Raw genomic sequence first — 144179 nt, 5'->3', positions numbered from 1 at the left:
GTGCCACGTGGACAGCTCTTTTGAAAGAACGGCCCCTGGAGTGTTATTTTCCAAAAGAATCTTTCAGAAAAAAAGCCCTTTTCTTCCTCTGGGAGAGTAAGTGGGTCACCATAAAGAGTGCTGCGTTCTTTTGATTTCAAATCAAAAGAGTACATGCTCCCTGGGTTCTTTCAGAAAAGGCCCATTTTTTTTCAAAAGAACTTGCTAGTGTAGATGCAGCCACAGGGCCTTGACATACTAGGATGTTTCTGAAAGCTGAATGATCATTTTAATCCATGCTTAGTGAATCAAGAAAAACTGATAGAAAGTAAACTCGATTTTTCTACCATTGTTTTATTTTTAAGAGTTAGCAATCAGGTAAGACTATACATTAAATTTTTAAACCTAAAGCCCCTGAAGTGAATTGATACAAGATGTCAGAATATGTTAGTATCAATTTTGTTTATTTATATGGGAATTAGATACAATGTTCCTGCCCGATAATTTCTAAATTATTATCCAAAAAAATGAGATTTTTTTCAGGGGATCAAGTTGCTCTTGGAATCAGGGTTAGTTACTCTCTCTTCCAAAATCTGACAAGGGGCTCCTGTATGTATCAAGGTCAGCTGGAGGTTAGACTAAAATAAATGCATATACAGACAATTTGAAGGAGTTAGTGAAAAGAAAATCCTCTCCTCTCTCTCTCTCGCGCGCGTGTGTGTATAAAAGAGGCTTTAAGCTCTACTAATGAAAAGTGTTACATTAAAGTTAGGCATTTGCTACACACGATGTGTTCATATTGCATACACCCTCTAAGAGGAACTAGGGTAAATTTCCCATTTTGTTCTTTGAACTGAAGCAAGTCTGTGCTGCCCTACAGCGATGGACGTGTGTGTACGGGCGCACCGAACAAAGACAGCAGTCTTGTGTACAGTGTCTTGCCAATGGAAAGTCTGACAGCACCCACACAGATGGAGCTCCGTCTCCACTCTCGATCTCCTCCCCCTCCGCCACCCGTATGCCTAAAATAAACGAACTGGCGTCCTGCACAGACGGGACGCGGGCAGAGCAATGCTCTAGCCCCTGCCGTAGCAATCGTATTCGCCAGAAGTCTGCACGGGGATCCGGCGGGTCCAGCCCGCAGCGTTGAAACCCTGGGGCGAACGGCTGCTGGGGCAGGGTTCGGATTCACTCCGCCGCTCCCCGAGTCCCGTTCACTCTGCAGCGGGCCCCCCTCCAGAGGCGGCTCTCGGGCGCGCGACGGGCTCCGCCGCCAGGGCGTGGCGCTGTTGTCAGCGCCTGGCGGGAGCAGGAGAAGGGGCGGGGGCCGCTCTGCAGTTCCCGCTCCCGCCTTCGCCCTCCCAGCCGCGGCCGAAGCCAGGCGCTGGGGCGGGCCCTGCGCGGCGCTGCCCCGGGCGAGAGGAGCCGGGAGGCGGCTGTTCCCACCGCTCGCTCCCGCGCGCTGTTCGCCTTGCGCGGCCGGGGCGAGGTTTAGGCACACAGGGAGAGCAAGCAGGAGCGCTCACCGGGATCCTCTTGCGACAGCGCCCCCGGCCCCTCGGAGGCGTCTGCCAGGCGGGGCGGGGGTTGGCAGGATGCGCCCGCCCCTGACGCTTAGGAGAAGGGGCTTTGCCGGAGGGCCCCGGGGTGGGGACTCTCCGCCCCGGGCTGGGGTGAAGGGGGCGCTTGCGGGGGTCCGGGCGGGCACACCCGAGGGACCCAGCGGCTCCCGCCTTGGCGCGGGGCAGCCGCCACAGCACCGCGGGCTTCCCGGCCAAGAAGCAGCGTCCCCCCCCACAGACAGACAGACAGCGGGACGGACGGCTCCCCCGGGGCGCGGCTGGCGATGCCCGGCTCCAGGGGCTCCTCACGTCGCTGCGGGGCTGGAGGGCGGGGGCCGCCGGTGGCAGCGCCGCTCCGGGGTTCCCAAGCGGACTTTCGCGCTCGCCTCCCACTCGCGGGTCGCTCCCAGCGGCCGGAGCCGCCGCCTCGGCTGGGCCCACAGCTATAAAAGCCGCCGCGCCTGGGCTGCCCATGGAGTAGCGCGCGCGGCTGCAGCCTGCGCGCCGGGACTGGCAGGAGGCAGCGGGGCAGGACCCGGCCGGCGCGGGGCGAGCACAGCCAGGTACAGCGCTGGCGAGGCGAGCTGCGGCTGCCCAGCCGCCCTCTAGAGCGGGCGACGGGGGGAGGCGCGGGGCTGTGCGCCCGGAGCGCGCCGGGGCTGGCGCGGGAAGCAGGCTGGGTCCCGCGCCGGGCGCTCGGAGCCGGGAGGATCTAGGCGCCGCTGGGCTCGCACGTGCATTGGTTCCCCGGGCGGTGCACAGCCCAGCACTTCCCGGCGTGGCCGGGCGGGTCCGAGCGCTCGGAGCGCGCTGGGAGGCGCAAGTTGGGAAAAGTTTCTGCAGCTGCCGCGGCCAAACGCCGCTTCCCGCGCCAGCGCCCAGGCTCGCGCTCTGCCGCCACGCTGCATGGGGCGGGGTGGGAAGGCCGAGGAGCCCCCGGCGTGCCTCGCCCTCGCCGTTGGAGCGCACTGCAGGGGAACCAGAGCCCCCGGGCGGCGCACTTCACTGGCAGCCCCGCGGAGACTCAGTCGTGCTCCTGGCCGGGCAGGCAGAAGGCAGCTTGGCCCATCTCCTGCCCACCGGTGCAAAGCCTTGGACTTGGCTGGAGTCCCGCCAGGTCACCCCAGCCGGGGCTCGGGGCAGTCTGAGACCCGGAGGCGGTGGGAGGGAGTATTACATAATGTGTAGAGGAGCCGCTTTGCCCTCCCCCGTAGTCCGTCTGCTTCCCCCCCGTGACGCCCGGCCCCCACCCCCATTTGCCTTTCAGTGAAATAGGAGCCCCCCAAAGTGGATCGGTTCTTTCCCTCGGCTCATTCGCGCTCCCGTTCAGACTTGCCATGAGCGGACTGAGGTCTCCTGTGCTTCTGGGGCTGGTGCTGGTAATGCTGTCAGCAAGTTATTGCAAAGAGAGAACGGAATCCAGAGACCTCAAGGGCCGGCAAAGCCTCTTGCATCTCATCATGGACATCATCCAGGAGCTGAAGCGGTACCACGTGAAGGACAACGGGGTTCTATCCTTCTCCAACCACGACTATAGCTTGGACCGGAGAGAAGTCGCTGATTATGGAGAGTACCAGGACCAACAGAGAGCTGGTAAGTCACGGACTGTGTGTAACCCAGGCTGCTCCTTTCCTTTTTCATACCTTTGCTCTCCTTGAAGGGGAAGTCAGGCAGCGCTGTACTAGTTCTTATAGGAGGTGCTAATCCCCCACCCCAAATCTGCAAACTTGCTTCAGAAATAGAGGGTTCTACCAGAAGCCAGCTTTGAAAATCCACAGCACAACTCCACTGTTACTTCTGTCTAATGTACTTCACAAATGCATTTAGCTCAAAGCCAGACCTCCCTGATCTTTGGCTTTATATCTGCTGCATTTATAAGAAAGAACAGTGTGATGGACTGGAGTAAAAAAGTGTGGGGAGGTGGACAATAGGAAAAACTACTTCACCATGAGGGTGGTGAAGCATTGGAATGCGTGGCTTAGAGAAGTGGTGGGTTCTCCATCCCTAGAGGTTTCAAGTCCTGGCTTGTCAAGTCCTGGCTGGGATGACTTAGTTGGGGTTGATCCTGCTTGAAGCAGGGGGCTGGACTTGATGACCTCCTGAGGTCCCTTCCAGCCCTATGATTGTAAGATGAAAATCCCTGCTCACCCTTGGTCATGTAGTCCCAGGGCCTGGAGTCTTGTGTATTATACAGTTTTCCATCTTCCTGGATTTGACTTTCTTGCCATCTCCCTGGGGAAAGTACTCCAAATCCTAATAGACTTTCATACCTGGAGGTTTGTTTCCTGTTAGGCAGCCTTCTCCCTTTTGCACCTTTTCAAGTATTTGTCTGCTTCATCATTTGTCCCTCCACACCTTAGTCTACCCACATTGATTTTAATTCTTTCCGCTGAAATCAGTCCCTCCATCATTCTAATAATTTGAGTTTGTATTTCTCCAACCTCTCTCATTAATATTGTTGCTGGTAACAGTGTTCTAGAATCGTATGTAGTAGCCCAGATGCAGACATATCAGACTAATGTAGGGAAGGGTGGTTATAGCTCCCTGTTTCATGAGGTCCTGCTTCTGGGTATGCAGCCCAAAACTGAAACAGCCTTTCTTGCTTCCCTGTTGCATTGCAAATTCATGTTTAAGTTGCTATTCACCATTTCTCCTAAGCAGATTTTCTGTTGCCCAGTTTTCCCTCTCCCTTGAGTATCTGGGTTTGAGGATTATTTTCACTAGATATGTCAGTTTACACTTTACCAAAGTGGATCGCATGTTATTTTTTTCTGCTCGTCTCTTTAGTTCTTTCCATGCCTCTTCGTATCTTTCCTTTTTACTCATGAGCTACATACATGAAAGGTTTTTTTCTGGCAAAACCATCCTTTTGTTGGAAAAACCTACAGAACATCTACCTGCACTGGCAGTGTTGTGTCTCTCTGGCTGCGTCGGCCTTCTGGTGACATAACTCAGGGAGACAGAATCTCAGTAGAACTCTGCATTTGTCTCAACAGAGTTCTGTTGACAGAAGTGCAGTGTAGATATTTCTGTTGACAGAGGGGGCTTCCAATTCACCGGGCACCCTGGTTTGCAGAGCTTCCAGTCAGCTGTTCTGTCAACAGAGGGCAGGGCAGATGCACTCTGTCAACAGACAAGAAGTCCTGTGACACCTTATAGACTAACAGATATTTTGGAGCATAATCTTTCATGGGCAAAAACCCGCTTCATCGGATGCATGAGTCTGTCAACAGATGTTACTGTCAACAGATGCTTCTAGTATAGACATAGCTTCCGTGTTCAGGTATAATGCCTTTGTCGACAGTTTTCTGTTGACAAAAAAGCTGTGTAGATGCTGTGGGGACCCTTTTGTCAACGGACAGGGCTTCCTGTTGCCTGGGCAGCCCTGTTTGCTAAGCTTCTGTCAAGAGAGCAGTCAGGCAGTCTGGTCACTCTCTGTTGACAGGGCAGCTTGCTCTTTTGATCCACTTTGAGGGTGTGGATATGATCAGCTGACAGAAGTTTTGCTGGAAGATATCTTCCGACAAGAAAATCTGTTGACAGATCGCTGTAGTGTAGAGGTAGCCATAGTGTTCACAATTGCTCCTAATTTGGTATTGTCACTGTCACTAAAATGTGTTTCTTAGTCACGTCTCTGGATCATTAATGAAGATATTAAATAAAACAACCCAACAGGTCCCCATAAACTCAGTAAAATAAGAACTTGTTTCTTTTGCTTAATATCTGGTACACAGTTAATGGGCTAGAGTAGCCAGTGCACTCAGACTACTGTGTGCAATCCTAGCAAAGTAAAGCAGCTGTAAACTCAATTTAGCAAAAAGGTTAAGCAGAGTTTATGGCTGTCCTGCATAAGCAAATCAGTGCAAAGCATCTGGTGTGTACTGGTGAATGTGGCTCAATGAGAAAACCACTTCAGAAACAGACTAGTTGGTACCAGTGTCATTGACTGTCTCTTAAGAGGGATGTTTTATTATTATTATTGTTAAGATGGAATTTATTCCCAGAAAAGCTGCTGCTGCTGAAAATAAACTGTTGCTCAGAACCCTCCTTTCCTTCAGTCTTAGCATCTCTTTCCCAGCCTGTGTGTCCCCTGGGAAATTTCTGAGAGAAGCATGTAAGCTTTTAATGCTCTTCCTGACACAATTAGGTCAAATATGATATGGTCAATATTAATCAGGCAAACTAAAGTTAGAAGTAAATGAAGACTGACTTTAGAGAAATGTCTAAGCTCACCAGTGAATCAGATCTGGATGGAAATTTTCTTTGCTTTAAACATGATAAGAGGTGCCAGGGAATGCAAAGGCATTTATGGTCAATAGGTGAAGTACAGCATCATATGCAATCTGCACTAAGCTATCAGTGTAGAGGTAGTAATGGAAAGTAATTAAAGATAACTGTAAATCAACAGGATACAAACACAGTTTGATGCTAACCTGTATTTCAGTAAACTTTTATTTTGGCATCGGCAGAATGCAAACCACAAGAGTGGGGAAAAGCCATTTGTTTTTCACATTCCTTTCCTGTGAATTTTATTTAATGCTAGAGGTACAAGGATTATTTCTAGATTTCCTGTAAATATATTGATTCAAGCTCATGTTCACAATAGCTATTTCAGACAGTGCTTGTCAACGCTTGCCTGTGACAGAAAAGTGTAGGTGCCTGTAGGAGAATGTTGCATAGACAGCCCTGGAGCAGCCCAGAGACCATTCCCTTGTGTATCTCTGAACCTTTATCACTGGTTTAGTCTGCAGTTTCTAAGCACAGTGAGCGGTACACCTAGATAAGGGGTAGCCAAAATATGGCCCACAGAGCCCCACAATGTGACTCATAAGTGTTCTCATTTTTAATGTGATGGTCTCCATCAACCCCTCTCTGTCCCAGAACTGCAATGCTCCATTCTTTTTATGTCTCTATATGAAAACTAGCACACTTATCTGGTATTGGTCAAGACTTTAATTCAATTAAAGTGTGAGGTTTTTTTGTTTCTTTTTTGTTTTGTTTTTAATAAAAGGAAAATGTCTATGCTTTATTTAAATTGTATCTTTCAGCAGTGTTATTTTGATGAAGTTAATTTTTACACTGGATTTCTTAAATAAAGGAATTATTAAAATTTTTCCATTTACTTGTTTTTAGTAATTTTTTTAAAATGGGTATTTCACCAAGTATATTTTTTTCTTCATCCCTATACTCTTTATCACCTGTTATGGCTTAACAAAAAAGGGCTGTAGTCATTGTGGTTTGCAATCACATTTTCAAACCTCAAGCATTGATTTAGCTGTGCCAAAACAGAGCAATACTCCAAATTTCTGTTACCTCTTTTGTAACATTTATTGAAAAGCAGTCCCAATGCAGGTTCATCTTACTTTTCTGGGTCATCATGGTTCAGTTCAGGAATGAAACTAACTTGGGCCATGTCTACATCACCCAGAAGATCAACCTGCTCAGGGTTGATCTTGCAGGGTTCAATTTTGTACACCTGTATCAACCTATCAGGGGGTGGCAGTGAACCCAATAGCGTGGAGTAAGGGAGGTCGATGGGAGAGTTTCTCCCGTCGACCTTCCTCAGTGAGGACAGACATTTAAGTTGATTGCAGATAAGTTGACTCCAGCAACACAATTGTGATAGCTAGAATTGTGTATCTGAAACTGACATACCTGCCTAGTTTAGACCTCACCTTACATTTCTTACAGGTATTGTAGTATTGCAACACTCCATCCCCCCAGGGGAGGACTTCTCTGGTCAGGAGGTGGGGGTGGGGGATAATGTGATACAACCATACCTGTAAGAAATTTAGGAGTGGGGTGGAGCATGGGAAGCTTTGGGCAGGGCAGACTGAGGACTGTTAGGGTTGGGGGGGTCAGGACAGGGAGTTGGGAGTGAGTAGGTCTTAGGGCAGGGTGTAGGAGAGCTTCTGGGGAGGCAGGCCCAGATAGGGGTGGAGAAGCAGCCCCTTTCACCTGCTCCCAGCTGGCCCCTCTCACCTGCCTGGTGATTCTCTCTCTTCTATTTGGTCACGAAAAGCAATACCATTCCAGGAACATCCCATGTTCCTGGCACTACTAACCCTTACGTTGCTTTAAGTTATAAGAGGAAGCTGTATACTGAATTTGATGGTGCTAACAACCAAATTCGGTATACAGCTGTTCTTGAATAGACAAATTCTCTAAAATATATAGTGAATAGAGACAGCTGCAATTTGTTCCTCTTTGTGGCTCACCATCTCCTTGTAAATAGCTATTTAAAGTCTCAGCTGAGCAAAATTTTGGCACCGCCTGTGGGAGTCCTATCATCCTTAACAAACATTTTTGCAGTGGAGTATAATGAATACTTTTTTTTCCCCAACAGAAATAGTTCCTAGAGATCTGAGATTGAAAGACAAGTTTTTAAAGCATTTAACAGGTAAATTTAGATTTTGCATTGTAATCCATCATTTCACACACATCACCTAAGCCCCTCTCCTCTTCGGCTAGGCCTTTTATGCAGTGTTGACTCACGATTTGTTCTTGTTCTGTATTTCAGGTCCTCTCTATTTTAGTCCAAAATGCAGTAAGCACTTTCATCGACTTTATCATAATACAAGAGACTGCACCATCCCAGCTTGTAAGTGCTATAAACCCAAACTAACCTTTCAAAAACAGAAGGCTATTGAATGGGGGGTGGATATAGCAGATAATAGAGGCAATACTGTGCAACTGCACAGTGCCTTTCAATTAAAGGTTCACAGTGCTTTATATATATTGATCTTCACCTCATGCAAGTCAGATTAAGTATTACCATTCTCATTTTACAGTTGAGGAAATCAAGGCACAGAGTTTCCACTTGATATACTGTGTAAAACAATTGTTAAAACTGCTTTCTGGGATTCCAGCTTTATTGTTTCTTGATGTCTCCAAATCAAGTGCACTTGAATTACAAAACAAAAATTTAATTGCAAACTTAACCTGTGATCTGAAAGACAAGTGCTGCTACTTCCTTTTCATGAATCATCACTTAAAATATACTCCACAGGTGAATTAGGGCATGTTGCATTTTGGCAACCTTGTGGTCTTCCAATTATGCCCTCAATGGCACCTTGAAATCCTCTTGCCTTGAATGGGTTTACAAAGGTGTAATCTATTGCAATTCAATAAACAAATCAACTGCTGGATATGTGTGAATAAAAACCCCAACTCACAGGCTACGTCTACACTTGCTACCTTATTAGAAGGGGGCATAGTAATCAGCCTGATCAAAGAATATTAATGAAGTGCTGCAATGAATATGCAGCACTTTATTAGGCTAATTTTCCCCACAGCAACTTCAAAGTGTCAAACTTTGAAGTGCTGGCATGCTGTGTAGCCACAGGTACTTCAAAGTGCCTCCACTCCCCAAAATTTAATGCTAACTGGAACATTCAGCAGTAAAGCCAAAGATCAAATAGGAAAAAGCTAGGTCAGTGTTCAAGCCTCACAGATGAAATGGCCCTGTTGCATCATGTTGGTGGGAAACAGAAGAGAGTTGGCACTGGTGGTCCCTGTACTCAACCTGTCTTATGAGTAGAGGGCTCTACGGCTCATAGTCTAGCACCTTTCACAAGCAAAAAACTTCAATTTTAATGAAATGATAACCAACAATATAATGGATGGCAGTTTATCAATATGTCTCTTAGGGAACTTCTCAAAGAATCTTTAAATATGTACACTGCTTTTATTATTAGTGTATAAAAGCTTTAGCTTGGTTTAGGTGGTGGTGTGAGTACTGTAATACTTGTATAATTCTGATTACTGGTTAAAGTTATCTATTTATTCTATGCAACTATTATAAAGATAAATGAAATAATAAGGCACCTGCAGTCTGCTGTCTCAGGCTATATCTAGACTAGAGGGTTTTGTCGACAAAATGATACATGTTCTAGTACTTTATGTAGTTTGGTGGTATTGTAGATCTTAGAGATGAGGTTTTCTATACAATAACGACTGATACTTGAACCCAGACTGCTAATTGTAGGGCTGCAGGAGGGGAGGTCTTTAAATAAGCATGAGAGTAATCTTTTAATAATTCCTTTTCAATTTGCACTGCACACAAAACAGGTCATTTGAACTTTATAAGTATGAAACATTTTCAGCCCTGACTGCTTCAGTTCTACTCATTATAACATCACCACTCACTCACTATCTGCGTTAACAAGACTATACAAAGATCTAAAGAATATAGTGCAAAGAATCATCTTGTCCTTAGCTGGAGCACCCAGCTGGGCAGATGATATGGAAGCCCTGAGCTGCCCATGCATCAGGACCCCCCTTTAAAGTGTCATTGGTAAAATCCAGAGGAGAGGAAGAACCAGTACATCTGGTACCTGATCCTCTGCAGGAGTGGCTGGGAAGATACAAAATGTTAGTATCTTTGGTACTAATATATTAGCCTTTGGAACTCCATTCCAGAGTCTCTCTCTCTCTCTCTCTCTCTCTCTCATAGAAACAGTGGGGATTTTCTGTCATTCCCTTAACCTTATGCCCTCTCATGCTACCCACAAGACAGTAGGTTTGATGAGCTGCAGGTAATACCATCTACACTCATTTACAGTAGCAGGCATCACATGACCTGACTATAGGCCATACCATCCTGTACTGCCAAAGGAAATGTATTTAGGCAACTAGTCTTTTCATCTAATTCTATGAATCAAAGATATTTAGACACCTGCCTTCTACTCATTTCAGTCAGATACATCTGAAGAGCTCAACCTCCAAGACTCTGTTGCTCTGCTCAGTTGTTCTAGAAGGAGACTTTGATGTCTGACACATTAATATTTATCTTTGTACTATTAGTTCATTCAGAGCTGCATTTCAGTCATGGGCCAGTGCAACTCCAAACACCTAATTTGCATAATCAAACACCATCATTGCAGTTCAGATCTAGCACTTGTGCACACCAGAGCTAGTTAGATGTGTAACTGCTCATGTATTCATACTCACAAGCTGTCTGCTTGCACAATTATGCTGTTTTTTCTCTCCACAAAGAAAATGCAAAGAAATTAGGTACCTAATATTTAAACAGTAATTCTTAAGCATATGGAGCCAATGCCTACCCTGTTATAGCCCAAGCCTTTAAATCTAGGTCCCGATTATAGTTAATTTTGAGTTTGCATAGCACCTGTATCAACTTTTATTTTTTGAAACCAAAATAAGTGACTAACTGTGTCATTAAGCTATTGTATTTATGATCTTTTTCATGGCAGATTATAAACGATGTGCCAGGCTTCTTACTCGGTTGGCAGTAAGTCCAATGTGCATGGAAGGATAAGGTAAGCTTTTTGATAGAGGTAATATTCTACTGCATAGCAAAGCTGTGGACTTTGCATTGTGGACATGAAAAATTCATGACTGTAAAAACAATCATCTTTTGGCTAAGGTATTCCCTTTTCAGAGCATTTGACATTGTACCTATCTTAATCTGGCAAAATATGGGCCATAAATAAAGGGTACCCCCTACTGGAAGACATTATAAAGACCTATAGACATCAGCTGTGAATTACTCATAGCTGTATGCAGTTAGCAGATAGTGAATTTGCTTTTATAGAACAAAACACAGCAGCCATAGCTGATTTTTCCATGTTGACTCAGTGTATAATCATGTATATTGGCGTTGGCTGCCCATTCACATTCACAGCTTTAAATTTACTGCATACATTTTAATATGGATTAATACATAACTATACATATGCAAGCTTTTAAAACATAGGTATCATTGGTAGTTCTAGAATAACTCAGTTGTAATGTACTTATAGCATTAAAAACAATATGTATGTTACTCATGTTCAAATTCTACTCCAGTGGGCTATATTTCCTTCATGCACCTGCTTAACTCTTTTTTTAGTGATAATGGGAATTTTAGTGCAAACAAAAGGAAGAATGTCCTCCCAAAAGATCTACACCTTAAGGAGTAAACCACAAAGACTAGCTGATGTCTTGTCCCCCATGAGCTGAGACAAAGATACAGTTGTATGCAATTTTGAGACTTGTTAAACAAGGTTATATAGAGAGATTTCACTGGATATTTAAGTAATATAATTATTAAATAAAGTTTGCAATTTAGAATTAGTACTTCAGATTAAGCCCATGTTTTTCCTCATGTTTCTTGCTTCTTTCTTTGCTTTTTTTCTGTTCATATAACATAGCTGCTTTGGCTTACTTATAAAGCTACCATTCAGCTCTGTATGTTCTGAAGTCCTATGTCTGAAGAAGTGCTCCCTGTTTTGAATGCTTCATTTACTGTTAGTAATGCAGGCATGGGGGCAACTCCATGATCAAGATCTTGCCTGTTTAAGGGCAAAATCACAGAACCTACAGCATATGGCACTTTACTAATGCAACTGATGTTGGGTATGTGAGGTAAATTCATTGTTCTTAGTAACTCTGCAGTTCCAGGTAGTGAATTGTATAATTCAGGAAGCTAGTTGGCAACTATCATCCATACATTCTACTGTAAGACATAAATTGAATTGTACTGTTACAAATAGCTGTTAGAAATGGTCAGTCAGCATAGATGGGGAACACATCCTAAAATATATTTTTCCTAAAAGTCACTCTGCATCAGCACCTCCCATTGGGATTTTATTAGTTTTCAGGGTAAGAAGGGTCAAGAGGCAGTTTCTTTGAAGCACCGATCCACTCTGAAACTTGGACAGTTTCTATTAGAAAATCCACAATGCCAGAAACTCTGTCCCCGGAGAATGGGACATAAGGCAAAGCTCTGCTACATTATCATTGATTGCAGCATAATTCTTCAGGGATCTGCTGTGATGGAAAGAAGGACTAGTTGTCATCAGAGGTGCCTCAAGACTGATAGATTTAATTACAAAACTTGGAAGATCTTCCTGCCACTCCACAAACTTTCCACTGTACAGAGAATGCATGGAAACTGCTGCATATGTCAACATTTCTATGTGAGATCTTTTCCCATGGGAAAGCGTAGTGGGGCTGTCATCATGTCCCATTTCCTCCATAGGAGGAGTGCTGAGAAATGTAGTTCTTTTGCTCTTTTAAACAAAACAGAATGAAACCATCTCTGTGCAGGATGTGGATTGCTGGACCTACCCTTTTGGGTACTTTTAAGAGAGATTCAAAAATTTGCAGCACAATGACAAAGTCTTTTAAGGTATGTCTACACTATAGAGTTATTCTGGAGTTGTTGTTCCAAAATAAACTATTCCGGAATAACACATCTACATTACAGGGAAGCCTCAAAATAACAAAACCTATTCTGAAATAGTATGTCCAAACACTAGACAGCCTATTTTGGCTTCCAGGGGCTCTAATATGAAACACTCTTTTTAGACAGAAGCTTTATTTTGAAATAAGCTATTCTGGAATTATTTATTTCAAAATAGCCCCTATTTCCTGTCTACACAGTCCCCATTCCAAAATAGGCACTATTCCACATGGAATGAGGTTCATCAATTTCAAAATAAGATGACAGCTGTTTCAAAATTATTTTGAAATAATGGATGCATTGTGTAGATGCTCACAAACATTATTTTGAAATAGTGACCATTATTTCTAAGTAATTTTGCTGTGTAGAGATACCCATACAGAATGAAAATACTTATGGTCCAAACTAGTTAAATGATTTCCATATCTGGAGTATTTTGTTTATTCCAGTCAAAAGAGTAAGACTTAGGGATTATTATATTATCTAGTGTGTTTTATCAGTACAGCTCAAAGTATTTTACAAAGGAAATTCAGGTTTTATTATCCATATTTTTGGTATTTTCTGTCTTGCTCAGTAATTTCGTGTTATTTCACTCAGTTCTTCCTAGCATCAGGCTATGGATGAATTAATACTTGTTACTGTTTGGCAAGCTGGCAGTTAGCCTTTGCTTATTTGCTTTGGAGATGCATGGACATGTCCATATTTTGAGATTTGTTTTGGATTTCTACTTATAACATATCTGGGATTATCACAACTTCAAGGTAGGCAAGAGGCTTCAGATTCCAGGAGTGAAATAAAATGAACAGACACAAAGACAGCCTTTAAATAATTGTCTCTGTGACAATACATAATATTATGTATAATTTCTGCAATATAGAGTCTGGAACAAAGGTAGATATTCATTTGCAAACTCAGCACAAGTCAGGCTGTGTGCACTCAGATTTCCAAAGATTCTTAACATCTGATATCAGATATGCAGATCTACAAACATCAACCTTGAGCATAAGAGCTCATTTACAGTTGCCAAAAAGGTTTAACCACATCCTCAGAGAGAACATATTCTTCTTTGTTCTTAGCTCAGCCATTTGTCCTAGACTCTTGCACATCTGGCTGTCTAGTCTTCCTTATGAATCTTGGAGCCCATTGCCAAGAATTTCAGAGGAGGCTAGTGATTTTGGGTGCCCAAACTGCATCACCCTAAAAGGGTCCAATTATCAGAAAATGTGCGAGTCTTTGAAAATTGGGCCTCTTTAAGGTGTCAGGTGAAGAATCTTAAAATTGTGGCCTCCCAAAAACTTGAAAATCTTGCCTAATGTGATTGCCATTCATTATGAATCAGAATAGTCAGACATTGAGTTATCTACAGGATTATTTTGGCTGGATTTCTAGATCCCCGGTATGTAAACCTCCTTTGTATCTGTGATTTTTTCCCATCCCGCCACATGGATTGCATGTTATGCAGCTGTGTGCACATGTAATCAGGGATTTCCACACACACAGATATGATCCTGGTTTGGGGTAACAGATGATTCCCTGGACAGAGTCATACAGCGGTGTATTAACTATTTTGCCTATGGCTTGTCTTTACTGTAATTTTGATAGTAAAACCATAACATGCATATTGTATTAGCCATCTCCTTTTTTTTTTTTACCCTATTGAACTTCAAACTCTAGCAAGCCCAGATTATTACATACTTCTGTAATTTTTAAAATTTTTAATTGCTTATTTGTTAACTATCTTAAACAGATAAGTATTTATTACAAAAATGGAATATAAGGTTAATCATTCCTTATCTACTTTCATTTTTTTCCATTCGGCCACTTGATAGGATTAAAGATTTTTCAAATGGCAGTTGTAAAGTAAAATTCTTTAAATGTACAACAGAGAAAGGACAGCAATGAAATCTGTAAAATAGGGGAAAAAAGGGGAAAGTCCCACCTCAGTGAATCTAGGAATATTAGACTAAGATGAAAAATAATTTCTTGTTGTTGAAGTCATCATAATAAGGCAACAAAATAGTGACTTCATTAGAAAAACTATCAGACTTGAAAGAAAGATAAGATCATTTTATAGTAGAAGAAACACTACTTCCTACTAAAGATGCTGATTCTGTGTAATATAAGGTAAAAATAAATCTTAAATCATAAAAATATTGCAGGATAGCATATACTGGTTTAACCTCTCTAATCCAGCATGCTCTGGTCTGGCAACATCAGTGGTTTGAATTTTAGTTAGCCAGATGTCCCCTTATCATGGGTATGGCCAAGTTTCCCATGGTCTCGTGAAGTTAATTTACAGCCACCAGCACTGGCTTCATTGTTCTGTGCTCTTACTTAAATGTAATTTATCCCTAAAAATGCCTTTTAGGAGCCCAGTAAGTAGTGGAAGTGTTGGTAATGCTGCTATACAATTCACTGGTCAGGTCCTGAGAGGGTCCGTCTAGAAAAGCTGAATCTGTATGTAGTATTCTTAGCAGCATCTTAAAACTGGGTAATGATAGAAGTATACCTCTGATGCACAGCTCAATGAATGCCAGATAACCAAATGTTAGCACATTATATAAAAATTGTTATTAAAAGTTATCTTAATAGAAGCTGCTAGAACTGCAACATATTACTTGAGCTTTTTAAATGCCCAGATTGGAAAATGGAAATGCCATAGCAACTGACTCTCTTCTGTGTTCTGGTAGAGAGATTTTGGGTTACGCTGAACATGGGGGTGCCTCCTTGTATGGAAGATGTTCCAAGCCACTGATCATCTTTTTTTACTATTCTCTGTATCTTTTCAAAATGTAGAGTATAATTTTATTTTTAAAATCAGGATGCCACAAAATGTATTCAAGGTGTGAGCATATAATATATAGTGGTGTTAGAATTTTCCTTTCCTAATTTAACACGGTGTTGAACATTTTATCTGCTGCCGAGCACTGAAAAGATGATTTCTGAGAACTCTCCACTATAACTCCAAAATTGCTTTTGTCTTGAAATAGCTAAGTTAGAACCTGTATGTACAACTGGGATTATTTTTTCCACTGTGTCCTATGTTGAATTTAACACTGAATTTCGTCTGCCCCTTTGCTGCCCATTCACCCAGTTTTATGAGATCCTCTAACTTCTCGCAGTCTGCTTTGGATTTAGCTATCTTGAATAATTTTGTATAGTCTGCAAACTTTGCTGCTTCATTGTTCATCCCCTTTCGTGATCCTTAATGGATAGGATGAACACCACAGGTCACACTACACAACTTTGGTTGACCCTATTGTTTGCCTCCCTCTCCTATGAAAATTGACCATTTATGTCCACTCTTTCATATCTTTCATCCCTCTTATCCCAGGGCTACTTTAGTTTCTTTAAAAGCCTGAAAGATCTTGTCAACGGTTTTCTGAAAATCCAAGCACCTGATGTCAAGATCATGCTTATCCACATACTTGTTGATTTCCTCAAACAAACCTAGTAGATTGGTGAGCCCTGATTCCCTTTAAAAAAGCTGCGATGACTCATCTGCAACAAATCATGTTCACCTACATGTCTGATAGTAAAGAACATAATTATAGTTTGACAGTTTGCATGACATTGATATTAGGCACATTGCACTGTGATTTCCAGAATTTTCTCTGGCACCTGGCGCTACAATGGCCACCATGCAGTCATTTGGCACAGAGGCTGAGTTCAGTAACTGGCTACATACTTGTTACTAGCTCTGACTTTTGTATTTGAATTCCTGCAGTACTCTAAAGTGAAGACCATCTGGTCTTAGTGACTTATTGGTTAGTTTATCAGTTTGTTCTAAAACCTTTCCTACTGACAGAATTTGAAATGTTACTTCATATTTGTTGCACCAAAAGAATAGCTCTGGTGTGGGTCACTCCTTCTAAACTTGCTGCAGGGAAGACTTCTTCAAGTTGTTAGCTTCTCTGCAATGGCTTTGCCACACTTGAATGCTCCTTTTAGGAGCCTGCTTGGAAGTCTTCCTGGTTTTGCTATACAGTACTTAAACAATTTTACTGTTAGTTATGGGCCTCAATGGGAGTATGCCTGGGCTTCAGGTGGGCAGCCAAAACTTTATTGGTATTGAGATATTAAGACTTCAAAAGTGACAATAACAATCAATAGCACAGATGTAGACTCAGATTTTGACTTCACTACTGCATTTAGAGAAACTTACTCTAAAAAACTAAGCTCAACATTCAAAATGTTTAAAATTAGTGGAACTTTGTCGTATTCAAAATTAGGTTTCCAGGCAAAGAGATAGGAATAGCACAAAGAAGGTGCATGCCAATCTGTAAAGTTTTTCTAGTGGGCTTGTCTACACTACCACCTTCCTTCAAAGGAAGGATGATAATTAGGGTGTTGGGAGTTTACTAATGAAGTGCTACCGTGCGTAGGCAGCACTTCATTAAGCTAATTGCTCCCCCCCGCGTGGCAACTTTGAAGTTTTAAACTGCAAAATACCAGCACGCGTCTAGCCATGGCTCACCTGCTGGTACTTTGAAGTGCTGCGGCAACTTCAAAGTCCCCTTACTCCTCAAAAGTTTAAAACTTTGAAGTTGCTGCCGGGGGGGGGGGGGGGGGTAGAATTTGCTTAATGAAGTGCTGCCTATGCATGGCAGCACTTCATTAGTAAACTCCCAACACCCTAATTACCATCCTTCCCTCGAAGGAAGGTGGTAGTGTAGACAGGCCGTAGTGAGTAGTGTGATATGAACAGAACATGAGATCAGAAACATGCTACTAGATTTGCCAGAGACAGTTGTTTCAAACTCTAATCAATCTGCCAAATGCCTTTCATCATTTTCATATTTTATTCATCTCTTTAAAATTCTACTAATTTTAATGTGTTTCCCCCCACACAGATACTTCCATACAGAAAAGCAACATCAAGAACCAGGAGAAGTGCCTTGGAAATCAACAGGGAAACAGACCTTAAATACCTTTATACATATTTCATTGTGAACAAGAGGATTTATTTTTGCAGATTGACAGACTATTTCCCATAATTCTTTTAAGATGTGTTTTGTATGTTTTCAACACTTTGCAGATCACCATTCCTTACAATAGTGTAACTGCCAATAGTACTTACTGTTCCATACTTAAACATACACTCCACATCTGATGTGTAGTGCTGCCAAAAATTACATGAACATGTACCCTCCACCAAGAAATTAACATACTGTTGCTGAATTCTGAGACTTGGAAGGATGTTTGTTTATATATCCAGAACTCTTAATGAATCTACTCCACTGCAGTGGCCTTCTCACAATATTCTTCATGCTTATGCAATTAAGAATTGGGTTAAAACAAACATATTTAAAAATTTAAATGTTGGAAGAGTTACATTTTACCCCGGAGTACAAGTTAAAAATCGCATGACAAATATAAAAGACAATTCCAAGTAAACATGTTTTCTTGAGACAGGAGTGTGGATTTTGTATACACAAACAATCTGCCTTTGGTTTTCTGTTCAATAAATGTGTAAGCATTCCAGCCAACGTGCAATATGTAAATACTGTAAATAACAAACATGAGTAATAAAGTGTTTGATATAGTACATGATCTTCAATGTGCATTCTTTAAATGTCCCATTAGAATAATGGCTTTCACAAGCTGAAATTGACTTGACTGGATATTACTGGATGTTTCAAAGCAAAATGATCTGTAAATCACATTAAAATCCAACGCAAAGTTGTATCAGGAGTATAACTTTTGAAAAGGCTTAAAAAGACTGCATGAGGAGTAATGCTTCCCATAAGTCATGATCTTGTGTGGATGTTCAGGAGAGATTTCCATGAAAAGCATAGCACTAACTAGTAGGTTTGTTTCTACTGGCGGTGCACATTCACACATGCCTGGGTAAACACAAACATTTTTTTCCACATATGAACGAAAAAGATTAGAGGGAATATTGATCAGACGTCTAACTATGTATTTCACTTTTCTTCACCTACCCTACCCAACTAGTGCATGAGTCCAAAAAACTGAAATCAAAACCCATGCACTACAGAGCATTGCTAATAAATGCACACAAGACACAAAAGGTTTGACATGTAAACTTTCTTTCAAAGAACCATCTATATTTCACAAGTCCTTAAAATTATATTAGATGGTATGGAATAGAAATTTGAATATGATGCAAGAAACAGGGGCTAGGATTTTCATAGTTTCAGAGCTTAAGGCCAGAAATGGCCTTCAGCGCATCTTGTCTGACCTCCTGCATACTTCATGCTACTAAATTCCATCCAAATACCCTATGGTGAATCCAATAAATTTAGTTAAACCAGTGAAGTTTAGTGCTCAGGAGCCTAAAATTAATGTGTGACAGAGGCAATGAACAGGAGAGACCAAGGGGCTACCAATGCCATAACAGAACTCATTACGTAAGATATGCTCCAAGAGCACTAGAAGGCAAACCACTGCCCCCGGCTGCAAAGGTCAATAAAAAGACCTTAGAGTTCCTGCCAATCTGATTTGGGAGAAAATTCTTATGATTCAAGTTTAGCGATCAGTTACGTCCTAGGCACCTTATGATAGCCAGTCATCTAAGACATGGGATTTTGTGTACCCACTCCCATTGATACTTGAGAGGATGATGATCCCTTTGCCCATGATATTTTGAGGCATGAGATTAGATTATAATCATTATCAAATATAGAGCAACAGTGTTATTAGCAAGTTGAAGACAATGTAGGAAGCTTGTTCTCCTCTAGGGCTATGAAGGAGGCAGATGAACAGGGAGATTCATAAAGTCACAGATGCCAAGGCCAGATGGTATAACCATGACTACCTAGACCAGAGGTTTTCAACAAGTGTTCTGCGAGGACTGTCAAAGTGCGCTGCAGAAATTTCATCAATTCCCCCTTCCTTCAGCTCTTTGCAGAGCCAAGTGTGTGTGTGTGTGTGTGTGTGTGCATGCGCGCGTGTGTGTGTTGGGAAATCGATGACATTTCACAGCGCACTTAGATGACCCCACACCAGCTGGGGGGCTCAATCAACAAGGCTGCCTATGTCCCAGCTGGCACGGGGTCATCAATTTCTCTCCCACAGCTTTGCAAAGCTTCCCCAATGGGAAACTGACCAACCCTGAGCCACCTGGGAATCAGGCAGCCCTGCTGCTTGAGCTGCCAGCTGGCTTGGTGTCATCAATTGGTGGCTCTGCAAAGAGCTGAGGGGAGGGGAAATTGACCAACTTTGCAGGGGGCTCAAGCAGCAAGGCTTCTTGAGTCCCAGATAACTTGGGGTTGGTCAGCTTTGCAAAGCTGCTGCTGGGGAGAAACTGATCAATCCTGACCTCGTGACAAGGTGTCTCCATCTTCTGTAACCATCGTAAATATAAGTCAATGTGACATTTATGAGCATTTGATTCAGCTGGAGAAGGTGGGTGTGCCCTGGAATTTTGTCTCACTGAAGTGTGCCATATTATTGAAAAGGTTGGGAACCACTGACCTAGACTGACACCCCAAAACTGCAGAATTTCTCTCAGAAACTGAATTCAAAAACAGACCTTTCAGAAAAATACCTAATCTTCCTTCAAGGCTCCAAACAGCGAACCCACCATTTCCACTCACACTTCCCACTTAAATTTGTTCCCAGATCAGTTAAACTTTGGAAAAGTAACCATCTGAAGCACCAAATATAAACATTATTATGGTGCCCCCACAAAACACATGTAATCAGATCACGATCATTGATACAGGTTGAACTTCTGAAATCTGGAACACTCTGGTCCAGTTAAACCATGGATATTGCTAGCCAGAGAGCTCCAGTGGCTGAGAGAAGGGCCAGCTGGGAGTCTGATGTCTGTGAGCCTGGGCAGGGGCTGGGCTGGTGCAGCTGGGTCAGTGACAGGGGCTGATGGGGACTAGGAAACCAGTCATGGCCAGGGAGTCCCAATCAGGGCTGGCCTGACGTCAAAGAAGTCAGTGGTGGCTGGGGATCAGCAGCAGGAGGGCCAGCAGGGACCAGGAAAGCCAGTGATGTCTGGGGAACCCCAGCCAGTGAGAGGTTGGGGGAACTGCAGCTGGGCCAGCAGCAAGGGGGCCAGTGGCTCTGTTGGACCAGGAGCAGAGCTCAGTGGCCAAGGCTGCTAGCAGGTGGAAAACTCAGAAGGCAGGCTGGGAGCAGGGGCCAGTGGCCAGAAGTGGAGTATTGAATTCTTTTGGTCCAGCCAACTCCCTTGCTCAGGACCACACAGATCCCCAGAGTGTTGGGCCAAGGAGGTTCAACCTGTATCATGAAAGTGGTTGGCGGCAGAGTCTGGCCCTGGCTTTGAACAGCTGGCCCCAGCCCCAAGCTGCCAGGCCCATGGGGATGGGATTCACATTAGGAAGGCCTTCTGGGAAACCTTCGCACACTGGCCACAATGACCCCCCCCACCCACAGCACCCCTCGCAGGGCCCCCCACAGCTCTACCCTCCACAACCATCCCAACAGCAGCACAGGACACGGGGCTGCTGAAAAAATAAAATTTTAACGTTCACTATCAACTTCATGTGATCTAATAATACGGTAAGAAAACTAGCTACAGCAGACAGCGGGGCCAAACTATGTACAACGTGGGGGCTGGGCAAGGGGGAGGCAGCATAAGTGGGAGGAAGTGGGGGGACCTCAAACTAGGGAGGAAGGAGGAGATGTCAACTTGGGGGGTTGCTACTCCAGGGCAGGGGTGGATGGTCTGCCATCATGCCCTCCTGCTCCAGGCCCCTTGTGGTGCGCCTGTGGATGGTGAGCAGTCTCCCTCCTCCACAGGGCTGTCTAGGACCACAGATGGGTCAGGGATCTCCTGTGCCATGGCTGTAGCAATGGAGAGGACAACATGTTCAGTCCTGTGTTATGGCACAAGGGCCACGCCCCCATCCAGCAGCAGGCAGCCGTGGGGTATTGCGCTTGCAGGAGGGATCCCCACCCTGTGGGGTGGTCCCTGGCTGCAGTCCATCCCTGTCCTGCCCTCCCCGCACATGTGGTTTGCAGTGCTGTCCAGAGGGGCAGGTGCTGGATGTTGCTGGCGGCTGTTGTGGCATGCTGGGAGCCATGGCCACCTGTGCTGTGTCCAGCCCAGGTCTGTGGGGCATGTGAGTGGTCCGCTGGCAGCTGTGGTACCTCCACTCATGGGCCAGGGTGTGTTCCCTGTCAGATACTTATCAGAGGGAGGGTCCCTTGCCAAGGTCTGGTGATGTCCGGCTGCCCATCACCTGGCTCAACAACTGGGATGGGAGCTCAATCAAAGTCCCCCTCATCGTTCAAGACCTCGGTGATGGCCTCTGGCTCTGGGTGCATGGGACGTTCTGTGGGTCCTTCTCATCCCCGGGGTGCAGCTCATCCACCACCATGTCCAAGACGAAGGGTTAGGAGGAGCTGTCCCTGGGTCTCAGGAGGCAGTGGAGCTCCCTGTAGCAGGCGCAGGTCCTGCAACCTGCCCTGAGAGGCTGGGGGAGACCTGGGCCCAGGCGTATCTTTGCTTCAGCTCCTCGCCCTTGCTGCATACTTGGTCTGGGGTGTGGGCAGAGTTGCCTTGGGCAGACTGCCCTTTGACCAGGTGGGTGAATGCAGCCACGTTCTGTTGCCTCACCCCGATATCCTTTAGGACCTCCTCCTCTTTCCAGAGCCCTAGCAGGTCTCTCAACTCAGGCTTGGTTCACGAAGGTGCCCTTTTCTTTTTTTTTTTTTTTTTTTTGGAGTGGTGCTGCCCAGAGTCCTGCGAGCCCTCTGAGGGCTCTGGGAGGGGCAGAGGCCCTGGGGTGGCTGGGAGCTGGCCAGCAGCTAGTCATCCATGCTGGCTGCTGCTCTGGGGCTGCACAGAGGGCATACTGTGGGAGCATGTGGGTTTGCTGCTCCTACCACTCTCAGCTTCCTGTCACATGGTTTTTGGGTCCATGCAGCTTTAAACATGGTTGGACGCAGCTACCAGAGCCCCGCTGCTGCTGACCACGTCATCTCTGTGTTCCAGCTCGCTGGTGCCATGGAGGTCTGTTCTTTCAAAAGCATCTACACATTTCCTTTCGACAGACTCTTTCGAAAGCGGGAGCTCTTCCTATTATGGGATTGGAGGAATGCTTTCGAAAACAGTGCCCAGTTCTTTCAATTTTGGATCGAAAGAGCGCATTTTGCGTATAGATGCTGCATGCAGTCTTTTGAAAGAGGGCCAGATTTTCTGAATGTACTTGCAAGTGTAGACACAGCCTAAGGCAATTGAGACAAAAAGATGGGAAGGATTTTGGACATGTGTAAAGAGTTGTGTGAACTGTGAAATTATATAAATAATAGCATCTGAAATGTATAACTTTGGGAGCACATCTTATGCAAAAGCTGAATGTAGCATCTCTGCACAAGAGGACTCTACCCAGAGGCTGGCATTATATTATTGATCTGTAGCAATAAAACCTTATCAGCATTGCTTATTTGGTGACTTGAGTATATTCTATAACAAACCAAAGTGTGGTCACGCAACTGAGTATGCAATTTACGATCAATCAATAATCAACTCTTTGTCTATCAGAATGAGGTCCAATAGTCATCCTTTGTTGAAAGAAGGACTTAGCATTAACAAATCTTCATCTACTGTTTTTAGGAACTCCAAGGTGAAGTTTTGTTGTTGGGTACATTAAGATACCAAGCAAATATTCCACAGTCTCCTGTAGTAAAAGAACTAAGGTTTCTAGTAAGTAAAAATTAGTATCTCCTTGAACTCCAACCAGATTTGAGCACCTAATTTCCCCAGGCCTTTTTTTTTCCTTCTCCTTTTTTTAAGAAAAATTCATATTATGTGATTTATGTAAGTGGCTCTCAACTTTTCCAGACTACTGCACCTCTTTCAGGTGTCTGATCTGTCTTGCATACCCCCAAGTTTCACTTCACTTAAAAACGACTTGCTTACAAAACCAGATATAAAATCATAAAAGTATCACAGCACACTATTACCAAAAAATTGCTCACTTTCTCATCCTTGTGTGACATTTTAGTTTGTACTACCTCCACTAGTGATTTTTATATAGTCTGTTGCAAAATGACGCAAATATCTAGGTGAGCTGATGTATCCCTGGAAAACATCCATGTACGTCCGGGGTACACATACCTCTTGTTGAGAACCGCAGATATGTGACCTCACGAAACATGTCAGCTGACATCAACATTTTCTAATACAATTGTAACAAGAAGTTCAGCTGGAAGAATGGACTTCTACACAATTCATTTAGGGCCAGATTCACAAAGATTTAGGTCTCAGTTTTAGAAGCTGTTGAGAGCCACAAAAATTCTACGTGGCTGCTGCCTAACCATGTAGATGTGAAAACTTGCTCAACCCCTAAAGATTTTCTGTAGAAGTTTTCTAGGTGTCTAAGCTTTTGCTTCTCAGCATGTTGTTTTACACTAGGCCTCCAGGCAGCTGTCTCACAATGAAGTCATAGAATCATCCACAAACCTGAGGAGCAGCCATTTTACTTGCAGGTCCTGAGTCAGTACGTGTACTTAAAAGCTGCTTAATACCATACAAAATGGCGGGAGAAAAGGGAATGTCCCTTACAACCTTTTGCCCAGTGGTTAAGTACTCAGAATGCAATCCTTTAATTACTTTCCCTGCTGAGAAGAGACATAAACAGGAGTCTCAAGCTCTCATGAAGATGTTCCAATTTAATGAAATTATTAAATAATTAAACTATTAATAGGGTCAAAGAATTACTCCACAGTACAGTGGCTGGAGCAATCAGTGGATGTTGGCTAAATCTAAATATATCTTTCCATCTATTTAAGATGAACAGCTGCGGCTAAAAAATGTGGAGAAAATTCTGTATTTGTCCATCTGGTGTAACATTTTTCCTATATGCTGACAAAATTTAGACCTGGAATCAGATTACTTTATGGATCCTTATTAGTATATCTTCTGGGGTCACTTGCTCATCTTGCACATGCGCCTTTGTATAATGCTACTGTACAACTATCCCCGGAATGCTAGGAGTTTTCTATTGTTTCGTGTTCTGCAAAAAACATTTTCCTGATAAATACAATGTTATTCTCTTGTGGTCCAGTTGAGGAAAGCTTTTTAAATATATTGAACGCTTCCTGAAAATGGTTGCACTCTTAAATTAGGGTGAGGATATTTTGTCCTGCCACTTCCAATTTTTTACAGTGCCAATTCCAAAAATAAAAAACAGACCTGACCTGAAAGGAAAATGAGTGGAAATGTCATATAAAATGAAAACTTCATAGAGGCTGTGACGGGGGTGGACTAAGCCAGAGGCCTATGCTAGAGGCTGAAAGGTCTTGCATTGCTCCCCTCAGGCGAAGGGCAGTGGAAAGAATTGTCTAAGCTGCCTAGAGAAGCTGGTTGTGTCACACACAGCTAGGACTGTATGGAGCAGCCAATCAAAGCCCAGAAGGCTAGAAAAAAAAAGTGGCAGAACAACAGTGAGTTCAGCTTCTCACACGGAGAGCGTAAGGGTATGTCTTCACTACCCAGCAGATCGACCCTGTCTGGGTCAATCTTCCAGGGTTTGATTTTGTGTGCCTAGTAGGGACACATGAAATTGAACTATCAGGGGTTGACAGTCAAGCCCCGTACGCCTCAATATTGCAAGGAGTAAGGGAAGTCAGTGGGACAGTTTCTCCAGTCGACCTCCCTCTGTGAAGATGGCCAGGTAAGCTGATTGTAGATAAGTCCATTCCAGCCACTGCTGGTATTGTGTATCTATGGGTCTAGTGTACACCCGGCTAAAGAGATGCTCCTGCCTGACTGCAGAAGCAGAAAGGCTGGACAGAGTGGCTACTGGCAGGGACTGGGGACCAAAGAAGATGCTCTTGGGCTGAGGGTGGCACTCAGAGAAGACAAGGACTGGAGGGAAGTGACCAAGAGAAATACAGTTAGATGGACATGATTGTTACTTAGCAGGCCCCTAGTTTGGGACCCAGAGTAGTGGCTGGGCCCAGGTCCACTAGAACAGCCACTAGAGAAGTGGTTATGCCCTGAAAATGTTTAGAGTGGCCCAGGGAAAGCATGCTATGTGAACTACTACCTCCTACCCCAAAGGGGGACTGAACTGAAACTGACCCAGATGGACAACTGGAACCAGAGGACTAACAGGTTGAGTCTCCAGGGAGGAAGTCTAGGGGGCATAGATCCATCCTACAGCAAGAACCTTCACATGCAACCTGACCAGCTGTGGTGTTGACATATACACTGCTGGTCAGACTGAAGACTGAATCCAGGCTACAAGAAGCTATACCAACTGAGAGGGTACTGCGGTAGGCCCCGTTGGAGTAAATAAGGGCTTGTGCCCAGGAATGGCTGCAGGTTGACATCAGTGCACCTTGTTGGACTGTTAAGGCTATGTCTAGACTAGAGGGATTTGTCAGCAAAATGGCCGTTTTGTAAACAAAATCCGCAGAGCATCAAGATTCCCAAGGGCGTTCTGGCACCAGTAAGTTGACAGAACACAGCACTTTTGTCAACAGCTGTAACCCCCTGGCCACGAGGAAGAACGCAGCTGTTGACAGAAATCTGTCGACAAAACATGGGTCTGGATGTTCCAAGGGACCTTCTGTCAACGGAAAAGGCTTCCAGGATACTGCACAACCTTTCAATCCGCTCTTGTGGTCTGGACTTGAGCTATCGACAAAAGGTTTTGTCACGAGATATCTTTTGACAAAAATTTCTGTTGAGAAATCCCTTTACTCTAGGCATAGCCTCAGAATACTAAACCCGGGGAGGGCTGCAAGACATTCTGCAGTGCCTACCTCAGAAGGAAGGGGTTTGTTTTGCATATTGCATGACTCAGTTGGAGGGATGAGCCATGGAAGACCTGCCTGACAAATGCAGCAGCTGACAGAAGGCATCATCAGCGGCAAAGCTGAGAAATACTGAAGACACACATATAGTCAGTTACGGAGACGTTTATTTTAGCTGCTCTGCTACACAGCTACCTTTTTGGGGTGGGGAATCTTCTCTCATTCAGGAGTGAAAATAAACAAACAACCCTCACTGACCTGGCTCCCAGCACACTCAGGGCTTCCTCCCAGCAATGGGGCAAGCCAGTGCCTGGTTTCCAGCCCAGGGGTTGGGGTTTGAGGTTCATGTTCCAGTTCCACTGTCAGGGGAAGTTTGAGTCTCACCCCTACCCCCTACTTTCACTGCAGGCTGGAGCATGAGCACCAACTCACCCTGCTGGTGGGGCTGAAGCTCCAAGACTCATTGTGGGCTGGATCCAAGTATGCCAAGGGCCAGATCCAACCTGTTATCTATCAAGTCACCTTACATTGGTCTGGTATACAACTACTGTACACATATATGTTCCTTAAAAAGAACCTGAATTTTATAGAAGACCACATTTTTGAATTCATGCTCATAACACAGTTATTGTGTGTTATAGAACACTTCCCTTTTAATACCTTCCCATGAGTCTGGAGCTGAAGTTTGTGTTGAACACTGGCTAGGGCCATGGTACAACATGTCCACATTGGATAAATTTTACAAATGTACAGGTTCTACCTCCCTGGTCCTCCACGGTCAGGGCCAGTGTGGCCCAAACAAGAGAATCTGCCAGACCTGGGGAGACATCCCCTGACACTGGCCCCCAAAACTGCAGCAGACACCCTGCTTCTCTCATCCTTGCCACCTAGCACTGCTGTGTGGCTTCAACCCCACGCTGCCATGGAGCTGTAACAGGGCTCCGGCTCAAGCCTTGGCTTCTACATGTTCCCCAGTGCTGCTGTGGGGCTCTGGCCTCGGTCTCGCACTGGCCCCAGATGGACAGCCCAGGCTGTTGCCCCTGGTTCCAGCTGGCCTTCCTGCCCTTAGACTCCTGGGTTATGTGATTCAGAGGGACCACAGATGTTGCTGGGCCAGAGTGCCAACTACCCTCCCATGAACAGTGTTCAGCAGCATTGGCTGCTAACAGACAGGGGTTATGTAAGATTTTCAGCTATAGTTTTGTCTTTAATAGGGTAATATTGCTAGGTCAGGGATTGGCAGCCTTTGGCACATAGTCCATGAGGGTAATCAGCTGCTGGGCCATGAGACATTTTGTTTACATTAACCGGCTGCAGTCATGACCTCTGCCACTTCCAATGGTCCACAGTTTGCCATTCCCAGCCAATGGGAACTGTAGGAAATGGTAGCCATCAGGTCCCTGTAGCCTGTGCTGTCTCCCACTGCTCCCATTGTCCAGGAATGGTGAACTATGGCCAATGGGACCTGCAGGAGCCATACTTATGGCTGGTGAATACAATGAGTGTCTCATGGCCCACCAGTGGATTACATGCTGAAGGTTGCTGATCCCTAATCTAGCACTACTAACCTACTAAAAACACAACAGCAGCTACAGATTGATATCTAGATCTAGCATAGAGGTCAGCAATCTCAGTTATGTTTTTATATTATACTGGTTTATCTTGAAAAGCTCTGCCTAGCTGAATTTCAAAGCAATGTCTGAAAGTTTACACTTTAAATTAAAGATTACATGTGGGGTGGGTAGGAAGAAGAGTGGAGTCTGACAGCTTGCCTTCTGTTAGGGGAGACACCCATTTTCTGAGGATGCTAAAGCATGCTGTTTCTCAAATTAAGATGTGGGTCTGTCCCAAAGAACACACAGCCCAATCTTAACAAATGAGACATCATAAAAGGAGGAAGATGGAACGCGCAGAGGAAGAAGGGTAAAAATCAAAAATGTGTGGTAACTCAGAAAGGGATGTATCATTTGTGAATAATCATAACAATTTAGTATTTAACACTTATCCTTCCTCTCAAGTTTCCAGAGACCAACTAGGAGGAGAGAGTTTTTAGGAGAATTTGGACAAATTGAGTGAATATATCTGTGTGGAAGTGTACCAGGTCATTCCAAGCATTAAAGAAGATCCAGAGCCTTTTGAAAGTGGAATATGAAAGGCAGAGAAAGCCTTGTGTTTTGGGTATCCGAAAGGAAGAGATCACAGCAGTTGAAGCAGGAGGTTAAAACCTGGATTGGTGATCGGTTTTTGATTATGCACAGAGGGGAGATAGTTGAAAAGTTGCAGGGAAAAAAAAATCCACTCGATTCTTACTAGACAGCAGGCAAATATTCATCTAAGGGAAAAGGGAGATTCAGATGTCCAGGAAGTGCAATGAATGGGTCAATGCTCCCATTAGTTCATGTACTGGGAAGTTATCTCCAGCTTTAGGACTGTGGAAATTCCCACAGGCCATCCAGGTTTTGTACACGCCCAACTCTAGGGACTTGGGCTGAACAGGAAGACAGCTGGAGAATCTGATGATGATGGGTTAAATATCCACAGACTTGTCTGCAACAAAGTCAGCATCATAGCCTGGTCTGAAATAAACAGTCCGGAAGGATGCAGCTATTTTTGTTGAAAAACACAGCATTCATCAGTTAACGCTCAATATATGCACATCTGTGTCAAGCCATTAAAAGCTCATGTTTTTCAAATCCCTTTTTATGAATACTCAAATGGGACATATGTACATGAATCTAAGTCTGAATTACATGCAAAAAAGCAAAACACGTTAGTTTTATGGAACTTAAGAGTTCACAGATATATTTATTCAATTTGTCCCTGAATGAAAAACTGTTACACTTGTGCCTTACTAAACAGCTGATCCTCAAATACTTTTTCCCTCTCTTGTTCTTCTAAGCCAGGCCACAGAATCGCTATAACACAAAACTGAAATTTAGCAGCTGCAATTAGGATTTATTGAAGGTTTACAATATTACATTTAAATACATCTATCAAATGAAATGCATACAACCTTTAAAAGAAGGAGCAAAATATTTATTTTCAGAAATAAAATGGTGCGGCACTAATGAAACTTCTCCAGAAATGCCTTACAGCATCTAAGACACTGCTCGTAAACAGTCTCAAAGTCTTTTTCACCTCCCTGCAAAGAGATAAGACAAAGAAAGAGTAAACATAGCTAGCTACCCAAATTTAAAGTCTTCAACTACTACTTTTAATATTGTTTTTGTTTTACAATCACAGATACATACTAATGTTTAAAAGTTCTCAAGCCAATCTGATACTCACATAGTATGGATCCTCAATAATAAGCTGTTTCTGTGGATCATAGCTCCCAAGGAGTTCAATTTTAGCTGTACAGTTTTTAACTTGATTACTTTTTCTTTTCAGATCTCTAAAGTAAAAACAAGCAATTCTGAATAATTTTCAGGACAATGGTGGTGTCTGCTCCATTTGGTATCAGAGTTATAAGTTCAATAATTACAAGAAAGTTTGCAGAGTATGACTGGAGATAAAAGAACTGCTACACTGTCAGTGTGCTGCCTTCTCTCTATGTTGTTGCTTACTTTTATTAAACGCCAAGAACTTCTACATAAAGTGAAGACTAAATGGAAAGCAAATCAAGCAATCGGGTGCTCAACAATAACATTATTTTGACTTTAGTCACTTAAGGTTTACAATGTTTTCCAGCAGTCATTTTATTCATTATTTCCAGCATTCCACTTCAGCTTTCATTACATAAAAGTCTCTGGAACAGAGTTCATGTATTTCTTAATTTCATTGATTGTCGACATGCTAGACAAAGTCTTTCCTTCCATCAGTGTTTGCAAGCTTGCACATCTGATCATTCTGCTTGCTTCTATTGATAAGGTATGTTGAGAAGCCTAAGCTGTACAACCAAAGTTCTTCAATAAAACCTGACCTAGTGTCAGCCATGATGACTAACCAGTCCCACTTTAGGGCTCTTAACACACCTCAAACAGAAGCAAGCAGAATGCTCTGATTCTGAGGCATGTGTGGAATGAAAGGCTCCCATACCTGTAAAGCTGTCCTCCTTCCTCCTACAGCCAAAACAATGCTAGTAGCTACAATGAGTCTATCTTCCCAGGCATTCTAATATCACATATTGGAGCACCACAGAGATCTTCCTCGGGGAAACTGGACTACTGGGGCCTAATGGTAATGTAGATGGCAGAGGCGGCTGGGGGCAGTTGTCTTCTTCCCATTGCTTTTGTGCTGCTTCCCTGACAGAAGTCAGATTAATCTTAAGCTCATTGAAAATCACCCCACTTCTACACTTCCGATATACTTCTCACTTGCCACAATACAGCTCTTTTCACTTTAACACTGACATCCTGATAAGCATCAAGGACACTAATAAAAATTAAGAGTTTAAATGAAACTGGAAGTAAATCATTTAAGTATCTCCTTTGGTCACTGAGGTTATGTCTACAGTACGTGATAAATTCAAATTAAGGCACTTGACTGACTTCACTATAAATACCATTAGCTCGACTTAGGGAACACTAACATCAATATCATAATATTGTTGGAACTGGTTAGGTGAAGCAGCAAGTTCAAATTTGAAGTTTGAATAAAGGCCATTGTCTTCCATGTGGAAGCACTCAGTGATAGTGATCTTGATGATAACAGGCACTGACAGATGAAGAAAGTCCCTGTATTGGGAGTAGTGTTCTCTGAACCCTGGTCCAAAGTCAGCATTAGGACTTGTTCCATCATTAAAGTCTACTTTTAATTCCCCTCCCTGCTCCCTTCCCTGTCCCCACCCTCGCTACTTTTAAAGAAAAGGATAAAAGGGAACAAGCATTCCATCTCTCCAAGTATATGGTATTATACCTTTTTATTAATCAACTACACAGCTAAATAATAATAAAACAGGAAAACAGGCACACCCTACACCAATGTTTCCTGTAAGGTGTGCATTTGGGCAGCATGTGTGGTGCACACTCACACATGCCACACTGCACATAAGATTTATTCCACAGGTGGATGGAATAAATTACAGAGAACTTTGTCCTACAGTCTGAGGCAGTTGAAGACACGCCGCCCGCCCGCCCCCCCCCCCCCCCCCCCGCCCCCCCCCCCCCCCCCCCCCCCCAACAGGGCAGTTTGCCGATATAGCCTTATGCAGCGTTGGTATAGGGCACAAAGATCCGTACAGCCCACATGTAGGCTGGTAAGGCACCACTACCAGCACACTTCTGATCAAAGGTGCTGGGATCCTGAAGTGGATTATCCACAGAGACACCACTAAGAGAAGAAATTAGAATCTGACCACAGGGTATTTAGTTGGATATTTTGACATAGGTTGACAATTTGTGATTAAATGGTTATAAAGTTTAACTTTTTGAATCTCAATATCTAATGTTATTTAGTAATTGATACCAATAATTTTCTGCAACTGTGAATATTTAAATACAAACTGAAAAAATGCTCAAAAAAATCTCAGCTATCAAAATTAATATACACATTATAATATAATCAAATTCTGCCAAATCCAACTACAAATAGTAAGAAAAAGGATGACAAAAGCTTGCACATTAGGCACTAAAGCAATCAGGCCCATTTTCTGGATTAATCACCTACAAGAAGATAGTCAAATAAGAATTTCTATTAGCATTCTGTCATACATTACCTTAGGTTGCTTTCATCCATGCAAAGTATAAAATCAAACGTAAGGAAATCATCTTTAGTAATCTAGAATTAAAAAAGATTTGCTTTAACTTTTCATGGAAAGATGTGTTCACTTGCAATACAAAAATGCAGAAACTACAATAAATAATGATAAATATGGACACACAAAAACAGAGAAAACTGGTAAGTATGTTCTGACTTCAAGAGCTGTCCTTCAGATGCTGGTAACTAATTTAGAAAAATCAATGAACACATTATGATTAAGATTAAAATACACAGCTGCACTTTTACGATACGTAACAGCAACAAAGGGTCCTGTGGCACCTTATAGACACGTTTTACGATACTGTATAGATACGATACGAAAATGTATAGATACCTTTTACGATACAGTTTCTTTTCAAAAGTTATCATCTAATATTTTTCATACCTAAATGTACATAATAGGTCAGTTATTCATCCAGAGTTATATGAATTTTAATTTCACTTACAAACATGTAAAAACTAAATCAAACCTACAATAATTTTTGCATGTTCCGTTGAAGATTAGAGACAAGGACAGAGAGGTAATATCTCTTCTTGAATAAGCTTCTGTTGGTTAGAGAAACAATCTTTCAGATTTACACAGAACTCCTTTTCACATTGTCATTATAGTAATACTGAAAAACTGGATTAACACATAGAAACATTATTAAACCATGTCCTATTTTTGTGTTTTTCATCATGTTTTGCTCTTCTAAATTATAAAAGAATTTGTATTTTTCAATAATTACCTGATGGAAGAAAAATTATTTTCCCTCTGGATAATATGTAATTAGTTTGTCTAATCACTGTCTTGGTATTTGTGCATAAAAGACGGGATTTTAGATACAGATTGAGAAGACAAAATGCAGAAGTAGTAGGTAATGTGGTACAGGTTAGACTCCCTATCCAATTCATGTATTAAAGAGCATAAAGTGGCTCAGATTCTTTGGCTTGCAAACAGTACTAGGTTAAAAACAGGCTGAAGGAGACTATCTTAATTTACATGCTTGTATATCACATTATCAAGTGCTTTTCTTCCTATGTATTCCTCTTGAAAATTAAATGGAATGAGCCAAGTTCAGATAGTGTGGACATATACTGTAGGTAAGCTGCTGGTGAAAGAGTGCATCTTTAAGATGCTGTTCACATTAAAAAAATCCTGTGAAATTAAATTGATTTAGTTATGCTTGTGCAAACCCTTTTTAGATATGCTGCATGAAATAGCGTCTAATGCAATTAAAGCAATACAGCAACCCTCGTTTTATGGACCCCGATTTAGCAAACTTTGGGAACAATGGATGTCTGCCTGTCCCCTGTTGTTCCGAAGTCCACTGGGGTCTCTAAAATCCTAAATCCCAACCTCACTCTTGCAAAAAAATCAGGCAACTTGCCAGAAGTGCCAGAGCTGCTGCTACTGCAGCTGAAGGGGTCCTCAATTCCAGCTGTCATGATCCACTGTGGCCTGGACTGCCATTGCTGTCAGACCCACCACACGCTCCTCCCACAAGGGGTGGGGCACGTTGGCAGTCAGGTATGCATTCCACCCTGGTGGGAGGAACATATGGTGGCACAAGCGGCAGTGGCGGCTCCTGGAGGCTGCAATAGATTGTTTAACTGCCACAGCAGCAGAACATCTCCAAGCCACAGTAGGGTGTCTCCAAGCTGCAGCAGCTCTGGCAGTTGCCGGAGTTTTTTTTTGTTTTTTTTTTTGCGGGGGTGGGAATAGGGCAAAAGTAAACCCTCAGATTTAAGGGACTTTCAGGTTTAACCAACACGCCCCCCCTACCCCGCCATTAGTCCATTAAATTGAGGGTTTACTGTGTGTATAACCCTGTGTATACTTTTGTTCCAGGATAAGAATGACTGTTTTCAACTTATCTTACGCACATTTCCATCTGACATACTCTGAATTAAATAAGCAATTCATATCTGTCCATGTGACTGGTTATACTAGCATAACCACGCTGGTTTAAATTCATACCCTAAATTATAGTTTAAAAGTTCCAGTTCAGTCAATGCCTACATCATTTATTTTAAATGATTGGAGAGGCATAATTGCTCTTTAAAAGAACTATGTTGCATCTTCCACAACATATCACGTTCTCCTAGGTCTGATAATTCATTACTCTATGACAATTTCAACCTGCTCTCAAAATATCCACATGCTCAGCTCCTTCCTGGGATTTGGCTTTTAGTCAAAGAAACAAAATTCATTTCAAGACTGTTCACCAGGCCTGGCTGCATATATAATTCTATCGAATACTTCTTTGCCTGCACCTTTGATTCCCGCATTTCCTATGGAGACTTTGTTAGGTGTAGCCTCAAGTCACCTGTTTCAACCAAGTCAGAACAACATACTTTGGAGAGATTGTCAAAAATCTAAATGACAGATGTTTAATTTCCACTGACTTTAGATACCCAGTGGCCATTTGTGCCTTTGAAAAGTTTATTAATTCTTTTCCAGATTGATAAATACCTACCAACATGGTGGGCTGTTTCAGGCAAACACTGCCAACTTGTCACCATCCTGTGCCGCTGACCCCCCCGCCCCCCCATTGTGTTTAGTTATCTTTCCTCTCCCTGAAAGCTATTTTAACAAAATCATCGACTTGAAATCTCTTTGCTGTAATCTTTCCAGGTGAAGCTGCAATTTTGTTCTGCATATTTCCACAAATTCATTACTGGTTGCTTTTATTTAAAAACAAAACAAAACACTGACATATCCCAAACCAACCAACTAAAACAACAAAAACTTCATTAATGAAGATTTGAAGCAGCTGGTAATAAAATGAGCAAGAAACACCAAAGCAGTCTTCACAAGAAACCCTGAAGACCTCTACACGTTTCACCATTACGATAAAAATAGCTTCACAGTTGAGTTTGAAAAACCACTGATCTAGTATAAAAATAAAAGTAAGCATGCTGCTTGCAAGTAGTAAAAAGATAAAATCTGTAACTGTAAATAGAAAAAATTGTTGGAATTGTTCTAGTATTAAAAACAGGCAAATTTGGAATAGTGTGTTATGTTCAATTCTCTATTTTTTGACTCTGAAAAAAATTCTAAAGGGAACAGAAAAGAAAGATGCCAAAAACACTACTTGATCTTGTGTCAAATGCAAGACCTTGTAGCATGAATGCCAACTAAGAAAAGGTTATGTCCTAAAGGAATACTCTATATGCTCAGAATAGTTAATAGAAATAAGTTATGTACATTTATTTGAATGTCTAAGTCATTTTAATACATGAAGTTATGTTTATTTCAATGCAATGCTCTAGAATGCAATACTTGAAATAAATTGATTAAAGAATAAGTAAGGATATATCTACAATTGGGAATAAAATAGAATTTCCTGAAGTTTAATTTGTAACATTAGATTTTATAAAGTCGAGGCTGTGTCCTGACCAGCTCAGAAAGTCAATTTAGTGTGACCTCACTAGGTTGCTTAAGTCCAACTAGGGAAGCAGTACATTCTGGGCACCTATCCCACAGTTCCTACAGCCCTGCTCCATTTTGGGATTTTGTACCAGTGTCTTGTGGGGGAAAAAAGTCACTGTAAGTAGTTCTGGATTTCTGATGTCATCATCCCAGAATGCATTTCCCCTCACTTTCCCCTTTCTGGCTGGAAAAAAATGGCACATTCACAGTTTTCATATTATCTGCCAACCACTATTACAGGCACTAACATGGATCCCGATTCCTTTTAAAGTTGATGCTGTCTTTTGTGCTCAGTTCCCACACCGTGACATAGTGTAGTCTGAACATAGTGCCCATGCAGTATGGGCTCACTGCTTCCCGGGGCAATGACAGATGTGAAGATCTGGGGAGAAGAACCGGGGAGTTTCCGGTGCCACTGGAAGAACTGTACAATGTGGAGCGCAGGTTCTGAAGCCATGAAACCAGCACACACTGGTGGGAATCACATTGGTTTGCAGTCATGGAATGATCAACAGTGCCTGCGAAACTTCCACATGCGTAAGGCCACTTTGAAGGAACTTTGTGAACTGCTGTCTCTCACCCTGAAGTGCAGCAACACCAGAATGAGAACTGCTTTGACAGTTGAGAAGTGCGTGACAATTGCTCTGTGGAACTTTGCAAAGCCAGATAGCTACCAGTCAGCAGGAAATCAATGTGGAGTGCGCAAATCTACGGTGGGGGCTGTCGTCACCCAGGTAGCTAAGGCGATCAACAAGATTCTCCTGTGGAATACAGTGACTCTGAGGAATGTGAAGGAGATGGTGGACGGATTTGTTGCCATGGGGTTCATCAACTGCAGTAAGGCCAGACATGGAATGCACACTCCCATCCTGGCACTGCACCACCAGGCCTCAGAGTACATTAACTGCAAGGGGTACTTCTCTATGGTGTTGTAGGTGCTGGTGGATAACAAAGGTCGATTCACTGATATCAATATGGGGTGGTCGGGAAAGGTGTATGACACTCAAATCTTTAGGAATTCTGATCTGTTTACAAGGCTCCATAGTCGATTTTTCTTCCCAGACCAGAAAATTAACATTGAGGATGTTGAACTGCCCATAGTGATTCTGGGCGACACTGCTTACCTCTTGTACCCTCGGGCTCATGAAGCTCTACATAGGGTTCATGGACTCCAGTAAGCTCTTTAACTATATGCTAAGCAGGAGCAGAATGGTGGCAGAATGTGTCTTTGGCCATTTAAAAGCCAGGTTCAGGTGCCTTCTGACACGTTTAGACCTCAATGAAGAAAAGGCTACTCTTCTCATTGGGGCCTGCTGTATTCTCCATACCATTTGCTAGGCGAGGGGGGAAGTTTCGTGCCTGCGTTAGAGGCTGAGCCAGAGATCCTGGCAAGAAATGATCAGCACCTGACCCCAAGAGCAAATAGGAAAGCCCAGAAAGATGCACTGAAAAAAATCAGTGATGCCTTGAAAACCAAGTTTGTGAATTAGCATGAAGGGCCTTAACTGGCACTCCCCCTACACACACCCATGCTGTTTCCTTGCCCTTTGTGTTATGCCCCCTTCCAATCTTGAAACAAACATCACCACCCACCCATCCTGAAAGCATGTTAACCAATAAACAAAACTATTTTTTTTAAAAAGGTGTTTTTTATTTAGGGGGCACTAATGGAAGAGTGGAGGTACAGAGGGAAAAAAAAGGATAATCAGGTGATGGATATTCATGAAAGGTTAGCTTTCTGGTGGGTGATGATTTTGTGGGGCTATGAAGCAGGGCTCTCCATGATCTTCCCCCACCTCGTTCTAAGTCTCCAAACGAGAGGAAGGTGTTGAATATGTAGAGGGAAGAAGTATGGGAGGTGTGTGTTGACTGGACAGGGAAAGCACAGCCAAGAGCAGGGGAGTAGAAGGATTCGGCTGAGAGAGGTCTAAAGTGATGGCACCTGCAGTGCCCCATCGAGGGGAGAACAATTAATGGGGTAAGGATGGCAGGTATCAGTGGTGCCTGTAGTGGCCTGGGATTGCTGTGCCTCTAAAAGGGAAGGTAATGTGTAGCAATGGGGGGCATGTAATGGTGAATGTGCTAGAGGGGGAGCGTCTGATTCGCTGACTTATTTTCTCAAGAACAGATTCAATTAAGGCCGAGGTCCTTGACTGAGATTTCTCAATCAGCAATTCAATCAATTCCGTCAGCTAGCTCATAAAGAATGAATCATACGTTTATGCTTGACAGTCCATCATGTTTTTATTCCTGTCACAGAGCTCTGATTTTCCTTTGTGACTATACCAAAATAATTTTCCAACATTTCATTCCGGGTTTTCTACTTCCAAATTTGTGGCAACCTCCTATTGGCTGGACCCTCCCTCTTTGCTTCTCACCAAGGTCACGGGGAGGAGAGTTATCTGTGGCTAGAGCATTGGCCTTGTAAACCCAGGGCTGTGAGCTCAATTCTTTCAAGGTTCTGGAGTGTTTGCTGCTTAAAGTAGAGCCTTTATTTTAAAGCAGCCGTATCAGGAGACGCATGAATTTTGCTCTCCACTGTTAAGTCATAGGCAAAAAAATCATTAGTGATTCAGAAAACTTCCCATGCATTCTAGATTGTCAAATGAAACATAAGTCTCATCACAATAAGAAAAAGGGATAAGGAAAGATTGCTTGTTCTGTCAAATTTGCAAAAATGCTCTGTGGGGCCATGCTTCTAGACCTCTTACTGGTGGCTTGGTGCCGTAAGATGTCTTACCACAGAAACAGGAAGAAGTCAGGTCTCCCCATAAATCTCATCAGAAAAATCCAAAAGTGCCTAAGACCTTCAGTTTTTTGTCCAAACAGGATCTGTTCTATATCCACAGACATATTAACAAGCTGTTCTAAGGGAAAGGGGAATAGATCTCCCCCTCAATTCCAACATACTATTATCAGTAGGAAAACACATACCAAAAATGTCCTCTCCAGGATCCAGCTTTGCTTCTGAAGACACCTCCTGAGTTAAGGGGACGGGCTCCAGCTCCAATCTTTCAAAATCTAGTTCAGTGCTGGAATGAAACCCGCTGTCTTCCACCCCTTCCACATAACAACATGCTTCATCATCATTCCGGGGAATGCTCTTCACAGAGGAGTTGAGTTGTCTTCTGGGGGCAGAGGTTACATCTGTGCCCAGAAGAGCGTGAAGCTTATTGTAGTATTGGCATTTTTGGGGAGATGCCCCAGATAGAGCAGTAGCTTGTTCTGCATTTCTGGTTACTCTGCCTCAGTTCCTTGATATTTACGTGGCACTGCTGAGTGTCCCTGGTGTACCCTTCCTGAATCGTGCCTTGTGATATTTTAGAATATCAGCATTTCTTTTGCTGGCTTTGAGCTGAATGAAAATAGCATCTTCCCCCACACCAAGATAAGGTCTAAGATCTCCTGATGGTTCCATACTGGAACCCTTTTGCGATCCTGAGAACTCATGACTACAGGGTGTGCTCCAGAGATGTGACTCACCCATCTGCTCGCCACGTTAGCCAGATAGGAAAGGAAATCAAATTCCTAGGCTGATGACTGCTGCTTCTGGTCACCTACTACAAGCTCACCTGCAGAGCAGCGGAGGTGGAGTGATGGCCGGAAAACACACCTCAAGGGGCACTATGCGACAAATTAAAGGCTGCTAAAATCAATTTTACTAATGCTGCCATTTCCACTTGTATAGTTTGACTTTGCAAATTCAACTTCTTGAGTTACTTTGGGGGAAGTCGGCATTACAAAAGTTGACCTTAAAGCCCCTTAAAATCAATCTGTTGAGTGCTGGGGTGTAGATGGATAGTTTATTTAAAAAAAAAGAAAACTTAGATCTTTAAATTCGACTCAATCTCTTAGTGCAGGCCAGGCCTAAGGTGAGAATTTCCAAAACTTCAGACAACGTTTCCATTTGGTTGAATGGTGCTGCTCTAATTCGTAAACAGAGATCCCCAGTATATGTTTAAGAAGATTATCTACTTGTAAGTCTTCTTTGAAGATACTGTGGCATTCTTTTCACTCTTGGGTCTGAGCTCCCTCAAAGAATTTTGACAGCAAGGGTTGCAGCATCAGACCAGAGTGCAACCCTGGGCCTCTATTAGACCTGCACTGTACAAATAATGCCCTTCCAATGTAGCTATCAGCTCCAACATGTGCATAGGATGTGCCACGAAGTCAAGAGAAAACACTGCAAAATTATTCAAAATAGAAGAAATATACCTCAGAGAAAGAATACTGAACACTGAAAAGTTCCAGAAAGCTGCTCAACTATTGGCTTCACTCTGCTCCCCTTGAGTTCAACTGAAGGAGTAAAGCCAAAGCCAAGGACATTTGAAAAATCTGATTTACTCTTTAACAGTCAATCGCTCCTAATATTCAATTTGACAAATCCCATATACTCATTAAATGGCCGTTGTGATTGGCATGAGTAATTACAGCCAAACATACTTATTAATTCTCTCAAGAAATAAAATATACTCTTCTCTACCTGGCGTGCTTTATGGGCTGTTTCAATGCCATGATTTCTTAGACAGCTTAAAGCCCTTGCATCTGGGGAGCGCCCCACGTTCCAGTCAGAAACAGCACCACTGTCTGTCATCCACTGCAACAAAAAAAATCATATACAAAAACACATTTAAAGGAAATAAGAATACACTACCTGTTTGGCAATATGATTCATGGTAATGCCATGCTTCCTCATACAAGCCTGTCCCCGATAGTCAGGTGGGTTTCCTATTTCATAAGTAGATGTTGCTGCACTGTCTATCCTCCACTACAGAAAAATAAATTCAAATGTTTATGTCTTTCTTCCCAGAGCTTATACAACACTGACTGGCTAGAAAAAAAGAAGTATGTCATGACAACCACAAGAATAAAAGACTGACCTTATTGTCAATGTTTTCATCGGTTACAAGTTTTCTGAAAACTGCTTCAGCTATGGGTGATCGGCAAATGTTCCCTATCAAAACAAAAGATGGAACTAAAGTTTTTCTATTGTAAAAGAAAATATTAGTTATAAAGCACTGGGCAACATAAGTCAGCAAGGACAGGATTTTAGTACACATGGTGCTTTGACAGTTTACCATATTCCCTAGGTGAGTCCACTGGTGTGGAGTCAAGGCAACACCTCTGAAGCAGTCTCTGTTTATTCCAATCTCACTAAGGGGAGTGAGGTGACTGATGTATGGAGTTTGCCACACCAGACGGCTTGCACCCTTCTCACTTGATTCCAAATCTTGTCCTACTCCTGTGTGGCATAATCATATTGCTACCCCTACCCCTACAGAGAGGCTTTAAATGAAATAAGCAGAATTTTAGCCTTTATCTCAAATGGATGTTAACACTAACATTTTTTCCTGTCTCTGACTGTTTTACTCATAACTGTCTGAAACTTCTGGAAGATTTCAGATAACCCATCTCCATAAATGTCCTGTACAATGACAAACAGGATACATTTCTGACTATGATTTACAGGATGATTGGCAAAAGTTTACTTGAGTTATTTATCTTTATGGCCAACATGATTGCTGAAAGCCACATTTTCCACTACAAGTTGCCTTTTTACCTCTAAAAACTATTAAACACTGTAAAATGCTGAAAATATTAGGGACACAATTACATCCTTGCCCAAATTAAAGTTCAATACCAAAGCAAGACATTACTAACACTATTGCTTAGGATCCTCTTTTTAACAATATCCCTGTAGATAAAACTTTCATACCAGTCTGCTTTTTCATATTTACCCTTTCCTTACTTCAGATGTTTTAGGTAACTGAAAGCACAATTAATTCAGTTACTGAATATGCCACTTGTTTTCACGCTAACTAAAACGTATTATATCCTTTCATGGTAGTAAAACATTACACATTTTGTCTTTTACAGATCTTTGATTCTTTCACAAATAGAGAGAGGTGGTAACAAACATTTGATGGTGTTATGTTTGAGGTAGTACAGTAAGATGAGATCAGTTTAAGAATTTTCATTAATGTTTTATTAACATCTTTTGAAGGATCGTTCAACAAAAGAAGGTAAGGCTATAGGAATTAATAGATTTATTTTTTTAAAAACATCTGTGGACAGCATTTAATTCATTAAAAAAGAAGGAAACAGAATAGGTAAGACTTAAGACTGTCATGGTCATGTCCAGAAATGCAGAATTAATACTCTTATGCAACTTAGTTCTAACTTTTTGTGAAAACAGCCATATTAAAATAAGCAGGATCTTCATGTTTTATGATCACACAGTACTCAAAATACAACAGAGTATCTGCAATTAGAGAAAAGATGTGGTTTTTGGTAAATAGTATATCATACATACTACAAAACAGTATGGCAAAGCACACCACATTAGTAAATCTACTTGGAAAACCATCATATAAAAAGTGGTGACAAAATAGACAAAACTGGTTCCATTTATTCTCTTTAGCAACAGACTTGATACCAGAGACGTGGAAAGCGTGAACTTCTCCATACTGTACCAGCAATATGCCCCAGTCTTTTGGCTATTAAGTGGGTCAAGAGAAAACTTGATGCAAATTGGCATCCTTGCTGACAGATTTTAGACATCATGCATAGAACATATATGAAAAATGGATTATTTTCTTAGAAGTGTTCCCTCCACTAAGTAATACGAGCATGGTTCAGTGATGAAACTTCCTTTATTAAAATCAGCAGAATACTTCCTACCCAGGCAGGAGGGAGAGAGGAGGCAGAGAACACTTCTGAATATGTTTTATTGCACAAAAGCCCCACATTCTATTTCCATACAAGTAAAGGACGACATAGTTAATAGAAAGAGTAGGGGGAATACAACCATGCATAACATATGACCTAATTTTATAACAAATAAGCTAAACTGGCATTTCACCGGGAAATAAAGTCATCCCTCTTGCAACAAGAGTATGGATTCTTTTTTTAAAATGATTACAACTAATAAGGACCTCTCAGATGAAGGAACACTTTGTCCTTCATCCACTCTCGCCTTCCAGAAATCTGCAGTGGTAATATACATGTACAGCAATACTATAAAAATGAATTTACACCAATGCAACTTAATCTGATACTACCAGAGTAAACTGTACAAGTGTAACTCACACTTCAGATTGGTGCAGTGCAAATACAGTAAGGATTTGCACTTGTGTAGTTACACAAGTGTAAATTTCTCTAATATAAACAGGCACTAAGACAGGGCATTGTTCACATATTTATCAACAGAGACTATCATTTAATGTACATATGGAGATTTACCTATCTCACAGAACTGGAATGGACCTTGAGACATCATCAAGTCCAGTCCCTTACACTCACAGCAGGACCTATCACCATCCCTGACACAATTTTTTTTTTAAATCTATTTGCCCCAGATCCGTAAATGGCCCACTCAAGGATTGGTCTCAGAACTCTGGGTTTAGCAGGCCAAAGCTTAAACCACCGAGCTATCCCTCCCCCAGAATGTATCACCACCTATACTTCTGGCATTATATTAGGGCTTCGTCTTCAAATGCATACCCAGACTAACCTCTTTACTATGTGAGCTTCTGAGGTGATACCTCAATAATTTTAATAAAAGTTTCAACAATATTTTTCACATATAGTTCTCTCGTAAAGTATTTTTTTCCTCACTCATTGTTTCATAGCTAGGGCATCTCCACTTAATTACATCTACCTGAAGCGTAAAACAAGCATGATTCCTAATGAAGCCTTGTCAAGTGAAATGACCAGCTAAGTTTACATCTGTGAGCTACGGCCCACGACTGATGTTTTTTCAATCATTATGTCAAATTTACAGTTTGTATCATCTGCTAAATGACTCGATTAGGGGATAGAGCAGAGGACTAAAAGTTGGGAACATAACACAAGAGCTCCAACTTCTTGCATGCCCTTGGATTATGGATGCAAGATATTGGTTAACTGGTTAACCATTTAATGGTGGGAGCACCTGCAGAGGCTGCTGCTGCCATCTTCCACATCCAGTGGCATGCTGGGGACTGGGGCTGCCCAGCCAGACTGGAGGGCCCCAACCCAGCCCTGTGCCGGGGGCATTCCAGAATGGCTGGAGCAGATGTGGTTCACCCAAGCCCTGCTGCCTGCATTGGGTGGTGGGAAGCTATTCCAGCCTCTGCTGGTTAACATATAACATTCCTACCTTAGATAAAAGTCAAGTAAGACACACACAAAAGTTAACAACCTGCATTTAAAGCATAATTATCTTCCAAGTAGTGGTATTAGGTAAATTAATGGGTGGGCACCCAATAAAAAGTAAGTTAAAAAAAATCCTCCCTTAAATTAAACTGCAACTTGTTCACCTCTTCTCAGTCCAATTCCTTTTTTTGTATTTGGGTAACTTACATTGTTATATGCTTTATTTATTGTTCAGTGTGAGAACATAATCAGAACTTATAATTATGCAACTATTGATTAGATTATATGTTGCTGCATAATGAGTATTCACTCCTTATTTCAAACAGAAAGTAAATATTAAATGAATATTTATTAGTTTTTCAAAATAAATGCAGAGGTAAACAACCTGAATCTTTTTGCTTTCTGAAATCAAATCTCACGTGCATAAGGAATATCTTCATAAATAACAGGCTGTCTCTCCCTTCAAGCTAGGAATATAATATCCCATTTAATTAACTAATTAAACAGGGGGAGGTGGGGATTGCAGGGGAGGGCAGAAGACAGCTGAAGACTCCTGGGCCCACTGTGAACAAGGGCTGCTCTGGCCAGGCTAGAGTGCTCCTGACTTCACTGCAGATGAAGATGGCCTGCAGTGGGGAGCTCCAGCCTCCAGAGGTTAACCGTAACCTGTAAACCTAATCCTTATGGACGTGGTTTACTGGTTAACTGTTAACATCCCTATGTCAAATACTTGAATACTGGAAGTTTCAGATATTTCCAGTGTATTCACAACAACTTACTCATGTTTTTGAATTGATTGGCTCTAAGTTTTTATTATTTTAAATAAAAAATATTACATACATTTAAAAATTTAACAGTGTATCAAGATCACTTTTTAGAGGATAGGGGAAATTTTAGATAACTACAGAAACACAGCAAAACCAAGCTCTGGCGGAAGGAAAGCACAATGCAGTCTTAAAGGTATAGGAATGCAATTTTGACAGCTCAGCCTTTATTTAATTTATTTATCCAGCCCTTGTTGTCATATGTCCAATTTTTTGAATAATATGACAGACAATTCCAAAGGGGAACTGACAATAGTCATTACAGTGATTTTACCACAATCATTTGTACTTTCTAACTTTGTTTCATTCTTCTCTGAAAATAGTGAATATAGTTTATTCTCTCCATTCCCACATTTCTCTAGTAAGGTGCTGTCAACCAAGTCTCAAACATTGGTCAATACAGTGGCTACTACTTTAGTGAATTAGCCATGCTATTCTGAAAATATACCTATTGTTTAAGCCAACTAGCCACATAGCCACATGTGACTAGTGGCTAGCATGTTGGATGCCACAGCTCTAGTATTAACAATGGGCTAGATACACAGAGTAAACCATGCCCACACCTCAGAGAGATCAGTCTACATGTGCTTCATTAGTGATTATCATCTGTTTTATTTACTGCAGACAGAAGACATGCTTTAAACTGTAATTTACTATGCAACAAATTTCTCATTACGAAGGCATAGCAAATATCATTTCATAACATAGATCTAATTCAAAAAATGAAGACTCTTCTCAAAAAGCATGTTCCAGCGCGCTTGGGAGACTGTAAGGACTAGGAAGCCATACCCATACACACATACAAACATAGGAAAGAATCTTCAGAAATCATCTAATTCAGCCCCTTGTACCAAGGAAGAAAATTAAACCTAGCAACAAGCAATCCAGTTGCACATTATAAACTAAGCAATTTATTAGGTCATGAGATTTTGTAGATAAAACCCACACCTTCAGATGAAAAAAAAAGCATGGCTATTCCTCAAACTATTTACCAGTTAAACTTAGGTGTCTGTCCATTCTGTTCTTCTAAAAAAAACACACACAACCCTCCAATAATGGCGATGCCACAACCTTCCTGGGAAATCTATTATAGATTTTAACTATCCTTATATTAGACAGCTTTTCCTAATATCTAACCCAGTGGTACTCAACAAGGGGTACGTGTACCCCTGGGGTTATGCAGAGCTCTTCCACAGGGTACATTAACTCAGTGTTTCTCAATCTTTTTAGGAATACAAAAATTGGACTTTATGTTCATCTAGTTCTTCCCCTCCCCCTCACTTTTTGCACAGTCATAAGTACGATGGCAAGTTCATTGACTATAGGCAATTTCTTCCAACCAAACAGTTACGATTACGTTGTTTAAACAAAAGTGCTGAAATGGTACAAATAATTGTTTGCTGAAAATTGTAGGTATGGTGGGTACTTATATTTTTTTAAAAAAGGGTACTTTATAAAAAAAAAAAAAAGGTTGAGAAGCATTGATCTAACCTACATCTCACTTGCTGCAGATTAACACCATTAGTTCTGCCTTTAGCAGACATGGAAGGAAAAAAATATCAACATAGTCCAGTTTGTAGACTGAGTATATTTGAATATATCTTGGCTTACTCCTCAGTCTTCATTCACAATACCAAGTTTTTTGTTTTTTGTTTTTTTTTTAAAACCAGGTGCCCAGGTTTTTTTAACCTTTCATCAGAGATCAGATTTTCTAAATGTTTTATAATTTTTGTTGTTTTCTGGAATCTCTCATTTTTAGCTTCGTCTTTCCTCAAATGTGGAGCCCAGAACTGAACACAGTACTCCAGTTGAGCTTCACCAGTGCAGAGGGTAGGGGAACAGTTACCTCCTGTGTCTCAAGCATGACACACCTGTTAATACACCTCAAAAATACATTAGGCATTTTTACAATCATATTACATTGTGAACTCGTATTCGATGTGCAGTCCAATGCAACTCTCAGATCCTTTCCCAGTAGTAATATCACTTAGCCAGTTATTCCCCATTTTGTAATATCACAATTATTTTTTCCCTTAAGAGAAATACTTCACACTTCACTGATGTTCATCTTGTGGATGTCAGAAAATTCTCTAATTTGTCTGCAACTCTTCCAAGCCTCACAAACAACAAGAAGTCCAGTGGCACCTTATAGATTAACAGATACTTTGGAGCATAAGCTTTCATGGGCAAAGACCCGCTTTGTCAGATGCATGAGTGAGCGGGTTTCAGAGGAGTATTTAAAGAGAGAGTCTCAGTAAAAGGGAAGGGCCAGAGCTGACAAGGTCTGTTCAGTCAGGGTGGATGTGGGCCATTATTGGTGGAGTTGTGAACATCAAGAGAGGAGAAATCAAGTCAGTTTTCTGAGTCTACTTTTACTTTTACAGTTTACTTTTACCGAGAGTCCGTCTTTAAATACTCCACTGAACCCTGCCCGCCCCCCAACCCCACTCATGCATCTGACAAAGCAGGTCTTTGCCCATGAAAGCTTATACTCCAAAACATCTGTTAGTCCATAAGGTACCACAGAACTTCTTGCTGTTTTTGAAGAGACAGACTAAGTCGGCTACCTCTCTCAGACTTGTCTTCCAAGCCTCATGTCAGATGCAAATTTTATTCAACAACTCATCAATGAAAACACTGAATAACCCCACCACCAGAACCTTCTCCACAAGGTCTGGCAAGCAGGCACTAATCATGAACACACAGACACACTGCACCAAGCGCTCTGGGAAGAGATAACCTCTTGGTGGGCGGGTATTGAGAAGTGTTTATTACAGTGACACGAGCTGCTCCCTACACATGTACTCCCTCCGCCACCCCCCAGGAGACCCCTTCTCTGATTCACTCACGTTCTCCTTCCTGGTGAGGGGGAACCGATTCACGGGAGGAAAGGAGGATGAACACTACTGCGAGCCCCTCCCTAGGGGAAAGAGCAGGAAATGGACTCCGCTCCATCCCCTCCCCAGCAGTGACCTGCGAATTCCCTCCCCTGTCCCGCGGGAAGGCGAAACAGCCCCTTTCTCCGTCCCCGGCCCCACATGCGCGGCCGTCCCGCACTCACCCAAGCACACAAAGAGCACAGACTTTAGCTCCCCAGCCGCCATCTTCCTTCCCCGGCAAAACCAAAGAAGGGTCCTGCCTTCTGGCTTCTTCCCTGCGCCGGACTGTCGTGCAAACGTCTCCGCGCTTGGCGGCGCCGCTCGTTAAAGGCGACGATTGTGTGTGCCTGATGGGAACTGGGGGTGGGGAATAAAGGTAAAATACACTGACGGAGTCTGGCAGAGGCAGTGGGGCCTGATCAATAAACCCTTCATGGCGTTGGCGGGGTGCGATGTGGTAAGAAATCAGGCACTTGAGTAGACACCTCCGCCCTCCTCGTTGCACCTGCCACAGGTGATTCGCTCTCGGGGTCCTTCCCTCACCTTGCAGTAGGCACTCAGTGATGAGAAGTAGCGTTTGGGCCTGGCAGCGCCTCTGGCCTCTCCCCTGCACTGTACAGCTGCAGCCAGGAGTCCTTGGAGGGTGTTCCAGGAAGTGAGTATGGAGCCTGCTGTGCTCTCAGACCCTGGGAAGGGGGTAGTGGGCCGCCCCTTTCTGGGAATGGAAACTGGTCCTTTGGGATCTTGGGTCCTACTTTCCCTACTTCCACGGGGTAGCTGGAGGGTGAGGGTAAGTCTACACCTCACAATTAGCCAGACTTAAATTATGTCACCCCATGGCCACACTAACTCTTTCTGTCAGTGGTGTGCATGGATCTAACTGCCAGCGTGAGACATGCTGGTGTACTCGAAAATCTAGTCCTCTGCTTGGGATTGACAGCTGTGGTTACTACCCTAGAAATGCACACGCACTAAAAAGAAACCCCCTCCATCTATAGGACAAGCTTGCAGCAACCCCAACCCAATCATCTCCTTCAACAAATGCTTATAGTATCGAGAGAGACTCTATTAATATCATATTTTTAATGCTGAGGAAGTGGGAATATTGCAGCATTTTTAGCTGGACTGAATTAACAGATATCCCTGTGTATTGCAATAATAATGCAAAGCATGTTTTAAACCTATATAAAAACATGCACACAAATTAAAATTTTTTGCAAGTAGTAAATCCATAAAAAAGAAAAGTCCAATTAAGCTGATGAAATACCAGTCTGGTGGTGACACTGGCAGCCACATCCCTACTGCTCTAAGTGTCAGCTCAGTGCAGTGGGGCTCCAGGCTGTTAGATGCCAGTCTGATGTGACCAACCTAGCATCTGTACTGATGATATGTTGGTCTAACTACATTGACAAAGTGCTTCACCTCTCACAGAGGCAGAGTTAATTGTAGTAGGTGATTTACACTAGCAGGAGCAATATTGTAGTGCAGAAGCTTGCAGACTTAGGTGGAGGTATGTTAGTTTACATCAATATAACTATATAGTGCAGACTAGGCTTAAGTTAGCTTTTCCTCTTATATAAGTAATTTCTGGGACTCAATACATTTTAGCATGAGTGTGCCATAAAAGCTCAGGGACCTCCTGGAAATTGGATCTGTCTAATTTTTGGTCCTCACCTTGCTAATTAGTTTAAATACAAACCAAATATATCGCTAGTGCTTCATCAAAAACAAACAAACAAACAAGTATGATGTTATTGCACCTCAATGCAACCCTGCTACAAAAGCCTCAGTCTAGTACTGGGCTTCTAGGAGATCATGTTGGTTTTCAGGTCCTCAGTTTTCATTGGAATATGGAACATAGTTCCTACCGATTGAACCATTCTCATCCCACAACATCCAGAATCAGGCATGATTTTAATTAGCTAGATGACCACTGCCTTCTGGTGGCCAAGTTTCCTGTGGTCCCATAAAATTTGTTTGAAGCCACCATTCCTGGCCCTCCATGTTCTGTGCTGTTATTTAGTTGTAATTTAACCCAGATGTCTTCTAAGAGCCCAGTAAGCAGCAGAAGTGTTGGTAATGCTGTTTGACAATATTGACCTCCCGTGGTCTTGCAACTTCTCTTGCCCAGCACCAGTCAGGTCCTCAGGTTGCCAGACTAGAGAGGTTCAACCTGTACTATTGCATCTTGAAAATCTTGCCCCAAAATTTTTATCTGACATTTTGATTCTTCCAGATAAACACATTATTGGTATGGGGAATAAGTGTTACTTTTACTGTTTAACAAAATAAATCAGGGCATCAGCCTTTCCTGATAAAAGAAACTTGCAAAAACTCTAATTTGGGACCTGTATTGTGCTGCACCTCCTCATCCAAGTTTTGTCATGGTGGATAAATGTTGATTTGTTTTTACTGTTCTTTTTTAAAAATAAACATATTTAAAATGAGGAAAATAGCAACCTATGTTAAGAACTAGATTCACTATCATCTATCAAAGTCATTTAAACTACATTTTTAAAAAGTTTGCTTCCCGATAAAATTTGAAGGTTACTGAAATAGTAGAAATACTTGGACAGGCAGTTGGAACCATGTGTGGGTGAACAGCTAAGCCACTCTTGATGGTACTTGTCTCTTCTGCAGGTACAGAGAAAATATTTTCTTTTCACTTTATTAAGCTAGTTCATTTTAATTATTAATACATTTAAAGTTGAACATAAAATAGGACTTGAAATAGAGGCTTTTTTTTTCCTTTTCCAGTCTGTGAATACAAATGAGGTATGAGAGGATGAGATCTGATAGATTTCGAATCTTGAAGGGCATGCTGATCAGAAACAGCCTTCATTGTGCCAAGGACTTTTGTGACATATTTACATGTTAGACTCCTTGGTCTGTTCAGGAGGCAATGTACAGGAGGTCAGAATATCCCTGCTGACCTTCAAGTTAAAATGTATGAGAAACTATCCATTACATTTATTAACTACAGACAGTACTTTATTTAATGCATTAATTAGTTTGAATAAATTTAGGGTTGTCTCCCTCATGTAAATTGTACAATGCTGGTTTTGCACATTTTAATGGAATTTCAAATGCAGCTTGATGCAAATCATGGGTGAAAATGAAATCAGCACACAGAAAATGGTGAATTATGTGTTTATTTAACATGTTAAGATTAGGGCTGTCAATCTAAATTAACTCATGCCACTAACTAAAAAAAGTTGCAATTAAAAATTAAATAGAATACCAACTGAAATTTTATTGAATGGTTTTTTACTTTTTCAAATATATTGATTTCTATTACAACACAGTAACCAAGTGTAGAATGTTCACTTTATTTTTGATTACAAATGTTTGCACTGTAAAAAATGATAGTATTTCATTTCACCTCATACATGCACTGAAGTGCAAACTCTTAATTGTGAAAGTGAAATTTACAAGTGCAGAGGTTTTTCTTGTTACATGACTGCACTCAGAAACAAAACTGCGTAAAGTTTTAGAGGCTATAAGTCAACTCGGTCCCACCTTATGTTCAGTGTGCTGTTAAGACTAACAAGTTTTGTTTACATTTATGGGATATAATGATCCCTACTTCTTATTTACAAAGTCACCTGATACTGAGAGAAAGTGTTTGTTTGCTTGGCACTTTTGTAGTGGGTGTTGCAAGGTACAGGTAAACCCTGGTTATTTGACTCCTGGTTAACCAACACTGTTTTATCCAACACTGCCTGAGGGGGTGTGGAATGAAACTGAATGTTTGATAACTGGGGGACTGGATAATTTTTTCCTGCACAGTGCAGCTGACAGCATGCCCTCAGCAGGCAGCAGCCCCACAGGGGCCAGCAGCTGCTGCGCACCCAGGCCGGCTGGGGCTTCCTGCGAGCTTGGATGGCCAGCCGGCTGGGGCTCCCTGCGAGCTTGGATGCCCATCCACCTGGGGTGGCATGGCTGCCTGCCCAGAGAGTCAGCCGGGGGAGATGGTGCCAGGGGAGATGGTGCCAGGGCAGCTGGCAGCCTGCCTGGAGCCAATGACAACTGTGCACCCCAGGGTTGGTCACGGCTTCATGCCCCAGCTGCTGGGGCTTTGCATCCTGGGGCAGGCTGTGGATGCTCGCCCAGGGAGCCAGCTCTGGGGAGCCAGCTGGGGCAGCCAGTGGCCTGTGTCTGGCCAACCAGTGTTCCCTGCCCTGGGGTTGGCAGCAACTGACCACTGGGGAGCTGACCACAAGGATCTGGACAGGGGGAGCCAGCAGTCTATCACGGGTTGGCCTGGGCTGTAAGCCCTAGGGCCAGTGGGAGCTGGCCAGCCAGGGAGTCAGCCCCTGGCAGCCAGCTGTGATAATCTAAAAAAGGGCCCAGGCAACTCCCCCACCCTTCCGCCGACCTTCCCCTTATGACCCCACAAGCCACCCCGTCTTCTCCAACATTTTCAGGTGTCCAACCATCAGTTGGTCCCAATAATGTTTGATAACTGGGGTTCTACTGTATTTCCATGCAAGATATGTGAAACATTCACATTTTTTCATGCTTTTGCTACCATTGTAGAGGACATGATATTAAGCTAATGATGGTCGTTCAAAAAAAGAAAAGTATATTAAATTTCTTCCCCCAACTCACGGGGGGCAAAGGGGAGGAGAGGGGAGTGAATGGTATGTCTTCTGTTTTACCCTTATATTGCCATATATTTCGTATTATAGCAGTCTCCAATGATGACCCAGCAGGTGTTCATTTTAGGAACACTGTCACAGCAGATTTGACAAAACACAAAAAAAGGTACCAGTGTGAGATTTCAAAAAACAGCTACAGCACTCAAATCAAGGTATAACAGTCTAAAGTGCTGTCTAAAGTCCAAGAGGGATGAGGTGTGGACCACACTTTCAGAAGTCTTAAAAAGAACAAAATGTCCATGTGGAAACTGTAGAACTGAACCATCAAAAACAAAATCAAACATCTGTTGGGGACATCTGGTGATGAAAATGAACATGTGTTGGTCCACTTTGCTTTAAGCTGTTGTCAAGCAGAACCTATCATCAGTATGGGCGTGTCTTCTGGAATGGTTGTAGCATGAAGGGACACACGAATCTTTAGCATATCTAGCACACAAATATATTGCAATATCAGCTACAATACAACCCTGCAAATATGCTTTAAATCCAAGAGCTGATCTGCTGCAAGCCACTTTGGTGGTGGTGGTATGTTTATATGTGGTGACGGATATGTAGAACTGTGCATCATCTGCACATTTCTGGCAGTTGAATTTGTGTCATCTGACGAGTCTTCCTAGTGTTTGTATTCAGATGTTGAATTGGACCAGTGTGAAAATTCATTTTTTGTGGAGCTCCAGTAAAGAGAGCTGTTTAATGGTGGAGGTGGAATTTCCCATCACTTCTCATTGGATGCATCTTGGAGTGGGTGTTCTTTTGCTTAGTGTAGTGCAAATTTGAATGAAATACACACACAAAGAGACTACATATGCTAGGTTTCTGATTATAATGAACTGGGATGGGTGCATGGGAGAGCGCTTCCGGGTTCCTTACAATTTAGTGTATGCCACATGACAGTAAACAGAGGTTTATGGGGGAAGGGAGGAGAAAACCCCCTGCTGAACAAGTTACAAGTACTAATCTTGACATGAGAGAGTGGGTGTATCTATTTGTGTGTGCGCGCGCGCGTGTGTGTGTGTGTAGTAAAAAAAAAAAAAAAAAAAAAATTGCAATGTCAGTTGGGAATAGACTGCTTGGGCCCCTTTGAGCCTTTGTTCCTTTGATCATCTTTGATGAGCCTTGTGATCACCCTCATCCATTTGATTAATAAGGAAGTCAGGCTGAGCTGGGAAAAATGGGTTTAGAAGCCAGAATCCAAGTAACCAAGAGCAATTGGCAATCAGGGCAGCACACAGAAGCCTTTGAGGGAGACTTTGTAAGAGAGAGGCTTAATATAATTAGCTGTGATTAGAAAAGATTGCATGACCAGACTCAGTGCTGCTCCTCTCTCCTCTGCCTTCATCTACATCCAGATACAGAACCTGACCATAGATGCCTTTACCCAGTTCCTGCTGTGGGTTTGCAGAAACTGGTCTGTCTTTTCCATTCATAAAAACCCATTTCATAAAGCTGAAAACAGTTATAATCCAAATGAGCTGGGAGCAAGAATTTAATAAAAAGATATGAATAGTAGTTGGGAATAGGTCAAAGGTCATAGTGGATTCTTCATCATTGACCATTTTAAATGAAGATTAACTTTTTTCTCCCACAAAAGGTAGGTTGTAGCAATTATTTAGAGAGAGTTCTGTAGAATGTATTGTATAGAAGTCAAATTTGATCAAAATGGTCTTTTTTTGGCCTTGGAATCTATGAATTCCTGTAGTGTTGACAGTCTCTTATACATTTCAGCATCAAACATCTACCGCCTAATTATTTTAAGGTAAGTTTAATTATAATATGGTAAGTTTATATATAAAGTAGGTTGTCATAAATTTAAAATTATTATAACTAGTTTTTAGCATTCTTAATTTATATTAAAAATCCAATTTAAACAAACACTTTTGGCCTGATTTCAATCATGGTTCTGTCCTTAAAGTTTCACTTGAGAGATGTCATGGTTATTGTTGGTGTGTGCGTGTGCGTGTGTGTGTATGTGTGTATACACACAGAGAGGGAGAGAGAGTAATGATTTTCCTATTAAACATAATTTGTTTTCAAATGTTTTTTTGTAACTGCTAGAGCTGAAAAGTCAACATGAGACCTTAGAGGGAAGTTAGACTGACTTCTTTAGTATCACCAGTAACAGGGTTTTGCAGCTTTAAATAAGGTTTTTAGTTACACGTGATCAGCTCCATTGCCTTCAGTGGAGCTACATAGATCCTTCTGAGCTCTGCTTAGCACAAACTGACTCACTAATTCCTCAGGAACTTAATGATTGTTTACCTTATGTATTCTAGTTAATTAAAAGTGAGGAGGAATCACATAACTTGTTAGTTTATACCTAAAACTTCTCTGTGTAGTGTAAACATATATTACTTTTTGTTTTTTAAAGTGCTCCGTACAGCTGCAGCGGTATCATTTTACTCTGTTCTGTTATCAGTACTCATTTAGAGAAATTATATTTCTAGAAAGATGAGAGGAAGTATATGTAGTTTAAGGGCTTGTTTCCAGCTGTTTTGTGTACAGAAGCTATTAGAGCTGAGAGTGCCAAATCATTTTAATGATACTTTTTTTCTCTGGACTGTACTTGCTAAAAGTCAGTCAAATGTTCCTGAGAGTTTTCTCAAGGGTAATAGTTTGTGGGACAGAACATTACTGTGAAAACAAGTTACTAAGTGATGAATTATTTTATTGAAGTCAACTACAAGTGGGCCTAAGGTTATGTATATAGTAAAATACCATGTTGCATCAGGGTTCTAGATTATATACATGGCTCCTAGATGGGAAATGCTGATTTTTTTTTTTTTGATTTTTTTTTTAAAATAGTTGATGTTGCTTTGCATGACTGATGTTAATGGCTTACTTAGTTCTATTTTTGCTGTTCCACCATTTGAGTTTACATAGAAGCTGATGCTTCTGATCAAGATTGAAGAGGTTGGTTCTGACTAAATAAGTTTAAAAACATATTTAATATTCCAGATTACACACTGGGAGATGATCAGATCATCAAATTCTTCTGTGTGGAAAAGAAATATGACTATTAAGAATATTCATTTGTTAGCAATATCTATAATGTAGGTTTTAAGAGCTTTTGATCAGAGCAAGGAGATAAAATAACAAATGTACATAGATAAGAAAGATCTGTTTGGACAAACATGTAAAATTATGAATGCTTTAAAGGCAGATGGTGGAATCCAGCATATCATTAGTATATAGTTTAAATAAAGGCAAGCTATGTATATTAATAACATTGTGATGGATGGACTAAGTACAGAGGCCCCCTAGTGGAGGTCTTGTGATCCTGCCTCACTCTGCCCCAGGAAAGAGCAGAAGAAAAGTCCTCAAGGCAATCTAAATGGCTGCTCCCCTGCTGCCACAGACAGGGACCAAGAGAGTAACCAGTCAGGCCCTAGAAGGGCCATTTAAAAGGAAGCAGGGGAGGCAGAGCAGCCACCAGTTGCTACCTGTTGCCCACATAGGAAGGTGGGGCAGAGAGCTGGAAGCAAAAGCTAGCTCTTTCTTGGCGTGAGGGGAATGATGGAGGGATTGGGTAAACTCGTGCCCCCCCTGGAATTTCTTCACATACCTGGGTGGGGGCACATTCCCCAGTTTGGGAAACCATGGTATAGAAAGGCATTCAAGGACCCTAGCACTAGAAAAACTATTCTTCCCTGAAGGAACAGTCATTTGTTACTGATGGCTTTGATTCTCATTTTTCACCCTACGTGAGATGTCCCACACCTCAGCATCTTCAGGATATTGTCTAGAATGGTCAGTATTAGATGGCCTGTTCAACACAGAGTGGCTCAACATTGAATTTTCACTGCAAAGTGGGTCACAATATGGGTTACAATAAAAATTCACAAAGCACAGTGGATCTCACAATTTGATTCTGACATACCACCAGTTTCTAACGTGGGCTTCCCATTAATATGTCTGACTTTTTTCTTTTTTATGGTCTATAAAAAAGACCTCAATCTTTTTTTTCAAACTTATCTTCTGCTGTCCACATGTTAGCCAATGTAGAACATGTTGGAAAAGAAATTTTCACATTTTTTTTTCCCCACCATTTTTTAAAGAAGTTCCGAATCCTCAAAGTTAAAATGGTCTTTCTTTTAAATATTTTATTTATCAAAATTTTTATCAACTTTTTTTTCAAAATATAAAATTGTAAAGGCGTTCATATTTAGCAAAACTCAGATGTGGTAAATGGAACATTTTAGTAATTTTCATAATTTGAAGAAGTTTCTTTAGTGGGGAGTTGGTTAAATCAATAGTCAGTGGATGTATTGTTTTAAGAAAAAGACCATATGTTGAAGCCAAAACCTTTATTTTCCAAACTTTGGATAGCTCTGGCCAATAGAATAAAAGAGTCTTAAGTGAAAGTCTTACATGAAGCAAGATAATCCTTTAAAATAGAATTTTGGATGAGGAATTTCTCATAAGCTTAAGCATAAGGAAATTTTTGACAGTGGTTATGTAACTGGTGTGGTGTCACCACTGTATCATGTTGACTGGCAGTGTTGTCCCTCATTTTTTCCATCCATGGGTGGAATACATTTTATGTGCATGAAGGCATGAGCCGATGCACACCACCAACAGAAGCACAAGCTGCCTAGTGAGGGTGGCTGTGGACATTCAGCTAATTAGCTGGGAAGCACCTGAATCTTTCCATGACACACCTTAGTAGGGCATGCTGCTTTTATGAGCAAATTGATGTGATTCTGGGTAAGGACCCAACTATGGTCATGAAGAACTTCCTGGAATCCTGAGGAGAGACTACTTGGCTATCCTGTGAGCGCAGCAAGGATGAGGAGATGGAGGCCGATGAAGAGGGGGAAGACACTGAGTAAGCCAGTCAGCAGTCTGCTGAGGAAGTTTATCCTGCCAGCAGCTAGGTATTCTTCATTATCCTGGAAGCAGTCCCTTCATAGTAGGATGGGCGAGAGTCAAGCAATGGTGGAGAGGGCTCTTCTAGTGAGCATATTTTTTTAAACCGCTACAGGTGAGATGTGGCTGGAGTGGTGCATCTATGCGTTTAATCCTTTTTGGAGATCTCCATAAAGATCTCAGGTACCCTTTTATTTTTCTTACAAGATTTTTGGGGAGGTCTGATTTATTCTGGCTTCCACGATAGCACACCTTGCCACACCAAGTCACCAGTAAGTAAATGGGAATCATAGCATTCTTGGGTATTTCCCAGCCCTGTACCCACAGAGTATGAGCATATTTTGCTTTTCACTCTATTATTCTTAGGAGGCTGCTTTTTTTTTTTTTTTTTTTTTTTGGGCAAATGGGCTTTGTTGCAAGGAAAGGTTCCAGGACTGGTATTCCTGAGGTATAAACTGTGGCTGTTGGTGAGAATCTTTATAAGGTTGGGAGGTTGTAGGAGAGAACAGGCCTGTCACCTAGGGCCTTATGGAGTGTGGCGTCCTGATTAAGTGTGTTATGGGATACTTCTTGAAGTGGCCATAACACACTGAGTAATGGCTCTAAGCTGTTCAACATCCATGCTAGCCCCTTCTAATAGTCTGTTTCAGGGTAGGCTTTGGAAAAGTGGTATAAAAATTCTTTTGGCTGTTTGTTTTCCATGGCAATAGGGGATTGAAAAAAAAAAAAAGCTTTGTCCACATATGTTTTCTGGAAATACCATCACTGGACCTAACCAGGTTATTCTCAGAATCACAGGCACATTCTCATGTTCCTCAGCTAACATCATACGTGCCATCATGTGCCAACAATGCCCAGATGCCTTGTATATTGGACAGACTTCAAACTCCCTTAGACAAAGAGTTAATGGGCACAAAACAGACATAAAAACACTCCACATCCACAAACCAGTTAGTCAACATTTTAATGGAATGGGGCATTCTGATAATGACTTAAGGGTATGCATGTTACTGGAAAAAAAACTTTGAACAGCGGTGTGACAGAGAAACAGCAGAGCTGGCTTTTATATTCAAATTCGGCACATTCAGGTGGTTTGAACCAGGATGGGAACTTTGTGTGTCACAAAAGGGGCTCGTCTGCATACTTGGCTTAATCTAATTCTTGACCTTCCCCCCGCCCCACGCTTCCACACTCTGATTTGCTCACCTTGATCATTTTTTTTTCTGATTTGTCGTTCTTGATCACTGTTTTTGGTTCTCTGTGCCTTAAATATTGAGTCTTTTCTGGTATGGCTATGGTCTGAAGAAGTGGGTCTGTCCCACGAAAGCTCACCTAATAAATTATTTTGTTAGACTTTTTAAAGTGCTACTTGACTGCTTTTTTTGTTTTGATAGAGGAGGACAGAATGCCACGCCAACCAGGTACGGCAGGTATGAGTAGTTCATGCTATTGTGTTATAAATCCATGGTATGTCCACGTTTTGAATATTACATACAGATGTGGTCACCTTATCGCAAAAAAGATATCTTGACATTTGGAAAAGGTTCAGAAAAGGGCAACAAAAATGATTAGGGATTTGGAACAGGTGCCTGTGATAGGACGGGGTTTCTGGGCACAGCTAGAGAAATCAATTCAGGGTACCTTTGCTTAAAATCCAGGCCCCGTAGAGTCCCAGGCTGGGATTTCCTTCTCAGTAAGGCAAATCCAACCAGCCACAACACCACCTCTGCCAGCCCCACTGGTCAGCCAGAAGCCACACAAGCAAACCTACAGACTTCTCAGCTGCTGTACCAGCCCAGACCAACAACCCCCAACTTAAGGTGAGAGGCTCTTAAGCCTGTTTCAGCCAATGCTGAACAGATTCTTCTGGACCCCAAAGGGTCTAAGCCCAGACCCTGATCAATAGGTACTTGAATCCTACGCAAGCAACACCAATTCTGTAGATCTAACTATCTAAAGATTTATTAATAAAAAAGAAACAGGGTTAGAGAGAAGAATTGTTCAGCCCAATGTCCTGGCTGGGACTGAGTTCACACCTCTTGTGCAGCTTACCACTGAAACATTTTCTAACACAGCTACATAGCTAAAATCTATAACTCTATATACATACATGATACAGACATATATAAGAAGCAAACATAGATACCTCACGTGGCCTCCCAGCACAATATTTGGGGCCAATAGCCACAACGGGCATTAAAATGGCTTTCAGATCCATTATAAAAATCCAGCGATGTGACAGTGCCATATGAAGAAAGGTTAAGAAGACTGGGTCTTTTCATCTTCAAAAACTACAAAAAAAAAAAGAGAGAGACTAAGGGGGAATATGATAGACAGAGAGAGAAAATCATGACTGGTGTGGAAAAAGTGAATAAGGAAAAGTTATTTACTGGTTCCCACAACAAAAGAACTAGGGTGTCACCAAATGAAATTAATGGGTAGCAGGTTTAAAACTAACAAAAGGAATTTTTTCTTCACGCGGCACATAGTAGGCCTGTGGAATTCCTTGCCAGACGAAGTTGTGCAGACCAAGATTTTAACAGGGTTCAAAAAAAGAACTAGAAAAATTCATGGAGGTTAGGTCCATCAATGGATATTAGTCAGGATGGGTAGGAATGGTGTCCCTACTCTCTGCTGTCAGAGCCTGGAAAAGGACGTCAGGAGAGGGATTGTTTTCATGATTACATGTTCTGTTCACTCTGTCTGGAACACCAGGCATTGGCCTCTGACAGAAGATAGGGTACTGGGATGGATAGACTGTTAGTCTGACCCAGTGTAGTCATTCTTATATTCTTATGTTGTGTTTTATTAAATAAATATATTGTGAATGTTGGAGCAAATTCAAGAAAAAATCATTTAGTTTTAAAATTACAATTCAGTCCTATGAAAATTGTGGGAGTAGGAACTAATATGGAGAACAAATATATAGTATTTATTAGATGCATTGTAGTAGCATATGGAAATCCCAAATAGCATTGATTCCCCACTTTAGTAGGTTCTGTAAAATTGGGGTAGATGTTTTTAGAAGATAAACAATTTTCTATATGTGCTGTTTTTCTGTTTCCCTCTCTCCCTCCGCTCATCTTTTGTATTGTGTTAGGATACTCAGATCGCTAAGAATCTGACACAAATTGTGTGTATGTCGGTTATGAGAATATGCCACAAGATTCCATCAAGGGGTCCTTTCCTCTTTCAGAATTCTTCTAGGGCATACCTTACCCTGTGTCTACACGAGCCCCTTCCTTTCAAAAGGGGCATGTTAATGAGCAGCTTTGAAAGATGCTAATGAGGTGCTGCAATGAGTATGCAGTGCCTCATTAGCATAATGGCAGCTGTGGCGATTCAAAAGTATGGCTCTTCGAATTGCGCGCCGCCTGTGGAGATGGGACCTTCCGAAAGGACCCCCCAGTCTTCAAAAGCCCTTCTTCCTAACACCAGATAGGAAAAAGGGCTTTCAAAAACTGGGGGGGTCCTTTCAGAAGGTCCCGTCTCCACAGGTGGCGTGCAATTCGAAAAGCCGTACTTTCGAATCACCGCGGCTGCCATTATGCTCAGGAGGCACTGCATATTTATTGCAGTGCCTCATTAGCATCTTTCAAACCCACTCATTAACATGCCTCTTTCGAAAGGAAGGGGCTCGTGTAGACCCCGCCTTAATGTTATCAAATGTGGTCTAAACTTTTATTATGGAATTCAAACAGAAACCAAAACTATTTTGAGACCTGATGCTTTTATTATGATTGCCAGGTCACACAGTTTACTTTCCTCATTGAAACTATTGGTTACATTGCCTTTGTTCAGTAGCATCGGAACAAAGGAATTGCCACACTTGGTCAGACTAGCAGTGTTGTCTCTGAACAGATACTTTAAAGAATGGTAAAGAGCCCTGTAGTGGGCATCAATGGCATAATCAGCCTCTCCAAAAAGGTCTCATCCTGATTTCTGTTGTTCAGAGATCGGTTTAAAGCATGAAGTACAAGATTTAATATCCCTTTCAAAACATTTGTGATTATGACAACTCTGAATATGGAGCAGAAATACAATTGTTTTAATGCCCATATGCTTAAATATCTACCTTTTTTTAGAACTCTTCACAAAATATTTTTAAAATGTTTTAATATTTGATTGTCACTAAGAAAATTGAATTAAAAATACAAATAACAGCATATAACCATTCCTGACATTTATTTGCATTTGAATGTAATGTTCATCCTAATGTATTTACATTTGAATGTCTGTATCAAATCTGTGGTTTATGGCACCTAAGAGGCAGGTTAAAGTACAGAACAAATACATTTTTTAGCAATTTTTACAGCTGGATTGTTTGTCATAAAATTTAAACAAAGATTTTTCTGGACTTTTGTGAAGTATCTCAGAGTTTAGGCTTTGATATTAATAGAAAACTTAAGTGTTCTCCCCAGCCAGGCCGTTTCTACACGTACGGCCCAAAATGTGCTAATGAGACATGGATGCAAATCCCACTTGCCTTATTAGCATAAGGTCACGTGATTTGGAGACTGGAAGACGCTCTTCTGAACTCCAAAAGAACATGTAGAAGTGCAGCCGGTGGGGGTGGGGTCTTCCGGAAGGAAGTCCTCCTTCCAGAAGCCCCTTCTTCCCCAAAATTTTCACTTCTACATGTTGTTTTGGAGTCCAGAAAAGCATCTTCCGGACTCCAAATCATGTGACCTTATGCTAATGAGGCATGGGGAATTTGTATCTGAACCTCATTAGCATATTTCAGAGGAAGTGGCAAGTGTAGAAACATCCCCAGTGGTGGGAGTGAAAACAAGAAGAAATAGTCTTCACTTTCTCTATGCTTTATATCATAAGCACTGTTCGCTTCACAGGGAGTCCTCCTTTTTTAATTTAAAGGCCCTGAAAGTGAACAAATTCCTTCTATTATGGATTAAGAGGTAGCGCAGGGGACAAAGCATATTTCCAAAGGAAAAAGGCTTTCACTAAGGACGGGCAGTCAGCATCAACTTCTGTTTAATACCAAGAGAGTCCAGCTGAAAATCCTCTGTAAAATTCCAACTGTGGAAGTGTTACAGGAAGGAAGATCCTCAGTCATTTAGGCTGTGTCTGTACTATCTCCCTACTTCGAAGGAAGGTTGGCAAGTAGGGTGTTGGGAGATTATTAATGGAGTGCTGTGCTGGATATGCAGCACTTCATTAAGCTAATTCTCCCCTATGGCAACTTCAAAGTGTTAAATTTTGAAGTTCTGGCTCATAAGTAGTTGCAGCTAACACGCTGGTACATCAAAGTGCCTGGGCAACTTCGAAGTCCCTTTATTCTTCAAAATTTTGCCCAGACACTTCGAAGCACTGGCGGGTTAGCCAAAGCTACATGTGAGCCGGCACTTCGAAGTTTAACGCTTCAAAGTTGCAGCAGGGGAGAATTAACTTAATGAAGTGCTGCATATCCAGCACAGCACTCCATTAATAATCTCCCAACGTCCTACTTACCATCCTTCCTTTGAAGTACGGAGGTAATGTAGACAAGCCCTTGGGTTTATATATCAAACATCATCATCATCGGTGCCATTCTACACTCAACACCACTCAGCCAGCTTTTTAAAAGACTTATAATTACATTCAGATCTTTAAGTTAATTAGATTTGTTTCACTTAAGCAATTAACATACAGAATGTTTGCCACTTGTTTATTAGCAATTATTACTTGGTTATAGCCAAAATATGGTAGGTGCTTAAAAAATTAAATTACTGATCATGCCTAAAAGGCTATAAAATCTTAGGCTCCACTCCAGTAAATGTATACTTGCGAGTAATTTTACACAAGTAGTACTTTTGTGTCCACACATCAAGGAGGGCCACCACTCTTCCCTTAGGACAAGTAAAAGGGAAAAAACCCCACCCCTCACTTGTGCATCTAATGAAGTGAATCTTTGCCCAAGAAAGTTTATGCCCCAAAATATCTGTTAGTCTACAAGGTGCCACAGGACTTCTTATTAATTTAGAAGTGCTCATCCTTTTTTACTGGTTTGTACTTCTAAAGTGTCAAGAAAGATCAACCTAACACAATAAACCAATGCAATAAGAACAAATTTGCATGGAGGACTCCTACATAATATAGCAGTCACTATGCACGAGTGGGGAGCAGGGGTTTCAGAGGAGGATTTAAAGAGAGAGTCTCAGTAAAAGGGAGGGCCAAAGCTGACAAGGTCTATTCAGTCAGGGTGGATGTGGCCTATTATCGGCAGTTAATGTGGAGGTGTGAACATCCACACTAGCAATTGATAATGGGCCACATCCCCCCTGACTAAACTGATTTGATTTCTCCTCTCTTGCTGTTCACCACTCCACATTAAGAGCCATATCCACTCTGACTGAATAGACCTTGTAAGTTCTAGCCCTCCCCTTTACTGAGACTCCCTCTTTAAATCCACCTCTGAACCCCCTGCCACTCATGCATCTGATGAAGTAGGTCTTTGCCCACGAAAGGTTATGGTCCAAAATATCTGTTAGTCTATAAAGTGCCACAGGACTGCTGTTGTTTTTGAAGATACAGACTAACTCAACTACCTCTCTGATACTTGCCACTTCTAAATTGTAATTCCAAGAGTATAATTTCAGTAGTCACTTTATACATTTGTCTTTTGTGTTTTATAGTGAATAATCCTATACCTTCCAACTTGAAGTCAGAAGCAAAAAAGGCAGCTAAAATATTACGAGAATTTACAGAAATAACTTCCAGAAATGGACCTGATAAGATCATTCCAGGTTAGTAAGAATACAAGTTTCTTTCAAATGAAGGGCCAACTTCTTCAGACCTCTTTTGGGCAAAACTCCCATTGTCTTCATGATTGCTTACTGTGTTCATTGTCCATTTTCACAGAGTTCTTGTGCTGAATCCTTCTCACAGCTTGTTCCTCTCTTCCACCATCCCAGTTATCCCCACTAGCAGAAATTATTTTCAGAGTGGCTCTATAAGTGTATGGTGTGGATGAGGTCTCCATATTTGCCTTCTATAAACTGGCATTTAGTAATTAAAACCTGCACATCTGTTGTAGTTTGTTACTATAACCAGAATCTTTAGGATAGAATCTAACCTTGAGAAATACATTTTGAAGATGCTATATGGCTAAAAATAATCTCTGTACACATTTTTCCTGTGAACCAATTGTAAATCAAAATGGTGGATAAAGGAGTTACCCTAGTAGAAAACTGGTATCAGAGTTAAGCCATCTGACTCCTTTACTGTCTCTTTTTTTTCCCCATGTCATTTCTTTGTTTTCCAAGGTGTTCTAATTTGTCCCATATTCCAAAGTTTTTCTTTAATTTTAAACTCAGTGTTCTAGAAGACATACGTAGTAAGACTTTAGATTTTCTTTTTTGATGTTACTTCATTATGATGCCAAGTATTGAACAACGAGCTAATTATTTTTATAAAAATATTAGGGGATTGCACCCCCTGCTCACCGTGCTTGCCAATCCCCCTCTCTTCCTGAGGAGGAGGGACCAGGTAGCCATGTGGCCAGCCCCAGCCTTTCTGGGGAGGTTAGAGAGACACATGGCCAGCTCAGGCCTTCCAGGGGGGTTTAGGAGCTGTGCAGCCAGCCCCAGCCTTCCTGAGGCCTTCCCCCAACACTGGTCCCGTTTCCCATCTCCACACCCTCCTGTTCCCTCTCTCTGCTTCCTGAACCCTCCACCTCCTTCCCTTGTCAGGAAGGTTTGCAGGAAGTTGTGGTGTACAGTTCTGTCAGGACAGTAGAGGAGGCAGGGCACAATTGGGCCACCTCTGACTACAGGGAAGGAAAGAACCTGGAGCTAGTCTCTGATGCTAGGCCATGGTGGAGAGGGAAGAGCCAAACTCTGGCTGCTGCTACCAACTCCTCCACCCCCAGGATCGGACAGCAGGAAGTGGCTCCCCTGTTAGTAGCAAGAGTCAGCTCAGCTTTGAAAGACTCCTTTCCCACCTTCCCTTCCCTCCTGCTTGATGGCAGTGGCTGCTCTCAACACCTCCCATCATCCATGGCTGGAAGCGGCCCAGCTCTGCCCTGCCTCCCTTACAGCCCCATCATAACTGTGTGTCCAGCCGTGCCTTCCCAAAGGGTTGGGAAGCTGCATGGCCAGCCCTGGCCTTCCCAGGGCCTCAATCCCTCCCTGGTCCCTCTTGCTGCCTACACAGACACATGGATAGCAGACATATTTACATGCTGACGTCATTCTGTTTCTTGCAAGGAATTTTTTTTTATGCATAGAGAAATTAAAGTTTAACACACACAATGCTACTGTTGAAAAGCTCCTTCTGAAAAATCCATCCACTTTTTTGTATCGCTATTTTAACTCACTCTTTTGTTATAAATTTCTTTCAGCATTGTGTCTTTCTCACGCAAGACTATTAAGCATGGGTTGCGTATACACTAGGAACTAACTTTGAAGTTAGGCGCTACTTCAAAGTAGCCTGCAGATAGTCTACACATTTTCCCTTACTCAAAGTTAACTTCGATGTGAGGGAACCTGACTTTGAAGTCCCTACTCCATCCCCAGGTTTGTGTAGATGCTCAACTTTGAAGTCTGTTACTTCAAAGTTATTTTTGTAGTGTAGATGTCGCCATGCTATTTTTAAAGTCATAAATGTGTTTTAGTATGTTCTTTTGAAAATGTTAATTTTAACTATTTGCTTTCAGCTAATGTAATAGCTAAAGCTAAAGGACTTGCAGTTTTATCTGTTATCAAAGCTGGATTTTTGGTAACTGCTCGTGGAGGCAGCGGAATTGTATTAGCACGTCTTCCTGGTGGAAGTAAGTTGTCAATTTCTCAATCAAACAAAGAATTATTATTCATCTTCCTTTTCTACCTGAGTGGAAACGTCAAAATAAGCATAATTCATTTTCTTTCTTTCATCTTTCCCTCCCTCTAGGATGTAGGAAATACCATACTGGACCAAATCAGTGATCTGTCTAGTCCAGTTGCCTGTTTCTAAGGGTATGTCTGCACTACCAAGTTTTGTTGACAAAACTTATGTCAACACCCAAAAGTCAATAAAACAAAAATCATCAGAGGATGTTCTCGCTTGCTCTATCTGTCAACAGACCATGTCCATATTGGGGGTCACCATTGTTTGAGCAATTCACTTTGCATATGTCAGTGTGTCATTTCTCAGTGCAGTGTTGTGGGAAGGCAGAGCTGATCCCTGAGCATCTTCAGATTACCTCAGAGTTTTCCTGCAGTGCCCTCTGCTGCTGGGAGCAGAATCATGAGTTACTGTGAGCTCTCAGTGCTGAGGAACATCGAAGCAGCATAGCAATCTGTCTTTCTCCTGCAGCAGCAGTGGGGAGGGATAGCTTAGTGCTTTGAGGATTGGCCTGCTAAACCCAGGGTTGCAAGTTTAATCCTTGAGGAAGCCAGGTAGGGATTGGGGCAAATAGATGCCACGGATGGTGCGTGGTTTTGACAAGAGGGCAGGGGACTGGACTAGATGACCTCCTGAGGTCCCTTCCAATTCTAGGAGGTGTGGGTGTGGGTGTGTTCTGAGTGCAGGTCAGAACAGTAGCATTCCAATGTTTTGTTCTTCGTTTGTTCCCCAAGTGAAGCAACTCACTCAGCTGTCGGGTATTTCCCAGGGCTTTGAAAGGGTAGGGATGGATGCAGAGGTCGAAACGCCCATCAGAGCCCTCAGGGTAGGCATTGTGAGATACTGGCAGAGGCCAGTTCTGTCAACAAAAGAAACAGCAATGTTTACAGTGTACAGGCTGTGTCTACACAACATTCCAGTTTCGGAATGGGAATGCAAATGTGGCCAATCAGAACTGCAAATTAGGCACTGATTTACATATCATGTGACTCATTTGTACAATAACAGCCACTCGCTATTCCAGAAGAGCTGTTTTCCAAAAAAAATACAAGCAGTGTAGATGGGGTTCATTCCCAAAGAAACCCCATTTTCAAAAGAACCCTTATTCCTGAAAAATATGAGGAAGAAAGGCACTTTCGAAAGCAAGGTTTCCTTTTGAATGAAACCCATCTACACTGCTCGTATTTTTTCTGAAAACAGCTACTCTGGAACAGTGAGTGGCTGCCACTATGCAAATAGGGCATTCATATGTAAATCAGCACCTTATTTGCATTCCCATTCTGAAAGGGGAATGTAATGTAGACGCAGCCTCTTTCTTTGTTAGCAATGAAGGGAGGGGAAAAGAAAAACACAAAAAAGGTTTTCTGTCACCAAAATTGTGTGTTTCCCCCACAAGAGTCACATTGTGATGTAAACGTTCTCACTGTTTTGTCATTGAGAGGTAGTTTTGGGGGACAAACTTGGTAGTGTGGATACATCCTTAGGCTGATTTTGACAGAAAAATTTGTCTGTTCTTCAGCAACATAACTGTTGATTGGACTTAGGTTTTTCAGCATCTTTATTGGGTAACAGGATGATATTTTCTAGTCTTTATGGCTGTGGCCACACTAGCCCCTCCTTTTAGAGGGGCTATGGTAATGTGGCACTTTGGGATATGCTAATGAGGCACTGTCATGAATATGCAGTGCCTTATTAGCATAATAGCAGCAACACACCTTTCAAATTGCTGGTTTCGAAACACATGCCACCCATGTACCCGGAGGGCCTTTTGAAAAAGACCCCTGATTTCGAAAGCCCCCCATTCCCAAAATCAAATGGGCAGCATGCATTTTGAAACTGGCAGTTTTGAAGCATGCTCGGCTGCCATTATGCTAACAAGGCACTGCATATTCATGACAGTGCCTCATTAGCATATCCCAAAGTGCCACATTACCATAAGTATGGCTACAGACTACATGTTTTATATATTAATTTTATTCCGTGATATGTTCATTTAATTTAAATATACAATTCAGATTAACAAAATCTACATCTTATATTTAAAAAAAAGCCACGAGGGGTCCTGTGGCACCTTATAGACTAACAGAAACGTATGAGCATAAGCTTTTGTGGGCAAAGATCCACTTTGTCAGATGCAGGTATAAATAGGCAGGCCAGAGCAAGGCTGGAGATAATGAGGTTAACTCAGTCAGGGAGAGTGAGGCCTACTACCAGCAGTTGATCTAGAGGTGTGAACACCAAAAGAGGAGAGACTGCTTTTGTATTTAGCTAGCCATTTACAGTCTTTGTTTACTTCTGAGCTGAGCAGTGCCCCTCTGCTATATACATTGGACAAACTGGACAGTCCCTACAGAAAAAAATAAATGCACACAAGTCAGATATCAGAAATGGTAATGTACAAAAGCCTGTAGGGGAACACTTCAGTCTCTCAGGACACATAGGCTACGTCTACACGTGCAGCCAACATCGAAATAGCTTATTTTGATGTTGCGACATCGAAATAGGCTATTTCGATGAATAACGTCTACACGTCCTCCAGGGCCGGCAACGTCGATGTTCAACTTGGATGTTGCTCAGCCCAACATCGAAATAGGCGCAGCGAGGGAACGTCTACACGTCAAAGCAGCACACATCGAAATAGGGATGCCAGGCACAGCTGCAGACAGGGTCACAGGGCGGACTCAACAGCCAGCCGCTCCCTTAAAGGGCCCCTCCCAGACACAGTTGCACTAAACAACACAAGATACACAGAGCTGACAACTGGTTGCAGACCCTGTGCCTGCAGCATAGATCCCCAGCTGCCGCAGAAGCAGCCAGAAGCCCTGGGCTAAGGGCTGCTGCCCACGGTGACCATAGAGCCCCGCAGGGGCTGGAGAGAGAGCATCTCTCAACCCCCCAGCTGATGGCCGCCATGGAGGACCCAGCAATTTCGACGTTGCGGGACGCGGATCGTCTACACGGTCCCTACTTCGATGTTGAACGTCGAAGTAGGGCGCTATTCCTATCTCCTCATGAGGTTAGCGACTTCGACGTCTCGCCGCCTAACGTCGAAGTTAACTTCGAAATAGCGCCCGACGCGTGTAGACGCGACGGGCGCTATTTCGAAGTTGGTGCCGCTACTTCGAAGTAGCATGCACGTGTAGACGCAGCTATAGTAACAGATTTAAAAGTAGCTATCCTACAGCAAAAAAAATTTAAAACCGGACTCCAAAGAGAAACTGCTGGGCTGCATTTGATCTGCAAATTTGACACCCTCAGCTCAGGATTAAACAAAGACTATGAATGGCTAGCTAAATACAAAAGCAGTTTCTCCTCTCCTGGTGTTCATACCTCCAGATCAACTGCTGGTAGTAGGCCTCACCCTCCCTGACTGAGTTAACCTCGTTATCACCAGCCTTGCTCTGGCCTGCCTATTTATACCTGCCTCTGCAAATTTCCACTACCTGCATCTGACAAAGTGGGTCTTTGCCCACGAAAGCTGATGCTCATACATTTCTGTTGGTCTATAAGGTGCCACAGGACCACTTGTTGCTTTTGCAGATCCAGACAAACACGACTACCCCTCTGATACTTGACATCTTATATTTAGACTCACAATTTATTTAGCACTGGTGCTTGTAATTGGAAGAACATTAACTAGCTCAAGCAACATCCTAGTTTAACGCAGAACTCACTGCATATCAACAGGGCAAAAATGTAGTGTTATAAACTTCAGCCATCCCTTTCCAGAGGAGCCATTGACTGTTCTACTCTGGGGCCTGGAATTGCTGTCAGCAGTCATGGGAAAACTACCCAGAATACAGCAATTTACTTCTAAATCATAGAATTCTAGGGCTGGAAAGGACCTCCAGAGGTCATCTAGTCCAGCCTCCTGACTGAAGCAGAATCAACCCCAACTAAATCATCCCAACCGTGACTATGTCAAGCCAGGACTTAAAAACCTCTAGGGATGGAGATTCCACCACCTCTCTTGGTATCACATTCCAGTGCCTCACACCCTCCTGGTGAAATAGTTTTCCTAATATTCAACCTACACCTCTCCTTCTGTAACTTCAAACCATTGCTCCTTGTTCTGTCATCTGTGTCACCATTGAGTACAGTCTCTCTCCATTCTCTTTATAGCCTCCTTTCAGGAAATGAAGGCTCTTTTCAAATCACCTCTTGCTCTTCTCTTCTGCAAACTAAATAAGCCCAGATCTCTCAGCCTCTCGTCATAGGTCATGTGTTTCAGATCACCAAATGTGTACTGGCTTGTGGAATTATTGAGGAGTAGGTAGGAATCCCTGTCCGTAAGAGAGACAATCAAATACCTATAATGAGTGCTGAACTGAAGGTTTTGCCTACTGGGTGTTAAAAGCACAAGCATTATGCAGAGGTGGAAAAAGTACCCAAAATGTTACTTGTCTAAAAGTGCAGCTGCATTCACTTCTGGATACTTGAGTACACTCATCTGTACTTTAACAAGTACTTTACAAGTGAGTACTCCATTAAAACGAGGAACATTTATACCTACCTTTATTCACTGTGTGGCCGTGTCTACACTAGCCCCAAACTTCGAAATGGCCACGCAAAGGGCCATTTCGAAGTTTACTAATGAAGCGCTGAAATTCATATTCAGCGCTTCATTAGCATGCGGGTGGCTGCGACGCTTCAAAATTGATGTGGCTTGCTGCCGCGCGGCGCGTCCAGACGGGCCTCCTTTTCGAAAGGACCCCGCCTACTTCGAAGTCCCCTTATTCCTGTGAGCAGATGGGAATAAGGGGACTTCGAAGTAGGCGGGGTCCTTTCGAAAAGGAGCCCCGTTGGGACGAGCCACGCGGCGACGAGCCACGTCAATTTCAAAGTCCCCTTATTCCCATCTGCTCACAGGAATAAGGGGACTTGGAAGTAGGCGGGGTCCTTTCGAAAAGGAGCCCCGTCGGGATGAGCCGCGCGGCAACAAGGCGCATCAATTTCGAAGTGCCACGGCTGCCCGCATGCTAATGAAGCGCTGAATATGCATTTCAGCACTTCATTAGTAAACTTCGAAATGGCCATTTGCGTGGCCATTTCGAAGTTTGGGGCTAGTGTAGACATAGCCTATAAGTGAACTTCTCCCGCTTATATGAGCAGGGTCCCTGGCCAGGGGTTGGGGAGACTGCAGCCCTGCGGCTGGAGCCTTCTCCCTCCCTTCCCTGTGACTGGGGGGAAGAGAGGAAGAAGGCTCTTAGCCCAGTTCCCTCCCCTGCACTCGCAGAAACAGGAAACTGATCAGCTCAAAACTGATCAGCCCTGAGCTGATCAGTTTCCTGGTTCTGCAAGCCAGGGGGAGACTGGAAGCAGCCTGCCCCTGGCTCCCAGCTCCTCTCACTCTGGGAGCTAGGAAACTGACCAGCCCTGGTGGTTCCTGGCTCCCCTCCCCTTGCAGGAAAATTTGAGTTATGCAGGGGTTGCAGGAACAAGCCCTGAGTAACTTGAGGGTTCATGTATTAGTATTAGTGAAGTGGACAGGGAGCTGCAGACAGAGGAGTTAGAGGGAGAGCAAGTGATCCTGCCACTGAAGAAGCTACCAGGTGAGAGCGCTGGCTTTTGGGGTGAGTGAGTGTGGTTAACTGTTTGAATTTGAACTGCCATTTTGATTTCAAGTGGATGAGTTTGTTTCAGTTTCTGTGGCAGTTGGGGGAGTGGGCCTGACCTTTGTTCCCTTGACTGCCTTTGATCAGCCTCCCTCCCCAGTGTGACTCAGAGGGGTGGGCCTGACATAGGCCAGCAGGCTTTAACATATTGGATGCCGGGGGAGTGGGCAGGCATAGCCTGCCCACGGCTACAAGGCCCCTCTCACGATGAGAGGGGACCCATTAAAAACAGCCCGGTCCCAAATAAATACGGGGGACAACGAAAGAAAAACCAGGAGCGGGAGTGAGGGTCAAAGGTTTAAAATAAGGGAGCTGGAGGGGGACACGGAGCAGAGGACCCCGGACAGCGCCCACCGTTCCTCAAAGGCGTCCAGGGAGTTGGTGGACGCCGCCCAGAGGAACTCTGCTCGGATTCGTGAGCGGAGGGAGGAACGGAAGTAGGCCCCACAGTCGCAGGTCGCCCCCCCGCCAGCCTCCTCTCCCTGGTTTTGTAAATGGCCATTTTGGCCGTGGCCAGGAGGAGGCTGACGAGGAGGTCCCGCGACTTTGTGGGGCCATGGATAGGGTGTGAGAGGATGAGAAGGTGTGGGGAGAAGTGCTGCCAGAACCTCAAGAGGAGGTTCTGGAGGAGCCAGAAGAGGGGCTGCAGCCTGGCGCACTCGATGTAGATGTGCGCCAGGTTCTCCCTCGTGCCGCAAAAGGTACAGGTGTCTGGGATGGGGGTGAACTGCGCCAGGTACACGCCTGTGCTCACCACTCCGTGGAGGATTCTCCAGCTGATGTCCCCGGCGGGCCGCGGGACCAAGGTCGAGTAGAGGCCGGCCCACCGGGGCTCCCCACCCTCCGATGACGGCAAGAGGTCCTGCCATTTGTGATCGGGGCGGGACACGAGGGTGGGGAAGTGGAGCGTGTGAAGCACGAGCGCGTACAGAAGATGTCGAGGCGCGGTTCGGAAGGGGACCGGCTGGAAAGTGTGCAGCCGGCTGAGGTGATGGGGGGGAGGTGGGCGGGCAGGATCGCGAAGCCAGGGGCCCATGGAGAGGTCCAGAGGGCTAGGAGGGGGGCGGGGTGCACCCTCTCGCAGGACCCGGCCGAGGTAACTATGAGCGGTGGAGGGCAGGGCAGCCTTCACCTCCCGGAGTACGCGACGGGGGGAGCGTAGGTCGGAGAGCCCCATGCGCTGGGCGAGTGCCGGGGCCTCCATCCAGTCCCTCCGGTCATAGTCCAGGAGGTCTCCGACCCTGGTGATTCCACCTAGGACCGGCCTCCGGCGCACCGTGCGAGACTCCGCTGCCTGCACACGAAGGTGGGGGTTGTGTAACAGGGGCTCCGCGAGGAGGTCTTCTCCCACGGTGGCCCCTAAGGACCTGGAGGCTGCGAGCAGCCGCCAAGTGCGGCGGAGGTCCTGGTAGAAGGCCGGCATCTCCGAGAGGCCTCGCGGACGGTCTCTGCAGGATAAATAGAGGAGCTGCCGGTCGCATCGGAGCCCTCGATAACGGCGGAGGAAAGCGTGCGCCAGCGTGCTCCACGCCGGACTATCTGCACTGTTGGTGTTGAGAAGCCTCTGCAGGGCCCGGAGGCGGAAGACATGGACCTGAGTGTGCGTGCAGGTCAAGCCCTATCCCCCCTCTTCCGGGGGAAGATGGAGTACCCCTGCAGGGACCCAGTGCAGTCCTGGCCAGAAGAACTCCAGGATTAACCTCTGGAGCTGGTCCAGGAACCCGGGGGGTGGGACCAGGGTGCTGAGGCGGTGCCAGAGCATGGACAGGACTAGTTGGTTCAACACCAGCGCTCTCCCTCGGAGGGAGAGAGACACTGGAGTAGCCCCGTCCACCTCTGCAACCGCTCAGCGACCCTGCTTCCTAGGCCTTGCCAGTTTTCCGGCGGAGAGGGATGCGTGGCGGAGAGAAAGACGCCCAGATAGAGCAGTGGACCCGCGCTCCACTGGATGGCCTGAAGCGCAGGTGGGAGGCGGCTCCTCTGCCATCCGGTCCCGACCACCAGGCCAGAGCTCTTGACCCAGTTGACCCAGGCGGAGGAGGCTGCCAAGTAGATAGCTTGGCAAGCCTCCAGACGCGCCAGGTCTCCTGGGTCCTGGACCACAAGGAGCACGTTGTCGGCATACGCCGACAGGACTAGCCACAGCCCTGCCTCTGGAAGCGCCAACCCCGTCAACCTTCGCCGAAGGAGGCAGAGGAAGGGCTCGATGGCCAGGGCGTACAGCTGTCCTGAGAGCGGGCAGCCTTGTCGTACTCCCCGTCCGAAGCTGACAGGAGCGGTCAGGGTCCAGTTGAGCTTGACCATGCGCTCCGAGGCAGCGTACAGCACCCGGAGAAACCCGACGAAGCGGGGTCCGAAGCCGAAGGCCTGCAGGGTGCCCAGGAGATACCCGTGGTCCACCCTGTCGAACGCCTTCTCCTGGTCCAAGGACAGGAGGGCGAACGACAGGCCGTCCCTACACCCAAGCTCTAAGAGATCCCAGACCAGGAACAAATTATGCAGGGTGGTGCGGCCTGGGACGGTGTAGGTCTGGTCGGGGTGGACCACGTCCTGCAGCACGGACCCCAAGCGACGGGAGATGGCTTTGGCAATGATCTTGTAGTCCGTGCTGAGGAGCGAGATGGGACGCCAGTTCTTGAGGTTGCGGGGGTCCCCCTTCTTGGGTAGCAGGCTGAGGACTGCACACCTGCACGAGAGGGGGAGCACCCCGCTTTGCAGGGCCTCGGCCCAGGCGCCGAGCAGGTCTGGGCTAAGGACGTCCCAAAACACGCGGTAAAACTCCATGGTCAGCCCGTCCATGCCCGGGGATTTATTGGTGGGCATGAGATGGAGGGCTTCCGAGAGCTCGGCCAGAGTGAGAGGAAGCTCTAGCCGGTCCCGGTCGCCCGTGCTGACCGACGGGAGTTGGTCCCAGAGCGCCCTGCAGGCGTCGGCGTCGGTCGGATCCGGGGAGAAAAGGGCGGCGTAGAAGGCGCGAGCCCTCTCGCGCATCTCCACCGGATCCGTAAGAGGGGTGCCATCCTCCGCCAGAAGGCAGAGGATATGTTTTTTGGCGCCCCTCTTTTTCTCCAGGGTGTAGAAGAAGCGGGAGCCGCGGTCCATCTCCCGGAGGAGTTGGATTCGCGACCTCACCAAGGCCCCCTGTGCCCGATGGGCGTCGAGGGTCCTGAGCTCGTCCCGCTTCTCCTGGTACGTGCCGCAGAGGGATGGATCTCCAGTGCTGGTGGCTAGACGCCTCTCCAGCTCAAGGACCTCCTGTTCCAGCTGCCCTATCAACGCATCCCGCCGCCGGCTGGCCCCCTGAGGTATAGTCGCGGCAGAAGAGCCGCGCGCTCACCTTTCCCAGGTCCCACCACCGCCGTGCTGAGGGAAAGGCATGCCGCTGCTCGCGCCAGGCCAGCCAGAACTCCCGGAAGGACGCCACAAAGCCCACGTCCTCCAGCAGGCTGTTGTTAAAATGCCAGTAGGCTGACCCCCGCTTCCCCGGCAAGAGGGAAGCCTTCACGGCCACCAGGTGGTGGTCTGAGAAGGGGGCCGGCCGTACACTGGAGGCGTGGGCCCGGGAGAGATGGTGCCGCAAGATGTAAATGTAGTCCAACCGGGAGTGTGCAGGTTTATGGCCCACCACCCGGACGTAGGTGAAACTGGCGTCCTCGTCCAGGTGGTGGCTGCGCCAGACATCCACCAGGGAGCGATGGTTAATGAGCTCCCTGAGGACGTCCGCAGCGGCCTGGCACTTCTTGGTCCCCGTGCGGTCCCGCTCCTCGAGAGTGCAGTTGAAATCCCCGCCGAGGACCAGGCACTCGCGAGGATCGATGGTGTCGAGGAAGGCCGCCGCCTGCCGGAAGAAGGGGGTTCTCTCTGGGCCGAGTGTCGGGGCGTAGATGTTGACAAGGTGGAGAGGCAGCCCCTCCACCCGCACCTGGAGATACAGCAGGCGGCCCAGCACGACCTCGACGCTCCCCAGCACCTCAGGCTGCAGGTCTGGGGAGAACAGGGTCGCTACCCCGGCCCGGTGGCCTGAGAGATGACTAAAGTGGACCCCGTCTCCCCACTCCAGCCGCCACTTGGCTTCGGCGGCTGGAGTAGTATGGGTCTCCTGTAGAAAGGTGACCGAGTACCCCCACTCTCGGAGGAAGGAGAGCACTCGGCACCTGTGGAGACCCGACCCGCAGCCCCTGACGTTTAGTGTGGCAAGGATGAACGGCGCCATTTGGAGGGCTGGGGAGGATCCTCGCCAGAGGGAGCGCCGGCGGTTCCCGTGGGGCCACGCAGCAAGCCGTGAGCCACGCCAAAGGTGACGAGGGCGTCACGGAAGCCACGGGCCCGTTGGTAGACCGCGGCGTCCCTCTTCCCGGTCCCCTTGCCCTTCCTCAGAAGGGCCCTCGCGGACTCCAGGGCAGAGTGAAAGTCTCCCCAGCGCTGGAGGGCGAGAGTAACCTTGTTCTTGGAGCCGCGAACGTCCTCCAAGAACTGGCGCATCTCGCCCGCCAGCGCGTGGGGTGCTGAGGTCTTGCAGTCTTGAGAACCCGTCGGCCTCATGTTCTTTCGGGCCCCCCGGCCAGAGAAGAGGTTGGGGTGGGGACTGGGGCCTGAGTTTGGGAGGGGGGAGGGCGGCGGAGGGAGAGCAGCCCCGGAGGTGCTGGGAGAGGGCAGTGCAAGAGGGGCCTCCTGAGGGGTTACGACCTCGGGGGCAGGTATGAGTGGGCAGGGGTAAAAAGGAGGAGGAGGGATGGGGGCAGGGGAGGTAGAGATCGGTGGGGGAAGAGAGGGGTCGTGGGGGGGAGGGAAAGGAGGGAGTGGGGGGAGAGGAGGAAGGGGAGGGTTTAGAGTGGGGGGGATTGCGGGTTCTGGAGCGGGGCATTGGCCGGGAGCGGGTATGGTGGGGGTGGCAAGCAGTGAGGCCAAGGTGGGAGCAAGGGTAGAAATACGGGCCAAGGGGGTCTCCAGAAGGGGGGCTTCCTCAGGCAATGGCAGCGTGGAGGATGAGGTGCCGGCACTCTCAGCGGGAGGTGCCGGCAGGTCGGGGTTTTCAGTTCCGGGGACGAAGGGGGGGTGCAAGGGGAGCCCTGATTCCCCGGGGTGTCCGGGGGCTGGCCGACCTCCGCCAGGGGGTCGCCCCTAGTTGAGGGAGGGAGGTGTCGCCCCTTGGGGCAGCTCAGGGCAGAGGGAGGTGGCAGTCAGGGAATCGCTGGTAGGCGGAGAGGGAGAGGGGGAGTGGAGAGTCCATAGGCGGCCCACAGGCCTCCAATGGCAGGCCTTCCATATCCAGGGCCACCGGGGTGAGGCCCAGGGCCTCGACCTCCTGCGAAGGAGGGCGAGGCCGGGGCCCACCTCCTCCGGGCGCTCCGTTACAGCCGCCTGGGTAGCGGCCGGAGGGGTGTCGGAGGAGGGCGCGGGCACAGGAAGGGTCGTCTCGGCCTCTTTTGGCTCTGGCTCCGGGGCCGAGGGGGTGTTAATTTCCTCGGCCACTGCGGCGGCAACCTCTGTTGCCCCCGGCAGATGGTTGGTAGCCGGGGGTTCGGCGGGTGGAACGGGGCTGGCGGATCTCTTGGGTGCCTTGCGCAGCACCTCCAACCCGTCCTTCAGCGGGGTGGGGTGCCGGACGCGCGTACCCCCTTTCTTCCTTTCCCCCCCCACCAATACCCAGCCCTCTGAGGAGGCGGGCTGGGCGGTAGTGGAGGAGGGGCCAGGGGATAGGGCTGACAAGGAGGGAGGGAGGAGGGGGGTGGGGCGGCAGCGGAGAGGGGCGACCCGCCCTGGGGTGGGCCGCCTTTTGGTCCTGCCGCCGGCCCTGCCTCCCTCTCCTCCACGGGCCCGGCTTTTGTGCCCGCTCGGGCGCCGGCGCCCGCTTCGTCTCTCCCGGCACCATGCTGCCGGGCGCCCTCCAATGCCCGAGCGGCGATGGATCCGTCCGGGCCTAAAGGAGGAGGGGCGGTCCCAGGGCCTGTCGCGGTCGGGGCGCCGCCGGTCTCGTGGCCGACGCCCCCCGGGTCGGAGGAGGTCCCGGGCTCCTCTTCTTCGTGCCAGGCCAGGGGGCAATCCCTCCGGACATGCCCCGCTGCCCGGCACCCAAAGCACTGGGCCCCCCCCAGGGTGTAAAAGACCCAGTACTGGGCCCCTTGATAGGGCACCAGTATAGTCTCCTCCTGGGCCACCCCACCCTGTGCTGCCGCCGGCGGCAGTTGGACTCGGGCCTGCCGGCGGAATGAGAGCACGTGCCGTAGGGCGGGGTCTTTGCAGCCTAGGGGGAGGGGACTCAGGACCGTCAAAGGCTGGCCCAGGGCGGTGAGGAGAGGCAGAAGGGCAGAGTTGGGAGGGAAGGGCGGGACGGACGAGAACACCACCCGCACGCCCAGGTCTTCCAGCGGCTCCAGGGGCATGTGCATGCCCCCAACCGCCAGGCCCCTCTCCACCGCCTCCTGGGCGGCGGCCTCCGAAGCCAGGAAGAAGACGATCTTCCCGAACATCTGCGAGGCCACCACCACGGCCGCGGACCCCACCACCCGTGCCAACGCCCGCACGTAGGTTTCCACGTGGGGCGAGGCAGCCACCAGGAGGCAGCGGACCCCGTGCCTCCTGGTGAGCGCGGGGAAGGGGCCGCGACCGTCGGGGATGGTAGTCCTGGCGGAGGCGGACGGAGCAGGGTGCGAGGCGGCGGCCGCCGCCTGGGCGTACAACCTGGGGGCCGAGATGTCGGGGCCCCCGGGGTGGTGGAGGGAGCGGGGGAAGGGGAGAAGGGGAGGCTGCGGTGAGTGCTTGGGCAGCCTGGGGGAGAGTCCCCGCCACAGGGGGGTTAGCCTTCCGGGCGGGGCTCTTGCCCTTTCTTTTCCCCTGGCCCTTCCTGCCCTTTTGGGGGGGTGGGTTCGGGGCTGGGTTGCTGGAGGACGCCGCGGCGGACGTGGTGGGAGCCCCGGAGCCTGCGCCCTCAGCCGACATGGCGGCAGAGTCTTGGGCAGCCCTGGATGAGTGGGCTGCCGTTTCGGGGGTGGGAGGGGTGACAGTGGAAGACGAGGGGAGGAGAGGGTCACCGGATGACCCTCCGGTGGGTGTGGGGGGCATGGTGGTGGGTTTTTTTAAGATGGGGGAAGTTTGTTGGGTGTGGGGGCCTTTAAGAGAGAGCAGGGGAGGGAAGGAAGGATGGAGGCATGGCTGCCCCTCCCCCACTGGCCGGGCTGAGGACCCAGTTAGATGGGGGAAGGGCAGAGCAAGGGCAGTGAGGTCAGGGGAAGGTGAAATCAAAGATGGCCGCTACTCCCAGCACAAGATGGTAAGATGGCTCCTTTTCTGCACTGGGATGTGAGGGATTAAAGTCTATGCGTGTGTGGTGGCGGGGGGGCTCAGGCGCTTAGGTAAAGTGAAAATAAAAAGGGGGGGAGGGGGCGTGGGCACGTGAAGGTGGGGGGAAGGAGGGGTGGCACAGCCAACCTGGGGGGAATGGGGGGTGCCCACGTGCGCCTGAGGCGGGGGGGGGCCCACAGCAGCTGCTGCAGAGCCTTCAAGAAACCAGGGGGAGAAGGAAGGGGCAGCTGGTTAGAAGGGGGCCTGGGTGGAGGAGGGGCCCCCAGCGGCGGCTGGGTGTGGGTGCGGGGGGCAGTAAGGGAGGAGGTGGCTGCAGGGGTGGGGCAGGGGCACACCCTAACACCCCACCCCGGCTATGCAGCCACCCCTCTGGAGCCCCGGTGAAGAAGAAGGGCTCTGCCCAAACTCAGCCCTCCCAAGCCACTCCACAGAAGGAGGCTTGTGGAGGGGGCCCAACTGCCGCTTTAAGAAGCCCCTTACCTTTCCTGGGGGGTGAGGATGCAGCAGCTGCTGGATGAAGAGGTGGGCTGCTCAAGTGGGGGGCAGCAGCAGTTCCCCCCCCCAGAAGATGGAAGGAGGAGGGGAAAGGGAGCTTCTAACAGGGGGCCTCAGGAGCAAGAGAGCAAGTGATCCTGCCACTGAAGAAGCTACCAGGTGAGAGCGCTGGCTTTTCGGGTGAGTGAGTGTGGTTAACTGTTTGAATTTCAACTGCCATTTTGATTTCAAGTGGGTGAGTTTGTTTCAGTTTCTGTGGCAGTTGGGGGAGTGGGCCTGACCTTTGTTCCCTTGATTGCCTTTGATCAGCCTCCCTCCCCAGTGTGACTCAGAGGGGTGGGCCTGACATAGGCCAGCAGGCTTTTAAAGACAGAGGCAAGAGTGTCTAGGGAAACAAAGTGGACAGGGAGCTGCAGACAGGAGTTTGGGAGGGAGTTTGACAGAGGAAGGCTTATGATGGTTACGAAGACCTGCAACACCTGTGCCGGCACTACTACTGTCTCCTCCACCTGTGTCTGTAGCCAGACAGTCTGCCTGACCATGGATGCCTCTACCCCGATCCTGGTGTGTCTTTGCAGGGACTGTGGCTTGCAGTTCCCACTTTATTGATATACAGGCTGGGGGGGACAATCCAGTGTAAAAGGTGCCTGCTGGTGGAATCTCTCAGGTGGCAGGTGGGAGAGCTACAGGAGGAGGTAGCTAGGTTGAGGAGTATCTGACTCCACGAGCAGTTCCTGGATAGTATTCATGTGGAGACAGCTGAGGTAACTGTCCCAGTACAAGATGGCTGATAAACCACTGGTGGAGGAGGAGATAGATCAGTGTGGACACTGGCAGCTTGTTACTTCTGGCAGTAGGCAGTGTTCCACCCCTGCTCAGAACCCTCCCACCATGGTACTAGGAAACTGTTATGCTGTACGTGATACAGGAGACAAAGAGTCACTGGTACAGCAGAGGAGAAGCTTCGTACCCCCAAGGCTGGGAAGTGTGCTGCCACCACTGCGAGGAGGCAACGTAGAGTAGTGGTGGTCGGGGTGTCTCTTCTGAGGGGGACGGAGGTGCCCATCTGTCGCCCTGACATTTCATCTCGGGAGGCATGCTGTCTGCCGGGGGCCCATATCCGAGACATTACGGAGGCATTGTCCAGGATTATCTTGGCCCTCTCACTACTATCCCATGCTTCTCATCTATGTGGGCACTAACGATACTGTGAGGTGTGACACTGAGCAGGTCAAATAGTAACAGAGAGGCAGCCGTGCTAGTCTATATACTATCAAAACAAAAAGCAGTCAAGTAGCACTTTAAAGACTAGCAAAATAATTTATTAGGTGAGCTTTTGTGGGACAGACCCACTTCTTCGGACCATAGCCACACTAGAACAGACTCAATATTTAAGGCACAGAGAACCATATTACTGTTTTTGGTACATCAGAAAAGTACCTAGACTCAACTGGTTTATGTCAAGTTACAAGCACTTGGAACAAATTGGAGACTTTTACACATATTTTAATGGGAATTTTGTGTCGCTCATGAGTTTTCGCCTACGAGCAGAAATTTGGGAACCAATTGTGCTCGTATAGCGAGGGATGAGTGTACAATCAAGATGCAGTGGGTGTATGCTTTTACTTAAGTAGTTTTCCATATGGACGCCGGTGGTTTGTATTTAATTGCGCCCCCCCCATTCACAGCAGCTACACTTTAACTCAAGTAACTTTTTAGGTACTTTTTCTACCTTTGGCATGGTGATATCCTGAATATTTCTTGACTTGTGTTAGGATGAGAGACTGTAGTTCAATGTTTAGTTACATGTCAAAAATTCTGTCAGAACAAAATCCTAAATCACAGACAAAGCTATACTGAAACGATGGAAGTAGAGATGTAACTAAGTATTATAGTGCTGGGGTTAACAAGCATATTTGCACCCACTCTTGTTTTTTGGCGAAATTTCTCCGCACCATTTTTCTCTCCTGCATAATTATTCCCTAGGCCACTGCTGCTTGCCCCACCCTGGTTACAGCTCTGGGTGAAAAATACTTCTTTTTGCTCAGGGATGTCTCATCGTTCCTGTCCTATTACAAGGCTGCCAAGGCTTGTTTGTCAATCTCTGTTGAGTTATAATTAAAAATAGTGCTGTTTGTGTTTTTAAAATCAATAGTTACAAGTATTACAGTAAGTGACATTAGGTAATATGCATTAGGAATTCAATATGCAGTAGCTTATTACAGTGTTATGAAATAGTTCATCTTAGCTAATGAAAATATTTACTGTGCAATAGATTTCCAATCTTATGGTGAGTTCACATTTGAGACCTAATTCTTTGTTTACAAAAGTGCTGTGAAGACAGAAGTAACTTGTAGCAGAAAGACTTGGCCACTACTAAAGAAAACTGAAGAAAAAATTTCGCTATATTGATGTACTCCATAAACCTTCATATTTTCAAACCTCTGATAGTCTGTGTTGTTACAATACTTTTTAAATAAACCTTAGTACCCAAAAGATAAAATGAACCTAAATATATGATGTTTGAAAGATGTTTTTTGAAAACACATCACCTTAATAGATATTAAAAAATTGCTGACCGTGGGCCTACAGTAAGGGTTATTTAGGTAAACAGTGCTGTCTCTGAGGCGTGTCTTTGAAATGGTAATCAAAATTACAGTGGATTTCCCAATGTTCAGTATTGTTTTTAGTAACTATGTCCTTTTAACTATTGAGACACAGTTTTATAATTTGGAGTTTTTCGTTACTGTTGCAATATTATTTATCAAACAAACTCTCCCCAGGTAGCACTGTTTTCATTTGTTATCTGCTTGCTCTTGACAGTTCTTCAGTTGCCTTTCATGAAAAGCAATTTTTATTCTGAAACACAATTTTTCAAACTCAGTTTTGGATGGCGATGAAAATTTTGAGGCACATTTTAAAAGCAAGAGAAAATATATTTAGCTTTGTAATTTTTTAGGTTTCAATTTGAAAATTTGTTTGTCAAACACAAATGTGAAAAATAGTATGTCATGGCATTTGTTGATCTATGTTTTCTGTGTAGGGAAGAACACACTCCTGTTAAATGGTGATATGACTGAAATTTTGTAATAAGTATCTATTTTATGTGGGTCAGGTTGGTCTCCTCCTTCTGCAATAGGAATAGCTGGCCTTGGTGGTGGATTTGAAATTGGAATTGAGGTAAGGGTTTTTAAATATCTGACAAAAGTAGAGTTCCTTATTCTACATCCATTGATATGTAGAAATCTGCATTGTTTCATGTACATATAATAATAATTTAATATAATATATGGAGATATGCATCTCATAGAACTGGAAGGGACCTTAAGAGGTCATCAAGTCCAGTCCCCTGCCCTCTGGGCAGGTCCAAGCATCATCCTACACACACACTTTTTTTTTTTTCCTTTTTTAAACCTATTTGTCCCAGATCCCTAAATGGTTCCCTCAAGGACTGAGCTCACAACCTTGGGTTTAGCAGGCCACTGAGCTATCCCTCGTGAGCCTCAAATGAATTTTATTTTTCAGTTATTCATATACGGCATGAATGTTTCACATGTTTTCATAAAACAATATATTTGAATGGGATTTTAAAAATCCAGCCATGAATAGGGTACATTATTCGCTCTCTGTTAGCTGAACTTATCTGATCTCTCTGCTAGTTAACTGAAGTACAATTAAGCATTAATTAATGCATTTCTAAAGAGTAGAAGCAAATGGTCTGTTTGATAAATAAACATAGTACCTGTAATGAAGAGGCAAAATGAAGATAATAGAAGATTTTGTAGTTGGATTTAATAGGATTAGCCACAGGTTATGTTTGCAGATAAAGTGAAATGAGATCGCTGTGAGAGCTAAAGGGTAAGAGGCTCTACATAGTACAATAAGGTCAATGGTAACTGATGGTAACTTACGTAACAACAAGCAGGCAAAACTGCCATTTTATAAAGTTAAATTGAGATAAGTGAAAAACTATTAAAGTACATTAGGCACATGGATTATATTAACAAAATTTAAATTTTATGTATAAATGACTTATTTCAGCATACATCAACTGAAAGTGTGCTCCTAACTAGAGCATGCTGTTTCTGAACATTTAGAAAAATAAAGTAATAAATTTGTCAGTGGCAGCAGTGAAACATTATCTGGTATAGTGAGAGGTATCCAATTTAAAACTTGTTAAGGTTTCTTACGGTGATCTCTAGAGAAAATCACATATTTTGATCCTTGGTCTTACTGGCTTTGCAAATACAATTATCAGTAAAGGTTATAAATTTACGTTGGTTTCAGGCTCAGGACTTGCTGTGTTGAGTCTTGGAGCAGTGCAAAAAATTACAGTTTGTGACAGAGGGACAACTGTAAGTGTGGTGTGCATGAGGTATCAGGACTAGAAAAAATGCCTTATCATTGGAATTATAGTATGTACATACGTTTATATATTTCTGTGGCCACACGGGACTTTCTTTTTTTCTTTCCCTTTTTCGATTCTCTTTCTTCCTGTAATGCTAATATAACATAGTTTTACACATCAAAGCACTTCAACAACAACAACAACAACAAAAATAAACGGCAGAAATGTAGCATTTTAAAGACTAACAGATTGATTTATTCGGTGATGAGCTTTCATGGGATAGACCCACTTCATCAGATCAATGAAGTGGGACTGTCCCATGAAAGCTTATCACCGAAGAAATCATTGTTAGTCTTTTAAAGTGTTATTTCTGCTGTTTTGTTTTGTTCTGTTCATGTACAGACTAACATGGCTACCTCTCTGTTACTATTCAACATCAAAGTGCTTGTGAGCCAATAAATGCAGAAGTAGGGCTGAAAGGTGTTAAAACTACAACATAGTACTTCCAGAAATTCCCTCAACCCTACCTCATGCTGTATCTTGGTACACTTTTCATGTATGCAGTGACCTCTCATTTGGCACACTTTATGGTCCACTAGCTTTTTTTCATAGTTAAATTCTGCTCAAGCATGATAAATGTCAACTTTACATAAATTGACAAAAAATTGCATTGATGATCATAGAATTTACAGATAAGCAAAGCAAGAGAAATTCTGCTTGAGTTTTATTCTCAGTGGTTTGAGCATTGGCCTGCCAAACCCAGGGTTGTAAATTTAATCCTTGAGGAGGCCATTTAGGGATTGGGACATTTAGGTATGTTAAGGATGGTGCTTGGTCCTGCCGGGAGGGCAGGGGACTGGACTGGATGGCCTCCTGAGGTGCCTTCCAGTTCTAGAAGATGTGTGTCTCCAATGCTTTTTTTTTCTTTCTTTCTTAGAATAAAAACTTCAGTAGTTTAGGTATTTGAAGTAGGCTTGTGCAAATAGACTAGTACAAACAAGTATGTTGTTTGAGCTAAGAATACTGTATTTGCTTTGTATATTTAGATGTGATGTTGACGTTTGTTTAAAAGGTTACAAAGCTTTAACTTTTGAATCTCAGCATTTTTCATTAAATAGTCAGAACCCCATACCTTTCCACAACAGCGGACGTTAAAATCAATACGATCTTTTAAATCAACATCAAAATATCTGTCAAAATTTTGAGAATCAAATTCTTCCAAGCCTCTCTAGAAGAGTTTTTCTTTTTCTGTAGTGTGTTTTTGTTATGTAGTTCTGAACTTGACAGAATCCTTACCATTACAGAAGTATTAAAGAAAGGACTGTTTTTAGAGGTGTTTTTTCCCCAAAGGCCAGTCACTCAGGAAGCTGTGATTGAATTTTCTATTGCTATATATGTAGTCAGTCCAACATTATGAATAATTATTATATTTCAAATTAATCAATCCATTCTTATATTTCAGTTAGTCAAATATGACTTTTGCAAGGTTAATATGTTACCATAGTTTTAAATGATCTGTGTATTGTTAAAGAAATTTATTTTGTGATCCTAGAATTCTAAAACCATAAACATTAGAGTGGCAACAAACATTAAAGTCGTCTAACCTGTTCCTTAGGATTTATTTAGTAGTACATAGTTCAGTCTCAGTTTTATATATTCCGGTTGACAGGGCTTCAGATACTGTTTTACTGCCTAACAGGTTGTAGTGTTAAAAAGATTTTCTTTCTGAAATTTGTCCTAATATTTTTAGGGCTGTAATTAACTTAGGGCAGACTTAACATATAAAAAATTAACGACATTAGTACTAGTTAATTGACAGTGTTACTTTTTATACTTCCCAGTGCCTTAGACTGTGTAATCCAAAGCAGAGATTCAACTTTGTTTTGTACTGCAGTAGAGATTGCTTTGTATTCCCTTAGACCATTTAAATGCTAATTTTGCAAGCCCTGACTTGTAGGTTTGTCACCCTTTTACCACCCATAACAAAAGGTTTGTGTGTTGATTGGAAATGAATTTAATGGGTACTTGGGGAGGGGTGGAAGTGCTGGAATTAACTCTAAGAAAACTGCTGGCTTGCAGAATGATAGCCATGTGAATACAGTAGTGAAGGTGCAATATATTGTTCAAGAAGCTAAAGAGAACTCTCAATAAATTTAGAAGTTATGATTAAGTTTTTCAAAAGGTCTGGGGAGCATACCGGTATCTTTGGAATGATGGTTAATGGAGCATTATGATTCAGGTTAGATGCTGGCAGCTCCCAAGTCTCTGGTATGAATTTCCCTTATGCCTGTCCCCACACCTATGCCAGGTTCATGCTGGCTGGTTCACTTTCCTGTGTCAGAAAGTGGCTTCTTCTGGAGGCACAATACCAAATGAAATCCTGGTCCTGCCATGAGAATGGTCTTTTTCCTGTCCTAGGACTCTGCGTGGGTCTATATTAGCACATTTCATTGTAGGATTAGCACTTGCAGGAAATCCTGTGGACATTGGGTGAAAGTGCATGCTGCAACTCTTGCCATATTGCTAACCCCAAGCATTCAAAGACCAGGAGATTTGATTTTCAAATCTGGAGATCTGTAGAGAAATAAGCCTTGGGTTCTGTTAGCTTTATCGGCTTTAGTCCCTTAAGGTTGACCCATGTTCAAGTATTTTTTCTCCACAAACATAAAAGCTATTTTTTTAAGAATAAATTAGTATTGTTCAACAGCACAGTTAATCACTTGATTAATCATGATTAACTTTTTAATTGTGTGATTAAACGAGATATTTTTAATCACTTGACAGTCCTAATATTTTTTTCAATGGCTTTTTTTTTCTTTTTCCATTTCCTTTCTTCCTTGATGGTAGACAAAGAGGAGACGAGGAACAGTAACAACAAAAAACACCATTAGTCATCCACCAAGTTGCCACAATACTTAAATGATGAAGAGTAATAATAAAAGTGCTGAGTTTTAGTCTAATTTTTCTCTGGGAGAATATCTTGAAGTTGGCTAACTCCAGAAAATGTTTTATATCCTCTTGTATTTGTGCTGATCTCATGTTTTTGCACGTTTTTACCTTTTTGACATAGGTGAACTTTCAAATAGCAGATACAGTTGTTTTTACTTCATTTGTAGGTGTCAGATTTAGTGATAATATTGAACCATGAAAGAGCAGTTGAAGCTTTTGCAAAAGGCGGCAATCTTACACTTGGAGGAAATTTTACAGTGGCAATTGGGCCTTTGGGGAGGTAAGTAGCATTAAAATATAAAATTCAAATAAAATTTTTAAAATTATGTGTTAGCAAAAGACTACTTAAGTAGTCTAATTTTAAATATACTTGCAAGCTTTACTTTGTTTATTCTAACAAACTGCTCAGTAATTTTGTGGCAAAAACTATTGTTTGATTGACCAGTGTTGTGTTTTTTTTGTTTGGTAGAGATTATACCTCCTTTATCTGGCACACTCAGGTCCTGAACAAGAGAATTGGCAAGATACGTGAAAGTGCGGGGCTGTGCTCAGAGACCAGCCTCTCAACCGTGGGGCTCTGGCACCAGCCCAGACTCCCAGGGGCTGCCACAGGGCTCTAGCCAGCCCCTGTTTCCCCAACCCACCTTCCCCAATGCAGGGGGGTGTTCTACTTCCTGCCCATGGCAGCCTCCCAGCTCCTGCTGCTGTGGGGAACACAGTGACTCCAACTCCTGCCCCCATGCTGCCAGGGGGCTCTGGTTCCCAGCCCCATGGCAGTGTCCAGCCTCCACTGCTGCAGGACAAGCAGGTGCTCAGGCCCCCATCCCTGCACAGCCACAGGGCAAGGAGGAGCTCAAGCTAAGGCCCGCAGCATCCTCTCAGGCCCAGCTGCTGCAGTCAGGTGCTACAACTCCCAGCCCTATGGCAGCCTCCTGGACCCCGCTGCTGCACGGAGCAGGCATGGGCTCCAACACCCAGCCCTGCTGTCAAGGAGCTCCGAATCCCAGCTACATGGCAGCATTCCAGCCCCTGCTGCTATGGGGCAAGCAGGGGCTCAGGGTCCTGACTTCGTGCTGCAGATGGGGGCTCCAACTTCTGGCCCTCACTGCTGGGGAGCTCTGGTTCCTAACCCGCAGCAGCCTCCTGGTATGTTGTGAAGGCCAAGACTATAACAGGATTCAAAAAAGAACTAGATAAGTTCATTGAATGAATGGCTGTGAACCAGGAAGGGCAGGCACCCCACACTGTGCTTTTACTATCTCTAGCCTCTCTTTACCAGAAGCTGGGAATGGTTACCAAGCCTCCTCCACAACTGCAAGGGTCTCACATCTGCCTGTGAAGCTGGGGTGCTCAACCTTTTTTTCTTTTTCAGGCCCCTACAACATGCTATAAAAACTGCACAGCCCACCTGTGTCAGAACAACTGGGTTTTGGGGTTTTTTAGGTTTGGTTTTTGTTTTTTTCCTTTATATAAAAGTTATGGCTGGAATTACAGCGTAGTGAGCCGGGCAGTTGCTTGCCACTGAGGGCTCCAACAAAGCAAAGTTGCTCTGTATTCAAATTCAACCACAGGTGGTAGGGTTCAGGGCCCTAGTCTTCCACCCTTTCTGGTGGGGCTGCAGGTTTCTGCCCTGTGCCACAGCAAATCTAATGCTGGTCACGATTGACTGGGCCAGACAAATAGCCAGAAACCAGCTACTTCAAGATAGGTCCAAAAAAACCAACAACAGAACACCACTGGTCATTACTTACAGCCCCCAACTCAAACCACTGCAATGCATCGATAAACACCTGCAACCTATCCTCAATCAGGATGCCACACTCCAGAAGGTCCTAGGTGACAGGCCTATTCTCTTCTGTAGACAACATCCCAACCTTATGAGTATTCTCACCAGCAACCACAGGCTACGCCACAATAATGCCAACCCTGGAACTTTTTCCTTGCAACAAGCCCCATTGTCAACTTTGTCCACATATCTATTCTGGAGATACCATCACTGGACCTAACCAGATTATTCACGGAATCATGGGCACATTCTTATGTTCCTCAACTAACATCATATATGCAATCATGTGCCAACAATGCCCACGTACGGTAAACACTTGTCAACAAAGAATAAATGGACACAAAACAGACATCAGAAAGCTCCTGACTCAGCCAGCACTTGAATGGCCCACTCCATTATGTTAATGACCTGCAAGTCTGTGTTTTACTGAAAAGGAACTTTAAGGATCGCTACAGAGAGAGAGAGTGTGGAACTCTTTTATATTCAAATTCAACACATTAACACATGGTTTGAACCAGGACAGCTATTACCTGGCCCATTACAAGGATTCTTTTACATACTTCATTTTATCTGACTCTTGACTTCCCCCACCCCCTCTCTTCTGATTTGCCCACCTTGATTACAATTTTTTTGATTTGTCAACCTAACTATTTTTGGTTCACTGTGCCTTAAATATTGAGTCTTTTCTGGTATGGCTATGGTGTGAAGAAGTGGGTCTGTTCCACAAAAGCTCACCACCTAATAAATTATTTTGTTAGTCTTTAAAGTGCTACTGGACTGCTTTTTTGTTTTTATGGCCCTCTGAAACCTGCTCGTTGCCATCAGGGTACTTAGACTCCAGATTCAAAACCCCTGCTTGGAATCATCTGGTATTGATGACTGGTGGATACAGGATACTGAATTAGATAGACCTTGGTATTGCAATTCCTGTATTTCTATATCTTCCCTTGCAAAGCAAAATTCCTGCAAACTGCTCTGTTCCCCAGCATAACAATAAAATGTTGATACCAGTATTGTGTGCAAAGAATTGGAATATCAGTGTTCTAGAAAACTGCAGTTCAAACAGCACACATATGGCAACTAGCTATTTTATTTTTGAAACAGAAGTTGTATAAAATATTGAGTTGCGTGATAACATTAAAAACATGGCAATTTAAATTTATAATTCATTGACTTACACTTGTTAAAACTTTCAGTGAAAATAAGATGTTTGAGGAGAAGGAAAAGGAACAGGTAGACAGAAAGCAAATGCTAGTTACAACCTGTAGGTAAAAAATATTTCAGTTACAGGTGAATGCATGGGTGCAGCTTAAATCTGCATATCTATATTATTAAAATGAAAAATGTTAATAAGTCATACCTTTTTTCTCTTTTGTAGAAATTTGGAAGGTGACGTTGCTGTACGGAGCTCAGCTGCTGTCTATACGTACTGCAAATCACGAGGATTGTTTGCTGGCGTATCTTTAGAAGGAACATGTTTAATTGAAAGGAAAGAAACTAATCGCAAGTAAGTGTTGTTCAAAATCATAGAAACAAAGGGTTAGAAGGACTACACAGAATAGGTAGGATTTGTTGTGTGTAAATCATCCAAGATGAATGCCTGGATTCCTCAAACTCATGAAAGACAGATGACTACCCATCTTCCTTGTGAAAACCTTCAGTGAAAAAGCTACCACAGTCTAAAATGCAAAGAAATTTAGGTTTCTCATGCTACAGGTTTGAAATCTTGTTTGACTCAGAGCACTTGGTTGAAAATTGCATTAAAAGCAAATTGGTCTGAGTTGGAAACAAAACTTGAAATTTCCTTTTTCTAAAAATCTCCCATCCTTATAAAAGTAGGTTTTTTTTTTTAAAGTACTGTACTAGTTGTAAACTGTGAAGTAGCAAAGGCATTAATTCATATTCTTAAAAAGCATGGCTTTAATGGGATGTTATGTCAGTGCATGTGAAAGATATGTGGGGAGGTATTCAAGGAGATTCTCTCCTTGTACAGCAGAAGCAAGGCACGTAGGAGGGTGTAAAAGAGGTTATGAACCTGCCCTTCCTTTGGAACTGGCACAGCTAAAGGTTCAAGTGACCTATGAATTAGGCCACTAAAGTAATGTTAAGTGTATGAATGAGGCCATTCAGTGAGCAGTTACTTGTACATGCTTAGAAACAAATATCAAACATTTCAGTGGAGGTGTTGTTTGTGAAAATGGATGCTGTTGAATATTACTACGGCTATGTCTAAACAGTAGCATTATTTCAAAATAAGCTATTCCGGAGGACATTTTCTGGAATAGCTTATTTCAAAATAACACTGCTACGCATAAAATGTATTTCAAAATAGATTATACACACAACAGAGCCCATTTCAAAATAGAGCCATTACACGCACTACGGCTTACATCAAAATAGGCTCTATTCCCTGTCTACACATAGCTATTTTGAAATAGGCGCTATTCCTCATGGAGTGAGATTTACCAATTTCAAGATAAGCCAACCGCTATTTCAAAATAGAGGTTGCATTTTTAGGCTGTGTTTTTTAGGCTGTTTTTTCAAAATAACTCTGCTTTGTCGACATACCCTGAGAGTCCAGTCTCTCTTGTTGCTCTAATATGAAAGGACACTTTAAAATCTGTAATCACAACTGAGGAAGAATTTTAGCAAACTTTCTATGGTTACTCAAAGTTATTGTGGTCAATGCTAAAATGGACACATTAAGAGCCCTTTAAGCTTTGGATGGTTTCTGTGAAATCATTGTTCTTTTCATGTGTTACGCTGACTTCGGCCATGACTACATGGAGCTGTACTCCCAGCAGCTCCATGCTAATGAGCAGTCTCGCAATTGTAAATGGCTGCTTATTAGAATAATTGTGCAGCTAATAAGAATATCTGCATGAGATTTTGCTCTCGGCAGAGGGGGCTGCCAGCAGTAAAGAGGCCATGTGGACATGCCTCTGCCGGCTAAACCACCCTGTGTTGCCAGTTTCAAGGATAAGGGACTGGTGACAGGGAAGTTTAGCCGGCAGAGGCACGTCCACACGGGTTCTTTACTGCCCCCTCTGCTGAAAGCGAAATCTCACATGGCTATGCTAATTAGCCACACAGTTATTTTAATAAGCAGCCATTTGCAATTGCAAGACTGCTCATTAGCATGGAGCTCCCAGGAGTACAGCTTCATGTAGCTGTGGCCTTTGAGTTCAGCAGGTGCTCCTGCAGCTGAAATCTGGTAGCATGTGCGCACGTGTGTGCACATACCACACACACACAAATCCAGGTGTTTCATTTTTTTTTTTTTTTTGCACCACCATGTTTTTTAATTAAAAAATGAGCTGGAACAAAATATTGGTAAAAATTAAGCTGAAGAAGTAATTAATTAAATCAGTCTGTTCCCCATACCTTATTCCCTGTTTGAGCATAGAACAACTTCTGCCATTCCCTCATGGATAGTTAATTTTAGGAATCAAGTAAATGTTATTTATACAACATGTTGAAATGGCAAAATACACAGGGAGTCTTTTAAACTGTTGGTTTAACTAGAAATATAGATTAAATGATGATTAAAGCAACTAATACAACTAATACAAATTTTGTGCTAGATTTTATGGTCAAGATATTCGAGCAAGTGCCATTTTATTTGGTGATGTACCTCGTCCTGTGCAGTCAGAAGATCTGTATGAAATTTTGGATTCTTTTACTGAAAAATATGAAAATGCGGAGCAGGAATACAGTGCAAGGAGAGCAGCAAGGGAACAAAGGAAGGTTTGCATATAGCATTTCCATATCAGCTCTCTGCTGCTAATTCCTTCCTTCTATAATTGCATCTAATCCTAATATTGCTGGTACGCACATGGAAGTCATTGGCTATGTTATGTTATTGATTATAACTAATGGAATGATAAGGTGTCTGTTGGGGGATATACTATTTTCTACTCTTCAGCATTGCCTGGTAACCTCCTCTATGGACGTACCTTATTAACTTTAGTTTTGCATATTCTAATCTAATAATATAATTCTTCATCATATTGTTTCCAAGAAGGAAAACAGCTTAGAGGGACATATATGTATTTGATTCGCTGCAGTCAGAAAAGTTAAATCAAAATGTGCTTTTCAGTTACAGCTTGTCCTTGAAGAAGAATGTTCTTAAGAATATTTGGACCAAACCAGTGGTTTTGCTCCTTCTTTTGTGCACAACACTTGGATTGGGACATCCTATTTAATCACTTGGAAGACATTGAGAATTAAGGGAAGAGATTTTATCTATATCTAGACAACATTATCTGTCTAGATGTAACATCTGATGCTACTGAGAAAAATATATATAAAATGAATTTTCTGCCTTCATGTTAAAACATCTAGCAGTAACACTTGTCATTTATGTGTATAAATCTGTGGCAAATTATTGTGCAGATATATCAAAATCCATCTTTAGTTTTACAATTTTGTAAATTTATAAATTTATCGTTACAATTTATAATGATATCAAGAAACAATAGGTGATGGGTGCTTCTTAATTTCTTCTGGACTATCTCCAGATCTTCAGTTACACTAATCTGTACTTGCTAGTAAAGTGTGTTTTTCTTACTTTTTAAACTATTTATTTTAGGCAAATGATCCACCTGTCAAACCATCATCAAGGCCACGGTCACATCAGCCATCTGTGTACACTGCACCAGGAGGTATGAAAATGTTTACATGATAACATGAAATTGTTGCTATATGTAAAATAAGAGTATTAGAAATACCTTGAATATTGATTATTAATATTTTTATGTGATTCAACTCCTTTTTCTTGTGTGAACTTGTAACATATAACAGCTTGCTTTGTCAAAAAGGAGAAGTAAAGGGCGCGATCCATTGTCTATGCAGACTGAAGGATGCCTACTACTACTACTACATGGAGAATAATGGGTGACATTTTTATGGTTTTTAACTTTTATAAAATGATCTTTTTTGTCGTTTCTAAATATAACAATATATTTATTAAACAGACACTAAAAAAGGGATTGATTTCACAGTTGATACATATTTGTAGATGGCAACTGAATATAGAAATTAGTGTCAGTTTTACAGCCATGTATGTAATAGCACGAAAGGAATTTTAAAATTGAGTACATGGTAGTCCACTTTGTATGATTTGATTTTTGCTTTCTATTTAAAGGGGATATTTATGTGTATAAACTGCTCACTTTTTAGAAGGGACTTAATCTACTCTGGTCTGGGTCCGTTCAACTACCTCTTTCTGTTGTCCTCTTCAAATAGGTATTGATCTTTCACTTGGATACTGTCTAAACTCCTTACTCTGTTCTGGTCTTCCTTCTGCCACACACCAAGTTGGCTATGTGCTAATCCTGTTGTTGTTGTTTTTTATTTTTCCTGTAGGTCCTTTCCAGTTCTGTTGGGAAAGAGACTGACTAAGATTTCTATCCCTCAGACCTAGTCCAATAAAGTTATCTCTGCTCTCCAGCTCCGCTTCTTGGCTAATTACAATAATTTTGTGGACACTGAACATAAATTATGAAAGCAGAAAACAAAGCAAATTGGGCTATATTCATGTTATATAAATTAATTGTTTACATTTTCCTGCAGCTGTAAAAAATCCACACAAACTTTATCCTGATCCTTCCAGTTGCCGTGCCGCTGAAGGTAAGTACTTGTCTTTGAATTTTCTCATTTTAATTTTTAAGAAAGGCCATGCAGAACGGGTGAGAGATCTCATGGGGATATTTTGGAAAACATTACACTTTTTTTAAAAAAAAAATCTTTATCACTTTGTCATTTTTATTATCCAGACTCATCTCATGAATTAAACAAATTAAGATTCCCTTCTGGGTTTTTTTATGTTTTAAAAATGTTTTGTATACATCTACCTTTATCTTGTTCCCTGACTTTATGCTCAGAAAGCAGGTGACTGTCACCTTCCTTCTGTCTCCTTCTGGTCTGACTTCTTATATTTCAAAAATCTTTTTCCCCCATTCAATATACATGTCCAGTCCAATAAATATACTGTATTTAATTATATTGAATGACAAAAGAAATCACTGTGACGTAATAAACCTGTGTCCAAAGCTGTCCTGTATTCTCTGGGCATAAAGTAGTGTAAATCCCGTATTAAATCAACAGATATCTACAACGGTCGAATCTAATGGTATGATGCAATCATTTTGCCACTGACTTTTACACCCTTTCACAAGATTATGCAGTGATTTGAGATTATAAAACTGCTTTTTGGTATAACACAAAGATCACTTATGCTGTGGTCTGGACTATCAACTGTTTGAAAGTCGGAATAAAGTCCTGGCTCATTTTCATCCCTAACTCAATTATGATTCTCTGCCATTCAGCACTACTTGTATTTTATGGAATTTGTACCATGAGACGTTGGCATTAGAAATTTTTTAAACTAATTTTGAATCCTAAACAGTTTATCCTTTTGTTCTGCACCTGACAGAACCCTATGGACCAAGTAGTAAATTCACGTAGCCAATGTTTAAGCCTAAGTGGCTTTTATATCCCCAAGCATGTCTTACCCTTCCAGTGGAAAACATAAATTTGTGTTGATTCCCCTGAAGCCATTTATAACAGGGATTCCCAGCCTATGGATCAGGACACAGATATGGGTCATAATTAGATTTGTTAAGGGTCGTCAGCAGGTCAGAGCTGTGTGTGGCTCTTAAAGAAGCCATTTGTAGCTCCCTAAAACTGCCACTCTAGCAGCTCTTTCTATCAATAGAAAAGCAATTACACATTACACAGACAGCTTCCTCACCTTTGATATTCGTAGCCATCCAGGCAAGCCACTTAATAGACTCTTGCAGTAAGTACTTTTTGTTCACCCTCCTCCATTTTCCCGCTTTTGTCCCCCATTCTTTTCTACGTAGCTGATTAGTCACTTTTCACTTTTTTGTCTGTATCTCCTCCCCACCCCTGAGTGTGACTCCTCCATGGTGTGAGTGTGACCCTCCAGCCCCCTCAGGCTCTGAGCATGATCCACCCAGCCTCTGAGTGTGGGGTTTAAACTGAGGAAGTGGTTTGGGCATGAGGGTCTTTCCCCTACCACAACCCAGATCAACTATAATAAACAGGGCTATTTTATTATTAATGTATTTTCCCTTTTTCTGTGAAATAACTACTATGAATATAAAAACATGATGGAGCACAATTTTATATTCTTGCCTCAGCCCCAAAATTGGCTAGTTATCGCACTTTCCCCTTCCCTCTGCTTTCCCCCCTCCCAGTTTTTGAATTGCCTTGGGTCACCAAGTCGTCTTGAATTGTCAAAATGGGTCCCCATCTGCAAAAGGTTGAAAACCGCTGATGGACCACAAACTATTTTGCAAGGCAAAGAACTATAATATTTTCGTCAAATAAATTGGATAGGCTTTTAAGCCTACAAAATAAGCTGATGCCTTGTTCAACACTAAGTTTTATATGGATATTATGTCTGGGTTAGAGTTCGAATCTGGCCTAAAGCCTGGGCACTCCATAAACGTACAGATTGTCTCACATATACTCAATGCTTACAAAATTAAAATCCTTCACCAAAATGCTTCAATATATTTTCATTCAGAAATACAATTGAATCCAATTACATTAAAAACAAATTTTGTCGAGTTTGCAACGTCCACTAAGTATGATTTAATATAATCTCGAGGTCCTGCCCAAAGCTCAATATGTTGTCTCTTGTACACAAATCATTAATAGGTAAACATGATACATTTTAAACATACAAAAGGAGGAAAAAAGTTAAAACTTGTAATACTTAAAAATATTTAACAATTCTTCATTTTAATCATCCTCATCCCTTCACCTCTGCTCTCTTTTTATATTTTCCTTAAAAGGAGAAGCTACTGCTTGCCAGTTCTGATCGTAATATATATTCTTCTTGGGGAACTTTTTCAGTTTCAGAGAGAGGTTCATTAACAAAGTCCAGTCCTCCTTCGGAAGACAAAACAAGACAGATGCACACAGGGGGAAGAGTCAAAGGGGAAACAGACAAGAAAATTCAATAATTTTCTCTAATATCATTTCTGGAAGCTCACACAAACATTCTGTAACCTGTTTGGAAACCCTCAGACCTGACAAACATTTGTCAAACTGCTAAAATAGAACTTTTACTTCTACCTCTTCTGAAAGGGAGAGAGAATTAGGATAGGTGATATTTTGTCATACTCTGCAAACCAATTTTTCTAGGTTAGCGCTCCTGCCATCCAAGAGAGCTTTTAGGTATTATGCAGCTCTGAAAACTGTAAATATATTCTGTCATTAAGCACAGACCCCTGCATTTATGTGTTGTCCCAAGATTGATTTAAACAGGGCTCCACCTGGGAGTAGGGGCCTGCACCAGTCACCAATGTAGAGTTATGACCTGTTATATTATTCAGATTTTAGGTAATTGCATCTGGTTTCAACATTTGACATCAATCTCTTCTGTCGCCAGTGCAGAAAACCACAATAGTTTGTAAATAGGACAGAGAAGTAGAAATAAAATTACTCCTCTAGAAGTCATGTTTTCAGTTTTATAATGCTATAGTAAATGTTATGTCAGGAATATTACATCTTGTCATAGCGATAGTATTCTAAGTGTCATCAAGAGGAAGGGATTAATTTCAGGAAAAAAAAGGTTGGGGATGAAGAAAGAATGATAAAAGTAACAGAAGGATTGAAACATTTTATACTTCTGTTATGTTAAATGAAAGAAGTAGATTTATATTTGAGACATTTTTAATTATCTGCTATGGAGACCTTTTGAGTTATCTTGATGATTAAAGTAATATAATCTGTTTCAAGTCCAAGATGGCATATTCAATTTAAAACATTTCTCTAAAATATTGTGATACTTGATTATATGCAAGCAGAGAAAACTGAGTTTTATACATCTCAGTTCTCTCGAGAGTAATGCTTAGATTAATGCACTAAAGTGTAAAAGATGTTTCTAAGGCTGCGTCTACACTGCAGATCCCTTTCAAAAGGATGGCTTTCAAAACTTAATGTCGAAAGATGGCATTTCAAAACAGAGTGTCCACACAGGCAAATGGGGACCGAAGGTTCAACCCACCCTTTCCAGGCCACCACACTTTCGAAAGAGAGTGCCCATGCATCCCAGGGCACTCTTTCGAAAGTACAGGGGCAGGAAGTGCTGCGGGCAGGGTCGCATGGCGGACAAGCCCTTCCGGGGCTGCTGCCTGCTGTCCCTTTAAAGGGCCCCCCACCCCAAGCCTAGGCCTGTAAATGCTGAGGGCCAGATACCTGTCCCCAGGACCTCAGACCAAGAGCGAGCGGAGGAGGCACCCTGGGCCCTTGTGGACCCCAAGAAGTTCCCCACCACATCGAGGCGGTGGCCAGTGCACTGGCCATGGTCCTAGCCACAATGCACCAGTGGCTCTGGGTGACCACCCTACTAGTTACACTCCTGGAGGCTGTCCTCAAGGCACAACATCCCCACCCAGTCCCCAAGGTCATCTGCCGCTTGTAGGGCTTCCCCACAAGCAGTGACTGGTGGGCTGGCTGGTGCTGGAGGACTGGGGTGACAACCAGTGGCTACAGAACTTCAGGGTGACCAACAGGACATTCCTGGAGCTGTACCACTGGCTCACCCCAGCCCTCCAGCAGCATGACACCCGTATGAGGACGGCACTCCTGGTCCAGAAAAGGGTGGCAATTGTTCTCTGGAAACTGGCCACCCCGGGCAGTCACCAGTCCATTGGCCACCAGTTCAGGGTGGACAAGGTCACTGTCGGGGCCGTCCTCAATGAGGTAAGCCATGCCTGTGTTATACCCCCACTGCATGCGGGGGCAGGTGCCATCTCAGCAAGGGGCATGGTCAGGGACCGGGGGGAAGTCCCACCCGACCCAGGGACAAGGGTGGGGCTGGGGACAGGGGCCCCAGGAAGGCAGGGGGCAGGCACTCAGGAGGTAGGAGGCAGGCCTTTGGGAAGGCCTGTCCTGCAGGGGAAAGGGGTGGGGACACGCAGGCACACTGCACCCCCCACACACACTCACCAGTCACCCCCCCCACCATGCCCTGCAGGTCATCTGGGTCATCAACAGGGTCCTCCTGCGGCAGCTGATCTCCATCGGGGACCTGGATTATGCTATGTGGGACTTTGACAAGTTGAGATTCCCAAACTGCTTCGGGGCCCTGGACAGTACACAAGTCACCATCTGGGCCCTGGAGCGCAGCAGCAGGGTCTATGTAAACCGCAAGGGCTGCCGTTCTGTGGTCCTGCAGGTGCTCGTTGATGTTAACGGTTGGTTCTAGGACATCTGCCTGGGCTGGTTGGCCGTGCCCATGATGTCAGGATGTTCCAGAATTCAGGGCTAGGCCGTCACATGGCCAAGGGGACCTTCATACCGCAATGGGAGCTCCCTGTCAGGAACACCACATTGCTGCCCTGTATCATGTCGAATGCAGCCTACCCCCTGTAGGCCTGGCTGCTGAGGCCATACATAGGACACACGCAACCTAGTCAGTACGTTTCCTACCCATATGGATATAATTGATATAAAACTGGAAAAGAGATATTTTAGTTGCAAATAGGCCAAGTAACCAAACATCCACATATTGCCCTGCTAGAAGCAGAAATTTGCAGAGAAGGAATTTTTGAATTTCTTTTGTTCCAGCTTGACACCCAAGCTGTCTTCTGGAACTTGAGTGAGCTACCAGTGCTTCCAGTTATCTGTCACACATCATTTTTTTGTATTGCAACTGCACAAAAATCTGAAGGGTTTCCTCAGTTCCTTATGGTTTCTCTTTACTGCTTAATAAAAACAAACAAAATCTACACCCTGTTAATGCACATAAGCAATCCTGCTCTAGAAACACAGTGACAAGAAGGCCACTTTAATTTTACCATTGTCACTGAACTTCAGATGGATGTATATGGCCAGCATAGGTGAAGAGCTGAGAGATGAGGCAAGAAAAAGAGAGAAGGGGACAGAAAGAAACACGTGGGAAAGAATAACTGGCACATTGTGTTAACCGACATGCCGCAGGACCAACTGACCAGCCATGAGGCTGTTAGAGCAGCGCCATATTTGATTATTGGGCGCCCCCAGTTCTCCTGGGGTAATGGATGACAGAGATTTTACTGTGCATGGGAGGACTAGCTCTTGCCTTGGCAAACGGAAGTCATTATTTTCCAAGTTATGAAACCAGCAAGAAACAGCTGTGGCAGGTTCTGAAATTATTCTCCTTTCTCTCATTTTCCCCTCCCATTGTGTTAGCCCAGGGAGCTCAAAGATCAGCTGGAACAAGGTAGAGCCATTGTGGCTCATTTTGGCTCTGACTGTTATGATCCTGAAAGTTAAAGATTATGTAAATGACACATCATATTTAGCATCTTGAAATTGTAAAACAAAAAATGAAAGGTGGCTTCCTGATTGATTACTGCTGTAAGTGCCCATGGAGAATCTTGCTTCAGGCAAAGTTTGAAAATACAGTTTTCCAATGACATGACAGAAAGTGTTGTGGCCAAGAATAGTATATATTTCAGATGTCCTGTGTGCGTAAATGATTTTTGTTCTTGACCTTTGGTTTTCAGTTTCTCATTTCTGAAAATGAATACAATTAATGACTCATTTTGCCTTCTTTCTTAATTTGCAAATTTCCTCATTCATAGGAAGATTATGAACATGAAGATCCTATAATAATACCACCATAGGGCAAAAATACTATTTAACATTCTGTGCTTTTCCATTTGTCAAAGGTCCCTTAACTTGCAAACTTTATGAATTAGCGGAAGTTGAAAACAGAGACGACATGCCAAAAAGCCAAAACAAAGGCAAACTTACGCTAATGAAAGAATATTTAAGAAATTCAAACACATAGCATTGATTTAGCTATAAGTCATTAATAAACAAATGGTTGGCTTTCTCACTGACAATAGTTACTCAAGTTTCTTATCTGTGTTTTTTGTTTATTTGATCCTGAAGGAGAAATGCTTGCTCACTTTGATTTAAATTAATAAAGTATCTGTACATCTACATTGGACTGGATTTTTAAGCCATTCTATGGTACAAGTAAAATTTCTAGTTGTCTTTCTCTCAGCAGTTACTCAGTAACAAGTAGGATGTCTTCATGTGTCACCCTCTTATTTGTGAGTCCATTGATGAGTAGACTTGTACAGTCTGAGCAAAACAGGAGGGAATCGAGATCTTACTTGAAATAGAAAGCTAGTTACAACTTGAAATACACAGTGAATACCATCTCACCCATTTGCTTTCCTTTTTCAAAACATTGTGAAGATGTTGTTGGGCCTGAAGGACATATCCTGTGAGGTAGATAGGAATCCTTATTCCCTATTCCACATTTGAAGAACCTGAGACAGAACTTCAAATAACTTATCTCAGAGGTACTGTGGTCTACTGATTTAGTCATGGAGCTGGGAATTGATAGGCCTGGCTTCTAATCCTAGTTCTACCACAGATTTGCTTTATGAAAGTTTCTTCATAGTGTCAGACATATGTAGGTCAAAAAGAAATATTAGATCATAGAATCTGACTTCTTATTTAGCACAGCGCATAAATTTCACCCAGTTATTCATACATTGAGCTGAACAACTGGTGTTTTCACTGAAGCATACCTTCTAGAAAGGCTGTCACATAATCAGGTGTGGCTGATGATCACGAGTACCAACCTCAGGACAGAGGATAAAAAAGGAAGGGCAGAAACCCTGAACTGGTTGTATGCCCTATAATTAGGGTTGTGTTCTGCCATGGAGGTCACAGATGCCAAGACTTTCCAGGACCTCCATGACTTCTGCAGGGGCTGATTCCAGAACCATCCAACCAGCTGGCTTCAGAGCCAGCTGCTCAGGTGACACTCAGGACAGCGACACCAGCCAGTGATAGAATGGGCATGGGTACAGCCCCACGAGCCACTCCTTTAGCAGCTCCTAGATTATGTAACACAAAGGCTACGTCTACAGTAGCCCCAAACTTCGAAATGGCCACACAAATGGCCATTTCGAAGTTTGCTAATGAAGCGCTGAAATGCATATTCAGCGCTTCATTAGGATGTGGGCGGCTGCGGTGCTTCGAAATTGATGTGGCTTGCCGCCGCGCAGCTCGTCCCAACAGGGCTCCTTTTCGAAAGGACCCCGCCTACGTCGAAGTCCCCTTATTCCCATCTGCTCATGGGAATAAGGGGACTTAGACGTAGGTGGGGTCCTTTCGAAAAGGAGCCCCCTCGGCATGAGCCGCGTCAATTTCAAAGCACCACGTCTGCCTGCGTGCTAATGAAGCACTGAGTGTGCATTTCAGCGCTTCATTAGTAAACTTTGAAATGGCCATTTGTGTGGCCATTTCGAAGTTTGGGGCAAGTGTAGACATGGCCAAAGAGAAATATCTAAGGCTGTGTCAACACTAGCAAGTTGTTTTGAAAGATTTTTCAAAAAAAGGGGACTCTTTTGAAATATCCATCAGCATGTTCACACAAAAAGCAGTCATTTGAAAACAAATCAAAAGAATGCAGCACTGCTTTTGAAATTGCTCTTCCTTTCCCATTTCAGGAAGAGTGCCCCTTTCAAAAAATCATGGCACCTGATTTTTCGATCCCTGGCCCATTCTTTCAAAAGAGCTGGGGCTGTGTGGATACTCTCTTTTGAAAAAGCAGATTGCTCTTTCAAACTGCTTTTTTGTGTGTGGATGCTGTCTTTCAAAAGAAGTTCTTCTGGAGGAGATCTTCCGGAAGGGCTGAGGGGAATAAGGGGATTTGAAAATGTGTGGGGTCCTTTCAAAAAGGATCCCCGTGTGGCCACACGGAGCTGCGCACATTCGAAATCAGCACTTTCAAAGCACTGTGGCCAAAAGCATACAAATGCTAATGAGGCAGTGAATATTCAGTTCAGCGCCTCATTAGTATTTTTCGATTTGGCCATTAGTGTTGCCATTTTGAAGGTTTGGCCAAGTGTGGCCACAGCCAAGGAAAGGGGAAGAGGGAAGTTGGGTGTTGTAAATGAGTTTAGGATTGGTGGTTGGGATGGCAGATAGAGGGAAAATCAGGGTGAGGCAGAAGTGGTCTCAGGGATCATTGCAGGTGGAGGGAAGCCTCCTTTGTCATAAGATCCAGATCATAACATTATACAGGGATTGGAAAGTTCTGATGTTTAATGTGCTTATGATGTTGAAAATAACAAATTGTGTTCATATTTGGAGAAAATAGCTACTAATTATGGGCACTCTCCACAGCGCATTTGAAAAAACTTCTTTCAAAAGATCATGACCACAGACAAAAAAGCAAATCAAAGAAATCCATCAACTCAATGCTTTTTTTTGCCTCAGTCTTCACAAACGAGGACAGCTCTCACATTATGGTGCTAGAAGATGCAGTATGGAAGGGTGGAGGGCAGCTCTCAGTGGGGAGGGAACAAGTGAAGAGCTACTTAGAAAAAACATGTACACAAATCCATGGATCTGGATTTAATGCACCCAAGGGTGCTGAGGGAATTAGCAGACGTCATTGCTGAGCCTTTGGCTATTATCTCTGAAGACTCTCGGAGATCAGAAGAGATCCCAGAAGATTGATAAAAAGGCAAATGTAGTGCCAATCTTTAAAAAAGGAAAGGACAATCCAGGAAGCTATGGACCATTCAGCCTTACCTCAGTCCCTGGGAAAATGAGGATCCTCAAGGAATCCATTGTGGAGCACTTGGAAGAGGGGAAAGTGATCAAAAGTAGCCAACATAGATTCATCAAGGGCAAGTCGTGCCTGACCAATCTGGTTAGTTTCTGTGATGAGGTAACATGCTCTGTGGATATGAGAGAGTCAGTGAAAGTGACACACCTTGACTTCAGCAAAGCCTTTGATACAGCCTCCCACAACATTCTTGCCTATAAATTAAGTATGGGTTGGATCCATGGACTATATGATTGGATAGGAAGCTGGTTTGACAATTGGGCCCATCGGGTAGTGGTCAATGGCTCCATATCTGGATGGTGGTCACTTTCAAGTGGAGCGTCCCAAGGCTCGGTTCTGGGGTCGGTGTTGTTCAACATCTTTATTAATGACCTGGATGAGGGACTGGATTGCTCCTTCAGCAAGTTTGCAGATGACACTAACCTAGGGGAAGAGGTAGATACATGGGAGGGTAGAGATCAGATTCAGAGTGACCTAAATATATTGGAGGACTGGGGCAAAAGAAATCAGATGTAGTTCAACAAGATGAAGTGTGGAGCCCTGCATTTGGGACAGAAGAATCCCAAGTATTGCTATAGGCTGGGGAGCAACTGGCTAAGCAGCAGTACAGTGGAACCTAGGGATTATGGTGAATGAAAAGCTAGATATGAGTAAACAGTGTGCCCTTGTAGCCAAGGAGGCTAACGGCATATTGGGGGTGCATTAGGAAGAGCATTTCAAGCAGATCTAGAGAGTTGGTCCCCTCTATTCAGCACTGGTGAGGCCCCATGTGGAGTATTGTCCAGGTTTGCCCCCCCTCCTCAAAAGAAAAAGGATGTGGATGTGCTGGAGCAGATTCAGCAGAGGGCAACAAAAATTAAGGGGCTGGAGCATGTGACCTATGAGGAGAGGCTGTGGAATTTGGGCTTATTTAGTTTGCAGAAGAGAAGATTGAGGGGTGATTTAATAGCAGCATTCAACTTCTTGAAGGGGAGCTCTAAAGAGGATGGAGAGAAACTGGTGATGGATGGCAGAACAAGGAGCAATGGTCTGAATTTACAAAAGGAGAGGAGTAGGTTGGATATTAGGAAAAACTGAAGCACTGGAATGTGTTGCCTAGAGAGGTGGTGGAGTCTCCATCCCTAGATGATTTTAAGTCCCAACTTAACAAAGACCTGGCTGGGGTGACTTAGTTGGGGTTGATCCTATTTGAAGCAGGGAGCTGGACTTGGTGACCTCTTGAGGTCCATTCCAGCCCTGTGATTCTGTGATCACAGTAACAAGGACATAGCTGAGATGGTTCTCATAGATGAAGCTATTGGGTCAATTTGGAGAGAAGACAACATGTGACATGGATCTTTGGGACTATTGCATTTTCCAGGCACACACAGCTCTGATTACATCTACAGGTGGTGTTGATGGAGTGCATTGCAAGTTTGGTATAGGCGGCATTTGTATTTAGAAGTTTAGAGGTAATAATATTCTTTTCCCAGGAGTTCCGCATTCGTGACATTTGAAAGTGGTTTTTCTCCATGAGGAGTTAGATGACACTTACATATTTCACTTTCTCCAGAATTTATTTTCTGCTTCCCAAAGTTATGTATGACAGCTCTGGATCTGTCTTGGCAAGTCTCAGAGCTGACAGGGAAGAGATTTAATCAGGGATCCAGTGTGCATCTATTTTGTCTCTCTTGCCTATTTCTACCATATAGCATTACTTATGCAGTGACATGCACAGGACCCTTCGTTGCTGTTACAGATCCAAGACTAACACAGCTACCCCTCCGATACTATCCTGGAAGAGATGCAGATGTCTGTGAAGACTGTCTTGCTGGCAGCCTTCTCACAGGGCTTTAGAATTTTGATCATGAACATTACTAAGCTCCGCTGTGCCTGTCAGTATATAGACTTTCACCATCTCTAACAAAAAACGTGCCTTGGGTACCTAGCTTGCCTAAGATTTTGTAGCATGTGATACCTGGAGTTTCACCTTATAAGGGATATGCCCCTTGCAAATTTTCATCTATACAGAACACAATCAGTTTAACAGTGTTGCTCTGACAAGGATGGCTTTAAAATGGTTGCTTCAAACTGTACTAAAACTATTCGAAGTTGAAATGCAAATGCATTTGCATGGCAACAGGTGCAGCTCAAGGTATGTCTACACTACTGGCCAGATCAATGGACAGCAATCAATCCAGCAGGTTTCAATTGATCACAATAAATCAGCTGCTGATTGCTCTCCTGTTGACACAGTACACCACCAGAGTAAGAAGCTCAAGGGGAGTCTCTGGGAGAAAGGCTCATATTGGCACACTGCAGTTAGTAGATTTAAATGTCAACTACAACTACGCCATTCATGTAGCTGAAATTGCATAACTGAGATCAATCTCCCAAGTAGTGTATACTAGGCCTCGGGTGCCGATTGAGATTTAAGTATTTCATATGGATCGCTGTGGTGGGGTAGTCACTATGGTAGAAGACCTTTTTAATTAAGATCTTAGGGAAAATTCCAAAATGATTGAAAAATCCATCATTTCTCTTTCTTAAGATAGGGGACACAGAGGCATTTTGAGTACTCAAAATTATAAATGAGAATGTATAGTGTTAGGGCCGTGCAGTATTCAGAAAGACTCCTATGTTAACATAAGAAGGTACCTATATGTAGAATCAAGGATGGCACATATTTCAAAAGTGATGGGTCTGAGTCTTCTCTGATGTATAGTAGAATTACATTTGTTGTTTAAAAAATGAGTGATTTCAATGGATTTACCTCTGATTACAATAGTGTGAGAATAGATTTAGGCTTACAGAATGCTATTTAGAAATTGAAAACTTTCTGCCATGCATAGTAGGCATGTCAAGTTTATCACAGAAATTTTTGTGTGTTTTGTCCTCTGCGGTTGCTGTCCACTGGATACAGTTTACCTTGGAATAGAAAATGCAGAAATATTCACATACACAACCTATACAGTATTATCTTCTTTTTATAGCGATATGTAGGGCTACATATAGCAGATTATAAACTGTAAAGCAACAAGCCAGCTCAAAATGACTAATAGATATTTGTTTCAGAAGATCCCTGTTCAGAGGGGCAATGTGGGATATCTATCATAAGCCTTGATCATGTCCATAAATTTAGCTAACATTCAGGAGCTGGATAGTACTTAGTTTTTTTTAAACGTTTTATCCAAGCCTGCTCTATTTTTGTGATTTTTTTCTGGCAAGTCTTATGACATACTTACATTTAGTTACAGGAATAATAAAACATCCATCTGGTGGTCTTTCAGTATTATTTTTGTTGCTGTTCAGAACTTCATTTTATTATTAATAGAAAAGTAGGAAATCCCAGAAATTATTTCAGAAACTATTTTAATTTGGGATTCATTTTTAGTAGGATCATAGATAGGAGGTATGCAGTAACTGGCTTATGCCATGATAAACTGAGCAAAAATATGTTACATATGAGATTCAGTTGGCCATATTGGAACAAATACCTCATTGACCTTCATAGTCATTCTGAGCTAGCTGATTATAAGGTATAAAGGGATTGAGGTCAGGAATTGCTAGAATTAGAAAATTGTGGTCTTTGATTCATGGGAAGCAACATGGAGTAGGACAACATGTGCTGCCTCTTCTGTTGACCACAAATGGTGATCTGCGGTCAGTGAGAGCTGCGATCACCCTATACCTGTGGAGGTGCAAGTAAATATAGAGTTGGAGGCCCACCAGGCACTAACCCAGGCAGACTGGATCTGGCCCCTGGGCCAGTGTTTTCCTACCCCTGCTGTTTGTTAACATGATATAATCAGTTAACATAATATATTGGCTTATTTATTCTGTTCTGAATTTTGATTTTGGGGTATATTTTTAAACATTTTGTGTCAGTGTTATGTAGTCAGTGGACAGTGTTACTTTAGAATATTTATACATGCTGAAATGGCAATTCAGAACTACATACTGCATGGGGCTATGGATACTTTTTCCTAATCTTTGAAGTAAGCGCAGATGAAGGTAAAATTAAAACAATCTGTTCTTCACCTAGGAAAGTATTTAAGATTAGCTAGCCTACTCTTAGTAATACAACTAAAAAAAATTTCCCTATTCGCGAAAACGTCTATCATCTTTTAGTCATTAGCTGTAGTGCATGAACTCAAATGGCATTTTTAAATCCATAAAATTGGAAATTACATCAAGAAAACAGTGCAAACTGTTTTCATAGAATCATAGAGCAATAGAACTGGAAGACACCTAAAAAAGCCATTGAGTCCAGCCCCTTTCTCTAAGCAGGACCAAACCCATCAGATCAGGCCCACCAAGGCTTTGTCGAGGTGAGACTTAAACACTTCCAGGGATAGAGACACCACTACTTCCCTGGGTAGACCATTCCAGTGCTTCACCACCCTCCTACTGAAAAAGTTTTTCCTAATGTTCAACCTGGGCCTTCCCAACCACAATTTGAGGCCATTGTTCCGTGTTCTGCCATCCGTGACCACTGTGAACAGCCTCTCTCCAGACTCTTTGCAGCCTCCCTTCAGAAGCTGAAGGCTGTTATCAAGTCCCCCCTCAGTCTTCTCTTCTTCAGACTAAACAGTCCCAATTCCCTCAACCTTTCTTCATAGGTCATATGCTCCAGCCCCCTAATTATTTTGGTTGCCCTCCGCTGGACCCTCTCCAGTGTATCCACATCCTTCCTATAATTGGGGGCCCAGAACTGGACACAGTACTCCAGATGCGGCCTCACCAAAGCCGAATAAAGAATCATAGAATCATACAACACTAGGACCGGAAGGGGCCTTGAGAGGCCATCGAGTCCAGTCCCCTGCCCTGACGGCAGGACCGACCACTATCTACACCATCCCTGATAGACATCTATCTACTCTGTTCTTAAATATCTCCAGCGAGGAAGATTCCACAACCTCCCTTGGCAACTTATTCCAGTACTTGACCACCCTGACAGTTAGGAACTTTTTTCTAATGTCCAACCTAAACTTCCCTTGCTGCAGTTTAAGTCCATTGCCTCTTGTTCTCTCCTCAGAGGCCAAGAAGAACAAGTTTTCTCCCTCCTCCTTATGACACCCTTTAAGATATCTGAAAACCGCTATCATGTCCCCCCTGTCTTCTTTTTTCCAAGCTAAACAAGCCCAATTCTTTCAGCCTTTCTTCATAAGTCATGTTCTCCAGACCTTTTATCATTCTAGTTGCTCTTCTCTGGACCTTCTCCAATTTTTCCACATCTTTCTTGAATTGGGGTGCCCAGAACTGGACACAATATTCCAGCTGAGGTCTAACCAGCGCAGAGTAGAGCGGTAGAATGATTTCTCGTGTCTTGTTCACAACACACCTGCTAATGCATCCCAGAATCATGTTTGCTTTTTTTGCAACAGCATCACACTGTTGACTCATATTTAACTTGTGATCTACTAGAACCCCTAGGTCCCTTTCTGCTGTACTCCTTCCTAGACAGTCTTTTCCCATTCTGTGTGTGTGAAACAGATTATTCCTTCCTAAGTGCAGCACCTTACATTTATCTTTATTAAACTTCATCCTGTTTACTTCAGACCATTTCTCTAATTTATCTAGATCATTCTGAATTATGACCCTATCCTCCAAGGTAGTTGCAACCCCTCCCAGCTTGGTATCATCTGCAAACTTAATAAGCGTAAAGAAGAATAATCACTTCTCTGGATCTACTGGTAACGCTCCTCTTGATGCAACCTAATATTCCATTAGCTTTCTTGGCTGCAACGGCACACTGTTGACTCATGTCCAGCTTCTCGTCCACTAGAACTCCCAGGTCCTTTTCTGCAAAACTACTACCAAGTCAGTTGGACCCCAGCCTGTAACAATGCTTGGGATTCTTCTGGCCCAAGTGCAGGGCTCTGCACTTGTCCTTATTGAGCCTCATCAGATTTCTTGCAGCCCAGTCTTCCAATTTGTCTAAGTCAGTCTGGACTCTGTCCCTACCCTCCAGCCTATCTACCTCTCCCCCTAGGTTAGTGTCATCCGCAAACTTGCTGAGGGTGCAATCCAACCCCTCATCCAGGTCACTGATAAATATGTTAAACAGAACAGGAACCAGAACCAAACCTCGGAGCACTCCACTAGAAACTGACCGCCATCCTGACATCGAGCTGTTGATCACTAACCGCTTGGCCCGACCTTCTAGCCAGCTTTCTATTCATTTTACCGTCCATTTATCCAATCCACATTCCTTTAACTTGCTGGCAAGAATATTGTGGGAGACCGTATCAAAAGCTTTGCTAAAGTCAAGATAAATCACATCCATTGATTTATTTCCCCTATCCGCAGAACCAGTTATCTCATCGTAGAAACTAATCAGATTGGTCAAGCGTGACTTGCCCTTCATGAATCCATACTGACTATTCCTGATCACTCTCCCCTCCTCCAAGTGCCTCAAAATGACTTCCTTGAGGAGCCCCTCCATGATTTTTCCAGGGACTGATATAAGACTGACAGGCCTATAGTTCCATGGATCATCCTTCTTCTCTTTTTTAAAGATGGGCACTACATTTGCCTTTTTCCAATCATCCAGGATCTCTCCCAATCTCCATGACTTTTCAAAGATAACGACCAAGGGCTCATCAACAACATACGCCAACTCCCTCAGAACCCTAGGATGAATTAGGTCCGGGACCATCGATTTTATGTACATTTAGCTTTTTTAGATAGCTCCTAACCTGTTCTTTCCCCACCAAAGGCTGTCCACCTTCATTCCACAATGCATCACTTATCGTATTAGTCCAGGAGCTGTCTTTGTCTGTGAAGACAGAGGCAAAGAAAGCATTAAGTACTTCAGCTTTCCCTACATCATCTATCACTGGGTTACCTCCCTCATCCAGTAGGGGCCCCACGCCCTCTCTGATCACCTTCTTCTTGGTAACATGCCTGTAGAAACTTTTCTTGTTATCCTTCACATTCCTCGCGAGTCGCAATTCCAGTTGCACTTTTGCCTTCCTGATAACTGCCCTACATTCTTGAGCTATATGTTTGTACCCCTCCCTAGACATCTGTCCCAGTTTCCACTCTTTGTAAGCTCCCTTTTTGTGCCAAAGTTTTCCAAGGATTTCCCTATTAAGCCAGTTTGGTCTCCTACCATATTTACTTCTCTTGCTGCGCATTGGGATGGTTTCTTTCTGCACCTTCAATAGAGCTTCCTTAAAATACTGCCAGTTTTCCTGGACTCCTTTTCCCTCCATGGTAGCATCCCAGGGGATTCTGCCCATCAAGTTCCTGAAGGAGTCAAAGTCTGCTTTTCTGAAGTCCAAGGTGTGTAATTTGCTGCTCTCTTTCCTTCCTTTGGTCAGGATCCTGAAGTCTACCATCTCATGATCACTTCTTCCCAGGTTGTCCCCCACCTCTACCTTCCTATTAGTTCCTCCCTGTTTGTAAGCAGCAGGTCAAGCCACGCACAACTTCTGGTTGGGTCCTTCAGCACTTGTACCAAGAAGTGATCCCTAACATTCTCCAGAAATTTCCTGGACTGCTTGTGTACCGCTGTATTGGTCTCCCAACAGATGCCAGGGTAATTGAAGTCCCCCACAACAGCAAGAGCCCGCGATCTGGAAACTTCTCTCAGTTGTCTAAAAAAAGCCTCATCTACCTCATCATCCTGATTTGGCAGCCTGTAGCAGACACCAACCACCACGTCTCCAGTGCTGCCTACACCACTAAGCTTGACCCATAGATTCTCAACAGGCTTTTCTCCCTCTATGTACTGGAGTTCCAAGCAATCATAGTGCTCTCTTACATACAGTGCAACTCCTCCTCCTTTTCGCCCTTGCCTGTTCTTCCTGAACAGTTTATACCCATTCATGGCAGTGCTCCAGTCATGCGAGTCATCCCACCAAGTCTCTGTTATTTCAATCAAGTCATAGTTCTTGGACTGAGCCAGGGCTTCTAATTCCTCCTGCTTGTTACCCAGGCTTCTGGCATTGGTGTACAAACACCTTAGATAACCAGTCGATCTCCCCACCCTCACTACTCGAACCAAGGGTCCACTTGTGTTGAACATTCCCCTTTGCATTTCTTCCCGGCCTCCAAGTTCCTTTCTACCCACAGGGTTTCGGTCACCTTCCCCCAGCAATCCTAGTTTAAAGCTCTCCTCGCTAAGTTTGCAAGCCTACTTGCGAAAATGCGCCTTCCTCTCTTGGTTAGGTGGACCCCATGTCTTCCCAATAATCCTTGTGCCCGGAACAGCGTCCCACGATTGAAGAATCCAAAGCCCTCTCTCCGACACCACCTGCATAACCACGCATTTACTTCCTCAATTCAATGGTCCCTACCTAGCCCTTTCCCTTTGACAGGAAGGATGGACGAGAACACCACTTGCACTCCAAATTCTTTGGCCCTTCTAGCCAGTGCCACATAATCTGCAGTAACCTGCTCGAGGTCATTCTTGGCCGTATTGTTAGTTCCCACATGCAGTAGTAGGAAGGGGTAGTATTCTGAAGGCTTGAGCAGTTTTGTAAGGCTCTCAGTCACATCCTGAATTCAAGCTCCCAGTAAACAGCACACCTCACAAGATTGCAGGTCTGGTCGGCAGATGGATGGTTCAGTCCCTCTTAGGAGGGAGTCCCCTACCACCACCACCTATCTTTTTCTTCTGGGGGTGGTGGTCATTGAACCCCCACCCCTAGGACTACACATCCCCTGTCCTGTAGTAGAAGCAGTTCTCTTGCGATTTTTTTCCCTGTGAGGCTCCTTCCAAAGCATTCACCACCGCAGAACCAGTGGAGAGTGCTTAAAAGTGATTACATATCTCTATATCAATGGGGAACTCACGTGCCGGCCTTCTTTTTCTTCTAGAAGTTACATGCTGCCAGTTCTCCACTTCATCCCTTAGCGCCCTCCCCAGTTCTTCCATCTGCTATGCTTACAAGATTAAACGCTCCCTTCTGTCAAGGAAATCTTCATCCTCCCTGATTGAGTGTAGGGTCAACACTTGAGCCTCCAGTCCTCTAATTTCTTCTTCTAAAATGGAGACCAGCTTACACTTAGTGCCGATGAAATCCTTTCTTTCCTCAGGGAGGAAGACAAACATGGCGCATCCCGAGCAGGTAACAGCAGCAGGCCTGTCACTATCCATGCCTGCCATCCTAGAACAGTGATTTAAAAGAGAGGCAATGGTCCCTGGCCCCTTCCACTCCCTTCCTAACTCCCTGTCTGCACTCCCCTGTTCGCTTGGACACTGCTTTATAAAGCCCTGAACTGCCTCAAAGTCCCTACCCTTACTGAGGCTCAGCCAATCAGCGGAGGCTTCTAGATAAGCTTATTTAGCAGCCAACAAATTCCAACAGTCACAGTCCACCTTCCGTGGGGGAGGAGGGTCAGGAAAAAAAAAAATAACCAACAACCACACACCACAGAGCAGAAAAACGCCACAGCCAGAAAGCCCCAAACACAACATGCACCCAGACAGTCTCTTACTTAAGAATCCTGTACTTGCTTCTCCTTTATCTGCTTGGAGAAATTCCTCTCTAACTCCCTATTTTGCATAGATGGATTTTTTTTACATATTTTTTTTCGAACCCTCAAGAGAACCGGGCATTGTTTCATTTATCTTTTCCACAGGAGTTATAGTAATAATAAATATCTAATAATATGTATAGTAATAAACTTTTTAAGCTTTTAAAAATTACTTTTGTTATCATAGAATAATGGCAGGATCAAGTACTGTCTGAACCATCCCTGATAGACATCTATCTAACCTGTTCTTAAATATCCCCAGCGATGGAGATTCTACAACCTCCCTTGGAAATTTATTCCACTGTTTGTCCACCCTGACAGTTAGGAACTTTTTCCTAATGTCCAGCCTAAACCTCCCTTGCTGCAGTTTAAGTCCATTGTCTCTTGTTCTATCCTCAGAGGCCAAAAAGAACAAGTTTTCTCCCTTCTCCTTATGACATCCTTTTAGATACCTGAAAACCGCTATCATGTCGCTCCTCAATCTTCTCTTTTCCAAACTAAACAAGCCCAGTTCTTTCAGCCTTTCTTCATAGGTCACATTCTCTATACCTTTAATAATTCTTGTCGCTCTTTTCTGGACCCTCTCTAATTTCTCCACATCTTTCTTGAGCTGCGGTGCCCAGAACTAGACACAATACTCCAGCTGAGTCCTAATCAGCACAGAGTAGAGCAGAAGAGTGACTTCTTGTGTCTTGTTCACAACATACCTGATAATGCATCCCAGAATCATGTTTACTTTTTTTGCAACAGCATCACACTGTTGACTCATCTTTAGCTTGTGGTCCACTATAACCCCTAGATCCCTTTCTGCTGTAGTCATTCGTAGACAGTCTCCCCCCATTCTGTAGGTGTGAAACTGATTGTTCCTTCCCAAGTGGAGCACTTTGCATTTGTCCTTATTTAAACTTCATCCTGTTTACTTCAGACCATTTCTCCAATTTATCCAGACAGTACTTGATCCTGCCATTAGGGCAGGGGGCTGGACTCAATGGCCTCTCGAGGTCCCTTCCAGTCCTACTATTCTAGGATTCTATGATAACAAAAGTCATTTTTAAAAGCTTAAAAGTTTATTACTATACATATTTATCCAGATCAGTTTGAATTATGAACCTATCCTCCAAAGCATTGTAATCCCTCCCAGCTTGGTATCATCCGCAAGCACAATAAGCGTACTTTCTATGCCAATATCTAAATCGTTGATGAAGATATTGAACAGAACCAGTGCTAAAACAGACCCCTGTGGAATCCCGCTTGTTATACTTTTCCAGCAGGATTGAGAACTATTAAGGACTACTCTCTGAGTACGGTTATCCAGCCAGTTATGCACCTACCGTATAGTAGCCTCATCTCAATTGTATTTGCCTAGGTTTTTTTTAATAAGAATATCATGTGAGACCATATCAAATGCTTTACTAAAGTCTAGGTATACCACATCTACTGCTTCTCCCCTATCCACAAGGCTCGTTATCCTATCAAAGAAAGCTATCGGATTGGTTTGACGTGATTTGTTCTTTACAAATCCATGCTGGCTGTTCCCTATCTCCTTACCACCTTCCAAGTGCTTGCAGATGATTTCTTTAATTAGCTGCTCCATTATCTTTGCTAGCACAGATGTTAAACTGACTGCCCTGTAGTTTCCTGAGTTATTCTTATTCCCCTTTTTATAGATGGGCAATATATTTGCCCTTTTCCAGTCTTCTGGAATCTCTCCTGTCTCCCATGATTTTCCAAAGATGATAGATAAAGGCTCGGATACCTCCTCTATCAGCTCCTTGAGTATTCTCGGATGCATTTCATCAGGTCCTGGTGACTTGCAGACATCGAATTTTTCTAAGTGATATTTGATCACTTTGCTTTCAACTAAATGAGACAGCATTATAAGGGAGATCTTATTTGTGATAGTTAAAATAATTAGATTCCTGAGATGCTGTCAATGAGATTGTAACAATCTATTAGTATATACTTATATCATATGATACAAATAGTACAGGTTGAACTTCTCTAATCTGGAGCTCTGTCATCCAGCAAACTCCCTAATCCAGCATGATTTTAGTTTAGCTGGACAACCATTTTGCATGGGTGTGGCCAAGTTTCCCATGGTCTCATCAAATTTGTTTATAGCCACGTGTTCTGTGCTGTTATTTAGCTGTAATTTACTCCTAAATGTCTTCTAAGAGTCCAGTAAGCAGTGGTAGTGTTCGTAATGTACTTGACAATATTGATGTTCCACAGTCTGGCAAATTCTCTCATCTGCCACTGGTCAGGTGCCGAGGGTACCAGATGAGAGAGGTTCAACCTGTATCTTAAAAAGTATAAAAAGTTGTTGACTGTCTTAGCTTATTAAGTGAATACAAATACAGACTTAAAACTTATTTGTTTGTAAATTTTATGATGAAGATTTGTAGGTGATCATTTAACATAAGTATTTCAATGAGTCCTGAACTGACACTGGGCAAAATAATTGAGAGAGAGACTGTGGTGGTAGGCAGCTATATTGTGCTCATCTACAGTGGGGAAAAGCAAGACAATGAATACTCTGCTTAACTGTCAGTTAAGTTATCAGCATTGATAAAGGAAGCAGATTTTTAAGTCCTTGAACTTTGGTCTTAGTAAATAAATAGCTTTATACTTAATCATTTTTATAGAATTCTGTATTACAATAGACTATGATGATCTAGTCTGATCTCCTGTTTGTCGGAAGCCATAGATAAAAGATTATTACAGGGGCAGTTGACCAGTAGGATTAATACCTCCCTATACCATGAGTTGATGCTTTTAATTATTCAGCCTGAAGTCACTGCTGTATGACATTGTGAACTCTCATAAAATTTGCTCTGCACTGTGCCCCTAAGTCTCTTAATTATGCTTTCCCAAGTTGGCTCCTCATATCAAATAACAATATTTTGCATTAATTTTCCCTGGATGTATTAGCTTGCATTTTTTCACGTTGAATGTTCTGCTCATATTTCTGATGTCTTGACAGTGTTATACAGTGTAATTTCTCAGTCTGATGTTTTCATCTTCTCCCAGTTTGGTATCATGTGCACATTTAGCTAATATGTTATATATTGCCTCTTCCAAATACTTAAAGGAGCTATTTAAGACAAGGTATAACACAGATTCCTGAAGCAGCCATCTATACGTTTCAATCAACTTGAGGCCACAGGTTTATGTCTGGCTGCCATTGATAATTAACATTTATGTACTGTTCTTTAATCAGTTTTCAGTCTAGATAAGTGTTCCTGTCCACGTCCACTTGAATTAATCTTTCTATTAAGGTTTCCTTGTTTACAATATCGAATATGTAGCTATATTACATTGCACAGAAATTAAATTGAATAAAATAGGTAGCCCAACTTTCTTTAACTTCAAAAATTGCAAGTTCAGTTCAGGTTTTTGGTGAAGGTAAATTGTTTAATTTTTTTCTGCACTATTTCACTTTATAATGTATATTAGGATATTCCACAGAAAAATATCATGGTGTTTTCAGAAAGGGGGAGTAGAGGAAGCCTACAGGAAAGTTGGATCACAAGACTCATTATAAAATGATGTCAGCAGTTGCTACAGGATTAACTATAAATTGTGCTGAGAGAAAACACAGGGAGACTTTCCAATATAAGCAGAAAAGCAAGAAGAATGTTGCAAATCATTTCTAATTATTTGAATTGAATTTTAAAACAGAATAATTCCCCCTACCTGCCTTACAACATTTCAAAATGACACAGGTACACACAAAAGCTGCAGACTATCTCTTGTATTTTAATCTCATAGCAGCATTATTTGCTTTCATAGTATGAGTGCAACAAAGGGCTTCCACACCAAATTTTCAGTCAAGTTGAAGCAGTCGAATGAAATATATTAAGCACACATAGAAATCTGCAGGAGGAAAGATATTGTCAGCAGCGCTGTGGTGGGATGAGGGCAGTATCATAGATCCACAACCTCCAGGGATTAAAAAAGTCTGCACGTTACCTTATCTTCACAATTAGTATAAAGTATGGTGTAAAAGATAACAGTGTATGTTATGTATACTTTGAGTCCTTTGCTGCACAAAATAATTGGCTAGTGATAGCAATGTGTCACATATCTGTTACCAGGAAGTCTTTTGATAATCCTCATTATGGCCCATCTGTCAAATAATACATTAGGAACAGTTATGTGAGGCCAGCCTAAGAACCAGAGATGGTTACTGTTAATGCTGAACCTTCTCTCCAAACATTTGATTTGATTATCACCTAAAACATCAAGAATCATTTACACAAGGGCTCATGACAAAAGTTGCATGGTATGAAAATTTTTAAACATATTAGAGGGCATCTTGGCTTGAATGCATCTATTTATTTACTTTTTGTTTTCACAGATTTCCATGTTCCCTTGTTAGGAATGTCTTGTCTGACTAGCTGTTTGACATAAGCCATAGAACCTCCTCAAAATAATTCATGTTTTAGACTGGAAATAAGGTGTAATTTTTAAAGGGGGAGAATAATTTACCACTTGAACAATTTACAAAGAGTCGTGGTGGACTTTTCGTGTCTGACCATTTTTAAATCAAGATTGCATATATTTTCCTAAAATATGTGCTTTAGGAATTATTTGGGGAAGTTCTGTGGCCTGTGCTATAGAGGTCAGATTACATGATCACAATGGTTCCTTCTGCCTTAAACTCTTTTATGCATCAATGAACAAGAAAATATCTTTAAAAAAATCCAATCTTAGTTTTAAAATTTCCAGTGGCAGAGAATTCACCATGATCCTTGATCTATTGCTCTGGTAGTTAATTAACTTCAGTGTTAAAAATTTTACATCTTATCTCTTGTGTCTAGCTTTAACTTCTAGCCACTGGATCCTGCTATACCTAGATTGAGAAGGCCATTCAAAAGTGATCACAACATTCCCAAATTCAGAGGTAATATAACCTCTCTACTTTTCCATTCGAGATGTCATTAGCCCTTCTGGCCACCATGTCATACTAGGGGCTCTTGTTCAGCTTTGTATCTGCTCTGGCCCCCCAAACCTTTTTCTGAGTCACTGCTTCCCTGGATAGAGTTTCCCATCCTGTACGTAGATCCTGCATTCTTTGTTCTTAGATATGCATTCACATTTAGCTGTGTTAAGGTACAGATTGTGTAATGGGCACACACAATCCAGAATGCTCTGTATCAGTGATGTATCTTCATTATTTATCAGTTCCCTGAACTTTGTGTCCTCTACAGACTTTATCAGTGATTTTTGTGTGTTTGTTTTCTTCCAGGATAGGCAGACTCTGAAGTATCCCTAGCCTCTGCTTGCTAGAAACAGGAATGGGTAATTGGGGATTGATCACTTAATGATTACCTGTTCTGTTTGTTCCTTCTGAAGCATCTGGCATTGCCTACTGTCAGAAGACAGGATACTGGGCTCTTGGTCTAACTCAGAATGACCATTCTTATGCTTCACCCAAACAAAATGATCCACTGCACACACTTTTCCCTTTTGGAGAGAAAATGAAGGAACAAACAGAAGTCTAATTACATTGCTTAATGATCTACTGTAAGGTACTGAGAGACTACAATGATGAATGTGATATTAAAAACCTATATATAGACTCAAATAAAGCAAGGTTTCATTTGCCAATGCCAGAGAGAATGTTGTAGTAATTGACGTATGAGATGAGAACTTGGATGAGAGTTTTAGCTGTATGAGTAGACAGGAAAAGCCATACAAAAGAGAAATTATGCCAAAAGAATCTGTAAAATTAAATGTAGCCTAAATGCAAGGCTTTAGAAGAAGGTTTAAATTCAAGATAACACCCAATCTGTGGCCTTGCGATGGAAGCACTGTCCACAGTGAGAAAGAAAAGAGATGGGAGGAGGAGAGGGAAAGAGGACTTTGAGTGATAGAGGTGGTTTAGCCATCTTAAACCTGGGCAGTGGCCAAACATCAAGGAGGAGACATCAGGGAAAGATGCTGAGATTTTAGTTTAGGCAGGGAAAAATAAAATCAGTATGCAGAGGTAGATTTGTATGTCATTGGCATAGGGGTGACAATCAAATTTGTGTCTCCAGATGAGTTTACTTGGAGATAAATTGTAGAGAGAGAAGAGACCAAAGACAGAACTCTATGGAACTCTGAAAGAAAGTTAGGGGGTGATGAAGAGGATTCTCATGAGCACATATTGAAGGAGTCATCAGAGAGAGCAGGAGAAGGACAGTCGTAGATGCCAAGGGAGGATATGATTTCAATAAGAGAAGCACGGTTGAAGGTGTTCAACAGGACACAGAGCATAGGGATAGAGCACTGGTTTTGAGCTGTATCTAGGAGAAGGTTGTTAGAGACTTACTTGCAAGAGCCATTCCACTAGAGTGCATGGTGTAGAAGGCAGATTTGCGTGGTCTAGAATGGAATTGGAGGAGATAAACTATGGATAACCTTTGTAAACAGCAAAAGCGTGGACCCACAAAAACTTCAAAACCCATTGCCTATATATAGGCTTTACTTTAAAACTTCCCAAGGTCACAGATCCCCTGGACCTTGGAGGGTATGATGCCATCACCCAGGTAAAAAGAAAAATCCCCTTAACCCAGGAAGACACATCTGGGAATATCACCCAGTTGGGGTACCCCCAAGCTCTTAACCCTCTCTTTGGCGAGAACTTAGAGTAAATAACTGTCATTTAGTAGCTGGCCTTCTAGTCCAAGGCATACACATTCACAGAACCCTGTCAGGACACAGATATCAGACCAATTGCTTAAAAACAATAATTAATTCGCAAAATAAGAGAAAATGAATTGTACCACTTATAGCACAGGGAATATTCCCCTGACATTCAGCTTAAAAGTTACAGAGGGAACAAAATCAAGTCAATAATCAAATTAAGAACAAAAAAAAAGTGATAGGCTGTCCAACCAAATTCAAAATAACCATAACCTGATCACTTCTAAATATACATTTCCCTTCTATTTACACCTCTATGGCTGATTCTGAGATGGTTAGGCCAGCAGAGAAAAGCACCTTTAAACTGCAATTGTTCTCAGTTCAGAAAAGTCATTCCACTCCCTTTGTTCACCTGGGCTCAAGTTACCTCAGGGAGAGAGTAACCCCTTCCCTGCACTCATTCATGACAGATGCCAAGGAGCATGGTTGAAGGTGTCCAACAGGTCACAGAGCGTAGGGGTAGAGCACTGTTTTTTGAGCTTTATCTAGAAGGATATTAGAGACTTGCAAGAGCCATTCCACTAGAGTGCAAGGCATAGAAAGCAGACTGTCATGGTCTAGAATTGAATTGGAGGAGATAAACTACTGACAGCCTTTGTAAACAGCTTGCTCAGTGAGCTTAGAGATGAAAAGGGAGATCAGTGACAGATGGAGAGGAAACTAGAGACCAGATGGGATTTTTAAGACAAAAATCTATTTGTATTATGAGAGGAAGGAGCCAGAGTAACGTGAGACATTAAGGAGAAGAATAAGGAAAAGGAAGAGAGTGGGTGCAAGGGAGAGCAGAAGGTGGGATGGAATAGAGTCACTGGGGCAAGTGCAGGATTAGTGGCTAATAGCAGATGAGAAGAGGAGGCAGCAAGAGTTGTCGGCAAGGAAGGGAAGGCAATCTGAGTATGGGGGGAAGGTCATATAAGTTTTGTCAATTTTCTCTTAAAACAAATAGGTATGAGGCTGTGTGGAGAGAGCTGTCAAGACAGGAGGAGGGAGAAGGATTTCAGGAGTGAAACACAGGAGGAGAAAAGGTGGTCTGGAGTTCATTTAAATATGAGAAGTAGACTAGTTTAGCCAAGAAGATGGCAGAACTGAAGGAGGAGACAATGAATTTGTAGGGAAGGAACTCAGCCTGGTCATGGGATACCTGTCAGATGTTCACTATGTGAAAACTGGAACAAAGGAGGAGGATGCTGGGAGTGAACCAGGGCTGCAGGTTGAAAAGCTGGCCTGTGTTATCTGGGAGACCAGGAATAACAGCTAAAGGTGGAAAACAAGGAAGTGTGGAGAAAATTACGAAGCATATTGATGGAAGAATGGGAAGACAAGGGCAGAGAGGAGAGGGCTGAGAGCAGATGTGAAGCTATCAACACTGAGTAACTGGAGACCACATAAAAGTCAAGTTTGGTCACAGCTGAAAAATTAGGTGATGGTCAGAGACTGGAAACTCATCAGCACAGAGCTCAAAAGAGAAAATTGATGAAGAACCAAGTGAAATGGTCTTTTTGGTGAGTGGGAGTGTTGAACCAGGGTTTAATGAAGTGGCGAGGATGAGGAAGTTTATAGGCAGGGTGTCAAATGGAACATCAAGATAGAAAATTTAGTCACAGATAGTAAGTGTGGGAGATTGTGAGGAGAGAAAGAAAGAGAGGAGTCAAAATCAGAAAAGCAGTCTGATTGGGAGGAGTTGATAGGGAAGCCCAGCCTTGCAACTGGTGAGACATAAGATGGGCCATCATAAGGGATGGCCCACCAACATCTGCAAATATTTCTTAGATCTGGAGAGTTCTCTGGACTGAAGCACTATATATCAGTCTTGAAAAACATGTCCCAAGGTGGAATGATCAACATATTGGCCTGGTCTTGATATCTCGTGTGTGTCGGTAGAAAAGCATGTAAAACATTCTACTTCTATCCTACATTAATGCAGTTTTTACTGGGTCTTTGTTCATCCAAACTAAAGTAGAACAAAGGTCACTTCATGTACTTGCATGTGGCAAAGACAGAGCATTGGGAGTAACAAGTTGGGTTGGTTTTAGGAGGGAACCAATGTTGTTTAAAGTCTAGCACAGGAAGAACTCCTATATCTTTGCACAGAACTACTGGCTCTTGGAGGGCTGATTATGTGTGCCATGTTTTTCAAATTCCTGTTGGAAGTAACATTAAAAGCTGGTTAGGAAAGGGACTTCTCATCCCACAATATATTTTAACATTTCAGAATTGTTTTCCTATCCTGAACTAGGACAAAAAGTCCTTGCTGCATCTAGGCCTGAGTGCTGGGTGTAACTTTCCAACCAAAACTTTTTGGTGAAAAATGCAGGTTCAGAAACACCCAAATGTTTTGTGAATTCAGGTCAAATTCATAAAATTGTTTCATAAACTAAACACTTACAACAAATATTTTTTTCATATTTTCCAAAAAAATTTTTGATTTTTCAGTTCAATATGACTTTGTTTAAAAAAAAAAATCTTTGATTTTTATTTTAAAGGAAAACAAAACCAAACAAAACCAAAATTTTACAATTTTTTCAAGGCACAGTTTCAAGCCAAAATGAATTGGCTCAAAAGAGATCTTGGAGTCAATTGTGGATGGTTCTCTGAAAGCATCCACTATGTGCAATTTATAGTCAAAAAGCGAACAATGTTGAGAATCATTAATAAAGGAATAGGTAATAAGACAGTAAATATCATAGTTCCATAAATATCTTAATTCCACTTTATATAGCTATGATACTTCTTGAATTCTCTTTGCATTTCTGGTCACCCCATTTCAAAAAGATATATTAGAATTGAAAATGTATAGGGAAGAGCACCTGAATGATTAGGGATATGGAACAGCTTCCACATGAAGAGAGATTTAAAATACGGTTTATCCTGTAAAAGAAACTACTAAAGAGGAATATGATATCATCACCATCAACAACCATGGGTTCAGCACCTGTTGGTGCCTGATGCCTCTCTCACTATTTCCTCCTATTTTTCTTCGTCCAGTGCGGAGTGGCTTCATTTCTGTAGACTAGCTTCGCACCAATCTACTGTATTATCTACCCATTCTGTGTGGGGTCTGCCTCTCCTATTCGAACCATCCATTATGCTGAATACCAGGGTCTTGATTTTTTTTGTTCATCGTTCATTCTGCAACTGTGCCCGAATAGCTGTAACTTTCATTGTATAACCTTCTGCAGTAGGTTCTCTTTTGGCTGTGTCTTCCTATATAATTCCTCACTGATGACCTTCTGCATCCATGCTATTCTCAGGATCTTTCTATAACAACTCCTCTTGAACACCAATATTCTTCTCTTTCAATCTTTCGCTATCACCCATGTCTCACATCTGTACAACAAGCTGCTGAATACACACATTTTCAAGACCCTCAGCATCATTCCTAACTTAATTGCTTTGCTTTTCCAGATCTTATCCATCACCTTCAAACTTACTCTTACTTTCGCTATTCTAGTCGCTATTTCGTTCTTACTGTCTAGGTCATACGTTATGTTGCTCCCCATATATGTGAACACCTCTACATTCTCCAGTTCAATCCCATCTACACTGATATTCCTTCCTGTTTCCTTATCTGTTTTATTAATGTTCATAATCAGTCTGTACCACTTCCCTTCCTTGTTTAGCACCTGCACCGTTTTTGCTGGTTTCTCCTCATCTTCCTCAGTGATAACTAATCATCCACGAACCTCAAGTTGTTAATTCTTTTCCCATGCACAGATATCTCTTCTACCTCTTCCTTGACCTTTGTCCATGGCTCTCTCTAGATGCTCAATGAATGAAACCTGATGCAAGTATGACTTATTTAATAGGAAGTGGCAGCCGAAGTAGATAGCGATCAAAGATGAGAACGAAGAGGTTCGTGAGCAAGGAGAAGATTGTGCAGCTATGGATGAGGTATTACACTGATCTATACAAAACACAGTTGGACCCGAGTGTCTCAGAGAGACTGAATGAAGAACTGAAAGAGATTATCTCCACTGAGCATGCAGAGTGAAACCAATATTCAAAGGAGGAAGTAGAAAGAGCAGTGAAACAATTAAAGAACAACAAGAGCACTGGGAATAAGATCACAGGAGAGATGATCAAATACAGTGGAGAAAGTATATTTCAGGAAACACGCCGTGTGTAATATATCATGGAAAGAAGGGAAGGCACCTAAGGAATGAACAAGATCCGTGCTACTGTCAGTACACAAGGAAGGAAGTACATTGGAGTGCAAGAACTACAGAATGATTGCCCTAACCAGTCATGTAGGCTAAGTGCTGGTGATGATACTGATGTAGAGGCTGAGATTGCAGATAGAAGAACATCTAGTGGATGAGTAAGTGGGGTTCAGGAAAGATAGAAGTACCATAGATCAGATATCGGTACTAATATTGATAGCAGAGAAAGTTCAATGAAAGAACAAGAACATATACACTTGCTTCATCAATTTTTTTCAAAAGCCATTTGACAGTATAGATCAGAAAGTGACTTGGGCTGTATTGGAGTAGTATGGAGTGGATAGCAGACTGATACAGTTGTTGAAGGATATCAGTGACAATGTGGAGGCAGTGGTGAGAACATGAAGGGAGTTGGAAAGTATGTTTAGAACGAGTAGAGGTACAAGTCAAGGAGATGTGATTTTCGCTAAGTATCTTCATCATGCATCTAGAGAGAATGGTGAACAAGGAATATGATACAGGACTATAAAATCATGAATGATGTGTAGAGAGTGAATAAGGAAGAAATTGTTTACCCATTCAGATAACACAAGAACTGGAGGTCATCTCACCCTACTCCAGTTCATTCAAAGACTTCTTCCAAGATATTAGACACACAAAGTGGGGTGAAGACTTTTACTGGACCAACTTCTGTTGGTGAAAGAGACTATCTGTCACAATATTTCTTTCCTGACCTTCAGCACATTTCTCTGTCTTATCGCATTCCATCTTGAATGTTTGCTCTAGCTTTACTTCTTCACATGCTTTCCAGCTTCTCTCACTTCTTACTCTCAAAGCAGGCATTAATCCCAGCATTGTCACCTTCTAAATTCTTCTCCACTCACAATAAAATCCTTCAGCAAGACTAAGATTCTCCAGATCCCACAGGGCTTGCTTCCCTGTTTGTTTCTCCTCTGTTTGTCTTAAATAGAATTCCAGCAATGTTAAGCAAGGGGGAGAGGAGTTTGTTTTTGTCTGTTTGTTTTTAATAAAGGCTTTAATACTTTTAAGTAATGCATAGAGAGAGATTTGATGTCTATTATAACAGGGTGAAAATGTTTGTTTTATGTAGCTTAAGTAAAACTTGTCTGAATTCCATTTATAAATACGGTATACTAACCAAATGATTTTTAATAGTATGGGGAAATCTGTCTCGCTTTTGAGATTTGTGGACTCTAAAGTTTTTGCAGGTAAGAGCAGGATAAAAATGTAAGAAGAAAGGCAGGAGCAGTTGGGAATTGGAATTGCAAGGCAGAACGGGAGTGGGATTAAAAAAATAATCACATGCTAGTGTCTACCTCACAACACATTCCCGTGTGACTACCCCTTTCTTGTTTCCTGTTCCCAATATAACATACTCTTCTGTATACGTCTGCAACAGCTTCCCAATTAAGGTATTTCTAATTCACTCTCTGCTTCCAAAATAAATTAATTGGAAAGATACTTAATGTATGAATTGTTTCACCTATAATGACTATACTTCCTCTTGTCTGCCCATTATTCTGAGTGGGTAGGTGTTTGCATGAGTGGTGAATATGAGTATTCTGTCTTCAAAGCTTTACCAGCACATTGAAGCAATATTTGTTCTTGTGGATCTTAATCATTTTGTATTAATCTGTAGTAATTAATTGTACAGTAGCACTGACAAGCGCAAACTGAGATTGGGAGCTATTGTTCTAGAGGCTGTGCATACACCTTGTAATAAACAATCCCTGCTCCAAAGATTTTACAGTTAATTTTGATATGCTCTTCATTTGTCGCACTTTCTAAAAGTCCCCAGAACTGAGTGTCACCTTGTTACTTTCTTGCCACCAATAAGCATAGTTTGTAACTTAACTGGTGTCAGCTTCCTGACACCACCACTCTGTTGGCCTCACATATATGTATATACACACACATACCAGTGCTAGCCCCTCTGCAGCCACTGGAGCACATCCCCATAGCAAGTGGTTGCAGAGTGGCTGGCATTGACCTCTTCTGGTCCAGCAAATTCCATCATTCAGGACTGGGTCAGATTCCAAGGGTGCCTGACCGGGGAAGCATAACTGTATTGTCATTATTAATATCTTTCTCATATAGATTGTTGGTACATGAGCTCCTTGATCTCTGTAGTAGCTGTGTTGGTTATGTCCCTCTAATACTCATGATCACAATACATTGAAATGCGTACAAGGAACCATTTTTATTAAGGAATCTTCAATGCTAGAAGACCATCCCAAAAGCACAAGAAGAATTTTTCTCCCATATTAGCAGACCTTTTTAATTAAGCATTGTTTATTACAGGCAGGACACATAGCTACACCTATAGCTAATGTTGCATAAGCATTTTCATTCTAAGAGAGTCTGTTATTTATTCATTTTGTCTTTTCTTTAATTGCAATTTTTAAATGAGTTTTGAGTCGAGGAATTAGACTTTTAGAATCAAAATAGTTCAGATATTCTTGAGAGCAAAGTGCAAGAGGAAAAATAATTTTCACACTGTGTAAAAATTTTTAAAAGATTTTTCAGCGAGATGGTTGAAAATTGGTAGAAAACTTAACGCTTGCAGATAATGCATTTCAGAAATCTCGTGAAAAGCTGTGTGATTTCTCAAAGATTTGATTTGTACTCTTAAGATGTCTTATTTTTATGCGTTTCACATCTACTTAGAAATTCCAAAGTTCATAGACAGCGTAGTTTCATTCTCCACAATTAGTGAATGTGTGTAGATATGTCACACATCCTGTCAAATGTCATCTGCAACATCATATATATGATTTTTGCTGTGTCAGTCCGTCTAGGCAAGGTTCTACCTTGTTTCCCCCTGCCCCCAATCCTCACTGTGCTGGCCCCAGCCCCTCCTCCGGCCAGCAAGAGGCCTGGGCCAGCCTTCCAGATTCCCCCTCCCCCCACACACATACACTGTGCCAGCACCCCCTACCCCCCAGCCATCACAGGGCCCAGCCCAGCCCCCTAATGGAGCCCCCACCCTGCCCTGTGCCAACACCATCCCCTTCCCTGGCCAGCCCAGGGCCTGGACCAGCACCTCCACCACCATTCCAGCTCCTCTCCCACCCCGGACAGGGCCCTAGCCCCTTTTCTGGCCAGCATGGGACCCAGCCCAGCCTCTAACAGAGCTATTCCTCCTGGCCAGCGTGGCACCCAGCCTAGCACCCCCCAACAGAGCGCCCTCCCTTGGCTAGGCCCAGCCCCTCCCCCAGCCAATGCAGGGCCCAGTCCATACACGTTGGATGTGTGTTACAACAAGCTTCTGTCTAGAACTTTTTTCCCACCCAACTTCCTCTTGCAAGCAGAGCTGCAGTGGGGCTTCTAGTCTCTATTTTCCCTGCTTCCCCCATTCTCACTTCCTCACCATGGTCCAGCTCTTGCTTTAAGTAATATCTTCTATTGTTTTCTCTGGGCTTATTGACTGTCACTTTGTTCCTTTTCCATTTGTGAAGCATGCTTCTGTTTATAGTTTCTTCCTCTTCCACTAATCCTTTTGTGTTATTTCCCTCCTCAGATTCTTGCTACCTGTCAAATTCCTCACCAGGCTTTAAAGTCCTTTTTCTCCTGTTCAAGGCTGTGCACAACCAGGTTCGTTGGGAGGGGGAGGGAGAAAAAAGGCCAGTTGTCTTTGGGCCTGCCATTTCAATGGGACCCAGAGCGCCAGTTGCTGCCGCTGCCACTTTGACGCTGGTGGTGGCCAGAATTCCAGACTCCTTTGGAATGCAACAACGGCACTGCTCGGGCTGCCTGCAGCTGCAGTCAGGGCAGTGGGGTGGTCCAGGAAGTGCTGAGGGCTGACTGCCATTGGCCACGCCCCTTCCACTCCTGGCCCTATCTGAGTGCTATTCCTCAAGACTGCCTCCAGCAACAGAAACAGTAGTGATGCATACTAAAAGCCATTTATTTGCCTATTGAAAAGCTTCAGGTTATGGATACACTATAGTTGCTATTCTGGGATACAAATATGTCCCAAAATAGCAACTCTGTGGCTAAACACTGCACATTTTGAGTGTGATATTCCAGTGCTCATCATATGACGGGTAGCGGAAATATTGAAATAGTTATTTATTTTGAACTTCTGCACCATGTGGATAGCACCAAGTTCAAAATAAGTTAACTCAAAAAAATTATGTGATTTGTGGAAGTTATTTTGAGTTACAGCTACAATGTAGCTGCAGCCTTAGACTCCTCAGAGAGAACATCCTTCTTCAATCTATTCCTCAGTGTGTTTACTTTTATATTTCTTTTGGTGTAAAACTTTATTTTTTTAAAGATGTGAAAAAGAAATCATGACTTCAGATGGAGAATAAATAGTGTTAGTTAGCCTCTAGCACTAAAACAAATGAGGAAAATGGATGACAAGGAAAGCTGTGTGAAACTCGAGTTTCTGGGACACATGGCTCTGTGCAAATATTTTCTTTGTACTGATGAAAATGAGTTTGCACTCCCTATGTTCCATCTGGCTGTCAGGCTTATGTGACTGAAATACATGATTCTTAGTTGTATCAGCTTCTGTGTTTCTTCATAGGCCTTAACAATGAGAAGTCCTGTGGCCTTAAGTCTTCCCTGAAGGTAGTATCCTGCTATTTGTACAGTGCCGTCCAGTCTAATTAAAAGAGAGAGCTTTTGGAATATGATCATCTATTATTTTATCTGCAAGCTTCAATGTATTAGGTCCAAAGTCTCAATGATCTAGACAGCCTATGCTGAATGTAGCACTGTAGCACCATCTTGTGTGAGCTGGAAATTTGATGTTTCAGGAAATGCATTCCTGTTTCAAAGGCTTTCGTGTATTCAGAAATCTCCCTCTTTCCGCTATAAAAATGAACAGTGTTAACTTTGACAGTAAACTTTAGAATATTATATTACAATTGAGTCTGAGGAATATAGCACACGATATGTTCTCTGCTATAGCATATCAGTGTTTTATGACTATATCATATGAATCAAACTAATTAATATAGAGTTCAGTAGATATCCAAATCATATTCCATCCAATGGAAAAGAAGAAAGAAAATTAAAGATTTTTCTCCTGTTTTTTCTTCAGAGTTTACATCCTCAAATATTGAGATTCTTAACAAGCACAGGACTTAAATATGGTTCATGACAATGTTTAGGCAGGAGTTGTCAGTAATCTTAACGATGTACGTTTAAAATATTTCTATTTTGTGCTGTTGAAACAAGTCAGGACAGAGAAGTAAGGTGCAGACAAATTAGCAACTCATCAAGAAATAAAATGAAATTAAGCTGTAGGAAAATACAAGTTCAGGGAAAATAAATTATTTAAGAATAAAAATTCTGCATTAAATGTATGAGAGACAGAAATAATGAAGTTGGAAAAGGAGTGGAAGCTGTAACCGCGAATAACTAGTTTATTTGTTTGCAATGCAGTATGGATATTAATCCAAATCAGTAGCACTCTGGGGAGCTGAGCGTGGGGAAGAATGCTGACATAGACGACAAGAAGTCCTGTGGCACCTTATAGGCTAACAGATATTTTGAAACATAAGCTTTCTGATGAAGTGGGTCTTTGCCCACAAAAGCTTATGCTCCAAAATATCTGTTAGTCTATAAGGTGCCACAGGACTGCTTGTTGTTTTTCAATATACAAACTAACTTAGCTACGCCTCTGATAACTTGCTGATATGGAGGAATTTTTAAAATAGCCGGGGAGGGTGGGGAGGCATATTTTGCCTTCACTCTCTGGAAGAAAGGATAAATGGAGTTATAACAAATTGAAGGTATAAATTCTTCATGAACATGTATTCATTACTCTTTGCCTCTGCATCCCCCTTCTCTTTACCCCATTCCCCCAATTGCTCTGGTATCTTGAACTGAAGTTGAGGTAGCACTGGTGAAATTCCATACTTCCAATTATCCATAAGATACTCTCGTGTCCCAGGTACACTAGGAACCCTAGAAGAGGTAGAATTTTGTCTGTAATATTTGAAGTACAGTAAAGTCCCCATATGTGCGAACTTCAGGTTTGCAAATTCAATTATTCATGAGCCCAGGGCTCCGGGGCTGGGAGCACCAGCGGCTGCCGCTTCCCAGGGCCCTGGGCAGGAGCACTGGTGTCTGCCGCTTCTTTGGGGCCCCAGACAGGCGTGTTGGCAGCCGCTTCTTCCCCGGGGCTCTGGGGTGGGGAGTGCTGGCAGCTGCCGCTTCCCCATATTCGTGAAATTCAACATTTGTGAGGGTTTGCAGTATCAAACCCTTGTGAATGTTCAGACCCTACTGTGCTGGTATGGGTGAGTCTAGGCCACACAAAATTAAATGTCCTGTCTCTCAACTAAGGGGTAGGAAACCTCTAAGTCCATGTTCCAGTTGATTATGGGGAGATGGAGAAAACAAACAGGAGTGAGGTCAAAGCTTTAAAAAAACAGGAGATGCAGAAGTTTCCCTAAGTTGCACAGCTGGGCAACTTCCCATTAAACTCTGCTGAGGGACTCAGAGCTGCAGCAGGGAGAAATCTCGCCACAAGCCCTGAAGCTGTCAGGGAAGGTCTCCCTACCCACCAGTCCAGGTGAAATTAGTAGCTTTCACACCAAGTATTGTACTACCCAGTATGAGTAAGGTATCACGTTCCGGCCATTTATGGGCTGATTTTTACTGACAGCTTGGGATACTGCCAAGGAAGTCAAAACTGGGTTTTTGATGGAAAGCAAGACTGCTTTAATTAAGCAGCTACCATAATACATTTTATTACATCTGTCTTAGAGTGTTTTCAGCTTTAAAATTCCAATTATGAGTGCAAACACATAGCACATGACAAAGTAATCAACAAAAGCACATTTACTGTTCTGTTCTGAAAGAACTGTTTCAGTCAACATTCTGCTACTGAGTGCAATAAAATGATAGTTGTAAGTATTTTTTCTACTTTAGAGACAACTAATTCCTGGACACTATGGTGGTTCTATAAAACTGAAGAACAAAAAAGAGTAAAAGATATTGGGTGGGGAAATAACAATGGAAGTTTCACTTAGCAAATTACATGTTGAAGAATTAGAGTTATGACTTTTTCGAATGACAGTTATATATAATTCTGTCTAATGAATATAACAATAGGCTAAACAATGAAAATTGCTTCTATGATTACTTACGAGTGTTGAAATCATGCTCTGAGCTCTTTCCCCAAACACTATGTCATATTGCATTTGCTGTCTGTTTCATGTTTTTTTCCCAATCCCTGGCACAGTCTTTGCCATTTACAGTTTAAAAAGTATCTTTGGCCACTGAATAGCACATTGTAGATGCGTCTATGCAGCACCCTCCCTTCCAGAGGGAGCATGGTAATGGGCAATGTGGAATATTCAGATGAGGCACAGAGTTAAATATCTCATGCCTCATTTGTATATTCCCATGAGATTTCGCTTCCAGAAGAGCCCCTTCTGGAAGCTACAGAGCCATGTAGGTGGGGCCCTTCTGAAAGGAACTCCCCTTCTGAAAGCCTCCTTAAGGGGATTTCGGAGGGGGACGCGGGGTCCTTCTGGAAAGGCCCCATCTGCATGGCTCTGTAGCTTCCGGAAGTGGCTCTTCTAGCAGTGGAATTGATTTAGACCCTGAATTTGACAATCAGTGAAGTGAGAAATGGATTTTAGTCCTTTCAAATTCAGGCTTCAGTGCGACTTCAGCAATTTCTTTATGCCAAACTTTATGATGCAAGTAGGGAAAAAAATTATGTCCTAAGAAGTCAATAGAAGTGTTGCCATTACTACAGTGGAGCAGGATTGTACAAACAATATTAAGGGGGGCCTAGTGAAGGTTGCATAGGTGTTAATCATTCTCTTTGAGGAGTTTCCTTAGGTCCAATAACATCACACTGTTTCCATTAGCAAACTCTGAAGCTGCATCTACACAGCCTGCTCCCTTCCAGAAGGGGCATGGTAATGAGCAAAGGGGAATATTAAAATGAGGCATGGATATAAATATCTCACACCTCATTTGCATAATCCCACAAGATTTCACTTCCAGAAGAGCCCCTTCAAGGAGCTACAGAGCTGTGTAGACCTGGCCCTTACAAAAGAAACCCCACTTCTGAAAGCCCACTTATCCCTCAAATGTTTGATACGATGTGTTGAGAGTGAGACTCAAGGGCTCTGAGTGTGGAAGAAGTCTCAGGGCTGGGCAGTGGGTTGGGGTGCAGGAGAGGGTTTGGGCTCTGGCCTGGGGATTGATATGCTGGAGGAGGTACAGTCTGTGGGCTAGAAGTATGAGCTTTGGGGCAAGGCTAGGAATGAGGACTTTGGGTTGCAAGAGGGTCTCATGGCTGGTGGGAGCTCAAGCGGCGGAAGGAAGTTGGGGTTGGAACTTACCTGATAGCTTCCAGCTGGAAATGGAAGGAGGGACCCCTTTGCCCCAGCAGTGGCAGCTCCGTGCTGGTGCTGGGCAGAGTAAGGTACTACAAAATGTTTGTAAGGATATTACAGTCAGGGTCAAGCAAACTGAATAACAGCTTATGGCCTTTATCCTTCCTTTAGGAAGTTAAAAATTCTGTTTAGCGGATATTTTATAATATTCTTGGGACTTCTAAAGGGAGAGTTAAAATAGTAAACCATGTATAGGGAGTAATTCTATATTGATTGTAGCCACCTCTCCTAACCATGAAATTGCCAATGTATTCAGTTTTGCCAAGATTTTGTTAATTTATTAATTTGTGATATCACTTCTTACAATTTATCAAAGTTCATTAGAATATTTATTCAGTTTCACAAACTGAGGCACCCATTTCAATTTATAAGATCATATATGATTTTATTTTTTACGTATAATATTTGTAGCCACAATTTCTGAGTTCATGTAATTTGCTCTAAACTGGACCCTTTCAAATTTTGTTTCCTTCTATTATGTCAGTGGCTTTCACCTCAGATGATATTCATGTAATAATGACTGCATAGAAACCAAAATCTGATGATGGTATTTTGTTCTGTTTTCTTAAATTGTTGATTTATTCCTTGTTTTAGATACATAGTATTCCATTGTGAAACCAAATTAAAGAAAGCAGAGTGGGCAATCTTATCAGGCTCACCTAGGGTATAGATCTTACGTACATCTTACACAGCATCCTGTCTTAGCTAATGGATGCATTAGATTGGGTCATTATTATACTATCTCATGGTAATGAGAGCCATGTATTGTCTAGGAGATGGGATTGCTCTTTGGGTATGATTGGAGTCACAGCGTGAAAAAATGTACCTGACACTTCTGATTATTCCATAATAGCTCTTAAGATTTTGCATGTTGTGTTCAGCTATGTCTTAAAGAATGCTGTTGTGTAGACATAGCCAATGTCAAATGTCAGTGGGAGCAAGACAAAGCCAGAGGATGTTGAAGAATCAGCAATCTGTCAATAAAAATTACTGTGGGAAGAGATCTTCCAAAAAACTTGTCAACAGATCACAACCACACATGAAAGCAGATTGCTCTGTCAATGAAGAGCAGACAGACTGCCCAGCAACTCCCTTAACAGAACAGCCAACTGGAAGCACAGCAGATAGGGCTGCCCACTGACCCAGAAACCTTGTCTCTCGACAGCGGTCCCCCCCGGAGCGTTCACATGGTTTTTTTGTTGACAGATTATGTCAAGAAAGGTGTTCTGCCTTCTGGGGGTGAGGCAGAAGACTGTTGACAAAACTGCCAAGTTCTGTCAACAATATTTTTAGTGCGGATGTTCCGAATTTTGTCAACAAAACCGAAGGTTTGTCAAAAAAAACCCTCTCTAGTTTAGATTCAGCTATGTGCAGGATTGAGCCCTTGAAAAAGTGATTCCTTCCTGTCACACATTCCCACCTTCTGGCATACAGAGGCCAGGCTATGATACACTGGTCTGGGAATGTGTTGAAAATGGTATTTCATCATATCTGCAGTTCAATTTGAGAATTTGTGTAAAACTATAGTAAACTATATTTGTTATTCTCATTAGTAGATTATTTCCATCATTTAGGGATACTGAATTTAAGAATACCCTGGTACATTAAATTCAACAGGTTGTTAAAAGCTTTTTAAATTAAAGTAAGATTTTAATTGATCCTTTTTTTTTTTTTTTTTTTTTTTTTTCTTTTTAGGGAATTCTTGGAGTAGACCTGTGGAAGTGACAGCACTTTATTCATTTGAAGGACAGCAGCCCGGTGATTTGACTTTCAAAGCTGGAGATAAAATCATTGTCAAAAGCAAAACAGATTCACAGTTTGACTGGTGGGAGGGAAGCACCCAAGGACAAACTGGCATCTTCCCTGCCAATTATGTTACCAAGAACTGTAACTAAAATATATTCCTATGTCCTTAATGTTTTTTTTCCTCCTAACTTTCTTTTCTGAAATATGCACTGGATGATGCATAATCAATTTAAATTTTCTAGTTTTTTACAAATTGTCCCATAAAAATGTTTTTATTCTGCTTTCATTTACAACAAAATTTTTAGGGTTGATTTTGTATGGAAAATTATAAATATAAGAGGTACATTAGAAGAATATTTTGATTTTTAATAAGTTATTTTTGTCTTTAATCTTCTCTTTTCTTGATCCATAATAAATATTCTCTAGTAAACTCAATTAAGTCTACCTGCAGTTGTACTTTTGTTTGACTCCTACAGAATTTGTAAGCATTTATTTCAGGGGAGGTTTTGGAAAAGACATACAACAGAAGAAATTCCCCTGTTTTCTTAACTTATCATATTGGATATTTTTAAAAGAATGATTTAAGTTACACATATATAATAAATTTATCCCCAGGTTAGACTGGTTAGATAAACAATTTTATAAGTCTAATATCAATATATTTAATTATAGGACAAAATTCTGTATGTATTCTTATTTATCTCCAGTCACCACAGTGACCAAGCACTTTCCTATCATGTATTAAAAGAAGAGACTAATATTACATGAATTCATTCTTTCTCTCATCCAGAAAGTTGTGGAGGTTCTCATGGTCAACAGTGTCCTGAAAAAAATCTGTTTTCTATACATAGGTTTTACAATTGCAATAAAAAATGTAAGTTAGCAAGAAAGTTCAAGTTGCTTGTATTTTTTTAGAAAAATAGTTACAGTCTTAAAGGAAAGGAAAACTGGGGGAAAATAAAAGAGAAATCAGAATTAATCTGAATGAACAGAAGAAAAATTATTTGGGAGTCTATGAGAAAGGTTAAATATCCTTGCTTAGCATCTCCATACCACTTTTCAGCCATAGATCTCCGCTTGATTTACAATGGTAGATAAGTAATATTATTCCCATTTTATAGACCCAGAAAATTTTGTTCACAGGAAGATTGACTTTCCCAGGATAAGATGGCAGGTCAGTAACAGAGGTAGGAAATACAATTCAGGGCTTCTGACCATCAATTCAGCATTCTATCCATCTTTCCACTCCTTGAGTCTTCTCCCTTTGAAACTGCACTTTGTTATAGCCAGGTCCCTACTATTTCTGGCATTTTTGTATGAGTACAACATAAGAACCTGATGTGACCTTTCCACTAGCCTCATCACACTTACACAGATAACCCAAAGTATAGCTACTTTTCCTTCCTCGGCCAAATTCTACTAGTGTCTTAAGGTTTTTACATGAGAGTGACAAAGTGACCGATAGTCTTGAAGGGTTGATAGTCTGTAGCTTTGCAAATAACAAACACCTTAGGCTACATCTACACAGCAGGGAGAGGCAAGGTGCTCGAGGCCTCACCACCACAGCAGGAGCCACTGAAGGAGGAGGCCTCTGAGTCCTCACCTCCGCCAGAGCCAGAGCTGGAAATGGAGTTGTAGGCCAGCAGCAGCCTCTACATTGTCCTGGACATCCAGGGCGTCGTCGGAGCTGGGTGAAGTCACTCCAATGAGTACTCCATGCATCACATACCCCAGGGCATGCTGCTTGGGTGGGAATTTGTGCTGTGGTCTTGTCATGTAGAACCATGTTCAAAGTAGTGTGTGCCACCCGGACCCAGCAGACAGCCTCTGGGCACAGGAGACATCCTGCTGCCAGCCTCCCGGGCAGGTGGATGAGCCCCATATACTAGGGAGGGTGCTCACAGCACTTCCCACAGCTGGAAGCAGGTTAGCCACAATGATGCCAGCTTGATGCCAAACACACCAAGGAGTGTGGCTCCAAGCACATGGGCGTGTCTGCAGGCAAGAGGCAGCACACACTCCCATGGACAGTGCCGTAAGCCACAGGTGTGCGAATGGGCCCTGGGGAGGGCCAGGCTGCTCTCATCTCACCCACCATCCATAAGGGGACCAAACTGTGGCTAGAGAACCCCCTTGGCCACTAGCCTGTTGAGCTAGGGGAGTGTGGGGCCATTGTGGTCAGCGTGGTCCTGAAGGCACCACAGAGCCCCTATGTGGCAGGGCCCACTGTGCAAGCCATGCATGGCTATGCTCCCAAGACATTCCCCATCCCTTGGTTCAGGGGGCGTTGGTTGGTGCTCACAGTGAGGGGATGGCCTCAAGGGCTGCATTGCATTTCTGAGGACATCCGCCAGGACCACAATGCTGCCCTCTGGACTATGATGTGCATGATGGAGCAGCAGCTGTAAACTGACATGGAATGGTGATTGCAGGCCTGAGACCAGCTCAAGTCTGTCTTTGATAATGCCACTGGTGTCTGACAGGATATGCTGGCTTAGCCACCTGTGGCTGATGCCCCCACTGACCATCCTACAGGGCATTGTGGACCTGCCCCAGTGGCTGAGGGCCATGCCTGCCCCCCAGACCCCTCTGCCCACTCAGACCCTGCCACAGGCCTACCTCCTCCATACCTAACCTGGTCCTGGCTCCAGCCCAGTCCCAATGGGGGCCCCAAACCTATAGCAGGAGGGGATACTGAGGCCAATGCCTCTCAGGCTCCTGCTCTCCCTCATGGCCCCTGACCCCATCCATGTTTTGATCCCTCCTAACTCCTGTCCCAAGCCCCCCATACAAAGTTCTGATGCCTCCTACCCTTTGTCCAAAGCCTCCTCACCACACGCACTGTACATAGTTCACTGCACTCTGGTTTGTTTAAATAGTTTTGAATTGCATGGCTTGTTTGCACAAGTTTTTTTTTTTCTGTTGAATAAAAGCCATTTAATTGTTCACCACACCCTCTTCCTTGTGCAGGTGTTGGGAAGTGGGCCCACAACCTTACCCCATCACCCACCATGACCCCTTCCTCTGCCCACTTCCCAACAAAACTATTTAAACAAACCATAGTGCAGTGCAGTGTCCCCAGCTGCCAGTTCACAGCAGGAGATGAATGTGCCTGCCTCCAGCACAGGCCAGAGTTGCAGAATGCACTGGTGTCATGTGCCTGGCCCGCCAACCCAACATACATATCCATGAACCATCCATGGTGCTCACCCAGGGCCTGCAGCACCATGGAAAACTAGCCCTTGTGATTGATATACTTGGCCATGCTATGCTCCAGGGGAAAAAATTGGGATGTGGGTCCCATAGATAGCCCTGATGCAGTTCAGGAACCCCAGGGCAGTGAATCCAGCCATGACTGCATCCACATCTCCCATACGGATGACCCTTTGCAGCAGGATGGTGTTGATGACTGTCATGACCTGCAGAGGGAGGGGACCGAACACTCACTGGGGATTGGCCCCTGCCTGCCCCCCCACCCTGTGGGGCTGCTGCCCAGCAGCAGAGCTGTGCAAGAGTGGGATGGCATGGTCCAACGGGGACCAGGCTCTGCCGCCATCCCTCACACCCTGACCCTGTTTCCCGAGGGTCCCCCTTGAGCAGCACACACACCTCCTCCCTGCGCAGTGGCTGCAGCCCAAGAGTGCATTACATCCATGAAGAGGGCCCTGAGAGTGGGCTTCCCCATGCTGAACTGGGTTGCTCACTGAGCAGTAGCTGTCGGGGTGGACAGCTTCCAGAGGGCAACTGTGACTCACTTGTCCACAGGGATGGCAGGCTGCAGCCAGGTGTCCTGCCTGTGGAAGGCAGGACAAGCCAGGCACAGAGCTCCAGGAAGATGGCCTTACATATGCAGAAGTTCTGGAGACACTGCTGGTCATCCCACTGCCCCATAACCAGCTAGTCCCACCAGTCCAAACTGGTGTGATATGTCCCGATCCACCTGTGCACCTGTGGGAGGGGGCACATGCAGATGTGACTGTCCTGCAGCCATGGCGAGGTCCTTGCAGGTGGTCTTGGGCTTGCCCTCCGTGAGGAAGACGACGGCTGTTAGAAGGTTCAGCAGCTGCTGCAGCACCTCTGTGTGGGGCCAGCACAAGCCCAAAGGGTGCTGTGGCACCACAGCTCCCTGGAATGAGCTGTGTCTCCCAGAAAGACATGCAGCCCTACTCTAACTGTGCTGTCCCATGAGGAGGTAGGCACACCTGCAACTTAGCCGCGGAATGGATGTCTGAGGGGGGTCCTTTAAGGGTGTGTCTTGCTGGGTCTCCTGGAAGGAAATGGTGACCTGCACCCTGGCTGCTGTGGTTCTGGGTAACCATTTTGCCAGGACAGCGAACAGGCGGTCTGGCCACTCTCTGTCGACAGAGCAGATTGCTCTTTTGATACACGTCGTCTGGATGCAATCTGTCAACAGAATTTTTGTTGCAAGATACCTTCCAGTACAAACATATGCCGACAAATACCTGTAATCTAGACATAACCTTAAAAACTAACAAATTTATTAGGTCATGAGGTTTCATGGGTAAGACCCCCTTCTTTAGATGAAGGAGTGGATCTTTCCCGTGAAAGCTCATGGCCTAATAAATTTGTTAGTCTCTAAGGTGCTATAGGACTGCTTAGAGTGAAAGTTATAAAGGAGAGATCACTCCCCCATCCTGAGGACATCTGTTTTACTTCAGTCACACTTGAAAATGTTGCTATAACCTTTTCTCTCAAGTAGGTTCATAGATTCTGACAGTGCATCTCGGTCTCACTTTGTATTTTGGAAGAAAGACAAAAGTGCGTCCTGGATGGCAGTTGAGCATCTTCCACAGAACTCCTTCCCACCCACCCCCATTCTCTGTCTCCAGAGCTGCAAAAAAAATATAGACATGCCCTCTTCAGAGCTCAGGGCTTTTTCTCAATAATTGAAAAACTGGGATTCAAACATCCCCCCCAATATTTCATCCAACATTTGCAGAAAGAACTGCTTAAGGACTGCTCTACCCTTTCAGCAGTATGTGGAAAGAGGGCTTCCAAATTCTTTACCATTAGATGAATCTTATGGGGCATATCAGAAACTTATTAAGAAAAAAACTATAGTCATTCATGCAAAACCCAGGCTCTATCATAGAGAATGGTAGCAGAATCATGAGCCCAAAAGACTTGACATGAATAGAATTGTAATATCACTGTCCGGTGTTTATTAAATATGTCTGCTACAAGCTAAGTAATAAGTATCAGCTGAAGCCTCTTATAAAGAGCAATATATTGTGAAGTAAATTGTTAATAAAGCTGGCCAGAAAAAAATAATTGTTTAATTTTTAAACAATGAGGTTTTGGAATTGGCTTTTGTTCTACATCAGAACAGAGCTGAGATCTTTGTGAAAATGTTCCTACCAAAATTAAAAACAAAACATGAGAGTGATCCGCCCCCATCCTAGAATAACAGATGTTTAGGACAGTCTCCTGGTATGTAGGAAACCCAGATTCAAATGCTTGACCTGCCTGATTCAGAGCAAAAACTTGAACCTAGGTCTCCTGCAGCCCATGTAAATGTATTGACTCCTAGATTCTAGTTTATTCTAGAGCAATGAGGCGCTGCCTCTCATTTTGATGAGAAATCCATTGTGGGCTATGCTGTGATCCCCAAGGCAATTTTTCACTAGCTTCCCCAAAACTTAGCTCAATTCCAGCTTTTGTTCAGGTAACTTTATTTGGCATGTAGCCAAACAGTACACCCCAGCTGGCCGGGCTCCAACACAGGGTGGATGCAGGGTTCCTCACAAATCCAAAATTACACTGTAAAGCTTTTCCTTCCACACATTTCTTTATTAACACCTACATTCCCTACTAAACATAACATCACATGCTTCATCATTGTCTTGGCTGCTTTTCAGAAACCAGTCCATGTACAGGCATGCTGTGCCCATGTGCTGTTTGTGTAGAAACTGATCTCTACATTCCAGGTTTATCTGGTCCATTGTTCTTTGCACTATTGTACTTCTTACCTCAGCTAGGCTAACTCCAACCTAATGCTTGTTATGACCCTATTTATGACTTAATCTTCTATTCATTGTCCCACTAAGAAATGAGATCTCTCTTTTGCCAAGTTGCTCAGCCAGGTTAGGTGTAGAAGCTGTCAAAAGAGCTATGCTTCCACAAAACATTTGGTTTGGATGAATCAGCATTTTTCAAAGAAAAAGGTGTTCAAATTACTGTATTTGGTATCTTTTTTTCCGTATGCAATAGATGGCCCTTCTTTTTTCCTGTCCACATAGCCCTATATTACATGCTGTGCATGATATGTGAGAAGTTAACCTGTCCAGACAGTTCATTTTAGCATTCATTATTTCAGTCTTTCTTTCCACAGAAGTTAGACAAAGATTGATTTCCTAGTCTGCAGAGGATTTCTTCAAATGTCAGCCTCGTGATTTGTTCAGACAGCATCACATTCAGCTTCAGTGCTGAACCTGTATACGTGTTTTAGTTTTGTTTATTTTTGCAGAGGGCACAAAGTCATTTTGCATAATTTTTAACAAGGAGTTTTATTAATACTTACATTACTCAACTAGCGTATTGGTAGTTAAATGTTCAGGGAGAGGAGGAAAAGGCTATTAGTCATAATCAGGAGGAAGAAAAGGCCTGAGTCTTTGATAACAGTATGTACATAACTAGTAACACATTTGAAAATATATGCATATTAGTTTGGGAAGGATGGTTATGCTCTTGCTTTCAATGTATGTCAATAAATTTAGAGTTCTCCTCAGTGAGTTATAGCATTGTCATTCTTTGGATATTAATTTTAAAGTAAAAATTGCATAACTTCTGGTCTCATTTTGCTTTTTTATAACCTTAATGATAAGAAATTCTTCCTTATGTACAGGCTTAAATTTCCACTAGGCTAATTTTAGTATTTTAGCGACAAATTAGCAAATAATTGCGTTCTTGACTTTAATGTCAAGGCAAGCATTCCATCCCTTGAAATTTACACAAGAATATGAACCTCAAATCTACTTTCCCTAATCATTCCTGATATAAATTATTTAAGAATTGTGTTTCCATAGAGTTTTGTTCAAACCTATTTAACCTTCCTGTACATAGCATCCTTTCCACAGGAATAAGATAATGGAGATGGGAAAATAGTTGGCAAAATCTTCCAAGATGAGTGTTTGGTTTATTGGGAAATGAACAATCTATGGCACTTTGTCAAGAAGATTGGAACTGTTGCTCTACTGTATCCATAATTACATGTACATAAATCTCAAAACAAGATTTAAAAAACTGCCCTACATTAAACTCCTAAATCCATATTCTACACATATAAAAAGGTTGCTTGCTCTTTAAATGAGCTGAGCATCCAAAAGCTTCTGTTTACTTGGAGTCACAGTTGCTCAGCACTTTAGAAAACCAGCCTACCTATTTATGATGCCGGAAGTTGGAGGTAGAAGCCTAATCTTATGCATCTAAGTTAGAAAATCTTGTCCACAATGTTTGCAAAGCCCATTTGGTTGAGCATCCACACTATCCAATACTTATTAGAAATATGTTAGTTTTAAAATTTCATGGGAATAGGTGTGCCTATGGTATCTTGGTTGAGTTAAAATGATTATGAAGAAAACTACTCAGCATTCTTAATTCCCCTCCCCCACACTGAATCTCTCATTTTCACCCAATCCCAGAGCCTAGGAGGACCCCACAAAATCTATTAACTCTGAGCCCACCAGGAGAGTTAATCTGGCCCTGAACCTCAGTGCCTCTCACACCTGCTCCCTCCATGGGGCTGGAACCTAAGGAGAGTGAGGTGAATGTCTTTTTTTTTTTTCTGCTTCTCATCTGGATTTCACATCTGTGAGGGGTTTTGTTTCTCCTCACTTAGGGAGCTGGTCAATAAAGGGTTTTGTTTTGTTTTTAATTTCTTTTGTGGCCCCCAAATAATTGTTCTCTGGGTCATTGGCATCAACCCAAAAAAGATTCTCCACACCTGGACTAACACAGTGGGGTCCAACCTTACTGAGGCCTTCAATAGAAACATTAACAACTAGTTCTCTTGCCCCTCTCATCAGTGAGTACTCAATTATTATTCAGTGGAGTGGCTATGTTCTCCTGAAAAGTTTGGTTAAATAAATAAATTTGTGCTATTGTTAAGAAGAACATGGATTATTGGTAGATGCTAACTATGCCTTTTAAATTCATCCAGTGGGCAGATACTCAACAATATTATGGGGCTTTGTAAATTCATTTTCTCCATAGTATTTGTAGTATCTGTTTATACTTTGAAATGTTCTCCCCTCGTTATCCAGTTACATAGTGTCTTTCATCCTCAAACTTGAAATCATTTTATATTTTAATTTTAATTAATTACATTAATTAAATCTCTCAGATATCTGGGCAATACTGTTCAGCATCAGAAGGCAAAATGTATAGAAATGAATGTACTGTATTTTTGCTATTTGCAGCCTCAGTCCATACATTTTCCTGGTTGATATTAGATATTTTGGATTTACAGAGTAACACATATACATGGATACTTTTGTACACTGTTTTCATCAAAATTAATTTCTTTTAAACATAAATGATCTTACATTAAGCTATGAGACTTTCTTAAGTGTGCTCATTTTCTGTGAAACCTAGACCTGCCAATTAAACTTAAAAATTTGACTCACATTATTAGTTGTACTCAGCCTGGCATTCCCTTCAGTGTGCCTTTGTGTTTTAATGCTCCTAATTTCCTTCCCTCATATTTGATTTCAAAATTGAGGCCATATTTAATCCATACACCAAAAGCAGCACACTTCCTAGAACTGCCTTCTTGTCAGCAATGAGATTCTGACAAACATATCAAAACAAAGTCCTTAGCAGCTGGAAAGTGTGTTATGTTTTGGGTCCTCAGATCTTCCAGATCTTTTAAATTCTTTTTAATCTCTTTAATTTAACTTTTCCAGATCTGATTTAATTCTTTTTGAACATGGACCTTAATTTTCATTGTAGCAAAACTGTGGCAACTAAAAGTGTGGCTGTAATCCAGCACCATCAGAATCAGTCAGATTCTTTCCATTTACTTCATGGGTTTAGGAGCAGTCCTCTCTATCATTTGAAATCTAATTGTTTCTGTTGTCTTCAATGGGAAATAGAATGCTGTTCAAGTAAGTACATTATTGATATCAACCTATATAATCTTGAGGATCCTCAGGACACCTTGACATATTAGCTTTTATCTGAATGATTATAACCACCATATTGTCAAATTGTTATTTATTGTCTATGCAAGAATTCACATAATCTAAGAATCAATTCTGCCCATTCCCCTGAAATGTTTGATGGTACCGAGCTTGATAAGAATTTTCTGCAGTTATATTTATCAGATACATGAAGAATGTGAAGATCTGCTGTCAAAAATACTGAGTTGTCTTATTCCACTCTGCGGCTGCCTTTCTAAGCAAGAAAGTATTTTATTTATTTTCACCTTACAAGGGAAGGGAGTGAGGCAAAAAATCAAGGTACCCTTTTCCTCCACACTTTGTCAGCTAAAGAGTTTGCTTTATGTTAGTGGGTCTCCCAAAGACTGGTTTTAGTTTGGTGTACTACTAAGTGCTTTCATAACCAAGAAAGCCTCCAAGAATGTCCTTCAGTTTTGTTATTCTAGGCTGTCACTTCGTCAGCCAGTTGAGAGATCAGTCTACATAATAAATGCCATGCACAAATGTTGTTCTTTCAGTTCAGATTTAAAGGTTACATGTCCATCCTTTCCTCTTCACATGGCCCACAAAGTTGCCCAAGATGACCCCATTTTAAACTCCTTGTAACAGAAGTTTCAAAGCTGGATCGTACAACAAACTGGCATAGCAGTGTAAATAGTGAGTGAAGACTGAAAAATCAATGCGGGAAAGACCTTTGAAAAAAACAATTCCATACCTATTTTAACAGAAAAGGATAGCATTTCTATGGATCTCTAGAGAGAATGAAATAAATTGGAACATGGGCAAATAATTCACTTATAATAAAAACTCTTTTTTTCTGTAATGTGAAGGAATCTAGATGCTAGTAGAAACAAGATCTAAGTGAACAAAATGTTTAAGAGGAGACTCAACAATTTCACATTAATAGCTCTTGGCTGACAGTGTGAAACTTCGACATTATTGATTACAATTCAAATGTGATATACTAACCTTAAAATGGCCTGCAAGCAACATGTGCTGGCAAGCCAGATGTAAAATGTAAACTTTATCTAAACAGAGCTGATTTCAAATGTTTCAAATGTAAATAACACACGGGGTGGTCCTTCAGAGTGTCAGCGCTCATTATTTCCTCCAACATAAACAAGGCTGTCAAACAGGGGTTTTGTCACAAATATTAAAACTCATTCTTCACTAGTAAATCCTAGGCTATTTCTTCTTTTAAAAATAAAGTTCTTTGCTTTTAGAAAAGATGAGTGCCCTTCCAGATTTTTATGAAATAACTTTGCATGTTACCTCCTAAAAACAACAGGAGATGTTGGAACAAAATTAAAATAGAGAAATAGTTTAGGAAGCTTAGTAAAGAGTCAGCCCTCAAGATTTTGCCATTTGTCTTCGCTAACGACCTAAATGTTTTCACCTACAGAACCTCAATGCTTGAGAAGTGTTTATAGGTAGTGCAGTCCAGCATTCACATGCCAAAGAAAATGTTTCTCAGGGCCACCATTTGAATTGTAAAAATACCAAATTATTAAAGAGAAACAAAATATTGATATGGCCGAAGCCCTTTTACAGTAAGTCATTTGGTCGCTACCTATTTGGAGAAATACACACTGCATTGTCATTCATGTTATCAATTAGAGCCTAATCCTAAACCCAATGAAGTCAAAGGGGGCTTCACCACAGGCTTCAATGGGAACAGT

The 144179-nt window shown here is 43.1% G+C and overlaps 3 protein-coding genes across 6 annotated transcripts; 2 read left to right on the top strand and 1 right to left on the bottom strand.

The window, feature by feature from the left end:
• The first annotated feature begins 1722 nt into the window (after positions 1 to 1722).
• Positions 1723 to 18913, top strand: ALKAL2 (ALK and LTK ligand 2). Its single transcript, XM_074988928.1, has 6 exons — positions 1723 to 2104; positions 2809 to 3134; positions 7888 to 7941; positions 8062 to 8142; positions 10757 to 10822; positions 17583 to 18913. The coding sequence occupies exons 2-5, from the start codon at positions 2879 to 2881 to the stop codon at positions 10819 to 10821; spliced, it is 456 nt and encodes a 151-aa protein (XP_074845029.1). The 5' UTR covers positions 1723 to 2104; positions 2809 to 2878; the 3' UTR covers position 10822; positions 17583 to 18913.
• A 10455-nt stretch (positions 18914 to 29368) lies between these two features.
• Positions 29369 to 47737, bottom strand: ACP1 (acid phosphatase 1). 2 transcript variants are annotated; one of them, XM_074991205.1, is made up of 6 exons: positions 47576 to 47737; positions 40435 to 40508; positions 40209 to 40322; positions 32096 to 32157; positions 29728 to 29833; positions 29369 to 29581 (listed from the first exon to the last, which is right to left on the bottom strand). In XM_074991205.1, the coding sequence occupies exons 1-6, from the start codon at positions 47616 to 47618 to the stop codon at positions 29504 to 29506; spliced, it is 477 nt and encodes a 158-aa protein (XP_074847306.1). In that variant the 5' UTR covers positions 47619 to 47737; the 3' UTR covers positions 29369 to 29503. The 2 variants fall into 2 exon arrangements, with proteins under 2 accessions (XP_074847306.1, XP_074847307.1); XM_074991206.1 differs by lacking the exon at positions 40209 to 40322 and adding an exon at positions 40038 to 40151.
• A 120-nt stretch (positions 47738 to 47857) lies between these two features.
• SH3YL1 (SH3 and SYLF domain containing 1) lies at positions 47858 to 134203 on the top strand. 3 transcript variants are annotated; one of them, XM_074991202.1, is made up of 10 exons: positions 47894 to 48048; positions 63553 to 63663; positions 65574 to 65687; positions 82268 to 82332; positions 86617 to 86729; positions 89614 to 89742; positions 91820 to 91982; positions 92827 to 92899; positions 93810 to 93866; positions 133271 to 134203. In XM_074991202.1, coding segments are annotated over exons 1-10 (1026 nt in total). In that variant the 5' UTR covers positions 47894 to 48047; the 3' UTR covers positions 133471 to 134203. The 3 variants fall into 3 exon arrangements, with proteins under 3 accessions (XP_074847304.1, XP_074847303.1, XP_074847305.1); XM_074991203.1 differs by lacking the exon at positions 65574 to 65687 and having other exon boundaries at positions 47858 to 48048; XM_074991204.1 differs by lacking the exons at positions 65574 to 65687; positions 82268 to 82332 and having other exon boundaries at positions 47895 to 48048.
• The last annotated feature ends 9976 nt before the right edge of the window (positions 134204 to 144179 follow it).

The sequence above is a fragment of the Carettochelys insculpta genome, chromosome 3, assembly GCF_033958435.1.
Source record: "Carettochelys insculpta isolate YL-2023 chromosome 3, ASM3395843v1, whole genome shotgun sequence".
In the NCBI taxonomy this organism is placed as follows: domain Eukaryota; kingdom Metazoa; phylum Chordata; order Testudines; family Carettochelyidae; genus Carettochelys; species Carettochelys insculpta.
Note: the sequence above shows the minus strand (reverse complement) of the source record. Positions and strands in the feature narration are given on the sequence as shown.

Bases quoted from the DNA above. Each gene is read 5' to 3' on its own strand.
- ALKAL2 (XM_074988928.1), top strand. From the start codon at position 2,879: ATGAGCGGACTGAGGTCTCCTGTGCTTCTGGGGCTGGTGCTGGTAATG. The intron at 3,135-7,887 runs GTAAGTCACGGA...TTTCCCCAACAG, and splicing joins CCAGGACCAACAGAGAGCTG to AAATAGTTCCTAGAGATCTG. The intron at 8,143-10,756 runs GTAAGTGCTATA...TTTTCATGGCAG, and splicing joins AGACTGCACCATCCCAGCTT to ATTATAAACGATGTGCCAGG.
- ACP1 (XM_074991205.1), bottom strand. From the start codon at position 47,618: ATGGCGGCTGGGGAGCTAAAGTCTGTGCTCTTTGTGTGCTTGG. The intron at 40,509-47,575 runs GTGAGTGCGGGA...TTGTTTTGATAG, and splicing joins TGTGCTCTTTGTGTGCTTGG to GGAACATTTGCCGATCACCC. The intron at 40,323-40,434 runs GTCAGTCTTTTA...ATTTTTCTGTAG, and splicing joins ATGAAAACATTGACAATAAG to TGGAGGATAGACAGTGCAGC.
- SH3YL1 (XM_074991202.1), top strand. The intron at 82,333-86,616 runs GTAAGGGTTTTT...CTTCATTTGTAG, and splicing joins GATTTGAAATTGGAATTGAG to GTGTCAGATTTAGTGATAAT. The intron at 89,743-91,819 runs GTAAGTGTTGTT...ATTTTGTGCTAG, and splicing joins AGGAAAGAAACTAATCGCAA to ATTTTATGGTCAAGATATTC.